Here is a 144,179-nt window from a genome sequence, read left to right as displayed (position 1 = left end):
CACGGGACCACGACATCAGATATCTTCACAGCCTTGGGTGAATAAATTTGGGTGGAAATAAGACACTCGGTGCACGGGGATGACCCCGAGATAGCGCGAAATCGCTGCAAATGACCTGGTATGCACGTCGCTTGCCGCGCATGTCAAATTGTTGCACATTTCTATTCGCCGCGCGAGATCAAACCGTCTTCAAGCACTTCCCTGGCCTTCGCTTCGAAACAGCAAAAGAAAAAAATAAACGGCGCGCTTGCTTTCTTCGTTGGGCTTCTTCGGTTCTCCGATTGTAGGAGACGTCGACAGCGCATCTGAAATTTCGCAGCCACAGCAATGCTGACTATTCTTACGACTAGGCATTCTCAAACCCATGAATAACGCAGAAAAAACACCGTTCACACGAACGTTCTTGCCAGCACCACGCCGCAAACCACGTTTTGCGTCGGGAAACGCGCTCCTGCACGGCGAAGTGTAAACACAAATATGGCGTCGCCGCCGCCCCGTTGGTAGCGATGCCGCCCACTCCATCATCATCATCATCACCAGCTTATCAATGCCCACTGCAGGGCAAAGACCTCTGCCAATATTCTCCAATTTCGCCGGTCTTGTAAAAACTGCGGCCAATTTATCCCCGCAAACGTCTTCATCTCATCTGCCTTTTAAACTCTCTGCCACCCCCTGCAGCGCTTGCCTTCTCTATAGATCCACTCTGTTACCCTAAATGACCAACGGTTATCTTGCCTTCGCATTACGTGCCTTCTGCACGTTCATTTCTTCTTAGTTTCTGCTAATTTTTCCTTAACAACCGTTTCTTCCCTGACGCACTCCGCTCTGTTCTTGTCCTTTATGTTACACCTATCGTCTTCCGCTCCATTGCCCGCTGAGTCGTCCTCAATTTGAGTTAAGCACTCTTAGTGAGCCTCCAATTTTCACCCCCGTAGATAAGTACCGATAAGATGCAGCTGTCATATGCTTTCTTTTCAGGAACAGTGATAGGCGGTCATTAATAATCCGAGAATGTCTGCCGTATGCACTCCACCACATTCTTATCGTTCTAATTATCTCTGGTTCATGTTTGGGTTCCGGGGTCACAAATTGGCCAAAGTAGATTTTTTCGCTTACAACTTCCACTGCGTTGCCGCCTATCTCAAACCGCTGTGCTGTCCAGGGTTTCGAATATTACTTTGGTTTCCTGCATATTGATTTTCAGGCTCACGTTTCTACTTCGTTTGTTTAGTGCGGAAAGCATGGTTTGCAATTCGTCCCCGTGTTACTTAGCAAGGCAACGTACTCAGCAAATCTGAGGTTACTGAGGTATTCTCCACTGACCCTTACTCCCACCTGTTACCCAAAACAATGTTCTGAATACTTCTTGTAAACATGCGGTGAATAACATTGGAGAGAGTGTGTCCCCTTGTCTGACGCTCTTCCCTATATGTATTTTACTGCTCTCATTTTGGAGAATGATGGCAGCTGTGGACCCTTCGTAGATATCCTCTGATATTTTTACAAAATGTTCATGTACTTCTTCGTTCCGTAATGCCTGACTAACTGCTGAGGTTTCGACCGAGTCAAATTATTTCTCATGTTCTGTGAAGGCTATATATAGAGGTTCAGTGTACTCAGCGCACTTTCTATCACCTGATTGATCGTGTGAATGTGGTCCATTTTTTAAGAGTTTTTACGGAACCATGCTTCTTCTTTAGGTTGACTGAAATCTAAGCTGGCACAAATTCTGTTAGCGATTACATTGGTAAGTGCCTTGTAGATGACTGACAGTAAGCCGATTGGCCTGTAATTTTTCAAGTCGTTCGTGTCTGCTTTCTTATGAATTAGGATGATGTTCACGTTCTTCCAAGGTTCCGGAACACTTGCGGACCTTAGGCATTGCATATACAGGTTTGCCAGTTTTTCAAGTAACGTTTCTCCGCAATCTTTCAAGGGGTCTACTGTTATCTGATCCTCACCAGGAGCTTTGCCCCCTTTCATTTCTTTCAAAGCATTGCTTGCTTTTCGATGTTGATGGTTGGCTTTCGCGGCGCAAGGCCGATTAAGAGCAAAGAGTGCCAAAGAAGAAGTTATTTAATGGCTGATGAGACTAAGTACTAAAACCTGTGAGTAGAAGTAAAAGTCACGCCATACAAAACAATATGGAGAGGGCTGGTATATATGGGGCCAGGATGATTACACGTGATATGGCAAGAGCTGCAGAAATTTTACTTTTGCTAAATACTTAAGAACACGTTGAGTGGAAAACATTGGTTCATCGGCTAAAAGGTATGATGGGTGCAAAGAAATGTGTCATCTGTATAATTCAGGAAAATGTTTGTGTCGGTTTGGGTCAACTACCTTGCATGTGATTAGTATGTCGACTACTGAGAGGCTCCTTACACACCTGCTACACATGGGTCCCGAAGTTGCAGTGAGCAGGTGGTAGTGCGTTACAACTGTGTGGCCTATCCGCAGCCTAGCCAGGGCGACTGCAGTGTAACTGTTGTGTGAATTAGTTGTGTGGTGTCCAAATTGTGGTTTTATTACATGTAGTTTGTTGTCTGTTTGTTACTCCAGTGTTATTGACATGTGTTACGAAGCTGTAGTCTGATGAGTGCCTATAGGTTGGCGTAAGATACTGTGTAATGTCAACTGTGGTCATGAGAGCAGCATCACCAACAATTTGATCGGCGGCCTCATTGCCAGGGATTCCCAGTGCCATGGTACCCAGCAAATAGTTATTTGAAGATTTCAGGCATATGCAGTAGTTAATACCTAGAAAAGAGCAATGATAACATAGTTTTTAGATGACCATTTTCATGACAGTGCCTGCAAAACGCTTAGAGAATCTGTGTACACGATGGACTTGGAAAGTTTATGTTTGATGACGTGGTTTGAAACGAATAAAATGCCACAGGCTTCTGCTGTGTAAATACTGTTATGAAAACAGTTGTTTTGCCAACTCTAATATTTGGTCCGTGCGCTGCACAAGAGACAGTAGAACCAGTTTTCGACACGTGGCTATGGAATTCTGAGCACCTGTACTTGTCCAGCAGGAACAGCAAGTGCTGCAGAATAGCACTCTTGGGTACACTTTTTTTTACTAGTCTGAATGATAGTTCGCGTGATATAGGATGTAGATACCATGGTGGAAATAATTTATTCTTGGGTGTCTTCTGCGTGTATGACAGAGGGACCGTGAGTGCCGAAGCTTCCTCCCTTACTCTGAGAGAGAAAGGGAAGTAGTTAGATAGCCTGTTTAAAAAGCGTTGTATATTTGATGTAGCGTTCTTGATGTGATTAAAAGGATAGTTGGTGAGAGACATGATCTCAGATGCATACAGCAGGTCAACATACACCCGCTGATGACCTAGGCACCATTTGTCGCACTCGACATAGAGACTCTCGACAGGGCTGGTGCGGATAAGTGCCGCATGAGAGGCGAAGGGCAAGATGCAACAGTCGGTCGAGCATTTTAAAGGCGGTTTTTGTCGCTGACCCATATACGTCACTGCCGTAGTCAAGCCGAGACCCTACGAAGGCCGTGTAGAGGCGCAGCAGGAGTTGTTTTTCGGCCCCTTAGGGTTGGTGTGAGAGGACCTTAAGAATGTTCATTGTTTTTAAGCATTTGCATTTGAGCTGTTTGATATCAGGAATGAATGTAAGCTTTCATCGAATAAAATACCTAAAAATTTGTGCTCCTTGCTCACAGGAATCGGCACGTTCTAAAAAGGGATGTTTGGGTCTCGGTGTACCTCAGGCTTTCTTGACAACACAACACAAGAGATCTTTTCAGGATTAATTTTAAAATCCTTTTTGTCTGTCCAGCGAGCAAGTTTTTTGATGCCCAGCTGGACTTGACGCAGATGGACATATTTGATTTTTAAATATCTGGACGTCGTCTACATACATAGAACAAGAGATTGTAGGTGGCAATGCCTTTCCAAGAGAATTCATCTTAACTATGAAGGTCGTGCAGCTCAACACTCCCCTCCTTGCAGCACGGCATTTTCTTGCACATGAACCTTTGAGAGTGCGAAAGGATTTTTCCGACAAATAACTAGCACGGGCGCTAAACATATTACCAGAAACACCGAACGACTTGATGGCACTAAAGATCGCATAACGCCAAGGAGTGTCATAGGCCTTTTCGAGGTCGAAATACACAGTAAACAGAACTGTTTGTGAATGAATGCATTCTTGATGTACGACTCTAGTGCCACAAGTTGATCGTTTGTGGATCTCCCCGCCCTGAAGCCTGACTGGCAGCTCTCGAGAAGGCCGTTGTACTCCAAAAAGTACACGAGCCTCCGGTTTATTATCTTCTCTAGACGCTTGCACAGGCAGCTGGTCAGGACCATGGTGCGATAGCTAGTAGGAGAAGAGGGGTCCTTTTCTTCTTTCCAGCATGCTACAACTATGGCATCCATCTAAGACTTTGGAATGTGCCCCGAAATCTATATCTTGTTGAAAAGGTGAAGGAGTGTTACAAGAGTGTCTGTGTGACGCTCTGAATCATTGTATATGTAATGTTGTCTGGGCCTGGAGCTGAGGGTTTACACGTGGTCAGAGCACCCCTAAGCTCATGAAGTGTGAAGTCAGAGTTATAAGAAGTGGCTCATCTGTCATTGTCATGTAAAGGCTTCTTTTTGGCCACGAGTTTGTGTCTTATGAAAGCGTTTGTGTAGTGTGCTGAGCTAGACACATGTTGGAAGTGTTGTGCAAGGGTGTCAGCCTGGTCTTCAAGTGTGTCCCCCGTTTTCCTGACCAGAGGCAGGCTGTGTGTTTGCTGTCCTTTGAGTTTGCGTATTCGTGCACATACTTTTCGTGTGTCTGTGTAAGAGTTATTTGATGTTATGAATGACGGCCAACTATCGTGTTTTGCCTCGCGGTGCACACGTTTTCCAAACGCCTAGGCCGATTTGAACAAAAGGAGGTTAGTCGACGTGGGGTACCAACGAAGGATACCCCACGCCTTGTTCTGGGACTCTCGAGCCCGCCTGCAGCCTCATTCCACCAAGGCCTCTTGTTGTTGCGCGGGGCACCAGAGGCGTAGAGAATGGAATTTTTGGCGGCGTCGAGGATGTGCGCCGCGAGTAGTTGGGTTGCCTGCTCAACGTGTAGGTTTGTTGTGGACGTGTAGTGTAGTTTAGATGAATCTGTATATGTATTCGAGTTTGATCTTTGTTCATTATACCTGTTCTGGGAAGATGGACTGCTCCGGCCCTTACCTATATATGTTAGTGAGATGGCGAAGTGGTCACTACCATAAGGGTCAAAGCCCACACCCCACTCAAGACATGGAAAGGGAACTGCAGATCCAATAGCCATGTCCTAGTATGAATACGTGTTGTGTACTATATTATAGTTTGTTGGCGGTTTCATGTTGAAAAGACATGCTCTCGACGATGTTAGTTTCTTAATTAGGGGACAGTAAAGAGTTATGGGCATTCAGGTCGCCTATGAGAATGAAAGGCACAGGTAGCTGATATTTGAGCGCGAGAGGTGGATGTCAGGACGGATGTGCAGAGACCATAGTGTTATAAGCCTATTGAAAACTATGGTTGGAACAGCCTCTAGGATGGTCTGTAGTTGGACAGTGTGACACGCCAAGAATTTCCGGGCAATGAAGGCCACACCGCAAGAGGATGTGCCACCGCCATCTCTGTCACTCCTAAATATCGTGTAACTGTTCAAGAAAATTGTGTGCTTTGAGAATAAATGGCCTTTTTTGGAGGCACAACACACATGGCTGATTTGGATGCAGTAACTCATACACATCAAGATTTTTAAGAAGGCCTCTGCAGTTCTATTGCATAATATTTTCTCGTCCAATTATTGGAGATCATAGCTACTGGAGTATGTGCGTGTTTATGTGTCGGCTTTGCGGGCTTGAACTCTTGGAGGGGTTTTTTGATTTTATCTACTGACGTGGACGCCGGAGCCCGTTCTTTCCACTCTGGTGCATGCCGGAACGGCCCGACGTCCATGTCTTTACCTGAAGGCAAGGGGGTGCTCAGCGCACTGGGCCCCCTTGACTTGAACTTGGCACCCTTCCCGGTGCCCTTCATTGAAGCCGTGACCGCCGAGGGCGTCAGGAGCGCCCCAGGTGGCCGAGGCGGTGCGGCGGATACGGGAACTGCCGCGGGTGCCTCCGCCTCCGTCTCCTCCGTGCACTCGCGTGTGGTTTGGGCCAGTGGAGAGGAAGCGGTGGATGCCGCCGCATCCCCAACTAACGTGTTTTGCACCACAGACGCTGCTGGCTCAGCAAGCGGTGTGGGTGCGGGAGCGGTCGCCAGAGGGAACCCGACGGGGGGCGGGCGCGGGACCATGTCCGACTCACCGGAGTGGGTTCCCGCCGAAAAAAAGACGCCATTCCGGGCCCCGGTGAGCAGTGTCGGCCTACCTCCCCAGGGGGAAAGAGGCGAACCTCTTTCGCGCCTCTGGGAAAGTGATGTTCTCGTTAACTTTCAAGGCAATAATCTGTTTCTTTTGTTTAAAGTATTCACAGCTCCTGAAATAGGCAGCGTGTGGTCTCTGGCAGTTCGAACAGGTGAAGTGCTCGGACTCACAATTATTGTTCGGATGATCTTGGCTGCACATTTTGCGCACGTCAATTTTCCACGACAAGAGGTTGTGCCGTGGCCAAACCGGTTACACTTGTAGCAGCGGCGTGGGTTCGGCACGTAGGCTCGGACCGGACATCTCACGAAGCCTGCGGTGACCGACTCAGGAAGTGTTCAGCGGTCAAACATCAAGATGGGGTGTTTGGTAGGTATGATTTAGTCATTTCGGCGTATGGTTATTAAACGTCAAGATGATGTGTTTGGTAGGTATGATTTAGTCATTTCGACGTATGGTTATTCGCCTCACTGCCGGCACTCTCTGATCACGAAGGCCCTCGAGCAGATCGGCTTCGGGTTCACTTATAGGATCCGGATCAGAGATCACGACTTGGCAGCTATTAAAGCTGCAATGAGGCGTGATCTTGATGTCAACAACGACCGTGCTCGTTTGTGTAAGGAGGTTTGCGGACTGCTGTTTGTTGTCTACCTTCATCAGTACTTCTCTCGTTTTCAGTTTCTTACCTTGTACGACTTTCTGACAAGGCATTCAAGATACTTGGAGAGTAGAAACACTGACTGGGAAGTGATTGGTTTTGTCTTGTCACGAAAGTCTATGATCAGAAAGCCCGAGAAATTATCAGGCTTTGGAAGCGAGATTGATTGCAACGAAGGAAAAGATACTTCGCCCCTTTTATGGACCGATCATGTTATAGAGGGGGGGTTGAAAATACCATACAGCATTTATAGAGGCAGGGGACGGGGGTACTTTCTTCGGCAGCCTTACCCTGGTAAGGAGGTCCCGGAGCTCCCTGCTTGGTAAACAGACGGGGAGCCCATCCGCCGGAGCTTCACCTAGGTTCCGACGGCCACCTTTTGAGGTTTGTACCCTTCACCTTTAAACACATCACCACGGTAGGTAACAGCTTATGTCGGGGGCTTGGGGTCCGCGGTGTCGCCAATACCGCCCCCAAAATTGCTCAAGGTGCCCTGTGCAGGGTCCTTACTTCTGCGGTCGTTACTGGTGGGATGTCTGTCTCCTCCGAACTACTTTGTTGTTCGGCATCATCCTGGATGTCCCTACAGATCCCCATTGAATTCCTCGGCTACTGTGACAATATTTTCCCCTATTTGTGATTCCATTGCCTTGCTTGTCTTTTAGTAAATACATGTGATTTTACCCCTCACCAAGACGCCTCTTCATTTCTTCGCTGCGGAATCGCTGCGGATCTTCGCTGCGGAACGTAGCCCCTGTTTGTACACATCGGGCGCCTGTTGGCATGGTAAAAAAGATTTAGGGAGAGGCCGCTTTCCACAGTTCATTTCCCTTTAAAGGATGGCTGTTCCGCCAAGGTCAACATTGTGGTATTCCATACCGTATTGTTAGGCGACAGCGCTGCTTTCTAAATTCTGTCTGCCGACTTCGTTCCTGCGTTCGGGGCGCTCTCCACTTTGACGCGTGGTCTTTAAAGGGGGTAGGGAGGGTCGGGTGTCCCGTTGTCATTGATGGCCTACGGACAATTTGCACCCACTGCTTCTGAATAAGCCGTCAGGCGCCTCGCTTTGTCATGCAACGCCGGGCACTGGCTTCGGCGTTTCGGGGCTCCGACGGTCGATGCCCTATGGTTGCTCGCCCTCCTTTGTTCTCTCCAGCGGAGAACGGAAGAGATAAATCTTTAAAATGGTATTCATTTTTTCAGGTCCACAAAGACGTTACTGTTCTCTCGTTCGTGTGCAAATTCGGTAGAAACAAATGGCAGCCGCTCTGTGAAAAAAGAGAACCTCCATGAGGTCTTTCGGTGTCCGCGCTGAGCCAAGTAAACTGAGCGTCGCGACCGGTATGCGATGTCTTCCTGTCAGCGGAGAGCTCCATGCTCCTGCTTTTACTCCTCAATTGAACATCAAAAGAGAAATAAAGGAGATGGAGCCGTCGCGGTCGCACTCAAGCGTCAATTGGATGTCGCAGTGGAAGAAATTTGGATGCTTTGCGAAGGTAAACTGCTTTGGTCTACAGTACACATGGACTTTGCATGTATGTATGTTTGTCTATATTGTTGTCTTGTGGCTTGTTGTCTTGTATTCTTGGGTCTGTACCATTGCTCAGCCCTTCCCTTTATGTAATACACGCACGGGTTCCATGAGAGAAACCACAACGATATCGATGAATAATACCTCAACAGATCTGTATGTGTAGTGCAAGCGTGTCGCGCCTTTATACTGTACAGTTTTGGTTTTTGTTCTTGTTTGTTGACCAGGTATAGGCCCATTGCTGTCGTTGCAGCTCGAATTGTATGAATACGCACCAGCTAAGATCTCGCCCGAGGCTGGCAGTATTGGCAATAAATATTATAGTATATTGTTGCGTCATGTCAAACAGGGGCGCAGAAAAGTTGTCTTGGCGAAGACGCAGATGCAAAGTATTTATTAGGCGCGGTGCCTAACTTGCCAGAGGAAACACACAGAGAGCACCGGTTGGTGGCTAGCAATATGGCGACCAAGAAGCGGGCACACGAGCCGCTAGCTAACGCGCTCCTTCGTCGTGCTCTGCTGTGCCCATCACACGGCACGTACCCAGGCGGGGGATTAGCATGTCTGCCCTATTTAATAATCTTCTCATCCCCCAGACTGGCACGTGACAATATATAGGGATGGGGGTGGCGCTGTTCGTGGGGAGAAGGTTAAGATGTCGTAGGAGATAGGACTGTTAGCAAGGCTGTTCTGTTGTGTTTAAACGTTGCCCTATTGAAAGATTACATGTGCCATTGGTATTTTGAGAAGTGGTATATCCACGACACTTCAATGGGTTCCTGGGATCATGTATGGTGTTGATGTGAGGGTGCTTGTAATGAGATTCAAAAACATATCCTAAGAATACATTCTTGCTTCCGAAGCCATGAAACTCTCAATGTCAAACCCAACGCCTTTTACGGTGAGTTACCATCGCTTGTGTCATACATAGAAGCAATGCAGTCATGGGCCGGCGCAGCTTTTGCTTTCAAGTGCGAGAACACATCTTGTGTGATGAGTCTGTACGAGTTTATATTGTAGTTTGGCTCTGCAAGAGTTTTTAGACAAATTGACCTTCCTCTATGCAAATCTGCTCAATGTGTGTGAGCCTGTCTTCCCTGAGTCTCGCATTTGTAGTGTGTTCACGGGGTGCTAGGCTTTTAGCCCTCGAGGAGGATCTGCAATGATCTAAGGATTGCGGTGATGCGCCAGGGATTGCCGTATGGAGGCATTTTCCACTCCTATAGCACTTCGCTTGGAACGCAAGGGCTAATTTTTTGAAGTAGAGAAGGGAGAGTTCGGAGGTGGGTGGTGTTGTGATGACGGATTTTAATTATCACGGGATAGGAGGCTTTTTAGTCGGTCACATGTAAGAGGTTTGTTGACTCATGGGATGCTCTTGGCAGGTGCATCGTAGTGTTGTTCAAGGTAGAGAGGTGGGTGTTTCTGACTTTTAATTATTGTTGTTTTAAATGTCGTGTTGAGAAGTGGAGAGCACTTTTTACGTGTACACTGGGATCCTATTGTATCGAGGGTGTTCGAGGAGGATTGAACTTTCTTGTGTTGTATCTTTCTTGTTTACGATTGAAACAGCCTCGCATAGGGGTTGGCCGAAAAGGTTGAGCGGAGATCCGAGTACCAGTGAGGTGTGCTCTTTATTAGGGCAAGGTATTTTGTATCAAATATGCGTAATTTGGGGTCTGCACAAGTAGCGTACGTTGTACACTGGCTGGTGTGTTTGCTCCGGGCAGACAACGTTCATGTGCCTAGCGGCGGAGCACGCGGTACAATGGTCCACTTTCAGAGCAATGGCCATTATCTGTGGGCCAGCCCTCTGTATATGACCCAGTACTTCACTTTGGTCCCTTAGTGCAATATTTGAACCATAAAGACAGTGCCTATGCGGCATGCATCACATCTACGACGTGGAGATGTAGGTTGAATTCAAAGAGTTCTTGGGTAATCTCAGCGGCGGTCTGGATGGTAAATACAATGCCTGAAGAGGTGTTTCAGGGGATGGAACATGTGTACCGAAGGCGTAGGTGCATATAGCCAGCTGGATGCTACGGAGGCGGCCTAACGGGCTGTTGGCTTATCAAACGTGGTTCTGACAAAGAGGAAATGCGCTTTTGTGCGGTCCCAATAACAGCCCATTCGTGCTATTCATATCCAGGTTTCATGTTGTTGAATGGCAGTAGCGATGGTTAGGGTGGAGGCCTCAGCGATATTCAGACATCATGAGCTCGGTGAACAACACAGGTGAACTGGGTGTTTGATATCCGTGGCCTGGAGTGGAGCTCGGGCGCAGGAGGGGGGATAGTTGGAGGGCGTGTTGTTGCTTTTTCATGGCTGCTGAGCTGTACCTGGCAGGGAGAAGAAAAGACGAGGTGCACGTCGCCGGTGTTGGTTAAAGGGATTGATTTAGTTACCTTATAAGGGTCTATTTGCGAGAAATATAGAAATTGTGGACGCATATTTGTGCTGTTCCCTTCAACTGTCTTCGCCATGAATGTCGTGCTCAGGAGACCAAATTGCAAGAGAGGGTAGAGAAGCGAACGCCGCTACTTATCAGCTGCACTGGTCGCATGGTGGTGTCGGTTTGGGCAAGCTCACATAAGGTTACGAGCTTGCCGAAGAAGTCAGCACGTCAAAGCATAAAACCTTTCATTTGAAAACGTAGCTGCGCCGAATTTTTTTTTTCAAATTCGTAAAATGAGAAATAATCGTTTGCTTGGTGGACATTTGGGGTCACGTTATTCGCGCGTATAAAGTTTATCGACTGGGGTATGATTTGTAGCTTGTGACGCTGCTAGTGGGAATTTAGAGTGGTTCATAACGGAGCTGATGCGCAGAATTTTCACATCGATGGGCCGGCTGGTGGCGATTCCCGCAATCAGAGAAACGTTCCTCAGCGATATCTGGGTGTGTGAGCTGACCGGTTTGCCACGTCGTAACTCTCTTCAAACCGCCTGCCCTTGTGGCACGCAGCGACAAAGCGGCGAACGAATTACTGGCGGCCGCCAGAGATGAAGCTGGGGTACAGGCAGTCACACTGCGAACTGCACAATGATCAGCAATTTCTATGTGATAAAGATATGCATTAAAAACCAAGCTGTATGTTGAGAGACCAGTGTCAAATTATCGAATGTTGGCATGGTACAGATTTGTATAACCTAGGGCAAAGAGGCATGTCCGGGGTCTATCGAACAGGAGTTCATGTGGTCAGTAATAAAATATTTAACGCGTAGCCGCATTCTATTTTTTAATTGTAAAGAGGGCTGATAGAGAACATGTGTAGGCTGCATCACTGTCAATATACATCTCACGGAGGTAGAATAAGGTAACGCAGGTGGTAGTTGAAATTTTGATTCGAACGACCAGACGTGTTTTTTATCAAATGTATACTCCGTTATGCGCCTTCCCCTTTGCTATGGCCATCCCACAAGTTTTGTCAGAGGAAAAGCCTGTAAATCCCCGGGACGTTTTCACTACTATGAATGATCGGGCATCCAGGTAAGGGCTCGACTAGCAATCCGCCACAGGAGGGGAGCACTCCGCCTATATAATGAAGTTTTTGGCTCTGGACAGGAGAAATTTCAGCTGGCCTTCGAAATTGCAAACTCCCTCACCTTGCCGTTGCCTCAATACTCTCTACATACTGTGCCGATAGGTTCTGTGCGGACGTTCGGGGCTGCAGTTTATTCAGACGGTGAGAAAACATGGAAGTTGTAAGAAGGATATCAGAGATGCAAAGGGAGGTGTTTTAATAAGGCCAAAAAAATTATCACAATTTTAGAGGCTGTGTTAAAGGCTGACAGAGTCCTCGAAGTGTAACATGGGGTTGCGGAAAATTAGATTTGTCATCTTTAAACTGTAAGTCGGCCAGTAAATTGAGTATGGACTGTTTAAGGCGGAAAAATAGGTTGTTTTTACAAATAAAAACCTAAAGCGTGGCAAACTGTTCGCATGGCGACGCAGTGAAACATTCCCCTCGCGAGAGCACGATCAAATGCAGAGCATTTCCGGCGGCACACGAAGTTAAGTAGTTTGCGTTACGTTACGTTTTTGCACTTGTGGAAACTCCTCACGAGAGAGCGGGGCGATGAGTGCGTTCCAGCCTCGCCGACACCCGCCTTGATCACGTCACGATCGCGCCACGCGCGCGCGATGCTGACGTCACGATCACGCCACAGATGTTGTTGATCCCGCGACGCGCGCGCCCCCACCTGTTGGGCGCGAACCGACCGCGGAGAGACCGCGCGATGCGAGCGGAGAGTAGTCGAGGAGGAGCGGGGGAGAGGGCGCACCTGCGAGTGATGCGGACTACTACAGTCGCCTAGAACGGGTGACATCGTGAGTTAAAGAAATGCTCTGCATTTAATAGTAATTTTATGGTCGTGCCTGCTTCTAGTACTCACTTTTAGTATGAGCGGACCTGGAATTGCGGCTATAAATGAACCAAAATTTGAATCTCTTCACTTTTCTTACTTTCGCGCTGTAAGCAATTTCTATGATCATTGTAGGTCATAGCAGCACCGGGCACTGCAATTTCGCCTAATCAACAATTAGAGGCTTCCTAATGAGCAACTAAGACCGTTTTGTGTCATGGTAACAACTTTTTGCTTAGTGCACTAAGTTTACTGACTTGAAGCTTGTGAAGAAAAAGGTGTGTGTATATTTAATTGTAATTCGGGACAACGGGGCGCTCTAGTTCACTCATGTGAAATTTCCATTCCTAAAGCCTATTTGAAAGCTATTGATGAAGCTGAACGGTAATGATTCTCTGCTTTGGAGCAGCTGTGATGAAAATAACAATTTACAAAGGTGTCTGTATTTCTTGTGATAGAGCTTGAATATTTTACTCTTTTTATTTCTCACACGCAACCCAGGTGCTATTGCATATCCCGTAATCATACAAGGAAGAAGAGGTTCCGGAGAGGAGAAAATGTTAGCTATCACTCCAAAGCACTATCTACAAATGGAGCCAGTTTCAATATTTTCGGAATCATTCTTAAGCAGAATTAAAGTCAATGAAGAGTTCAAGAACCTGACAGTGAGTGCTGTGTGTTTTTTATTAGCACTGTACAAGGGTTGTAACTCACATTCGGAAAGCTTACTTTACACACTTTTGTCGAGGCCAATCATGCAGTGATAAATTCGGCGGTATATTTTTACACTTGCTCGAGCGGTTTGTATATGTCCCCCATGTTTACTATAGGCTACACCCAAAAGGCACCTAAACGGCAAGCTTGAAAGCTGCTGAAATATTTATTGGCACCTTGAACAGAACAAGTTTTGTGGCCCGAATAGGCACGGTATTCCTCTCCTAAACTCTAGCTACAAACCGAAATTTCTTACAACGGGTGAAATCACAGTTTTTAGAATTTGATGGACATTGTGTCATTGTGGGAGTTTTTTGCGTAATATAAAAATCTTGCTTCACATTTTCTTCCAAGGATTAGCCCTTCAGATGTAGAAGACGGGAAAACAGGGTGCCCCACTTTGTACTGAAAAAAAAACGTTGTTACTGAATTACTTGGGAAAAATAGGGGTTTGTTAATATTATTGTGCACGTCGGTACGAGGTCAAAGTAATTTTTGTTGGTATTCGTACCATGTGGTTAAGCTTTGAGTGACATATTAAATTGTGTTTTGGGAAAGATGTTCGTCGTGTGTTATTCTGTTAGTTCTTGCGAAGGAAAGTTTTTAGTTTTTTTGAGCTTCACGTTGGCCACGACCTGTTCGGCCATATCACTCTGTATTTTCCTGTTCATGCCGCAAAAAAATTGGTTAATTCGGTAATTACGACCTCGCGCTCAATTTAGCTCTTGTCTTTCTTATCTATTTGGCAACCATTTTTTCCCTAATTTTTCGCGATGAATTTTTTGCTTAATATTAGAAAAAAATGAAGGTTTCTCTTATGTTCATTGCAAAATCTCTTCCGTGTTAACGCTAAAATACGCAGAAACTGACACGATGAAACTCAAAATCCAATATCTTTTATTTTTGTAGCACCGTCGTTTTGCATACATCAAGAAAATCCCGGGCCAACACCACAAACTTGAAACCTGGAGGGAGGCGTAAAATGCAGTTCATAAGTGTAGTGAAATTTGTACGTCTCTCTCTCTCGCCACTCCGGGCGCACTGATTGGACGCAGGAGAAGCGCCGGTAGGAAGAGCAATCGCGCTCTTGCTGAGGTGGTGACGCCCTCTTTTGCTTTGAACCAAATTTAGGCAATTAAATGAGACACAGGCTGGCCGTAACTTGTCTTTGTGTCACATGCCGCCGCATGCGAAGAAATAGGCTTTACAGGAGAGAACCGGGCATTTCGAAGACATTTTCCAACAAAATTTAACAAATTCTGGTAAATATTGCAGACAAATTCTGCTTATGGCTGCATTACAAATTAGTGTAAATTATGTTACTTTAGTTGAAACTAGGATATCTGTTACACACTTGCTTTTTTGCCATAATTTGTCAGCGTGGTCTACCGAAACGACATGAAACGCGGCGAAAAGATGACGTCAGTTTGCGTTCTATTGGTTTAGTAAGGCGCAAGTTTGAGCTGCATGTGTCATCACCAGCACTATGCACTGTTTGTAGATTTTTTTGTTTGACAGACGTGGCTTCTTTTTAACTATTTGGGAGTACTTTCGGAGTGCTCCTTAACCTATACCTATTTTGTGCCGGATTTCCCTCTTTTGTGGTTGGAGTAAGCACAACCATCGGCCCGAGGTAGACGTATTGTTTTACTTCTTTTACGGTTTTGTTTTAGAAGCTGAAAAGGACGTTTTGGCGGGCTTATTCGTCATTTCTTTCGATTTGTTTATATTTATTTTCAGCCCACGACCGTGACTTCTGATTGTTGTTCCTGAAGCATTGTTTCAGATGTTCTGCTGGCTGACTAAGTAATACCATGTCGTCCGCAAAGATGAAATGGCCCAAGTTTTCTAGGTTTATTACGCTCTATGGTTTCCCAATCCAGCTTTCCAAATCCCACTCCATACAAGCTGTGAATTTTTTTGGAGAGATGGAATATCTGTGTTACTGCTTTTCGGATGACAAATTTATTGCTTTTCTTGTGAAAGGTCATACTGCCCGTGGATATTTTATATATATCTTCTGGGAGTCTCATGTTGGCTTCGTTCATTCTCTCATATTTTAGTGCTTCTAGAACGGCTGTTTTGAGTACGGAATCACGCACTTTCTCATAATGTATAAATGCCATGAAAAAGAGTTTAGTGTGTTCTGTGCGTTTTTTATCACTTTGTTTACGACATGGATATGATCCACGGTTGGGTACACTTTCCTAAAGCCAAACCGCTCTCTATTTTGTTGGAAATCTACACTGTCACCTTTGCGGTTACCTATAACTTTGTTAAACAGCTTGTGAACAACTTAGAGTGGGCTGATATGTCTGTAATTCTTGAAGTTCTTCTGATTTCCCTTCTGATAAATCAGAATATTATTGGTGTTTTTGCAGGCTATGGGCACATTTTGAGTCTTGAAGTACTCCGAAAGTAGTACAGCAATCTTTTCCGGTAGCATAATAACCGCCTCCTTCAAAATATCTACGGTTAGGCCATCGTCACCTGCAGGTTTTCCGATTTTCATGTATTTGCGATCATTTTTAACTTCAGTGTTAGCTAATAGTGAAATACCGCAGATTGAGCTTGCAGTCTTAGTAGTTTTCTCAGTTTTAACGTCACTGGTGTACTGCTGGTGTACAATAGTTATACTATCTTCGTTTTCTAGCCGAAGGTGTGCATGATGTTTCCCTCCTCATCTCGGAGTTCTCATATCTTTGTTTTGCTGATAACTAGCTCGCTTCCTGTTACCCTCTTTCAAGCTTCCCCGTATTTTCCACCGTTTCTTCGGTCCCTGCCATGTTATACAAACTAATGTAGTTTGTTTTGCTTATTTTAACCAGTTTACACAGCTCCGCTAACGCTATTTCAGCCGCCGTACTTAGCACTTTTATGTTCCCAATTTAGGCATTTTTTTTTCCTTTACTTTGTTTTAGTTTGTCTTCTCTATGTTGCTTCTTACACAGCTGCTGCTGATTATCTAACTGATGTGGTGAAGTTTCATTGAGCCTGTGTACACTGACCTTTTCTTGTCGTTTAGAAGAGAGAATTTGTTTTGAAGGGGTATTGTTAACTCCTGCGATCAGACTCTGACTCATTCCTTGCGGGTTCCATAGTTTTTACGAGTTTCTTTTTTGACTTTCGAGATTCAGCGTTGGCTTGCATCTAACCAGCTTATCATCGCTGCTCCGCATCTTAGTTAGCACCTCTACGTCTTCCAGGATAACCGAGCGGTACCTAAACGAAAACAATTAGATTGTTGTGTACCATCGAGACTTTTCACTATCCGTTTGCTATTCTTTCGTTTCTAGGAGAATGTGTTCCTCAACCTCGGATAATTTCCTTCTGCGAATCTCAGCCGAGTATCTTTTCGACTGTTAGGATTGTGTATTCTGAAGTTTCACACTGACCGTTCGTTTATTTCTGTTTTACCCATCCTTGCGTTAGTTAGTCGACCATTGCCGTTGCCATTTTGTGCGCCAGGGACACTGAATTTGGATGTTGTGACTTTGCGCGGTATTGGGATATACACCAGCCGAGTTGTATGCCGTTTTCGTTTAAGGAGCTTCCGCTGTGCTAGGTATTGTTTAAGAAAGTTGATTTTAGGCGCCTCAAAAATATCTTCCTAGAAAAAGTATTTCAACGGTTTCCACGTTACCTTCGTGACGGTCCTGTGCATAAATTGATCCCATCAAAAAAGTGTAGGTTCAACTTGAGGCATCATGAGTGTAGAAAATTTTCACATCTCACCCACAAAGCATTACGTAAAAAGGCACCTTCTGCGTCTAATGTATCCACGATTGCAACATAATATATGTGTCAAGTGTAATCAGAAGCAACATCCTAACGCTCTTGGTGTTCTTAGGCTCATGCTTGAACATGAAGCAGAAACTGACAAAAATATTACTAAAACAAAGAAAAAGAAACAGTTGTAGCCTGATTGCATATGTGATATGTCGGGGAGTTTTTGTACGTCGGGGAATACGTGTTTTGTGTAGAATGTACTCGGAGCGCGACGGAGTTCCACTTTTTAACCAAAGACAAATCAAATGAATATTGCCTATTTCTAGTAGCCCAAACTCTTGCACAAGCACCGGAATTTTATAGGATTCTTATATGTAAAATATGTGCAAACAGAAGCGAACACGTGGTTTATTGCAGTGTTCAAAGGTATTAATTGCAGTGGGTGAAAGCAGAAAGGGCGCACTCAGGCCATTACAATTTTCAAGTATCAGAGCAAGCTATTAGAATAATAACCTTTCGGTTCCGAAGTTTCACACTACTATAAAGTAAGAGCTTATAAACAATGACCTAAAAGATACTTTACGACTACGAATACAATATTTGCTCTGTTTCTTTTTCTGTTTATGCCATGTAGCTGAAAACAAAAAAAAAGATTGTGAAAAAATAGCATAATTTATTTAGAATGAACCTACTGACGTAACTATATCGGGTTTCTTTGATGCTCTACTGGACTCAGGGAATAGTATATCACATAATAAGTCCCACCAGTTGGGACGGTGAAAAAAAATGGCGATTTCTCTTGCGTTATCAGTTGTTTTGTTGTTTGCATATGAGGACTGAAATAATTTTTTAAATGCTTACAAAAGTGGTAACATCTTCCGACACAAACTTTTTCTTGGCTATTTCGGGATAAATAAAATCCGTAATGCAAGGTGTTTTTACTTCCATTTTTATTTTATAAAAGCTGGACATTTCGTCACTCCAGCAGCGTATGTATCAGTGCAGAAGAAACAAGGCGACCTACACAGCCTCACCATCTTCTGGCGGACTGCTGGTGGTAAGTACTTCGATTTTATTTCTTTTTGAAAACAATAATTGTTTCACAAAATGCGTTTTAAGAGTTTTTTCTCCTTGTCAGACAATGTAACCCAGTGTGTAAACTACAAAATTAACTTTCCAAGTGAACTGTCACTCGAATCTGTGAGCACTTATTGCGGGTAACTCGCAATTGTATCTTCCTGTTGATGAATTTCTAGGGAAATTTTCCGCCGTGTTCACTTGAGTATGCACATTACCGTGTTTGATATGATTTCTCATTTTTAGTAGCGCATTCGCCATACACCCCTGTTATAGCAAAAAAGCACATAATTTGTGCCACTCTTTTCTAGTGGATCGCTTATAGCAAGTCGGCTACAAAGGTCCGCGGAAGAGCGCGAGCTGTGTACCAAGCGGTAAACGAATATAAACTTCTTTATTGCTTTGAGCAGCTAACTTTCAAAAGCCCAATTTTACTAACCTACTTCATCCAAGTTTCTCCGTCACCAGCCGTTTGACCGTACCTCTAACGCATCTAAGCGTCCCTTGGCAACGTATCCCCTGACGCACCGTGCCTAACTCTCCCGTCGCCGCGGGCGTCAGTCGCCGACGCCGCCGTCGGCTCGGAGCACACTTTCAACGCGGCTTGGCCGTGAACGAGAGCAAGACCAGGCTGACATTTCTTATCGTCGCGCTGAGTGGGAGGCTTTGAGCTGTGGTCAGCCAGCGGTGTTTGACCCCACCGAAGCTGCGAAGGGCGCCTAATGTCCGGCCATGATACCCGTCACGCCAGGTGAAGGTGGCGATTGGCACACTAGGCATAGGCGCTCTACACCAGTGGGGCGACAGAAGGCGCCAACCACTCCACTGGCGTCAGGCAAAGATACCACGCAGGGCGCAGCGAAGGCACTACTACCTCGGCACCGTCCATGCGTGATCTCGGCACTCAGTGGAGGTCCATCTCCTATATATCGCGGCGAACCATTCACTGGGTTTCTTTATGTTTTGATTTTGCCGACCGGCTGCGCCGAGCTGCATTATCTGTGTTATCTGTGTGCCAAGTGAATCCCGTGTACCATTTTTTATTTTTATGCCGCACACGTTATCTTTTTATAGGGAGAATGTTTTGAACTAACGTCCATAACCTAGAATATTCTTCTTTGATCCACAGTGTTCTTAATGAAATCGACGGTTCGAGAAACACTCGTGCCCAAATATAAATTCCCGCAAAGCAGGCGCTGCGGCATCCCATCCGCCTACACTCGGCCGGGCATGTCACTGTTGACTGCCGCTTCGCCACCTCTGCATTCTTCGCCCCCTCTGAATTTCTAACGGGAGTACAAGTTCGCTCCAATAAACTCGTTTTTCCTCGAAGAAAACTGCGTCACCTTTGGCTTTCTGGCATCTGGTAAGGTGCTGAGTAAGCATCCTTTATGCTGCCGTCGCCTTCTGGAAGCCGACAAGCCAGCCCAAGCCGAGCCAGCCGCCGACTGCAAGGTTCACCGGCCGACTTTGGTCATCTAGCAGAACGAACCAAGAGAAAGACTGTTGCAACCGACAACATCGTGCAACGTGCCACTTCTGCAATCATCGGGCAACAGCCCCGGGAACCACCATCGTTCCGCAGATTCCCCGAGAAGATCTTTAACAGTTCTTTAACAGTTTAGCATCTTTAGCATCTTCCACAGTTGGCATGACGAAGAAACATTCCGCCATGTTTTCTTCTAATCAGAAGATACAGCCACAACGTGGTTCGAGAACCTTGAAAGCTCCTTAGCCGACTGGACTCTCTTTAAAAGCGGGTCCCTAAAACATTCGCAACCGTCATGCGGAAGAACGAACCGCCCTTTTGTTGGAAATGCACACGCAACACCCCAACGAAAGGGTCTTGATCTTCGTTTAGGATATGAAGCAACTATTTCGCCGGGTGTACCCCAAAATGACGGAAGAAAAGAAGTTACAGCTTTTAATACGCGGTGTGAAGGATAAACTCTTTGCTGGATTTCTCCGGAATTCGCCCAAAACCATCGCTGAATTCCTGACCGAAGCCAGCACAATTGACAAGGCCCTCGAAATGCGTGCTAAGCAGTTTGACAGCAGCTTCGTTGGCACGGCTAATGCGAACTACGTCGACAACATGCGGATCCCGGCAGATACGCGAGACTATCCTACCAGTAGGAAGAGAGGAGCTGCGGAAACTTCTCCCCACACCGCCTCAGCCCCAAGTCGCTTCCCTTACCGATGTAGTTAGAGAAGTGCAGGAAGCGCTTGGAACTTCAACGACGCCAAAAGCACCATGCAAGCCTCAAGCCATGTCCTACGCGGCTGCTGTTTGTCAGCCTCGCTCACCTGCACCCTATCGTAACGAGACTCCGTATCGTCGTCCCCTGTAGCCGGCCCGACCACCTGCGGTGATACCCCCTGCCCCATGGAAGACGGAGGGGCGCTGAACACCCTATAATCGTACGCTGTGCTACCCCTGTGGAGAGGCCGGCCACATCTACCGTCAATGCCTTACAGAAGACTCGGTTTTTGAGGGTTCTCCGTCGACACACACACAGCCGCTTGACCCAGCTACCGCTCTAATCAGATCGAAAAATAATTGTCCAACACCCACAGAGCTCCAGTGGGCTTCGACTGCTCGCCATTACCCTACCATACCAGTCGCCAAGCCGTCGAACTAACACCGACTTCACGGGTGGGAGCTCCCTGAGTCCACGTAGGGGAAACTAAAAGCAGCAACTTATGGAGGTTAAGTTGCACGACGGCGAAAAAATGAAAACCCTCCAACTACGCAACGACACGCCGAACATCATGATTCACGACATGTCCTCAGCCCGACAACCCGACCAAACCCGGATGTGACTCGCGAACACGACGACAACGACCTGGCCCGGCGCGTACCCGACATCACCAAGCCTGCCGCTGAGAAGTGGACGATAAGACGACACATAGTGCCCAACTTTCAGGACGTACAAGTAGAGATACGCCGGCGCGACACACCCGAAACTCGAGGAAGGCGGAGGCCGATGTCCAGTTGTCCATCGATGGTTCGATGTAGTTGGCCTCATAGACACGGGAGCCGACCAGTCTGTAATAAGCGGATCATTCGCGTCTAAACTGAAGAAAAATTTAAACTCCGAAGCGAAAACAAATCATGGGCTTATAATCCCTGCAGACCTTCGCGACGAAATTTGGAAGCGTGCCACGACGACAGTCCTCCGGACACCTCGGCACAGCACCCACTATGGGAAAAACTAAGGCGAAGTACTATTGGGCAAGCCTTTCAACCGATGTGTCCTACTACGTCCGGAGCTGCCTAGACTGCCAGCAACAAAAAAAGTTGCCGACATTGACATGACCCGCCGGATTTCTGCGGCCGATCACCGGCCCATCGAAGCCCTTTCAGCAGATTGGAATGTTGGAATGGACCTTCTGGGCCTGTTGCCTATGTCACGATCCGAGTGGATCGTGATTGTCATAGCGACAGATTGTCGCTATGCGACAGATTGTCATAGCGACAGATTTTCATAGCCATAATCTACATGGCGCGCTAAGCAAACACCACCGCTCTTCCGAGGGGGACTGATCAAGAAGTCGCGAAGTTCGTCATAAACCAAGTTGTGCTGTGACATGGAGCCGCTTAAGTCCTAATCATGGACCGCGGAATGGCCTTTACTGCGGAGGTGATGCAAGGAATATTATGCTACAGCAACACAGATCACCGAAGAACGACTGCCACACCCAAAAGAACGGACTAACAGAACGTCTGATCAAGACAACCATTTATATGCTTACAATGTACGTCGACGTTGAACATAAGACTTTGGACGAATTGTTCCCGTATGTCACGTCTGCGGACAATATGGCTGTCCAGAAAACTACACGGATGACGGTGTTCGAACTTGTCCACGGAAGACGGCTAACTAGGATGCTTCATGTCATGCTTCCGCATGTAGAAGACGACGACCTTAATTTCGACGTCGAACGATTCCCTCAGCGTGCGGAGGAGGCCCGTCAGCTCGCTCGAGTTCGCACAAGAGACCAGCAGCTGCTGTAGGTCAGACGCTACAACCTCCCACGCCGTGACGCCTATAACCACCAGGGAATCGTGTGTAGGTTTGGACCCCCATCTGACGACGTGGACTCATCTTGAAGATTTTGCGACGGTATTTTGGAACCTACCAGATTTTTTTGTTGTTTGATCGGACTGTTTTTTTTTATTTTAGCATCGGGTCGATGGAATCCTAGAGGGGGCGTAATGCCGCGAACCATGCATGGGGTTTGTTTATGTTTTGTTTTTGCCCACCGGCTGCGCTGGGTTGTGGTATCTGTGTAATCCGTGTGGAAAGTGATGGCCGTGTTCCATTCTTTATTTGTAGGCCACACCAGCTATCTCTTTTGATAGGAAGAGTATTTCAAGCTAACGTCAACAGCCCAGAATAATCTTGTTTGATCTACAGTGTTCTGCATGCAGTTCGACCATTGCAGAAACACTCGCAACGAGAGAGAATTTTTGGCAGAAGAAACGCCGCGGCATTCGAATCGCCGATACTCGATTGCGCGCGTCACTTTGTTGACTGCTGCTTGTGCGTCTGTGTATTTTTTTAGTTATTAAGTGAGCACAAGTTCACTCCAATAAACTTGCTTTTCCTTCAAGACAAGTTGTTCATGTTTGGCTTCGTGACAATATGCGCCGATAAGCTTCCAGTCCTCTTTGGGTCAGCTTCAAGTTCGTAGATTGTGTGGCAAGGAGCGTTTGTAGCGACCACCGCCTCGGTAAAAGGTTGCCGGAGCATGCTTGAGTCCGCCGCTTTTTTAGGCAGATTTCACTGACCTGCAACTGGCATCATTACTTTCCGGTTTAGGGTGGCTATCACGTCGCCACATCTCTATCGTGTGGGCGCACACGAACAATAAAACAATGATATTCATAATCACACCAATAAAATCCCGTGGAAAGCGTGGCCAGAATAATGGAAACCGTTTTGGTGAAGCATTCATCACAACCAGGCAGCAGAGGCGCGGAAACCTATTTGGCTAGATTTGTTAACATATACACATGCTTGCACTTTCAGCATACGAGCGTCAGATGCTCCGATGTTTGCCCTTCAAACACACAGATTTTCCCTAAAATATGGGGAAATAGCGCAATTACGCCGTCAGAAAATGCGTTCGAATCTTGTGTAATACCGAGTTGGTCGGTCACAGCTTCGAACATATGGCCACTTCTTAAACTGCCTCTATGCAAACCCTATCTATAAGCACCCAAACAACCAAGGATGCTGGACCAAATGTTTTTCTCGTTACTGTGTTCTTTGCTGCACATATATACTTCGCATACCTTAAACAAAATATTCAAACAAACAAATTTAGAACAAAACAAACAAATTTAGAACACTGTGTAGAAATGGGTAAAATACGTGGGAATCAGATACTTCCGCTCATGCAACACAGTCCCCGCAACAAAAATCTTGGGGGCCAATTTCACAAGTTATAAAACCCATCGGACAGTGCCAGTGCAATGAAGTAAAGTGAATGTAAAGTGCTCGCGGCCTAAATGGTCTAAGTACACAAAAGCAATGTCCTGATCTACCTGGGTACAAGGAGTAGGTTGTCATGATGATGATCAGCATCGTTGTTTTTGTCGTCCCCATCATCATCATCATCAGCTTACTACGATTCACTGACGTACGAAATCCTCTCTCATTCACCTTCAACCGCACAGGTAATACGCCGGCGTTCAATGTTTACCGGGGAATTTCTTTATTTCATCCCTCCATTGCGTCAATGGCCTTCGCCTTCTTCTAGACCCCTCTCGGTGTATCTACTCTGTCATCTTAACTGTCCACCTCTTGTCGGTTCTTCGCATAAAGCCAGGCCTATTCCCTCTCTTTTTTTATTTGAAATATGATATTTTTTTTTACTCTCAGACCCTGGCAGCTCGTTTCCTGTCCTTGAGTGTATCCCAACATTATATCTTCCAAGGCCCGTTTAAGTTATCTAAGTTGGCCTTCTAACAGTTCAGTAAGAATCCGAGATTCAGGTCCGTATTCTGCGGCGGTATTCTCTCTCATGTTAACGGTGAGCACTAACCGTCCGAAGTAGTTATATATTTTACTTCTACCGCTTCGTTTCCTGAGCGAACGAGGACGCTTTTGGAATATTTATTCCTGATTCCTTTACAGTTATTTATTTATTTTTATCCTGACGGCCATGGTTTCTGACTGTAGTTTATCAAGCATTCTTTGCTGGTGTTCTGCAGGCTCACTCTGCAGGCTCACTCTGGTGTAGACTTTGTCCGCAAACCTAAGATTTTTCAAGTATTCTTTTTGATCGTTTATCTTGTGCTTTTCCAGGTAAGGCTTCTAAATACCCCCTCAACACATGCTGTGAATAGGTTTCGCAAAATGGCATCTCCCTGTACTGCTCTTTTTTGGATCTGGAATTTATCGCTTTGCTTCAGGGGGTAGGGTATCCCGTCTGTACATTCCTTATATATGTCTTCTTGAAGTCTTATGTACGACTTCCCTATAACCTGGTTTTGTAATGCCTATAGCACGGGTGCGGTGAACATTGAATCAAACGCTTCTTTATAATATGCAGGGTGTCGTAGCTATTATGCACCAAGATTTAAAAAAAGAGAAATTGCGTAACTTGAAGAAAACCTAGTCCATAATGTTGGCAGTACTGTGAAGAAGCGGAGAGTAATTTTTTCGTTAATTAGACTTAATTATTTATTGTAATTAATTATCTAACTCGAGAAATGCTGTCCTAATCACTAAATGTCAATGAGGCACTTGTAGGTAACCACGAGCAGCATCTAACTGTGCTATTTTCAGCGACGAATTAATTGCGTACTCATTTATTTTGACTGATAAAGGAAACCCGCGAAATATGAAAAATACCACGTGACGACGCTTACGCGCGCATTGTAAAGCAGCGTCCCCAAACAACGCTTATTGAAATTAACTGCTCCGCGTGTTACCCGCCCGAAGAGACAGCGCATCACCTTGATAATAGCATGCATGGAAGGAGCAGCAGCAGCAAGATTCGTGGGGCGAGTGTGCAGATAAGGCACAAACTCGGTCACAATTTCTTCTTTCTTTCTTTTGTCTATTTTATTCTGGCTAACTCAGAGGCAGCCTGTTTGAGGGCGTTGCTTTACGGTGCACGCGGAGGCGCCGTCACGTGGTATTTTTCATATTTCGCGGGTTTTCTTTATCAGTAAGAATAAATGTCTACGCAATTAGTTCATCACTGAAAATACCGCAGTTAGATGCCCCTCGTGGTTACCTTCAAGTGCCTCATTGACACTTTAGTGATTAGGGGAGTATTTCTCGAGTTAGATAATTAATAACAATTATTTAATTAAGTCTCATTACAGAAAAAAATACTGTCCGCTTCTTCACAGTACTGCAAACATTATGCACCTGGTTTCTTTCGAGTTACGCCTTTACTCTTTTTTAAAATCTTGGTGCATGATAGCTGGGACACCCTGTATAAATGCCATGTAAAGGGGTTTTGTGTACTCTGCTTGTTTTATACCACTTGATTGACGACATCGATGGTAGATTACCGTTTCCTAAGTCCAGTCTCCTCTCTGGGTTGTTAGGAATCCCGGCTGTCACTGGTGTGGCAAAACAACTTGGGAAGCAATAAAACTTGGAAAAACTAGAAAAACGATAGCTTCTAAACCAATGAGTGTAGGCTTATGGGTCAGTAATTCTTGATGTGCTGGGTATGTAACTCCTTATAAGTCAGAATAATGTTGGCGATTTTCAACGCTAAAGGCACTTTTTGAGCATTCAAGAATTTTTAATGTATTCTAGCAAGCTTTTACAGAACAATATCGCGTCCCTCCTTCAAAATATTTATGGTTTTACCATCGTTATCTGCAGATTTATTATGTTCACACCTTGCAAAGCATCTTCTGCTCCTTCAATAGTTACAAGTGGGACCTCACAAGATGATCTTTCTCACTTAATACATTCTCCTGATCTGATGCCGCTAGCATACAGCCTGGTGTAGAGTCATTAGGCTACCTCTATTATTTCATGAAAGCTGTGCCAAATGTTACCTTGCTCGTCTCTAAGTGTGTATAATTTATTTTTGCCAATGACTAGCTCTCTTTTTTTACATTTTTTCAAGCTTCCCCGTATTTGCAGTGTTCCTTCGGTCACTGCCATGCTAGATGCACGAATGTGGTTTGTTGTATATCTGTAATTAGTTTCCACAGCTCTGCTAACACAATCTGATCTGCCGTAGTTGACACTTTTATGTTCGTATGCTTGGCAATTTTTTGTTCGTTTTCTGTGTTTCTCAGTGTATCCCGTAAATGCTGCGTCATCCGCAGCTGCTGCTGAGTCTCTACCTGCTGCTCTAAGGTGTCGTTGAACCTGTCTACAATGACTTTTTTTCTTCTCGTTTATAAAGCGAATATTATTTGGAGGGTTACTGCAAACTCCTACCTTCTGGCTCTGAAAGAATTCTTACAGGGTTCTTAGTTTTTGCAAGATTCCTTCTTTCACTTCTGAAATTAGGCCTTAGCTTGCATCTAACCATCCTATTATTGCTGCTCCGAATCTCACTTAGCGCATCCACGTTTTGCTCGATATCTGTATTTTCACTTTAAATGAAGTCCATTTTGTTTTTCCTTACACCATTGGGTCTTTTCTATGCCCCTTTTCTATTCTTCCCTTTAAAGAAGAATGTGTTCATTACCCTCAGGCGTTTACTGGCTGCAAATACCAGAAGTGTATCTCCACGGGTGTTTCTATTGTCAATTTAATCTTTCGCACCCAGATGAAATTAATTTGCTTCTCACCGAACTTTGCGTTAGTTTGTCATTACAATCGTGAACTCTGTTGTTGCTTTCTTCAGTTAGTTGGATGTCGTTGTAGAACCTGTATGCGGCTTCATCATCGTGGCTGCTTGTTGACGCATTGGCTTGTACTATCTTTATATTGTATCTTTTGTTAAACGTGAAAGAAACACCCGAAACTCTATCGCAAAGGCTCAAAAACTGTTACACGTTTCCTCATATGTTTCTGTAGAATAAAAATTCTACACTGTGTTCTCTTCTGTGTCGCTGTAGCACTAAATATGCATTTTTTTAAGCTCCATGAAGCCTTCTCCTGTCTTAATAACTTCGTTTAGACCTATAATATCCTACCTAATTTCCGAGAGCTACCCTAGTAGTACAGCTAAGCTTCCTTCGCTCCTCAGGGTGCCTGGGTTTAACATTACCACGGTTCAGTTCCAAAGGCGGACTGTCTGGACCACGAGATTTTTAGCACCCTCTTCTGTACCGGTGTTCTAACCACTACCGTGGACAGGTGCTCAGCAGCATCTGGCGACTGAGGGCCGCAAATTAAGTTGGTCATGTCATGAGAGTGGCGTCCAACAATTACACGTGTGGCCAGATTATTCTTTGGTGGAGGACATGTATTTTGTCCCCATAAGTCGTCATAGCATGGTTGAAAAATTCCAGTTTAGCCTCTCAGGTATCCTTGAGGATGGGTATCCGGGAGGATGGCAAGACGGGAGGATGGTATCCGGGAGGCCGTACCAGGCTGCCCTCTATACCAGCATTGGTTGGGCTCGAAGAACATTAGGTTTGCTAATAACGCATAAATTAAACAAAAAAAATCCCAGAAACCCCAAATCTTCTAGCACTAGGAGTAGAAAGGGTGTCTACCTTGTAGCAGGCTCCCTTCCTATGACTTCTTATCGACACGTTATTTGCATACTGCTTTTTGGAGGTTGCTGCGATACAACCGCAACGTCCAGGTGGTGGGCTGTAGACAATACTTTGGTACCAAGATTGTGCTTCTTGTACTGAAGTAGTATATGCAGTTGTCTTACATACGGCACTTTCCGAGGATGAGGGCCATTGTCCCATTTGACCTAAGGGGGGCTTTCGAAACGCGGCACACAAGGAAAAATTCTAGAATCTTAACAACACAGGGCGCAAGGAAAGAACACACAATTGTATCGTAGAGTTTCTATCTGGCCTCAACACCATATTTAAGGTGGGAGTTGTCCCCTCTGAGCCCATTACAATAGGACGTCGAGGCAATGCGAATGCTCGGTACTCTCCGGACTCCTGTTTGATTTGGCACTCCTGGTAATTACGCGATGCGGGCAAGTGTACGTCATCCACACCATGCACGTAATGACAACGACATGACTTTTTGGATGGGAAGGAATTCGCTCTGTTGCCTGCAGGACACCGTACAACTGGCAGCGGATAAAGTCAACTAGCACGCAAAGAAATGCTAGTGTCTGTGCACACCCTGAAAATTACAGCTTCTTATGTCCCGTCGCCGCCACACAGAGAATGAATACCACACTATACAAGTCACCCCAGAGGGACAGGTCATCAAACCATGGGGATTTCAAATGATATTTATACTTTTGATTGAATCTAATGCAAAAAACTACCTTATGCAAAGCCTCACAAAGAGATCTGCGCAGATGCTGCAGAACAACCGAATATTAACTAACAGACATCAAGAAATAAAAATGAGCGAGGCCATTCGGTCTGCTCAATCACTGCTTATCTCCAGGCTGACGTACGCTGTGCTCTAAATGGTACTACTACAAACACACCGATAAGCAAACATCATCACAAAAATCACAAAAAGGCTACGAAGCAAGCCCTTGGTTTATCGATAAACACAGCAGCCAACAGACTCTTCTGCATTAGGCTCCATAATACGGCCGAGGAGCATACAAAAGGTAATCTGCCTAACTATATGCTGCCAGCCAGCAACATCCGCAGGTAAAAAAGTCCTCAAACAAATCGGGTCGACTTCACCAGGCGCTTTACCTCTCCCAAGGAAATGCAGTACAAATGGAGACAACGCATAAAGATTGAACCGCTACCATGATACGTGCATCTCGCCTATCCTCATGCAGCAATCGAGGCAAGGCTCAATGCCCTAAGTAAATAATATGTTGCCCTCCTCATGGTTGGCTGCATGGATCCAGTGCTATACCCTGAAGGCTAACAAGAATAGCGCTGGTGTAGGCTGCTCATGGTCAGCGCTACCCTGCAACTAGACACGACACAGGAAGCATAAGAGGTAGCATTGACCCAAACCAAAGAATCCCTTTAACAAGTTTATCCAAGTATGCAAGAATTTCACCTCGGGCAGGGTGAACAGATGACACATCGCATACTAAGACCTAAGCAAGCGGACATCAACGTAGAAATTGTGTGAGAACCAGCGCATTCCTCCCTGAAGGCACCGAATTCGTCCATAGTAAGGCCAAATGCTTTTAGACCAGGCCACACCAGAGGCCAACGAGCTCGCACCATTAACCAAGTACCGAGATATCAGCCAGCAGTACAGGCACGCCCACATGACACTCCCCTTACCCATCCAAGGCTCACGAAAGCGGAAGAAACAACACTCAGACAACTACAATCCCACATTCACGAACCGACAGCAAATGCACTCCCTGTCTCTTATCTTTCTGAAGTCATATGCAAATCCTGCCTACTATCAGGACCACTCATATACATTTTCTAGTGAACGAGCAAACTGAAGCCTACCAACCCTAGTCCCCTACACACCCTCCTGTCTCCCTAGGTAGGGAAGAAGCTGCTCTCCAGCTCGCATCTAGCCTAGCAGCTCTTGCTTGTTTAGGGAGCGTTTGTAGAAAACGCATGGCACGGATACGCCTGTAAGGTATCAACACCAGCGGGAACGTCATTTATCGCAATAAAGAAGTTTCTCTCTTTCTTCTTCTAATTGTGCACGTACCACCGAAGGCAACTACATGCGCACCCATAAGAGCAGCCAGTAGAACCAGTTGGGCAGAGTGCGAGTTCTTTTCCGTGTTCCCGAGCAGTGAGAGTCTGCAGTGAATGGCTGCTGGTACACTACCTAGGGTGCGCCGCCCCTATCGCTTTAATCTGTCTTCCGCACCCTCGTCCGACCACCTCGATCCAAGACCGCTCTCTTGAGCCGTATTTTCGCCTACCTCCGCCATGCGTGGTCCTTTTTCTAGCCTCGCCGAATTTGGCTTCACCTTAAAATTCCTTGGTTTATCTCGTTAGAAAATTGTTCGTGTCCGAAAATTCCCTTGCGGGTTCTGAGGGTAATTTCACTTTATATCAGTTAACGCGTAGCTTAGGTACCCAGGAGGCCGTTTTCGCCCTTGCCTTTTCCATACCCCAAAATATAATCAACTTTAATCTGCGCAAAATACAATATTTTACCCCACTGTCGTTTCTAACGAGATTTTTTTTTTTCAGGAAGGCATAATTAACTCCACTCACGCTATCAAACCAGTGGGACCGGTTTCTAAAAATTCCCTCAAAGTGGCACACAAGATATTTAGCATTATACCAACGCGAAGGAATGCGGAACAAAACACGAAAGAAGGTATAATTTGTTCGTAATGTCTTTTTGCAATAAACGCGGAAAACTACTGTTACAATATACATATAGAAGTGCTAACACAACTATCTCCTATTTTTACTAGACCGTTTTTTACGCAGCTAAACAAGACGACTTCAAGGAAGGGTTTCTGATAGTGATCCTTAGAGCACCAAACCGGTGTCAGGCACGTCCACATGCAGAATTTGGGGGAGGAGTCACCTGGATCCGCGTGTGTTTGTGCTCCTGTGTTTAGCAGCCAAAGCAAATGTCTCCCCTTAACATTCTATCCTAGCAGATAACAAGGCAAACTGGCTTAGCCACCACGACAAAAAAGTTTGACAGTGGGCCATCATATGTCCGCTCCTAATTCGCGCTACTCCATCGTGTAAGTTTCGCAGCGTGAGTAGAAAAATAGTCACATGTCTTCGTCGTCTGCTCACCTATAAAAACTCCAAAAAGCCGTAATCCTTGACTGCCTCGGCGAGAAACCACGCTCTTCTGCCTTCCCTCTACGACACTCTGAATTTTACACATTCCTCTCTCTGCTTATTTTAGATACAATGCCTATTTTCTCAAATCGATTAAACTTCCTTGCGCTCGCACGCCTCTCTTGCTCCCTGGTTTCAGCCCAGAAGACGTTAGACTTGCTTGTTCTTTCCAACAAGTCGTGTTTTTATGTCTTAAAAACCAATCTAACACGCATTTATATAAATATTATTGCGTCTAAGACTATATCTGTATTATCCAAAAGCCCTCCAGAGCTTTTTTGGAACTGCATATTGTGAACATATTGAGCCAATGCCTGTGTTTTTGGTGGCTCTGAAAGGTATTGCTTGTATCTACCTCTTTTGAATATACCGCTGCAGCTCCTGACTTGTCTGGTGGATGTACCTCTACACAGGCAGACAAAGAGACAGCTCAAAATGATTCTTTCTGGTACACCAACTGGAAGTATTGTCTATAACGGAACACTTTGTCTACGCTTCCTTGAGGCTTCTTCTGACGCTAACGCAGAAAAAAGCTTCCCAGTAGCCGTCGGCCCTCGTTCTTCGCTCGAGCCTAGTTTGGGCCTCCTTCCGTAAAGAAAACAAAAATCTGAGTGGGGGCTAAAACTCCGCATTTATTATTAAAATATTACGTGGTTTGCAACATGATACGATCCCTGAAGCAGTGTGCTGCAACGAAGAACCGAGATAGCGGGGCCATCTTACACAAATATTATATATAATGTGTAGTTACGATTGGCAGAAAATATGAATAACCTAAGCGCTCCACAGCTTCGCTTTAATAGACAAAGTGAGCTCAATCCCTTCAAGGCTTCACAGGATAGTTCCTCTCGTGGCTATGCAGTTCTGTAGGTGAAGCGGTCAGTTAATCTGTTGTTCATTGGAGATGGCCAAGCGACTTGTGCCTTGTGTTACTATATTAGTTTCGCCCTAATGTTGTGCCATGAACTTCTGCGCCTTGTAAGCATGGTCCGCCAACACCAAAACGCCGAAGCACATGAGGAGTGCGATGCAAGCTGAAAAAATCACGCATCTACAATAAAACAACTTAAACATACATAGGACTCCGGCGGTTTTTTACTCTTCTTCTGCCGTTTCCATCAGATGAACAAAATGCTTGGGACATTAACATATTCCCCTTGTAAACAACCCCAGTGGCAGTGATGCTGTCAGTCAGCAGTACGGTAGGTCTATATACGCCGTAAAAATTGTGCTGAAGTGCGACCAGCAGGAAATTGAACTGTAGAAGTGTGGCCAAACCCAGTTTGTTCCTACTTCCTGTAGGAGGTCTTTAAAATATATACAACTTGGTCCTCACAGATTACTTGTCTATTAAACATTTTGCCATACAAACAATTGTTAGTACTTTTTCCTTCCATAGAGCATTTAGGCATCGATAATGTTACAGGGAACCGTGACACGTTTACTCAACCACCAGATATTTCTTTGTTTTGCGCTATTTTGTATTAAACTTTTGAAGCTGACGTAGTTGCAGTGGGCGAAACTCTCTCCACGGTGTTAAGAATAGGAGTGGTAATTTTGGGCAACAATGCTGCCTGCCACCCCGGCCTTGTGGGAAAACGCCATTCCTGCAGCAGGCCTGCTGTACAAAGTTTAGATTTTACCGTCCCCAATCGCTCACAAACCGCATTGCAAGCGAGCTCAGGGCTCCAAATAACTTGTTTCACCTCAGAACCATAAAAGTTTCGCTGGAGATAGCACGCCAGTATACCCGTCATGGCAAACATTTTTTTATTGGGGTTGAACTATTGCCCTTCAGGTAAAACCACCAGTAAAAATATCTTGCAGGAGACACAGTTTAAAACCTCACGGTTAATTTAGGCATCATCAGGTTAATGTAAAAGCCATAAATTGAAGCTTTCATTACAGGTGTCGTGTTGGTCTTAGTTTTGTGAATCCTGCGTATACCACAGCAAATCTGTTGCCCCACCATAAAGCGTACGCCACATAAAGGCATTCATTTATATACCTTGTTTATATACGTACGGCTTCCGCTTTCAGAAAGAATATAATGACTAGATTTTGTATTTTGGTCAATCGTGCACTACGGTCCCTAGAAATATGTCTGGGGAAGATACATATACTGAGACTGACGAGCTAACTTTGTATCTAAAACGAGTGGTTAACTTGAAATTGTTTTTTAGCGCTATTACGAATAACATTACATGCCATCACCAGCCTATCTATGCCCACTACAGGGAAAACACCTCTCCCATTCTCCAATTATCCCGGTCCTGTGCTAACAGCGGCCAATTTATACCCGCAAACTTCTTTATAGTACCTGCCAAGCTAACTTTCTGTCCCCCCCCCCTTGCCACACTTGCCTTCCTGAGGGATAAACTCTAATGCCCTTAATGACGAATGGCTATTTTGCCATCGCATTACATGTCCTGCCCACGCCAATTTCTTCTTCATTTCTAATATGTCCTTAACACGTGTTTGTTCTATGAGCCACTCCACTCTCATCTTGTTCCTTAATGTATAACAGATGTATATTGGCTGATATGAGCGTTTTTTTTTTCAAGGGAAGCAATTCAGCATTGTATTGCTTCAAGAAGCAGTCAAAGGCTAACGAATGCAAAACTAGGAAGCCGTTTATACTTCGCATGAAGCATGGGCAGAGCATTATTGTTCTGCAGACACTTAACGCATCTTCATTCTCCGATGTTTCACATGTGAAGGCTCCTGTGTGACGCTACACCGGAAAATGCACGATTCTTTATAATCCAACATCATTGTCCTCGAATGCGTTCTGCAGCACTCATCTAAAGTTTTACGGTACAAGTGCGAGATAGGACACGCTTCTTTGCGGAAAAACACCCTTCTAAACAGCTCAAGCCAGCATCCCAGGCGCTGCGTCAAGCCCGCTCACACTTTAAGGATCTGCATGTGATTGATCGCCTCTTTGGCTTTTATAAATTTCACGCTAGTCGGCGCCGCCGTCGCGCACCTTTCTGTGTATGATTCCCCTAAAGAGTCAACGGTTCAGTGGCGTCAGGCTTACGAAGTGCAAAAAGAAGAAGTTTTTGTAGGGGAAGTCCAGCCGTCTTTTTATACCCGACCATGATTCTTCTCGCCGGTGGGCCGAAAACTTCCGGATTTTCACCGCTCTTTTCAAGTTGTATATAAGGTATCCATCGTGAGAGTTTTGGCTGCAACTTGCTGCGAACAGGTGCGAAGTTACCAGTGCGGGGAGAATAGGGGCCGGTATTGCAAGAGCCGAGTCCAGGGTATCACGTCGATTAATTTGTAGCTGCTTTAAGGTCGTTATTACTTAGGTGATAGTTTTACTTGTACAGTTAACGATAGAGCAGGTGTGAAGGGAATTCACATAGAAATATTACCGTTCCACGCAACTGTCTTTTCTACACGCGATAATTTATAGTTAACGAACACAGCTTGCGACTGAAAATTTTATACGTCCATTTGTCTATTCTAAGCAGCATTCCTTTTTTAAACATAGTTCCGTGCGACGTTGGTGCTGTGACAGAAGCATTGTCACTATCCAGGCGCAGTATAGAAATTGTACGTAACAATGAAGACTTACTAGGTTGAGAAGATCATGGCGAATAGCTAACTTAATATAGACACCTGCCGCAAATTCTGTCGAGGGTACAAAGTAGTAATGTGATATTGTGGCTAACTGTCGCCGGCAGTTTTATAGAATTGATACAAGAATAGGAGCAACCTCTTTGTCTTCAGGTTGTGAATATATCCAAATCTCAAATTATTGGTTTTCATGTAAGGTTGCTTGATTTTTTTATTTTATGAAGGAATCTCTGACAAACAGCTTTAAATAGAGCCATTTTGAACTACAAAAATTTACAGAAATATGTTTTTCTTTCAGGTTCGCTAAAAGTGCGAAAAACAAACGCGACCAAAAGCTGGCAAGGTAGACTGCATGTTGCACCAAGAGAGATATCGAAAAATCTAGGTAATGTACCATAACCTTTTTTATAGTCTTCAAACAGAAGTTGGAAATTCAGAGAAACCGTTAGTGGGGCTGTTCAGGCAATTATTTGTTCAGCCACCACCAATACTTCTCCATGTGTCCGCTTGGATCGGATGGTGTACCTCCAAAAAAGAAGGAAATGGTTTTTTCCCGAACCAATTTTGTTATTTGAGGATGACCCTCGAGAAGTGGAATTATGAATACGTGTATTCTTGGTGTGCTACTACGAGGGGTTGTTATGCATAATTTTTTTGTATAATTTTAGGCAACGTAATACCAGAAGGCATCCCCACGCAGGGTATGCTACGGCATATTTTGTGCTATAGACAGTACAAAGAAAGGACCCAGATAGGTATTTTGTGTTTTACAAAAAATCTAATATAAATCTGGATCAATGGCTTAGCAACGGTGAAACAGTCGCAGCCATTGTTATCACTAAAATATTGCAAAGGTAAAATATAACCAGCCTGTCTTGAAACGCACACCGAAGAGGAGCCTATATTGTTTGTGTAGGGTTTAGCCACTGCCATAAATAAGCAAATGGCAAAGTGCAAGCATAGAAATCTACGACTTGAACGCAATGGTTATTAGGTAGGCAAATGGTCGGTTTCTAATGATAGAATTGAGAATCAAAGGCGATAACAGTTGATTTTGAAGAGAGAAATTGCGCGAGAATAAACAATGTGGTCATCGGCACACAACTGGACGCAAAATGGGTATCAGAGTTATAAAAAAGGCAAAGAGAAATTGACATTCTTCTTAGTATCAGAATACAGAAAAGCTACGATGCACAGGGAACAGTGTTTCGATGTTAGCGAGGAATATATTAAATCTGAATATTCCAAAAAAAATTGGTTAGGGAATAAAATTTAGGAACAAATTTTGCGCTCACAAAGACAGGAAGACGACGCCGCTTAGATATACAGAATGACAATCTACTTAGGATAAGGACAGAGCTTGAAGTATTTAATTATAGGAATGAGAAAACCTACCCAACAAACTGGATAGCTCTGCATCGCCGCGAAAAGATGGCCGAAACATGATGAACAACTGCAATGAGAAAACAATAGTAGCGAAACCGTTCTTTGTTCACTCTCATCCTACTATCTTCAGGCCATAAAGCATTGTTAGAATGTTGTTGCTTCGACAGGCAGTAACGCTGACTGCATACTGGTGGGAAAACAAACTTAAAAAAGAGGTGAAAACATTCAAGCAAGCTGGAAAGAAAAAAAATGTGTTTGGTTATTGAAACCATGTTCAGGTCTTTATACAGAAAAGTTTACACAACTATTTTCAGAATTACGTAGTGTTTTTAGAGCGGAGCGGTTGTAGCTGACCGTTAGGTGTGGTTTTTCTCGTGTAACGCGTTAAAAATACCAAGAAAATGCCGAGCGCTGTTGAGAGTGCGCCAAGTGGCGGCTGCACAACGTTCGCAGCAAGCGCAGTGGCTTTAGCGAAAAAGAAAAAGAAAGTGGCGCGTTTTTTTAGGAGCGATAAAATCCCGTGCGCTGAGGAGCGAGCGCCTCGCGGCGGACGCCGAACCGTTATAGAGAACTGGAAACAGGTCTAGGAGTATGCAACACCTTGCCAAGCATGTTTCACTAAATAACGTGCTTCTCCCCCTACAACACGTTGCAGGTTCCCCTGTCCAGATTTGACGATCAGGGACCGGTGGAAGTCCACAAGGGCGAGGATGAGCTTGCAGAACACTTGCTCACTCCGTGCAATGATTGCCATAAAGAACAACACGATATTGATGAATATGACAGTGACTACTACTAGCAAAGTGTAAAGCGACGACGAAAATGCAAATATAAGTTGTCAAGCCTATACAAATTCCGGGTGATGTGTCCACTGCTAAGGTCGGAAGAAATCCCGCAGCTGCTTTACGGTTCACGCTTTCGCAACTTAGCGCAAGCTTTACAGTGTTTTGGTTAGCCTCAAATAACGACAACACATTTCTACTTCACAAGGAATTCATTTCGGATACATCCCCCTGAGATTAGGAACATAAAAATGATCGCATAGTTACCACCCATATTTTTAGCCGCAGGAAAAACAAGATTGAAAAATGATAATGAAAATATTTTCTTGTTTCTAATAACCAATTTTGGGATACGCAAAGCGCAGCAATCCTAAATGCGATCAATTACAGGATAAAAACAATCTTATCAGTGCACAATCTTAGTAACCGTAGGAGATACGGACTGCGAAAATGGTGGCACACCGAGTAGTCTTACACAGCATATGCAACGAGCATACGGAAAACAATTTTCTATAACGCAAAGTTCTATAGAACGAATGATTTCAAGAACGGCCAGAGGGGTCGTTCAAGTAGGCGAGCCAACACAGCGCGAGTGGGCTGTCACAACCATGAACGGTCTTCCATACACGTTTGGGTGAAATTTCCAAATGGTCCATATAATCGAAAAGCGCTCTTTCTCAGGGGGTGAGTATTTTTTTTTTCTTGGACAGACCACGGCTGGCATATGCGATTATGTTTTCGCTCCCGCTTTGCATTTGGCCGAGGACGGCACCCAAGCCTATTACTCTGGCGTTCGTGTGCACATCCGTTTCGCCGTATTCGTTGAAATGCACGAGCACAGATGGGCTTTTTGTAGTCATTGTTGCAGCACGGAGAATGCATTTTCTTGAGCTTTTTCCCAGCTGGAAGGGGTACTCTCGTTTGTCAAGCGCGTGAGTGGCTATGCAATTCATGTGAAGTTTGCGACGAAGCGCCGGTAGTGTGCTCACAGTCCGAGAAATATGCGCAGGCCTTTCTTACCCTTCGGTCTTGGAGAGTTCGCTATGGCTGAAGTTTTCGCCGGGTTAGGCAGGACTCCCACGGCGTTGAAGAGATGGCCCAAAAACTTCAGTTCTTCGTGCGCGAAGCGGCACTTTTCGAGCTTCAGCATTAACCCCGATGTACGGATGGCTCGAGTACACACTGAAAACTTGCAAGGTGTTCGTCGAAAGTACGGGAGAATACCACAACATCGTCGAGGTATACGAGGCAGGTGTGCCACTTCAGAACAGCAAGCACCGTGTCCATGACCCTCTTAAACGTTGCTGGCGCCGTGCATAGGCCAACGACATCACCTTGAACTCGTGTAGGCCGTCCGCGGTTATAAATGCAGTCTTCCCTCGATCTCTCTCGTCCACTTCTATTTCCCACTAGCCTGTCTTCAGATCCATCGATGAGAATTACTTCGCATGGCAGAGGGGGTCAAGGGCGTCGTCGATTCGTGGCAGAGGGTACCCGTATTTTTGGTGATCTTGTTGAATCGCCGGTATTAAACGCAAAATCTCAGGCTGGTGTCTTTGTTTTCACGAGTACGACCGGCGCCGCCCACGGACTTTTCGATGGCTGTATAATGTCGTCGTTGAGCATGTCGTCGACTTGAGTCCGGATGGCTTCGCGCTCGTGTGAAGAGACGCCGTACGGTGACTGCAGGGTAGGTCGGGCTCCATCCTCGGGTATTACCCGGTGCTTCGCCAGAAGTGTCTGACGTAACTTGAGTTCGATGAAAAACACTCGCTCTAGCGACGTAGCAAGCCCAAACACTGGTTCCTTTCTTCTTGCGGTAGCGTCGGATTTATGTCGAAGGAATGCGGAAGCTTGAAGCTATGTTCGGGTGCGCGTTCAAAGTGGGCGACTGCGATCACATCACTTCCTTGTTGCGTTTCTTCGAGGAACGCAATTGCAGCGCCCTTTTTTACATGATGGTACGCCTCGGAGAACTTGGTGACCAAAACGAGGTATTTGCGCTGCCTAAACCACGCAATGCCTCTTGCGACAGGCACACCGCGGTCAAGAAGCAACCTTTGGTCACTCTCCACGATAGCATCGACACAAGGAGCAGCACCTTCACAGTAGACGATGATAATCAGGCTGGCGCGCGGTGGCAGGATGACATGATTATAGGCGATCCTTACACTTGCACGGTGTTCGGGGTTTGGTTCCGGCGTCATGAGAGAGAGAGAGAGAGAGAGAGAGAGAGAGAGAGATAAAAACTTTTATTGACGCCACTGTCCTAAGGGCAGCCCGAAGGCTGCCCGAAGGGCCGCCACCGCAGCTTGTGCTCGGGTGACCAGTGGGCGCTGGGAGTGTTTGTCCGAGTGTCCCATGGCCTCCGTCCAGTGGTCAGAGGAAGTTATGGTGGGGTGGGGGTCAGAGGAGCAGGCCCACATGTGATGTTGCACTGTGGATTTAGCGCCACAATGCGGGCAGAGCGGAGAGGGGTAAGCGGATGGGTATATGTGATGAAGGAGGGCTCGGTTGGGGAGTGATTCTGTTTGTAGGAGGCGCCAAAGCCGTTCCTCCAACGGGGTTAGGGATGGGTGAGCCGGGGGCAGCGTGTTGCGGGAGAGGCGGTAGTAATCTGTAACCTCCGTGTAAGTGGTGCGGGAGTCCCTGGCGGAGTAAACTCCTTGGCGGGAAGTGGTCTCGTCAGGCACACGGGTGACGAGTGCTAGTGCCGCCTTATGAGCCCACTCCGCGCCGTCTAGTCCCGTGTGTGCCGGTAATCAGAGGAGCTGCGTAGGATGCTGAGGATCTGAATTTTGGAGCAGAATTTTGTAGGCTAGCGTGGAGATACAAATGCAAGCAAAATTTTTGATGGCCGTTTTTGAATCAGATAATATTAGATCAGGGGGAGGCCGGTGTGCGAGAGCCAGGGCTATGGCAACCTCTTCCGCAACGTGTGGGGTTGTGGTGGGAATAGTGAGAGACGTCAGAGGAGTAGTAGTCAGCGATGAGACGACAGCCAGATTGAAGTCCGGCTCGTGCCTGTGTGCTGCAGCATCTACGTAGAAGGTGTTTGACGAGGGGGGGGGGGAGTGGAAACGAGGGCACGCGCTCGAGCAGCTCGTCAGGCAGTATGATGAATAGGGTTCATATTACGGGGGAGTGCCCGGATTTTGATGTTATCTCTATAATGGGGTGGAATGCGAGCCGTGGGGGTTGATTTAAGAGGAGTATGTATTTGTACCTTCTTAAGTAAGAGTTGGCCAGGTGTGTGTTTAGCCAGGCGATGTATCTGACCCGCACGAGGCGCTTCAATTATTTCGCCCAGGGAGATGTAGGTGCCGGTGGCCCATAGTTTGGCAGTGGATGCGTGAGGAGGCAAGCCGAGAGCAGCCCTGTACGCCTTACGGATGGGTCCATCTACTTTGGTGACCTCCGTGGTAGAAAGGGACAGATATGGGAGGGAGTAGGTAATGCGGATAAGTAAAAATGCCTGGATAAATCGGCATCGGTCCTTCTCCGTCGGGCCGTGGCCCCTAGCAGTTACGCGCCTCAGGAGGCCTATGATTTGGGTTACGTGTGAGGAAAGGGTGTGTAGGACCGATGTGTTTCGGCGATTGGATTGGATGACTAGGCCGAGTATTTTTATGCGATTCACGGGTGGTATGGAAGCATTATCCAGATAAACATGCACGCTGGGTGCTGTTTTAGGGGTGGTGGCGTGTGGTGATAGCATGAGGAGTTCGGATTTTGATGGCGAGCACGTTAAACCTGCTTCCTTGGCTGCCTGTTGTACTGCTGAGACTCCTGCTTGAAGGGTTGCTTCTATATCCGCGTCGCTGCCCCCAGTTACCCAAAGGGTGATGCCATCAGCGTACATACTGTGACATAGCCGAGGGATATTGTCCAGGATGGGGGGAAGAAGAGAGAGAGCGAGATTAAAGAGGAGGGCAGCCCAATCGGTTCTATGAGTTGGAGTTTACGCGGGGGGTTAGGGGCTGGTTTGAAGATTGCAGCTGTATAATGCGGTGATCGCTGCCTAGTGTATGGTCTAGACGCTGCCAGGTGGTTGGCCCTGTGTAATAGGTGATCGTGAGGTACGGTGTAGTGTCTCTTTGGACACTATTTGGCTACTCTTGAGGGTTGGTTTGTATGCGGTGTTGATTCGGCGGAGAGCGCTGTCGATGGGTGTTCCCGGGGATCCTGGCATGTTGAGGGTGACTAGAGGAGGGTTGATCTTTCTGATGTTGGTTCTTCAGGGTTTGCCGTTGCAACATCTGTGCATACGTTGGTTTAGCTCTTGGATGAAAACGTTGAGGGCAGTCCGGAGAGCCCGTGACGTGTCCTTCATCGCAGACAATGCAGTTGGGAGCACATGCGTGTGTCTCAATGGCGTCAGGAGTACGGCACGTTGGGCATCGGTTGGGGGGATTTCGCTGCGGGCAGACATCCTGCCTGTGTCCCGTGCTCCAGCACAGGTCACAAGTTTCCACTTTCCGGCGCAGTGGCTTGCATCGGTGGGTCGTCATTCTGTACCTGACCCAGTACGGCACCCTGGGCCCATCGAACAAGATCGGAACAAGAGAGGTGGTTCCCATGCGGCGTGCATCCAGCACCTTGAGGTGGGGGTTGTAATGGATCAGTTGTTCGGTGATGTCTTCGGTTGTCTCTTGGGTGTGAAGGTCAAACACGATACCTGAAGATGTGTTTGATAGAGCCGGAATGTGTGTGGCCAAGGGGTAGGTGCATTCACCCAGCTGAAGACTTTGGAGGGCTGCGTACCGTGTTGCTCTCTCCTTAGACGGGGTGCTGACGACCATGAAGTTGGCTTTTTTGTGAAGTCGCAGCTGGTCCGTGTTCTTCATGTCCAAGCCATCTTGTTGTTGAATGGCTGTGGCGATGGTTAGGGCGGAGGTCTCAGAGATATTAAGACCTCCACGAGGCCGGAGAACCACTTTAATATCCGTTGCCGGAAGTGGCGTGAGGGGCGGTAGTTTGCGGGCGTGTCTTGTTTTCCCACGGGTGTTGCTTTGCTGTACCGGGCTAGAAGAAGGCGAGGTGCCGGTCGCCGGCGTCACTTGGTGGGCTTGATGTCGTCTTCGTATAAGGGTCCATTTGCAAGGGTTGTACGATTCCGGGGGTATTTCGGTGCCTTCAACATCAACGGTCATCGCTGTGGATGCCATAGTCGGGAGGGCGAGGCTGCTGTGAACGCGCGGCAACAGGCTTGCGAACGCAGCACCGGTCGCTGCGGCGGCGTCGGTGTGGGCGAGCTGGAGCGAAGTAGCGAGCTTGCCGAGGAAGCCACCCGGTCACCACGGCTAACCCTACAATTAAGGCTAGCGTGGCGGTCGCCGCTTCGAATTTTCTCAGAGTCGTAGAATAAAATGTAGGGACTTGCCTGATGAAAATTTGGTGTCCCGGTAATCACGTTGACGAGGTCTGTCGTCTGGTGTACGTTTTGTAGCTCTGGAGGCCGTTGGCGAGTCTTTCGAGCGGTGCTTAGCAGAGCTGATGCGAAGCACGCCCACATCGGTCGGTCACCTGGTGGCGATGACTCCGGCGTCATGAAATGATCGGAGGAAAAAGATAGGGACTTCGTCTGCAGATCGCTTCTTGCGTCGTTGTCCGTCAAAAAGTTCATTCCGAGAATTACGTCGCGGGAGCAGTGACGCAAGATAACTAACGCGGCAGGGTACGTCGTGCCGTCTATGGTGATTCGGGATGTGCGCGTTCCACTTGCCGTCATGAGGTGGCCTCCTGCTGTGCGTATGTGCGGACCATCCCATCTGGTCATAACTTTCTTAAGCATAGCCGCAAATGGTCCGCCCATTACGGAGAAGTCAGCTCCCATGTCTATGAGGGCTACTACATAAAATTCGTCAATGGACATCTGGACGTCAGACGCCGCTTTCCTCGAATTTCAGGTGCATCGGGGCGTCGTATCTCGGCTTCTGTGTGTTTCCGGTGGGGCATTATACGTCGTCATTATCGTCCTCGTCTTAGTTTCAGGCCTGGTCATGTCGGGTACGCGTCGCACCGTGTAGTTGTTGTCCTGTTCGAGAGTCACGTCCGGGTTAGATCGGGTCGCCGGGCTGAGGGCATGTCGTGAATCATAGTCTTCAGCGAGTCGCAGCGTGGTTGGAGGCTTTTCAATTTTCCGCCGTCGTGCAACTTTACCTCCCGAAGTTGCGGCTTTTAGTTTCCCCTGCGTGGCTGGGGGACATTCCACGTGAGAATTCAGCATTGCTACGGTGGTTGGGCGACTGGTGTAGGTAAGGCGATGGCGAACAGTTGAAACCGGCTGGGCCCCGGCTGGTTTCATTTAGATACTCGTCGATCTCACGTGGTCGTTGGCCCGAGAGAGGGCGAGGTGCGTCGACGAAGAAGCCATGTAGTCCGAGTCTCTTGCATAGAGAGCGGCGGTAGATGTGGTCAGCCTCTTCGCAGTGGTAGCACAGAAGGCCATTATCGGGAGTTCGCCACACGTCCGTTTTCCTTGGCGTCTGGTTTTGGGCAACAGGGGGTCGGGCGAGCGACAGTGGGTGGCGGTACGGAAGGGCCTCTTGACGACGAGTTGGAGCAGGGTGGCGTGGGCGAACAGCTTCGGCGTAGGCAATACCCTGTGGCTCACGGGGTGCTTTCTATGGCGTAGAAGTCCCCAGAGCGTGTTGAACTTCTTGTCGGATAGCGCGGGCCTGGGAGGCGACTTGGGGTTGCGGGGTTGTTGGGAAAAGTTTCCTCAGTTCTTCGCCAACGACGGCGCAGATTGTTTCCCGTACGTCTTCTGCGGCGAATTTGAGGGCGTTGACGGGTTTCACCAAAAACGAGTTGTATGGTCGATCGTACTGCCTCCAACGCATGTCCAGGGTGCTCTCGATCATGGACGCCTCGGTCACAAACTCAGCGATGTTTCTTGGGGGGATGCGAATAAGTCTAGAGAAGAGCTCTTGCTTTACGCCCGGCATTAGAATGCGCAGCTTTTTCTCTTCCGCCATTTCCGGGTCAGCTCATGAGAACAGCATCTTATTCTCTTCAACGAACACTACAACACCTTCGTTGGGGTGTTGGATTTGCTTCTGCAACCATGCGCGCCGCGGTGGCTCAGTGGCTGAGACGTTGCACTACTGAGCACGAAGTCGCCGGTTCGATTCCGGTCTTCGGCGGCAGCTTTTCTGATGGAGGCGAAAAGCAAAAACGCCCGTGTGTACTAGATTTCGGCGCACGTTAACGATCCCCAGTGGGTCAAAACTAACCCGGAGAACTCCACTACGTGTACCTCATCGCCTGCGGTTTGTCGGCGCGTTAAGCCCTACAATCAATGAATCGTCTGCAGCAATATCTCAGCTCGTTCTTTACGCACCAAACTTGTGAGCCTTGTGATTCTCTTTTGAAGATGCCTTATGATACTAGTGAGCTCTCGTGTTTTTAAAACCAGACTCCAGCCAAGTCGCCGAGGTAGAAAAACCCTTGCCTCAAGGTTTCATCGTCATCCCTTTGGTTGAACTTTCGGGCGCGCGCCAGCTTCTCCAGCCACTCTTGGGGGTCTTCCCCTGCAGATCCTCGTAATGATGGGGGCTCCCGAGGTCTGCAGAACGACGGAAGGATTGGCTTGGTTGACGATGGTTTTGGTAGCGTTGTCTTCTTTCTTCACTTTCTCCGGTTGTAGAGCTACGTCGGGTGGGAGGCGTTTCGGTTGGTGGCTGGTACGAGTAGGGCTTTCTTTGCAACTTGCAGATGGTTTAGGGTGCATGTACTCCGCACCTCTACCAGATGTAACGAAGCCAAAGACGACAGAGCTGTCTTCCAAGAAAACAAGTTTATTTGAGCGAACTTGTGCTCCCCTAAATACTCAAAGAATACACATGCGGCGAAACAGCAGTCAAGAAAGTGGCGTGCGTAGGCAAGCGTCGATAGTCAAATGCAGCGGCATCTGCTCTGCGGGAATTTATCACTCGGCGAAATGGTGTCTCTAATAGTCGAAGTGTATCCAGAACACCGTAGATCAATGAAGATTATTCTAGTCTGTTCACGTTAGTTCGGAACGCTCTCCCTATCAGAAGAGATAACACATGCAGCACAGAAAGGAAGAACGGAACACGCGCCTCCGTTGGCACACAGGCAACACCGATAACTTAGACTGGCGCAACCGGGCAGCAAAAACAAAGCACAAATAAACAAACCCAAATCGTGGTTCGCGAAAATATGCATCCGCCATTTTGGATCCACTTCAAGCATACACCATACCGATATTGAACGGCCCGAAAACCACACAGAGGTTGAATATTTTAGGTGCATACGTCATTAAAACGTAACTGTGGTGAGGTGCCAAAAATCAAAACGAAATAAAAAAGGAATGAACCAGAACAAGCTGTAACCTCATGCTGATCACAGAAATCATCGTCATTGTGGATAGCGCTGAAGGGACTTGGAAAAAGGTAAGAGGAAGACGAGGAGGAAAAAGTAGTGTTTTCGGAGGAAAGTTTGCCTGGCGGACTCGATGCTTGAGTGGAGTCCGAGGGTTCCGGAAGCCTGTCTTTAGGACGGCGGCGACCAAGGTGTTCTGCGACCGTTGGTAAAGAACGTCCAGACACCACGTCGCCATTGGCAACGCCGTGCCGTGGCGCTGCCTCCAATGCGCCTGTTCTTCTTCTGACGATGCCACAGCCTCTTCGCTGCCTTGCCCTCCCATCTTCGGCAGCTGCGCCTTCAACCGGCTGTAACTTCTGAAGACGTCTGCGTCGCTCGCGCCTTCAAGCTCCAAAACATCTACGTGCAAAGACCACGTGAGACTCTCTCTAGTCACGAGAACCTTGCATCATACTTTTGTGTGGGGACTATGCCCCTCTTTACGCTAGTTTAATGACGTCGAACTGTAGGTTGTAGCTTTTGTTAAGTGTACCACCCCTGGTCAGTGTCCGCCCTTTCTCTAACTTGCCGTTCCGCATAAACGTTCGTTCTCCTCGTTCATCGAACCAGGTACGGATTTTCTTGCTCCTTGACTCTAGATCCACGTGATGTGTTCTCCCTAACGTCAACATCATTACAGTAACAGCACTAACACGTCGTGCCAAACTATCACATAAATCACATTGCCGTCAACATTCCCGCGTATTACTGTTGCATATGCTTTATCACCATGTACAACTTCACGATTGTTTCTTTGAAGCACCTACATTTATTTCTTCTATATCGCTTCTACTCCTACAATCTTAACGCAGAGAATGCCGCTGATCTGCTTTTGCGCGGTCTTCCATTCAATGCACCATAGTCGAATGGAATATTCTACCACCACATATTGGCACCTAAAACAAAAAAATGAAATTTCAGCAACTAAATCAAAAGCTAATATAGCGCTGTGCTCTCCCTCCGTGATTTTGGTTTCCTTCTCTAAAACGTAAACTTCTTTTTATTGCTTTGTGTTGCTTCGTCCAAGGATTGCGGTTCTATTTCAGGCCGCGGCGGCCGCTTTCCTGATGCAGGCGAAAAACGAAAACGCTCGTGTGGTCGAGGTTTCAGTGCGTGTTAAAAGATACCCAGGTTGTCAAAATTAACCGGGACCCCTCCACTACGGCGCCGGTCATCGCCTGTCAAGCGTTCGCGCCCTAAATCCGCCATTTTTCAATTTCAATTGCTCGGTGTTTTGCTTTTTTGTTGTGTTATTGGGTCGCACATAGTATTGTTCTCTAATTGCGAGGGTTTGGTGTAGTATTCGTGTGTTTTTTTTTATTATGTATTCAATATTGCATTATGGTTCTTGTCAACTACAGTGTGTGCCTAATTTCGTTTTCAGTTCAATTATACCTGTCTTGTTTTGTTTTATTTCTTTGCTCTTCTTTGATGCAGTGATGCAGTTTCCGCGCCAGTTTATTTCTCTACGTAGTGCCCCTGACGGGGACCTTTAGAGGTATTGTGAAGGAATAATCAAAAGATGATGAACTGGCTACAAAAAAGAACACCTCCAGATTCTTATACGTTCTCTACTGTGGCATCAATTTTCTCGTACGCTAGAAATAAGACGTGGCTATAAAAAGATATATACCAAGAATTCTGGTAAATAGCCTCATCTCGCCCAGTTAGTACGGCAACACCCATTTGTGATTTCTTTTCGCACTTACGCGAAGTTGGCTGGGGTATTAAAAATATGTTTATTCGTTACGACTAAACGTACATATCAAAGTGCAGTAAATTTCTTTTTGCATTATCATCTTGGTTAGCATCATGCTACGGTTGGGCACGGAATAAGCACCGCATGTTGAAGTAAACTACGACCTCAACATAACAGGTTTGAAGACCCACAAATGTTTTTCCGTCAGAAAATCACAATACACCAACAGTATACATCTCTTTTGGCGTGCATTATTATTGGGAGCCTTTTTTATAGGTGTAGACAGGGCTGTTCTTGAAAACAATGGTGATTTGCAATGTATGTTTCCATTTTCCGAACCACAGCTTATAGAGCTGCTAACCCATTTTGTTCTATTTGGATTACGGTGCAGCAGTGTCATCAAGCACAAATCGCAAACTTAGGACCTAATCATTTATCACAGACATTACTACTGTTTTCGTAGGGTTGTAGACAAGAAGATTTGGGCTTCTTTGATTATTAAAAAAATTTCGTGGAGCTACCGATGCATTATCTGCCTTAACCAGAGAGAGGCAATATTTGTCTGTAGATTTCGCGCCCCGCAATCGCTGTGAAATGTTTCACCCAGTGTTTTTCGCCATTTAAAATTTTTGAAGGAATATGTTTCCAATTTACCGCGTTGCCAGTTGTTTCAATTGTGTTTTCAATGTGTATACTTTTCAGACTTTAAATGATAGTCTGAATGCGGTAATACAGAACAATAATTCTTGTATTCATAATGAGCAGATCAGATGGAATATTAAGGACAAGTAACATGTACCTTCAAGGGTTTCAATTTAAATTGAGGAAATCTAAGTTTTCTGTCTCTACCTCAAAAATTACCTCTTGTATGCTGGAAGATATAAGGACAGCGGATTGATAGCAAAACATAAAAACTGCTAGAATCTATATCAATTTGTTTTCAAGGCTACACTGCAGTTCTATTCAAAATATTGCCCGGCGGCGGGACGTCTCAAACTCTTTTGTTCAATATTATCGATTTAACCATCATCACGCATATTCACAAATACGCTGAAATATTTTAATAATAGCAATTACTGGCTGATTAGTAGTACGCAATTCTTAACACAAAAATTTATGTTCGCTAATTTTTTTTTTTTCAGATGAAGGCACTCCTACAAAACCATTTCGTAACAAGCAGTTCGATATGGAAATCGATGTCATTGTAGATTACCCAATGGTGAAGCATTTTAAACGCGAATACGAAGCAGTTGTCTATGTAGCAATAACAATGAATGTGGTAAGATTTGGTGTACGCTTTATAAGTGAACGAATTAGGTTCGTTATAGCAGAAATAGCTGCCGCGCTGTAAATGCTGCTAGTGAAATCATACTGGCTCGCGAACAAATTCGCGTCGATTCGTTTAGGCGCCAGCGCAACCAACAATAATGAAAACACCAGTGCTTACGCAGCCGAAACTCATTACGGTGCGAGAGTAGAACTGTCTATTAATAATCCTGATGTCACAATTTGAAGAATACGAGGATCATTTTTTTGTCGCAAGTCACCGTATATATTTATGTGATGTGTATGGTGGTGTAGTTGCAATTAATGTCATTGTTATCTAACATTAAGCCCAAACTTTATGCTTGGGCAAAATGGCAAGCATTGAAGTATAAACTCGTAAACTTTCAAAAATCCTTGTCACGCTTTTTCGAACCTTTTAAAAGGTCTATGATCAAATTGCTGACATGCGTTCCCGTTTCCATACAAATATTTATTACGGGCGTATATCCTGCAGCGGCTTCGATTACCCTACCAATGTTTTTATAACCACAAAGTAGCACCGACCCTCACTTGTTAAGGTTGAATGGTAATCATAAATCTGTGCTCGCCTCTCATAAAATGCTGAGCACACGCAGGAGAAAAATGAGTAAGGTAGTGGAAACCACGATGACGGGAATGTCAGTACGATTTTGTCGATACCACACTGAAGCTGTTGGCTTCAAAACGCCAGAACGAGCACCAGAGGTCCCTGGTATTTTTGCCTACATTGTAAGCTCAAACTTTTCCGATATAGTGTACCCAGCCAATAATACAGCAGAAACTAAAAACTATTCGAAGAAATTGTTTTACCCGTACTTCAATGAGCAGACATGCAATGTCTAGTACCCTAGCGATTTAAACGAACCAGGGCAAAATAACGCCTCCACAAAAATGTATTTTGTTGATCATATAAAAATATGGCGAATATAGCCCTTGTTTCTGATTGTTCCTTGGCTTGCAGACTTTTTTGCTTCGGACCAAGTACCGAGTCAAAGTGGCGGTGGTTAGTCGGGCGAAATGTGGGCTGACACCTGTCGCTGCTGGGGCGGTGGTTTTAAGAACTTTGCGATACTTTCTCTACATGACGTTTCGGTAACAGCATAGCAAACAGTTTGTTTAGTAATTGTTTGAGACCAGTGCAAGGAACAGTTTGTAGGTCGACCTACTCTTTTGTCAACTTCTCTAATAAAAACGGGTTAGAAAATGAGTTCCTTGGGTAATAGGCAATACCAGTGCCGGTAATTTGTGACTCAGAGTGATTGCCCACCATTTTAACGCGGCATTTCGTGCCCGATAATAAAAACGTGCTTTTTCAAAGCAGAATGCCAACAAATAGTAACAAAATACGTAAAAAACAAATCTTACTTTGCTAGGAATAAGTGCTACAGTTGAAAGTATCACCGTATCATAAACTGTTTTCGAAAACTGCAGTGAGATAAAAAAAATATGTATCGTGTGGGGCGCAGAACAATACCAAACAGTGATTTATTGTCAACAGCTGTTTGTGCTTCAACTGCCTCTTCAAATGCCATACCACGGCATCTAGTCTTCAAAAGAGACGTAGGATAAGTATTTATTATCGGAAAACAGGCTTGTGGTATTGCCGTCGATATGCTTAAGCACTTTAGCACAGAAATGATACACATATAATGGTACTCCATATATGGGTCTGGATGTTGGGTTGGCACTCACATCTGTCTAAGGGGTAATTCTCAAATCGCCTAGGGTCATCTGGCCAACTCTGAACTGCTCTTGCTACATTTGGGGGACCTTGCTGCACAAAGTTTCCTTTTTTATGCCTAGACATGAGTATTAATGTGCAGTAGTTACAGTGTTAGGGAATGATTTTTTATAAGAGAGCAAATGTTTTTAATGTGGCCGCGGTATGGTACTTTCAGTCGTTTCGCACTCACGTGTTGGACAGAGGCTTGGTTTAAATTGCTTGCGTATTTGTGCACCTCCCAGCCTTCCGTTTGCAATAAATGATACTAGCAGTGCTTCAAAATTAGCGTTTTTAGATGGTAATGCTTACGGTAATACAATGATAACGTAATTCGTTGTATACACGTGCGCATTCTAGGAATCTGCTATAAGTAGGAGTCAGGTATATTCTCAAAAATGAATAGAGTTTCTAAAGTTACACAGGTGAGACCGTTCAAAAACAAGAAAAACGGGAGTAATGTTTCAAAGTAGCAATATCTCCCAATGAGCAGCTGAAGCCTAGAAAGTGCCCTTTAGGAATAGTGAGCGCCTCCCGGCTACCTAGTGCTGACCGGCCCAAACCAGGCAATCTTTATCTGCTCCCGCACTCCCGCTCTCCAAAGCTTCACCCACGAAATTTATACACATTCATTGTTCACAGCCTGTGGAAATATGTGCATTGCTCTGGAAGCGACAGTTGCTGGGACAGGCAACACCCTGTTGCAAGCAGAGCACTGTTTGTTTCATTTTTACAAGCTTGTCATTGCTGTATTTCAGAATGAAACTTTTAACAGCACAGCAATTGGATTATGAAAATTTTATAGAACTCTAAAGAGGACACACAACGCGAAAATGTCTTCAACACGTAATGTGAAGGCGTACTGGTGTGTTTATCCAAGAGTTCGGAGCCAGAAAATGATTCAGACAAGGTTTTGCAAGACCAGTAACGCGGAATAATTCTGTCTCTTACATGACGGGTAAAAAAAAGAACAGCGATATACATTTCAAGCAATTTCTTTTCAGCCCCTTGTCAACAGTGTTCCCGTTGCATAGAAAAAAAATATGAGTGTATTCCCACAATACACAAAATATTTTGCAACTACAATAGCAGCAAATATCACAAAGGATATATTGCCAAAATCTGGTTGCTGCAATCGCTCGATATTACACATAAAGAAAATTGTGCTCGCTATGGTGTCTCTGTTTTGATCTATCAGCTTCATCTAAATATAACCGAAATGCTCACTAAGCTGTGTTGCACAAACCTTTGAACCTTTTGTTTTGCAGGCAAAATTGAAATTGGAAACGTTTCGAACACACAACATAAGCCTACGGGTAGTAGGCGTCACACTGTTGCGGGTACGTATACTGGGATTAGGGGACTATATCTGCGCGTTGCTAGCGATGTTCTCAAGTTATGTCTACTGAACATTTTACCAAATTTAGGTTTCAGTGATAAGCACTATCATAACACGAAAATATTCCCTTGAAAAAATGTATTGAAGGCTGAACCAGAGTTTTTCATAATTGGTACGAGCTACGTATGTAAAATGTAAAAGAGCAAGGTTTTTGTGGTTATACCTGCGGTTACCACCATGATAAAAAAACATATAGATGGGCTGCGCTGCCACCTCCCACCTTATTATCAAAAGGTGTTTCCTACGTGAAGGAACACATCAAACAAAATGAACACAAGGGTAGGTGCTGCAAACAACGACTGCGAGGACTGCGCATGTACTTCTTGGTGTCTTCCATCGTGTAATCTACTTCTTTTGATAATACACACCATCTCACTCGACGACAAGTACTTCTAAAGTTTGTTATGCATTTGGGAATCATATTTGACTGAAACAAATGCGTTATTGTGACGTTTTTTAACACAGAAAAATCCCGCGTCTCTAATATTTAATTTTGAAATCCTTCTTCCACGGCAGAGTGATTGGCAGGATTTAACACGTACCACTATATAAGCAGATAAGATTAGCTGTTAGAAAAGGCAGCAGAGATAAGTTTGTACTCACTGATGTGTAGGCACTATGTGCAGCATTGGTGACTGACAACACTATAAATTTTTAATATTTAATTTAGATCCATTTTCTTGTGATTTTCTCAGATTTAATATTAGTGTATATAAACCTGCAAAAAAAATCATGCATTTGATAGCAAGATCTTTGTTGTCGCTGGGAAGATGGCCTGATGCGAGAAATCTGCGCCGATCGGTGTTCTTGGTCAAACTGAGTTTTAAATTTTCGTGAGCTACACCAAGGCCACAACGATATGGCTACGGATTTGTTCCCAGAATCTTCTCTGAGTAATACGTAGTGTTCAATTCACCATAAAAATTGTACCTTAGTTTTCAGTGCAGTCACATCTATTTCATTTTATTGCGGTCGTGCTGAGCCACTTACTGGTGTTCTTTTCATCTCTTGCATTATATATTAAAGTCGACGCCAGTTTCACACCACAATTTAAAACTTCAATGACGATAGACATCTTGCTTTGCTTCAGTACAGAAAAGGACTCAATGTTTTCTAGCGTATATATTGTGTGAACCATACAAACTAGCCACCAGAAATAATTTCAGACAAAAGACAAGCCAAAGCAGTTTTATACGTGTTTCTGCTCCTTGTTATGTTTCACACAACTATACAAGGGCACTAAGGATAAACATGGTTCGTGGTCAGCCAGAAGTGAATATATTGACTCAGTTCAATGGGTATGACGCCTACATGAAGCATTTGATAAGAAGAAAAACACAATGTGAGGGATCAAACAAACTTTATTTTTCAAACGCTGTCAGGACAAGCTGCGTGCCATTTTGGCCATCCCCAAAGCTTCCTTTGTCCAGTGCGGCAGCCGGAGCTGCGTGGCTTGCCTGGAGCCAGTAGCCTTGAATCTTAGTATGACAAATACCTTAAGGATGCCGAACGACAATGGAATCAAAGACGGGGTCACACCTTCTGTATAAATTCACAGCGTGCATTAGCAAGCCATGCATTCCCATTCTGACTCAAGATAAAGTGCCATGTTGCAGAGGTGCAGCGAGCAATTAGGCTGATTCAGGCACTCCCTATTCATAGGAATGACCTTATGTGCATGTCAGAGAGTCAGTAAGTCACCTTTATTTCTGCATCGAAACTGTTATAACATTTTAAAGCGGTCTGTGCTTATATATGGGGGCTAAGTCTGCGTTTATGTGCTAGTAAAACATATATTGACGTGCGTGTTTTCAATAAACTAGTCGTGAGTCTTTACTCGTCCGGCCGGTTCTTGTTTCATCGCCCTTGCTAGCAGGTTTACGTTAAAAAACGAATAACCAACGTGCGCTGCAACATGCGTGACTGGGTTCTATTGTAAATCAGACCCTAACACGACGATCCAAACACTATAGGCAGTAGTTGGGCAAAATAAGAACACCAACACCAGGTGCAACTCTCTCACGTTGTTGTTATACAGCCGTAAAATGCAAAACTGCGCCTAAAATTTTTGTTAAAGCAGACCGTATTAACAGACGCCATCAATCTCTCGTGTAGACTTTACGTAGGGTGTTTCTTTGATTTCTTCGTGTTTCATGTTTCCCCACGGTTCACCTTTTGGCGCTTACAATTTGGCCAGAAATCAGAAACCCGTCAGCCACGCAACTAATATTTATAAGCCTGTTTTGAATACAAAATTCTATATTGCAGCACATCACCTTATTACTTCATCAAAAATGCCTGAGCATTGACCTAATTGACATGCACCCGGATATTTTGCATAGGTCTGTACAGTCACGCTGACATGATCGCTTTAGTCACCCGCGCCGGTGCAACAACTGATGCCAATTTGTACCTGAAGTGAGGCCGACGTACACACCGAGTGACGACTTAACTGCTGCTGTCTGCTCGATTAAACTTTAGATCAGGCTTTTTTTATAGTTCAGACGCGTGCTATGTACCGAGGTCTCACTTTTCACTATTGTTTCTTAGCTGCTTTGGAGGCTGTGTTTGGCTTTCTACAGAAATTAACAGGAATGAATACAATCGCTGTTTTTAACAGAAATACAAAAAAGGAGTTTTTCTTCTTTTGCTCTGATCTCACCAGATCATCGCCAAACCGTTTTATTCTTCCGCGAACAAAATATAACTTAACGATCACAATCATCCGAACTTGCGCAAAGCAATCTTTAATTACTTCTTCCGAGGTACAGACCAAAGAAGAGGAAAAAAAGGTAGTAGTTACCAGAGGAGACCTCCTGGATGCCGAGGAAACGCTCGAAGCCTTTGGAAATTATGTTTTAGACAGCCCTACATTACGGATGTCTGACATTGCGGTTCTTTTATCTGGGTTAGTTGTTATAAATATTTTGTATTTTTCATAGTCATGAATAAGTGCCATTGTATAGGCTGATAAAAAATGCGGTTTTAAATTAAGCTGAAAAAAAACTGTAGGGTAAAGAAGACTCATGTACACATACCACTGAAAATACGTGGAATCACTCAACATTGCTTACGTTAGCAATTGCGTTTGGGGGCTATCTGTTTCAACGCATGCCATCTTCCATATTTCGATTGAAATTCGTTCAGAAGTATGTCGCGACCTGTTGCGAGGACCTCTATGTCACCAGGGGGATTTATACCTGGCTTGGAAGCCTATATTTCTAACGCTCGCTGAATTGACAGTTCGGCTGTAGTTTTCTTGGAGAAAGATAGAGGCCAGGCACCGCAGGCAGAGACACGACGCAATTAACGCGCAAATACGTTAATATACCCTGGTCCGTGCGTAAATAAGATTGGAAGATACAAAACACGGCAATTTATCAAAAGAATGCGTATAATTGACTGCCGACAATGCTACGAAATATAAGCAGCGAAAGCTTGAAAAAAAAATTCTGCTACTGCAAGTACTCGAAAGCAGGCTGCTTGCACCGGAACCCGCGATTCTACCAGGCAAGCAGTTGCTTCAAGCTAAAGCAAGGGTGTCTGAAGTCTGAAGCGAAACAGCAGGTTCGGGTGATGCATGCAGGATGTGAACCAAATCTCCGGTCCTACAGGGGTGATCAGAGCTACAGCAATTGCGTACCTATCTGATAACATTTGCCCGTGTTTTGTGGCCTTTCATTTTTTGCCGAGGACTTGTTAGATGTGCGACCACCTTTCAACGCTGACGGCTGTGAAGTTACCGCGAGCAGCCATGGTTGACCGTTGCCACCGAGGTATGCGCCTCAAAGTGCATTTCTGTAGAGACACCACTAACGAAATAACGCGTCGAGTGATGCCACAGCAACATCTCTTAAATTGGTCGTATTTTTCCCCCGTTTTTCGCGTCTTTCTTGCTAATACTAAGAATGAATGGCTTGACCCAGCACCCTAGTTCACCGTACACGCAATATATGAGCATAAACATGCCTTGATACCTTGTGCATGACATACTCCAAATACTCCAGTAGGCCACAAGGGGCACCATTTTCCCCCCTCATTATCGTGTTGGATGATCCCATTTTGTCGTTGTTGTTCTATTCTTCTTTTGGTTCTCTTTTCTTCTGAAGCTTCTGGAACACTCTTTTCTTTCGTAATCCCTACACATTTTGAATTGGCAATGAAGCACTTTTTCACTTCTCCAAAAAGCATGCTTAAATTACTTTTTAGGCGTCAATATATGTCTCGAACAGAAGTTTGTTAGTTCAAGCTAAATACGCATTCAGAAGGCTCAGCTTCGTAGAGATTTAGGTAAGGCTTAGCGATGGTGCGGACGATAGTCTCGCACTCGCATCTTGTATGACCTTGAGGGACCAGACTAGCAAAGTTCACTTTTGTCTGTTTTCATTTTTGTGCGCCTGAGAATAGTTTTTCTCAACGTCTTTCGTTCCCGCCTATGGCTGACACCTGTTTTCCGCTTTATAAGGCATTCAGTGCAGCCACTTTGAAACGATAGATTACACTGCATGCTAGCGTCGCACTTCTTATGCACATGCTTCACTTTTTCATTTTCGTTCAGGCACTACATCGTTATCGTAGTTTTCGTCGTTAGCAACAAACATTATATTTTATATGGTGGCAAAAAACAGACAAGACAAAGCATCATACCCCGCAATTAGTTGTATATCAATACTATTCGGATGGCGGCCATGAAAGAGTCCGTGCCGGCTATGGCAACTTCCGTATTTTCAATTCTCAATGGTTGAGAACACTGCGGTACGTCGTACTCTCCTCTTCTTTGTCTTCTCGTGAGAAATAGCCCCTGCTGAAAAAGACCATCCCGTTCGATGCTCCCACGCAGTGCCGACCGCGATGAGGTTGGGCGATGTGGTGACTGTAAGCCGTGAATGAGTCCCTGCCGCGACCAGTGATTATGACGACGTTGGTAACACCTGGCCCCACTACAGCGACGTCGAGGAAGCGACGATGCGTCGAAGGAACTTGTAACCCCGTCGGACGATAGGGCTGGAGGAACAGCCCTCTCTGTTGGTCTCGCCTAGTGTCACCTGCTGTTGGCTGGTCTTCATGCACAAGTCACATGCTGGGGATTAGTGCCCGCGGATGTGGTCGGGCAGCGGTAGCGGCGCTGCTGGAGCTGTTCGATAGAGCTCGCGTACCCTCGACGACTGCGCCTTGGCTAAGACATTGAGAAGGTGGAACTCGGATGGGGATCACTCCACACCCACCAATCGGCCGCAGGAAACGTAAGGCGAACCATGGATGAGGAGGGGATGATTTGAAATGTATGGCTATTAGATTGACAGCACGTGCCGGGGTTCACGTCACCCTTCACTTTTTCTTCTACGTAGCGTTCAACCTGAAGCTGTGCGCCGCTATCTGGTTTTGCCTCTTCGTCCTATAGCCTCCAGGTCGAATGCGACGGTCATGAATGAGGCGCTCCAAACGGGCGGCTTTGGTGACTACGTGTGATGGATGCCATGAACAGTGAAAAAGTTCTGACCGGAGCATATGCGGAGCCAGAGCAAGGTGAAACTAGCCGCTAGCAGACTTGTCCTCAAGGCAATAAAGAAAAGTCGATGGACCCTGAGGGCAGAACGGTGTACGGGCCGGGGCAACGGAATCGGCTGTTGAGGTCGCAGGAGGCTTTCTTCAATGCAACCTAAGTCAAACTAAATGTACAAAATCGCAGCTGCTTCGAACGTACCGGTATGACGTGATCAACTTCACAAGGCGTGGAACCCAGGTTCAATTCCGAAGACGGGAAGCGTTTTCTTCTTGAAACGCTTGATTTGCGTGTGCTTGTCGGCGTCAGAGTTTTCTGAAATTCATTGTGTAGAGTTTCTTTTCAGTGTTTCTAGTGCTAGGACATCGATGAGGTTTGTGAAGCATAGAAATGTTCCTCTTAATATTATTAAGATAGCTTCCGCGGGGCACCTCCTGGCTTCTTTTTAAAGCGTACAAATGGAATCATCGATATCTTGACGCATGGCGATTGTTTTTTTTTTTTTGAAGGAACAAAAAGTGAAAGCACCCATATCTCAAATATTTTGTGCTTGCTAAAGTTTTCGAATTCTCCCATGATGAAAAAAGGTATACCAAATCTCTTTAAAGGCCCAACAATACCTTTTGTAAGAATAAACAGGAAATATAGGATGCTCAAAATCTCAGTCTAATTTTCAGTACTGAAATGTTCTTTTAATAACAGGCAGTGTATTCGTCAGTAGTTTTTTCCGCAATTAGCCCCGAAGGTTATCCATCTGTACTCTGCCCATCTAAACAAAATCCAGAAACGGCACCCTTCTGGGTGCGACTGCACTGCTGTGATGACGTGTGGCGTTTGTTGCCTGTGTGACCTTCTTACATTGTACTGAATGCAAAGCTTTTTGTTGCCTTCTAAGCACTGCAGAGTAAATAAGCCTGAATCAACGCTATGGCGCATTGCAACGAGTCTTAAGCGCATGCAGGTTGTTGCTGTTACATTTTTAATGACAGCCGAAAATAACCCGCCTGGCCGCAGAAGCTGTACCTGCGGTACCGAACACGGTATTTTAGCGCTGTGTCACATAAACCACAATGCATTAATTCCTTGCGACCTACCAAAACAAAGCGCTCTAAAGTTACTGCTCGCACCAAACAGAGTAATTTATGCAGCGAAATGGCTTATCCGTAGAAACATCAGCTAGACAACGTGCCGTCACGGCAATTATAGTATGTTTTTCAGGGCTGCGTCAGCCTTGGAATTTTGTAGCCAAGAAGATAATTCGACATGGTGTAATATGGAAACCATAACTTTTAATGCTCTATTACATCTCTCGCGGGCAACTTTTCAGTTCATAAACGAAGTTTCTCAACAATATGCTGCATTGGAATATCTTTATACCGTGCTAACAAGCAACTATTGCCTTCAAGTGTTCCTAACTATATATATATATATATATATATATATATATATGTATAAGCTCTATCTCTCCATATATGTATATATATATATATATATATATGTATATATATATATATACATATATGGAGAGAGAGCTTATATAGTGTATTTATAGAGCTTATAGTTAAAATGTAAACTAAAAAAATTGTACTCGGGATGAACAAAATGTAAGTATCTTAGCAAAGCCATTCATAATAAACATATCATAAAACTGTTTAGGTATCACTCAGTAGTGGTTTGTCTAGTTTGCATGGTTACTCTGGTAATAGCTCGTTGTTTATGAGGCTGGAAGGGCTACATTGAAGTCCTTCTGTGGAACGCTACACTTTTCAGAACTCTCCGCATCGTTATTCTGACAGTTAGCGTGAGCACTATTTACAAAAATTCCGCATTTAAGAATGTTACCGATAATTGAACTAAAACAAATGGATGTGTAAAAACTTGCTAGGCCGTGCAATCAGGCAAAGCAATGATTTTTAAGGCCCACTATAACGAGCAACATTTTTTTTCTGATCAGGAGGGACTTGGTGAAGTTTGTAGGAAGTTCAAGGGATGACATCGCAGGTAGGTGTACTTGTACCCTTCGCTAAAATGGTTTGTACTTCTTCAAATACCACCATCCAGCTCTTAGAAAGCTGGGTGAAAAGTAAAATAAAAATATTATATTGGTATAAATGGTGAAGAAGGCAACTAGGACAAGGTTAAGTTTCGAGCTTGTAGTCGTTAAATTTTTCCACGAGCGTGTAGGGCAGGTAGTTCAGGAAGTTTCGCCATAGGCCTTCGTGGTTGCGGCGAGAAGCCTAGAGTAAAACACAGAGCTATCTTGTAGAATCGTATCATCATTTTTATAAGAAAGGCGGAAACGTAAGGTGTTTGTGCTAGAAATAAAAAAAAATTCAAAAAGAGCTCCAGTCCCTCTTATCCAATCGTCTGATGTGTGAGTGCTGCAGAAAAGTAGTGTAGAAAAATTACTTGTCAGGAGTATTGATCATTGTTTCCCCGAAAAAAAGCTCGGTGATGTAACTCGGTGATTGATTTTGGGCAAAACCACCTTGATTGAACACAACTCCATGTTCGCAGAGTTGCTTACGATACTACAACATTCTTATATTTGCCATAAATATCTGAAACACTTGGCGATGCTCGGAGGTTCGAGAACTTATTTGTGCTTACTTTGAGTTTTCCTGCTTGCTTCTGTTTTATGTTTTTATTCACCAGGCATTGCTTTTATTGGCTTCGTGTGCAAGAATCCGTACAACGTCGCCGTTGTAGAAGATATTGGATTTGTGTACAAAAGCAGCAACGTCATTCCTCACGAAATCGGGCACATGTGAGTGAACTACCTAACGTAAGAGGTACCCGGTTCAATGCTCCCGTATTGGGCTGCATAAGGTTTTACATTACTAAAAACAAATGAATATTTTTCAATTCAAATTTTTTTGTTCTTTGTGTTTTACGCGGGTGGGCGGAATAAGCACAAAAAATGCCGTTTATATATACAACAACACGTCAAATTGTCCCTTTTGGATGTTTATTGCATTAGATTTAGCACTAGCTATAAATGAAGGAGTACTTACCAATTTTTCAAAGGTGGAACCTGGTGCTAAGCAACGTATTTTGCGGTGACAAAAATACACTGCATGCGTAATGGCTACGGATTAAGAATGTGTTCGATTCATTGCGGTAAGCGCTGTAACGACCAGATAATGTAACATTTTAAAAGAAAAGCTGGCAACTCTTCGTAGCTTCGATGGCGAAAAAGAAGCTAGCGGTACCTCATCGGTTAAATGATAGTTGCTACGATTTATTCCGGTGCTGCGCACTGGAATAGCGATTGCGGCGTCTGCGCAGTTCCTTTCAAGTCATAGATGCGCATTCTTAATCCAGACGAAGCACTTACATTATGTGGCTGCGCTAGGAAGCAGCGTTTCACGCCCAGTCTTCCTTTAGCTCCATGGTAATGGCGCCTGCAAGTTCGTCAGAACTTCGGCAAAATTACCTGGTGGAGACATTTAGGTTTCAACACTGTGTACCAGCGAAACATCCTGCTTGGGGCAGAGCTTTAAATAAACACATTGACTGGCTCTCCACTGCAGGTAACGTCACACAAGATACACCAAACGACTGTTGTTTACAAATTAGGTCCTCAAAACACCTGTGTAAGCTTACGTGCATTCAACGCGACTCCCATGCGATTCTTGTCAAATTTTGTATCTTTACAACTTGACCCTGATTGTATTTCTGCATGTGTTTGCTCTTTTCGTTTTGCAGTCATAACTCTAAAAAAACTAGACGCACACACGCCATAGCATCCGTAACACCAGTTCTGCAACGCTGGTGTGCAGCTGCTCCGATTACGTACCATCCCGTTTCATTGTTACAGAGAACGCACTACCCACCATCCTAAAACCTTTCCGTTTCTGGTTAACAGCCTTGTTAACTTTGTGAACCGGACTTACCAACCCATCAAAGACCCCAATTTGTGGCCAGTGCTCAAAGTAGGCTTGCGGCTTTGAGAGATCAGCAACGCGACTTTTTATTTTCAGCTGGGTAAATGCTAGGATGAAACACTGGTAGCTGATATGGCTGCTACTGTGGATGGCCAGGTAAACATTCTTCCACATCACACGTAGGGTTTTCATTTATATGCTCTTTACAGTGGGGGTCAATTTTTTCGCCTGAAACAACTACAACTACGCTTCTTAAAAGCTGAGCGGATTAGCGTTTTAGTTCCCGTACAGCGCTAAAAACACAAAAATTTAGCAGTGGCTTAGCTCGGATATGCTAGGATATACATAGCCTGAGCGAAGGTTCAGCTGGTTATTCTTAGCTTTCCTGGATGTCTAGGATAAGCTTCATATAATGCTTACCGCTGCTTCTATGACACACATAGAGTATACACATTATGTGATACGTGTATATTTATCAAGTGGCAACGGCGCAGCGCCACCAATCGCCCCAGAGCTGGTTCCACAGGCACACGCAGGTGTTGCTGCGACGCACGACCCATCGGTTCCACAATCGGCCACCCCTCGCATGATCATCAAGTGGAACGGGCCGCCATGTGCGGAACGGAGGTCGGCGAAGAGACTGGGCGCATGGGGTGTGTGAGAGACACCTGGCAGCGAGTAATCTTCTGTGCGCCTTGTGACGTCAGTGCTCCTCGCGCATGCGCAGCACGGCTCTCCAGAAGCCACGCTAAACTGCTCAGCCTCGGTACAAAATGTAGCACACGGTACAAAATGCCGAGCACGCGTGAGTATGCACCTCATCAGTAGTGTACGGTGTCATAGAAGCTATTGCGCGAGCTTGCGGAGGTCTCAAGACCACGCGGAGGTCAGGAGATCACAAAAATATAGGTAAAAAATACTGGGCGCACGTGAGCATGTACCTCATGAGGAGCACCCAGTGCTAGCCAGCTCGACCTTCGAGAACAGCAGCCCAGCGTTCGTGGCGTGATCTTTCGTGTGCTCTTCTGTTCCCCAGTTCACGGACGCTTGCACCTGAAGTGGAGATAAAAACAATGAGTTAGTGCTGAACACGCCGAGTTCCTGACGCCGGTTGCCGCCGGTTGTAGCCCGAGCTCACACGGTCCACTTCCGGAAGCATGTGAAATGAACGGCTAGGGACAAACGTTACGGCATTACCATTTATGAAGAACTTTCACCAGCAATTTCGGGAATCTTTGTGAGGTGCAACAGCCGGGTCTCCGACAAGAGAGAGAGGTCAGCAGCTGTACGGTTTATTTATTTATTTAACAATACCTTGCGGGCTCTATTACGGAGCATGGAGTAAGGGGGGTACATAGGAAAGAATGCTAGTAGGTGACACGTATGCCACAATACAAATCAATACATTGGGAATAATAACAGTGGTTACACAAATGACAAGGAGGGGTTTCAAGCAACAACAAGAATTTCACAGTCGCAAAAAAAGCACAAAGAACAAAAACAGACTTGAAGGAAGTTATACAATGCAATTGAGGTAGATGTATCATAATTGTTCGCGGAAATTTTCATGATTACTTAAATTGACAATTAGGTCGGGTAGGTCATTCCAGAGTGCTATGGCACGAGACAAAGCCGGTGAATTCAATGAATTTGTTTTTCCAAAAATGCGTGTGATGCATCGCTGATTGTGTAGTAGTTTAGACATGCGCAGTGGTGCCGTTATAGGAAGGGTGGTGGCCTGGACGCGTGAATATATTTATGAAGCAAAGACAGGAGGGCAACTGTGTGCCGTATATCTAGATGCTGTAATGAAAGGTCATGTTCTATTTGTGTGACGCTCGAGGGGCGACTGTAAATGCGTGAAATGAACCGTGACGCTCTGGTTTGCACAGCTTCTAGCTGGTTAATGAGATAGGCTTGGAAGGGGGACCATATGGGTGATGCGAATTCCACCTGTGGACGAACAAAGGGTAAGTAAGCTTGTTTGCGGACGTTATTTGGCGCGTTTCGTAGGTTTCGACGTAAGTATCCTAGTGTTCTAATGCCTTTGCAGATATGTAGCTTACAAGTGCCGCCCAAATAAGATTAGAAGTGAGATGGACGCCAAGGTTTTTATACGAAGATGGCCGTGATACGTTGAAATTATTTGTGTAGTAATGAAATGCAACAGTTGGTGTTTTTCTAATAAACGTTATTACTTTAGATTTAGATAAAATTAAAGTCATTTGCCATGCACCACACCAGTTGTTAATGACATTAAGGTCTTTCTGGAGAGCAAGGTGGTCATCGGTACTAGTCATAGAATGGTATAGAATGCAATCATCAGCAAAAAGCCGTATTGACGAAGAAATATTATTTGGATGATCATTAATGCAGATTAGAAAACGTAATGGCCACAAGGCTCTACCCTGAGACACTCCGGAGGTGACATCGAAAATTGGAGAGGAAGAGTTATTAACAAGAGTGAACTGATGTCGAAAAGACAAAAAGTTACGGATCGACAATAAGGTTACCGAATCTAAACGAAGTTCTGTTATTTTGAAATCAGACGGGAATGAGGTACGCGGTCGAATGCTTTAACAAGTCCAGGAAAATGCAGTCAGTTTGTAAATTATTATCCATATTGAAGTGAAGATCAGGGGTAAATTCGAGTAACTGGGTGTCGCAGGAAAAACCTCACCTAAATCAGTGCTGATTCTCAAAAAAAAATGTTATTGGTTTCTAAATGACAATAAATGTGCAAAGATATTATATGCTCAAGCATCTTGCAGCAAATGCATGTTAGTGATATGGGCAATAATTTTCTGGTGAATATCTATTGCCACTTTTAAATAAGAAAACTAATTTACCTATTTTCCAATCAGCCGGCAGTTCTCCTGTTGATAAAAATTGCGTGAAGATAAGGTACAGGATTTTACTTGAGCATAGTGACGTGTTTTTGATCACCTTAGAATTATTGTTAACACTGCCTGAAGAAGTTGATAATTTACGTTTTCCAATAGGATTCGCAATCTCTTCAGCGCTGAGAGCAATAGGTTTCATGAATGTATGTTCAAACTCGGGAGCTTCACTAAGCCAGACTCAGGAAACCAAAGCGAGTTTCACTAGCTTTGCACCAATAGTGCAAGCTCCGCAATTGACCCTTTCAAATAAGTCAAGAATAATGCGTAAGCTTTAGTGTGGAAACAAATAATTGGGGAAGTCCGCGTTCAAACGTTTTTATTTTTGCCCTCATTTTCGAGAATCCCAGAATTGTGGAGTCCATAAAAGGTACAGGTGAATATAATCAGGACATAAACGAACGGCGCCTTGCTGATTAAATTTTAAAACTTGAAGATGCCTGAACCTCGTCCCTAGAAAAAACTGCAAAAGGGGTCCGTATGGACGACAGGGCTAGAAAAACCCAAGGTGGCGATTTGTCATGAGGTTTATTCAAGATGACCCCAGCAGAGCTAGCGAATCTGAATAACTGAATCCAGCCTAGTTGCAGAGCAACACATTAACAGAAAAATGGGATAATGGAAGAATCTTTTTTTACTTGTTCCGATGCTACGCATGCAGAGATATTCTGATGCGATAACAAGGGCCGCAAATTATTGCTGTAGTTTCTGAGTGGTCGAAATTATCGCCAAGCCTTCCACCTGAAAAATAGGAGACTAACAAGCTTTCCTTATTGAGAAGGATTAAATGACGTACAGAGAGTATAGTGGAACCCCCGCCTCTTCATCACTTCTCAATGCATTGGTTGCAATAATAAAATACGTGCGTAGAGGAGAGAACTGATCTTCAAGTAATTTACCATTCGTTTACAATATATGGCTTACACCTATTTCGGCAGTGTACAAGTTATTTAATTCCAGGACAAGGCCTCAATGAAGTGGCTGAAGCAACGTCTGTGCGTTGGTTCAGCCAACCCACAGACGTTGAACCAACATCTGTGCGTTGAACCAACGTCTGTTTAGGGTGATGAAACGGGGATCATGGAATTGTTTCGAAAAGCACAGGCCCCAGGGGTAAATCAGGTTAAGCATCGTGCAATAGAAATTCAAAGTTATACGAATCTTAAAGTAGCCAGTGTTTTAAATCACCTTAAACGTGGATTAACTCACTGCTTAAAATTTACATAGAGCTCGCTAAATAATTTTGTAATCCTGAATGACAACGCAAGTTTTATCTCGTGACAAAAAATAGGCCATGCATATTGGGCGTGGTGCAGTGAAATTATACTCTGCAGCAAAATAAATCATGAGCCGAGCGTATCTACACCTGCCGAATTTATGGTTGCGAAGCCTACGCGACACCTCCGCAGCATTACGTGTTTTATAATAACAACATGTGACTTGGTCATGATAAATTGCACAGAGTTGTTAGTATATGTGTCCTGAGAAATGGATTGTGGATGGTATGTTAGACATGTACACATATTGTAACACTGTGGAAAAAATACCCCTACATTTCCCGACATTTAGCGAGAGATGTAACTTGATGAGCCAATTATCCAGGAGAACCGAAAGAGTTTGCAGTTTTTCGAGCTAACGATTCCGTTGAGTTGAGCAGAGGGTCGACGTTTGGTGTATATTCGCAAATGATAAACAAATGCTAAAATGGTGAAAAACGTACTCAATTCTACATGATACAGAAGCTCAACAAAAAGCTCGAAAGTGTAACTTCGCTACGCCCGATACAAAGGGCAACATGCATGTCTGAATCCTTACTCCAAGAACACCTCAGTCACATGAATAACAACCGATAAAGAAAGAGATTGCAAGTTTTTGGTATAATATATAAAGGCCAGTCTGCTGTAAAGAAGAGGTGAATGTTCGCGTATTGGTTGTTTCTCCATGATTCAGCGATCAAACCGAGCGTGTAAATTCTGGCTTTTTCTTCTCATTTCCAGACCACAGGTATTTTATACGTACGAAAATAATTGCAGCCATCACTCACAATACTGCTATGGCTATGGCCAAAAAAACGTATAACACAATTCTATAAATAGCCAGTTTGCGTTAAATATTTAAGTAACGAGAAAAAAGTTTCTTTGCTGCGAAATTCGTTGGCTGTAAAACCGCCGCAATAGCGAAATCAGCCATTTGTATAACTGTACGGCAATACAGTACACTCTCAATACCCAGAACTTCAAGTCGCCAAAAAGTTGTTACGTTTATAACGAGATCTTTTTACTACGATAGACGTGTGAACGTAAAAATTTATGTGCGTACACAGTCCTAATACCATTTCATGAAAGTCTGGCCACTATAAGGTGAATGTAGCTAATAATGTTTCTGAAAGCAACAAAGCTACAGGAAAGTCTAGACACAGCATTCAAAAGGTGATTACGCAACAATGAGATGCTGTGCACTACAAACTGTATCAATTATTTTTGTTTGCGTCTTTACAACTGCATCTTCACGGAGGCTAGCGGCCTCAACTTCGCGAGTGCTAAAGAGCCACCGAATTGAGAAGATGGTACCATGGTGAAGTGCGAATAGATGGCGCGGACGAGGCGGCAGGTGCTCAGACCTATATCGTCGGCTGTCTAGAATTGAGGTCGCACGATTGGAACAGGAACGGCGATGTTGCGTTTGTTGCGCTAACATGGCTGAACACTGACGAGACGAGCCTTACGGGGCCTACGAGGCTCAAGAAAACATGGACGAAGAATAAAAAAGAAAGCGAAACGGCCGGAACAGTGAAAATCTGAATGTCATGCCAATGGGTTTCACAAGAATTTGCATTTCTGGTTCCGTTTACACTGTGATGCGGATATTTTAGTTCTGATTACGGGGAGTTTTTTTGGGTTGTCTGAATATAGACGCAACCTACTTAAGGCTTCTGTTCCATTTAGGCGGCAATTCCGTTTCAGCGATTTCTGCTTGTCGAGATTCTACTATAATTGCAACATTCATGAGCCTTGCAGCAACGTTTAAGAAAGTGCAATTTTGGATCACAAAAAACTTTTGATCACATGATAACTCAGCATGTCGGCTTTTGAAATATCGGCATTTCGGCTTATCTCCATTTCGGGTTTTCGAAACTTATTGCTGCGAATACACTTTTGAAGAGATAACATAAACCATCCGTAATCATAATAGCCTATTGACAGTGTAAGTTAGGAATTTCACTAACACCACGCCTTCACACTGAACATTAAATTTTGTTTCACCCATAAATATAGTTGTGAGGCAATAAACAATTTTATGGGCAGTATAAGTCATCGTTTATGAAAACAGGGCATTACTGCACTTATGGAAATGTACTGTGCATTTATTATTTTTGCATTACACGTCGCAAAGCCAGGCTTTTCGATCCCATTGACGCAGCAGTGCCGAAGTGGTATAACAAGATGTAAGGTACAGTTTTGCACTGCATGGATAGTGAAGTACATAATAAAGGAGACGCCGGCCACAAGAGGAAAAGAAACAATGACGTTTCGGCACGCAGTACGCGAGCGTTGTTCACACTAAAAGCAGAGACAAAAAGCCAGAAGTTTAAGTAGGATGAAGCCCGTGACCTAAAAACCTTACGTAGACGGGGGGGAAGATTGCCGTCAGTGCAGTTCAAGGTATTTGCGTTCGTCTATATCAATACAGATTCAAGATACAGCCTAGAGGCGAAGTCCTTCTCGGTGGCGACAACAGGTGCCTTGCCGCAGTCTATCTCATGGTTAGACGATTGTACATGTTCCACGAGGGCAATAGTGGACACTTTTCCTTTCTTTACGTCATTACAATGCTATCTTAACCGTATCTAGAAACTTCCAGATTCCCTCTGCATAATCTATCACAGTTCTCGCATGCCAATTCGTATACAACACCGAGAAATCGTTCTTTTGGCAATCTATCTTTCACTTTCACAAGAGCGTTCTTTAGCTTCTGGGTAGGAATTTCGGCAACGTGCACGTCATGCGTGCGCAGGACTGGGGCCAAAGCCTCACTCACTCCCGGCACGTATGAAAGGCTGCATCTTTTTGAGCCTCTGTGTGGGGCTGCAGAGACGCGATCCAAATTTTTAACCACCGAAGTCACAAAGGAATCCAGGTAGCCGCTAGAAGACAGGTCGCGACGTACACGTTGGACATCAGCCGAGTGGTCGGCAGCCGTGGAGCAGATAGTGCGGGGAAGTCGCATCAACGAAGACACTACGGACTTATTGAGCGTTGCAGGGTGCACCGACTTGAAGTTCAAATATTGTCCCGTGTGCGTGCTTTTCGAAAAACAGCGAAATGTAGTTTAGTACCATCGCATTTGATTAGAACGTCCAGGAATGAAATTTCCCGTTGTTTCCTTTTTCTACTGTGAACTCAATCAAATGTTCAGTGCAGTTTAAGTGATGCGCAAATGGGTCCAAGTCTTCTTTCTCAATTATGCAAAAGCAGTTGTCAACGTAGCGAAGGAAAATCTTCGGAGATGGAGAGAAGAACGAAAGCGCACGTTGTTCTACAGACTCTATTGCCAATTGGCGGCTATTAGCGAAATTTAAGCCCCAATGGCAGTACCATTAACTTCTTTGTAGAATACACCCTTAAGGACGAAGTATGTGTTCGATAAACGGAAGAACAAAAGCCTTACAAGGTCCGGCACGTCGATTCTCGTTCTTTCCGGGAGGGTGGGGTCAGAATACAGTGCGTCTTGGCATATTTGTACTGCCAAGTCAATTCACACACTGGGACACCACATCGAACGACACCACAATTTCACCATCGTTCATTGAGACGTCATTGGCTTTTTCTATGAAATGGCTTGAATTATGGACGTGAGTGGGACTCTCACCGACCAGAGGGGACACCAAACGATGTAAGTAGCCAGAAAGCCTGTAGAGGGGAAACCGGGTGAAATCTAGGATGGGTCGTTACAGAGTACCGGGTTTGTGAATTTCGGGAACGCCGTAAAGAGCGAGGGCTGATCAGCTCTGGCGCAAGACCTTGTAGTAAAGTGGCATATGGTGCGCTGGGATGACCCGGAAAACGTCAGCAAGTAGCTTCTGCAGATCCCTCTGTAGTTTGGACGTAGGGTGTTTGTCAAGCCAAGTATACGTGTCTCCGTAAAAAAGCAACGCGTGCACTTTATCTTCTTAGTCGCTCCTGTTCATTATCACAGTCGTGTTGCCTTTATCTGTAGGTAGTACAGCGATGGCCCATTATCAACGGAGGGTATTGATGGCTCTGCGTTGGTCAGACGTAAGGGGAGATTCCCGAGTTCGGGTACGCAGTTTGGAAAGAACACCTATTGCCTGGGTGCGGGCTTCATCACGGCGGGATGGTTCCACGCGAGTGACAGCCCTTTCCACAGCACAGACCACTTTCTTAACATCTGATGAGGGGCCAACATTAAAGTTGAAGCCCAAATGCAAGACGTCCAGTTCCGGACGACTCGGGCTGTAGATGGAAAGATTATGAACCATGGCATTTGCACTTTCAGGGCGGGTGCTAATTTTCTGACGAGCCATCATTGACTCCAACTTGTTTGTTTGTGAGAACTCGCTTTGACGTGACTGCAAACTTGCCTTGTAGTTAGCGTGCAGCTGCAGGCTTGGGAACTCTACTCCACTATAATGCTCCAGACAGCGACGTGCAAAAAATGCTTCATTCTTCAACGACCTCATTTTTTCTCGGCAGTCAATGATGCTTGCTTGTACAAGGCAACGTTCCGCTTTTTCGACCGCACGAAATCCAGCCTTTGTGGCAACCATCCTAGGCAGGCGTAGAGAACGGGGGATGAGGCCACGGGCTTTGCAGATCAAGTTGAAATCGAGGTGTTCCTGGAACGACGACAGGCGGCAGGTCAAGGAAACGTACCGGTGGACTTCTGTAACGAAAGACTCTCCGTACGCCCGGCGGATGTTGATGAAGCCTCGGTGAACCACACCCATTTCGGGTCAGACATCTATGCCGGATCGATGTCTCGAATGCTCTCTATTTCTCAATGGGGCCAATAGGCTTGAGCTGATAAGTCGACGAGGCCGGCGGGTGAGGCGTGGTAGCGCTTTACTGCCGAGGCTTAGCTCAGCCGTCTTTTAGGCAGACTCTTCTTCTAGCAATAAATGGCATTCCGATGGTCTAACAGCTAAGCTGGTAAGGTCCAGTGGTTCACTGAACCTTGCGAGTTCACCTAGTACCACTCATTAGTCCTTGACAAACAAAGTTGTTCATTTGAAACGTATAAACACCAGGCGGATAAAAAACGCGTCTGCACCGCTCGGCTCTCTAACGGCTTTTTTTCTCACCGAAGGAAAAACCCGCCGCACACCAGCGGGCCTTCGTCAAAACACCAGTTGTGCATGCATGCATGACAGACCAGTTGACATTACTTTGGCTGGTCTCCTCCTGAACAGCGGTAGCCAAATATTCAGCGGCCATTTGCTAGCCCTAATTCGGCTGAAGGCCGCTAGCGGATTGAAGAACGTACATTCAGGGGCCGTAAGTCAGCCGGTCTCCTTTATAACACCGGTTGGCCATGGAAAATGAATATTCTGCCACCGGACACCCGGTTCAACGCAGAAAGAGGAAATGCACGTTAGCCGCACTCGGACAGGACTCTTTCCGAACAACAACCGCCACAAGAATATGAATATTCTTTTGCATGTCGTTTGCTGTACTTTGGTTGAACACCGCTTCGGCCAAAAAATGGATGCCCTAAGGCCCTACGTCGGCCGTTCTTTTTCGGAACACCGGCAACCGAAAGTAAACTGCGTATCTGGCAGCCGGGTACCTGCCATTGTTTGGCTGAGCACGGGGAGCCGGAGAAATACCGAAGTGCTGGTGGTCGAATGTCGGCCGTTCAACATATGATCAGTGGCTGCCAGAATCTGGATGCTGGCCGGACATACCAGAAATCGGCCACAGATGGACTCGTCTTAGGAGTTGTTCGCGTACTGGAGTGAAGGATTCAATAGTGCCACGCAGTTACGGCACGTGCTGATTTAAACACGTGATGTCATTCTAGTCCGGAATTCATGAGAGAAATGAAGCTGTAGGAAATATTCACACGTTTTGTTTAAATTTTTGTTATAGCGGAACACTCGAGAAAGCGGCAGTGAAGTAGGTTAGTTTGACATGCCTGGGACGTGCAATGCTTCTGAAGAAGAAGCTGGGTGTTTTGTGCACGGGGTGCGAGCGAAAATACCCGCTAGAGAAGACGACATTAAATCAGTCGAGGACGCAGAACGGCAGGAATTTATGGTAGAGTTTCTTTGCCAGCATTGCGCCTCGACCAGCTTGAAGAATAAAAGCGGCCGCTCAGGGTTCAAGTAGAAGAGGAACACTAGGAGCTGAAAGGTGTAAAAGAACAGAAGAAGCCACTCGAAGAGATGTTTGCACTAATCGAGGTCAAACTGGGGACGAAGGGTGACATTCCAGAAAAGAATAATGTGGTTCACGAGGCAGGTGTATCGAGAATGCTTGGCCGTGAGAAGGAAAAGCGGGAAGACAGAACGCCATGCCGGAAAATGATCGCGGATTGGAGGTGACTCCGACGTAGCAGAAGCAGGTGGCCGCGCCGGGAGGCAGGCAGGAAGAGGAAGACACGCGCATGCTTATCTCCTCAGAGGACTCGAACATGCTCTACTCTTAAGGGAGGTTAGGGAACTGGTGAGAGAGGACGAGAGAGTACAGGTTGGCGTGTTTCCTGGGCAGACGGTAAGGGTTGTGTTGGGAAAGAAGGACAAGATGTGGGAGAGCATGCAGAGGCATATCCTCGTCGTTATAGCCGGATGAACTAATGACCTTCTGCAGGGAAGGGGCGCTGGCTCGGGGAAGCAACTAGAAAATAGCCTGAAGGAGCTTCGGACGCTTTGCGCGAATGTGCAGGTCGTCGTGAGCACAGTACTCGAGGTTATTGGTAATGGTTTGCCAGTGGAAAGGAAAGTTTTGGCCTTAAACCCGACATACGGGAGTGGAGCAAGGCGCTGAGTTTCTCTACCGTGTATATCAATTGAAATGTCCGACAGGAGGGCCGTAAAAGGGCGTTCCAGCATGACAGGGTTCACTTCTGCGAGCAGGTGGAAGCGGTCACCTAGAGGCGACAGGCGTCCCGAGTGGTGGCTATTTTTGGGGGGCCACATGTCTTTGGGAATTTTACATAGATAGGGTGCAAAAGGAGATAGCTAGATCGGTGCCGATGAATACAGGCAGACGAAAGGGGTGACGACAGCATCTAAATAGAAGAGTGGCTAACTGAACATCGCATACAAAAACATGCAGGTCGGCTGAAAAAAAGACAAGCGGATGGAGATTAGTAAGCAGCAACAAGAGGAAGATATCTGGATACGCGCCGTGATGGAACGCACCTACGGGACCTGGAAGAACCAGAGCTGCAGAACAAAGTTTGATCTCTCTCTCTCTCCCTGGTAACATGAGAGTATGTATGAGAAGGTTGTAACTGGTCGGCTGGATAGAGAAAAGGCGGAGAAGTGGGTATGCTTATAGGCCAGGCAGCTAATTAGAGAAGAGTGCAAGAAGGGTAAATAACATGTGTGGGGGAAAGGGATAGTTGAGGGTTGGGAAATCGCTTTAGGTGTGTTGTACCTGTGGAGGCGTGGCATGTCTAAAAAAGGACATCAAGAATTTAAAACGATCCATGCAGGTACTAATATTATGGAATATGAACGCCCACATTGAAGATCTAGATGAGTACAGAGAGTTCAACAGAAATCTACTGCTAGATATGTGTGAGTAGCAAAACCTGATCATAATAAATAGAGAACATGCGACGGTCAAATCACGGGAATGTTTCGTAGGAGGCAGTCGCGTACTGAATACTGCCTCATTTCCGAGGGACTTTATGAGTGGTTGGGCAAAGTGAGCAAACATGAGGAAAGGCGCCACAGTCTCTTGCAGTCACCACAAGCGTATCAGGCTGAGTTTTGGGAAAGTGGTGGTGCAAAACCCGACTGACCGGTGCAGTACACAAACTTAAGCTGTAATCAAACTGCGCCCATAGCCAAAAGCAGAGGCTGATGGGAATATGGGCCAATTTCACAGGCTCATAAAACAATGTAGGAAACAATAGTACAGGCAAAGAGGGCAAATCGATGGTGGGGAATGAAAACACCAGGAAGCTAGTGGAACAAAGAAATTAAGGAGGCTATACAGAGGCGTGAACATGCGTCAAAAGTGCACCGGCAGTCGTAAAGGGCAGGAATACATCCGAAGGATGTGGACCTAAAATGGGAACACTATAAAAAAAGGAAACAGCAAGTGCAGCAATTAGTGCAGGTTGCGAAAATAAAAAGGGACAGTGAAGGATGGGTAGCCCAAATACAAAGGAGGGGTAGAGACACGCTAAAATAGTTTTGAAATCGTGTGGGCATAAGGGAAACGCACGAGTCCCAAAGAAGGTGGAACTATAGAAAACTAAAAGGGGCAGATGCTCAAGGGAGAAGTAGCATTGAAATACCTTCACGAAGTCATCGCGGAGAAGTTCTTTAATGTGAACGCAGAGGCCCCACAGCGACAGAGATGTCACGTAGGGTAGGCAGGAATGTCTCGGGAGAGATGGGCACAAGCTCGGATAGAAAAAGCAGAGACAAAAATGCCCAAAATTACTGCGGTAGGCACAGATGGTATACCGACGGGTTTACATAAACTATAACGGCAATAAGCAAGAGAAAGCTAGTACAAGCCATCAGAACAGGGCTACAAAACAAGGCAATACCAGACACGCGGCAAACGAACAGGATGGACTAAAGTACAAGGGCAAAGGAGGCCGGACTGAACCGAGCTCTTACGGGCCGGTAACTGTCACGTCAGTGCTGCAGAGGTTGATAATGCAGGCAGTCAAGTTCGAACTAAAGAAGGGGGTAGAAGAAAATAGGATAATCGAGGATCTTCAAAAGGGGTTTCGAAAGAACACAAGACAAATGCTATTTGAAGCAAGCGAATGAATAGGTTGGCCAAGTTGCAAACCCTACCTTTGTGGTTAGCCTTGATGTACAATGAAAAAGCGTATTATAATATAAAGGAGGAGAGGCTGTGAATATTGTGGAGGGCGACAGAGTGGGGGCTGAATTTATTACCTTACCCTGGAAGCTATGCCGAGAAAAAAGTGCAAATGGGGTGGGAGGGGGTAACACACAATAGGCCTGTGTACACCTACAACGGTTGGTAAGAAAAATGGAAACTCTCCCGAGTGCATTCTATCATCAACATGGTGCTGTAAGAAAGCAAGATAGTGGGCAGTACGCTGGGGTTCGACTTATCACACATACAAAACGAGCGAGTGGTGGACCAACAAGCCCCAGGACTAATATATGCAAGCGACGTATGTAGGCACACAACCGGATATATGCCGATGACAATGTAGGCCTTGGTGGATATTTGCGGTGAAGAAGCGACGCACCTAATTCTATTTTTAGCATAGAAAAATTGGGAACCATGTTCTTGGTGGCGCGGAGAAATGAACAGTGTCAGAGCATCAATTACACAATCCCACAGGTGAAAGAGTATGAATACTTAGGAGTATGGCGTAACCACAGCGACAATTACACGCATGCGGATGAAGGTCATCTTAAAACGAAAGGAAGACGGAACGCGTTTGTTATGAACCATACAGTTTTCTGAGGCTAGACCAAATACGAAGTGGCAAGAGGAGTCTAGATAGGAGTCAAAGAAGCAGAATTACCTTTCGAAAATTTTGTGCTGTGAGTGAAACAAGAGACCCACGCGTGCCTTGAGAAAAATCAGAGGGCGGTAGGCAGACTGCCCCTCGGGGCCTACATCGGTATTACCAACTAAGTGGTACGGGGGGATACGGGCTTGTTGTCCTTTGAGTCAAGACAGGCGCAGAGCAAGATAAAGTTTGAGAAGCAACCTTGTGACATAGAGAGCAAAAAGTGGCTGCGAGAGAAGTTAAGAACCTGTTCATGAGGAGCAGGGACACGCCGTTAAGGCGGAGGACCAGATGGCCGACCAGGTGGTACAGAAAATCAGTAGGGAAAAGTGGGGATTACACAACAGTCAAAATGCAGGTCAAGGCAGCAGAGATGGAGAAGTTAGTACAGAGAATGGAAGCGAAGCACGCCCTGGAGACTTATAGGAGAGAGAAACTAGAAATCACGAAGGAAGGTTTGTGGGGCAACTCGAAACGCAGTGCGTTGCTGTTTGAAGCACGGGCGGGGTGCCTTAGAACCCATGCATGCACGGTTATCTACAGATAGCAAAATGAAACGTGCCTATGCTGCAGCAGGGATCGGGAAACTACACACAATATTGTGGGGGACGGCACAGAGATACGACCGACGCTGGGCGAGTGGGAACGACGTTGGTGAGGGCTTCATTATTTGGGATGACGGGGAGCCTCAGCTTCAGAGTCATTGAGGGGACGAAGAGGCGACTGGAGTGGTGGTGGAGAAAAAGTAGGGAAGTGTGGGTACGCAGGCGGAGTAATTACCCGGATGACAATTTAGAACAGTGGTTGGAGGCAAGAAAAATTGAGGGGGTGATGGGAGTTAAAAACTAAGCTGAGGGGAAATAAAGAGGGAAATCTATAAGGGTAGTTAGGAGTAGGGCACGTAAGAAAACCAAAACAAGAAAATCAGTTGCTTAAAACTGACTCCCCGATTCAAAGGGATAGCCACTAATCACCATCGTTGTCATCATTATCATGTCAACAGGCCACTTTTAGAACTCTGACATGGACGTGCAACGCAAGATCTCTGTCTAGCGAAGAAAGCTTTGCTCTCAGAGAAGCTCTCGGATATTGGGTGTGATATCATAGGCATATTGTAGTACAGGGAAAGACATCATGGAACGGGCTACCGGGGATATTCTGTGCTATAGAGGACATCAATTAAAGATAGAAAACGGGGTTGGATTCTCACTCAATAGGAAAATAGCAGAAACATAGAGGGATTCTTAAGCATCAACGGAAGAGTCGCAGTTGTAGTAATCAAGCTAAACAGCCCATACAAGCAGCGATTATACGCGCCTATGTGCCAACACCAAGGTCCGATGATGAGGGCGTCAGCAGTTTCTATGACCTCGTCGAATAAGGAAGCGCGGGAACAACATAGTTTACGATTTTGATGGGAGATTTTAACGCAAAATTACGTCAAATGCAAACGGGAGAAAGGTGAGTGAGCAACTTTTGTAATGTGTAGTCGCCACAGTTTAAGAGACACTTTGTTAAGATATGTGGAGAGTATTACCCTGAAAATAATGAAAACACTTATTACCAAATTAAAGAACAGGAAATGGCATAAAAAGGTCGGAACGAATCGAAATATATTTATATTTAGTTACAACCAGGGTATTGTGCAGAACTTGCAGGTACTAAGCAATGTTGGAAACAGAGAAAAGCACATGGTTAGTTGCACAGTGAGTCTGAACATCAAAAGAGGAATAAAAAGGTCGGTAAAAAAGAAAAACCAGACGTGGAGTCAGTCAGAGCGTGCACGCACAACTTTAAAATGTCGTTTCACAACAAATTCGCGCTCTACATAAAAATGCCTTCACAACAAATTCGGGGACGGTGCAGATATGTTAATGACAACTTAACGGCAATCAAGTAATCAGAAGCAGCTCTGGGATAAATAGCGTGTATAAAACAAACTTCAGAAATAACTCACAAAAGAACATGAAACTGTCGAGTGCCGCGGGGGGAATTTAGGAGTCCCAGCTGTCGAAATCAATTAGCAGAAACAAAACAAACATCATTCGTGCGTACAACTTGGCAGGGATCGAAGAAATCCTAACAATCGGATGAAGCTTAACGGACAATAAGATATCTATAGGCAAGGGCCGATTGGGTGCTATTAAAAACAAGCAGACTAACATTACACACAACACGGACGAGATAATCAGTGTAGCAGAACGATTTTACACCAGTCAATATTCCACACGAGGGGAAATAACAAAAAAAGAGGCTTAGCACGCAAAGCCCACTAATAACGAAAGACGAGTTTGAAAACCCACTCAAGCATAAACTAAATGTAAGCTGCAGGTGACGATGGCATAACTGTGTATCCTTTAGAGCAGAGATAAGATAGCGTACTGGAAAAGCTCGATTCCCTATTTTCAGAATGCTTAAGGGCTCTAACAATGGTCATAAGCTGAAAGACAGCAAAAATATTTCTCATTCCCAAAAAAAGGCGGCTCCGGGAATGTTGAGAACTACAGACCTACCTTAGTAATTAGAAGAACTACATTTATACAAAATGACAGCCGGTGGAATACCAGGGTGACAGAGTTGACACCAAGAGGCACGTCCAGAAAAAGGGAAAGGCCAGTACTCGATGGAGGGGAAAAATAGGAAAGTTTGGAGACAAAAAATGACCTCAAGCGGCACGGAACAGGAGTGGTGGGAGGTTAATGGGACTCACCTTCATCTTGCAGTGCACCTAGTAGGCTGTTGAAGATGATGATGGTATGTCAACGTATAACCGCATCAGGTTGAGACCGTATCAGGTTGAGCTTGCTCTTTGTAAGCTGGCAACCTTCCACTACTTTTTTTCTCGCCGACGTCATTAAAATCTGCCTGTTTAGATAGACAAATTAAGCAATAGAAAATTAAAAACAAAAGCACGCTGGCCTCAAATTATCAGATACTTGTTTTGACGGAGACAGCCAAAACGGTGAGTTGTGAGAAGATGAATTTGTTAATCGTATGTGAGTTGTCATGGGCTGCCATTATATTCACTCCCCTTGACTTCACTTCTTATGGCCCGCATTAGTGCACGTGAGAGGACATGCTAGTGGTGGCCGTTTGTTGCAGGCTGAGGACTTCCGCAAGAAGAAATCGTCAGGTACAATGCGGCCTGCTGTGAAACAGAACGAGAATTGATTTGTTTGTAACAAAGTTTGTGTCATCAAAAAACTATGAAACCCCAATTTCTTAACGTGTGTAGATAGAAGAAAAAAAAATTATACTTTATTCAAGCAGAATACTTTTTAAATTAGCAGAAGAGAAAACCACTCAAAAGTAACATGTTCTTTTTTGTAGACTTGGTGCCGACCACGACGGACCAGATAACAAAAAGTACAACTACTGCCCACTTCACCAGCATATAATGACGCCAAATGTGGACCCGGGAAGTTCCGACAGCTTTTCAGCATGCACCGAGGCTTCAGTTGAAGATACATTTCTGTAAGATTTTTTAGCACTCTCCTCATTCGCTTAAACCAGTTTGAACCATGTGGAATTGTTGAACGGCCGGCCACAATGAATTCTTCTGAGTGGCAAAAAAGCGATTGCAAACAGTCTTTAAGTGGTGCAGATTGTATCAGTGGCCATGTGGTGCCTGTATTGAAACTTTTTATTGCCATTTGAATAAGGTAAATAGAAGAGACAGCGGATAAATAGCACGCGACTGTCAAAGCGTACGGTAAACATTTTGGCATCATGATGTTCGAAGTTCCTGGAAAGTGGGCTCGTTGGTTCACATCGCAGTACCCGAAAGTGTTGTTATTGTCTCAGGCACCGCAACGTGTACTGTTTTTCTGGGCCGCTCGTCTAGCTATGGTGTCGTCAGGGGCTCGCTCTAAATTTATCAGTGCTATACAGGCCATTACCGCATGGTCCCCAAAGTCATTGATGAGACGTAAGAGATTTGCCTGGCCATTTCCACCCCTTCGTTTCGTCGTCCTGCAACTGAAATAGTGTACGTCTATTGTATCCAGCCCCAGTACTCCTCCCGCGAATGGCGTCTTTTGCGTACAGCACCGGGTTGATGTTGCAGCATGAAGATTAAACGAGGCAACATGGCCGTGGTGTCACTTACGTGGCTTATGCATCAAGACACTGGTGAATAACGATGGCGAATGAAAACAAAAACCAAGTTCTGATGAGCTTGGCACACAATAGCGAGTACCCTTTATCCAGGCAGCGTATATTTGCACAAAATATACACCAGTGTTCAGCCTTTCCCTAAAAAAAAAATAGGTCGAACCCGCACCGACAATTTGTGTTCCGTCCTCTTCCCAGAACGATCTGTGTCACGTTAGCGGCGTATGTTTATTTCCGAAGATGAAGTTTCATTTGTAAACTACTAATTTGCTAATTTGTAAACCACCCTTACTTACCGAAAAAAACTTTTCGTTTTACTTCGCGAAGTAAATCTTCTTAGGTAACCGCTCAATTTTAAGTACAGCGCTCTGCCTTCGTCTTTAGTGTTAGCATTCATACGTTAAGATAGATTGTTGCGTGAAATATAATAAACGTCAGCCTACAAGAACGAATTTATATTGAATCCAGGTAACAATACCTGGCATGTCAAAATGTGGCAGTAAAGTTAGACGCTAAATTACCAAATTAATGTGGTTGGCTGGCAACAGATCCTAATAATTTATACTGAAAACGAAAACATTTTGGAGATTACGCACCAGTTATGATATTACCCCAAGCTAAAATATCATACACCGTAATCAGGTAGTTGCCGATCTGCAGAGAAAAAAACAGTATTAAAAACTGTAGAGATACTCACGTACGTATGCTCCAGAAAATATAATTCTTAAAACATTGATTTATTATTTCGTAAAGCCCTCAATAACAGGAATTTGCGGAATCAGTATGAAGGCATCAGCTGGATAATCACTCAAATAAGCTAATAGTTGTTCATCATTGCTTTGTGGCATTTGCAGTATGAAATAAGAAAGGGGCGTTGTCTATTTTAAAAGAATACGCCTTAACTTTTTGCGCCCGATATTCTCTGTCAGAGCTACTGCGACGTCTCTTATAGCAAATTATTCTAGCATACCTCAAGCCACTTGAGAGTGGAAAAAAACCCTTGTTTTCTGTGGAAGTGTTTATGCTCTAAAACCTAACAAATAAAGTACTTTCCTTATCTCAGGTTCCGCACTTGACTGCTGAATTCCCGACACTTGGATGTGTCTTTGGTTGATCCCGGTAATTAGCACTGACCTCTTTCCAAAGTCACTCAGGTACAAACTTTTGCAAAAAAAAATGCAAATACTTTCATTTCACGGCAGTGTTATAATTGGAGTGTAGGGACTATCCCCGCAAACACTATAGGAATAAGGTAAAAGAGAGAATAGAATAAAGCAGATACAAAACGCCAATGAGCTAACACGTTGTATTACACAGAAACTCCCTTATTGTAAAATATATTTTGCAGCCGTTCATTACGGCGTCATTCAGAACCAAAGTGTAGCTCCGACACGTCGACTCTAAAATTTAATATATTTTTTATTGAGCTGTATTTTTCTGAACACGTTGCACAAGAGGAAATTGTAAAGAATGGTACGCGCACAGACTAGTGTGTCAAAGACATTCGGCAGGTCCGTTTTTAATAGATTACTCATTCTTATCACTCACGTTTGCAGTGGCATGAAAGACAACGAGTACTCGGAATGTGTGGAAATGAAGAACGGAAAAAATTTGCTTTCGCTTGAAAAACACCTGATTCCAATGGACCTGACTGCAGAGGAGTTCTGCAAGCGATTGAAAGGACCCCAACACGCTTGGGGAGTAAGTTATCATGTTTAAAAACTAATAGGGGTAAGGTTTAAGAAGTACTTGTGAACATTGTAAATGCTTGTCTCTTCTGTAGACCTGCTCGTCTATCCAAGATTGTTTTGTCGTTTATGGGTATGTTTTTTGTAGTTTTTATGATGTGTGCATAACTGTGTGTTTTTCACAGTGAAGAACCCCCTCAATATTTATCGCTATCTCCAATGTAGCCACAGAAATCACTTCAACTTTTCTTTTAAAAGCTGTATAAATAGACCAGTTATTCTTAAGAAAAAACATCATTTTACTTATGCTCGTAACCTATATGTAAAATGAAAGTCAACGATATTCACAGTTTATACGCAAATTTTAATAAAGCTGGTACAATTACAGGAGGCCAGACTGTGCACAATTTACTGCTACAAAGGCGGGTTTTGGAAAATGTATCCGATGGACAGTTATCCGGCCCCTTACGGCTTCAAGTGTGGGAAAGGAAAAGTGAGTGCACTTCTTTCAGCTTGTTAAGCATGTTGTTTTAGTCAAACAATACCACCCTATATCTGCAATTATTTCAGCAGAAGTTCCTTATCTGAGGACCCCCAACCCCGTAAATCATGAGGATACCGACAACTTTTGAACATTTGCAGCTTGTTCGCGCATTTTAATTGATGTATTTTCTTAACCTAACAACGATGGCCATTAAATACCAAGTAGTCATAGAAAGGCGCCACCAGTGGCCAACTCGAACGCCTTCCTTGAAAAAAAATCTTCCAAAAACAAACGTTTGCCAAAAAATTGTTATATATAATCGAGAAATATATGCATGAAATACCTGGCCGTGGTTGCATCCAAAACATGTCTAAAAAATTCCGGGCCATCTCTAATAACGTGAGACTTGGGAAGGGGCGAAGATTGATGTGTTTAGGTGTATTGTTGGCGCCTTGGCGTTTTTGCCCACGAAGATGAAACCTTTGGGGAGTAGAGGTATGCAGCTTTGTGTAAAAGTCCGTTGTCTTCGAAACACGAAGCTCTCTAGCGCGAGGCGTAAACAGGTGTCGCGGAGTGTTTCTAGTACGCGCTCCGCAGCGCTCCAGCACGAGCCGTATACGTGTGTGCCGATGTTCTTTTAGCATGCTTTCTAGCGCGGGGCATGTTTCCCGTTGTATTAGTACCGCAACTACATGATGCGAACGACTATCAGGACGGTGGCGACGACGACGACGACGACGACAGCAGATGCCAACAGCACCTGCTCCTCAGCGGCTTCGCCCCTAAAACTTATAAAATGTGCCGTTGCTAATATGGTACATAACTATTCGAGTAGCAAGTAGGTTTGTCTGCAATAATGTTCGCTTTTCTACGCGATACTTCGTTTAATATGTGACTTTAGTGCACCAGGGACCACTTCTGTATAGAGACCATGCTGGGCCGAACACCGTGCAATTGTATGCTGATGACGTCCTTGTTGCTGACTTGGACTAACTGGACATACCAACCGTTCATAAATAAGAACCGGAACTGTCATTCTGCACTTTAAGTTAGGACATCTCGCGACCCCTGCAAGATCAGCGAAGACATATACTGCGAGTTCGGCTTTCCTGCGAGCCTAATGAACTTTGCTGCGTGCCAGTAGGACAACAGTTCCACTCTGGAAGGTTCATGCTGCCTGAACGCCGAATCTTTTTGCGAGTAGGACTAATATTATGCGGAAAGGTTGTTATAGGTTCGCTTTTTGGATACACACAACGGCTCGATGGATAATCTCATACTCATGAACGCCTAATAAGCGTTTGAGTAAGTGCCCTGGGCGGGAATTCAAACCGGATATTATGCGACTATTTCGGCCGAATGTCGGGTGCTACTGGAAGCAAGTAGGAAACTTTAGAGGGGTAACTTGCTTTCAACTGTCAACGAAATCACATCTAAGCTGTGACGACGTGCATAGTTATTTATAACGTTTACTTTTACATTATTCGTATATTCAGTCTTTTATTTTTTTACTTAGAAGGGTGCAGCCGAGTCATGTTATACGAAAGCGCAGGCAATTCGCTGCCAGAAGACTTGTTGGATAGATTTTATAAAGAAAGTGCATGCCTTCTCCCCAAAGATCGTGCCTATCAGTTTATTTTGCTAGAAAAATTGTTATTCCCATTACTATTCGCACGGGTAGCTGAACAGTTATCGAGTTTTGTATTCGGCATGGGGACTTGATATAGAACGGTAACATAATCAGGTGCAATGAACGACGAAATGGATCGAACTGATTGCTGCCCAATTTCGCAGTGGTTCTAGGTCAACAATCTTTCTTTGTGGCCGAGTTTGACGACGCTAACATGGTAAGAGTTACACAAATGACCAATATGGCTGACAGATTTTGAATGATTTCGAATGTTTAAAAGAAATGAGCTGAATATATTACCAGGAAGAACATGGGCATTCTGTATCGCGCAGTCGTTTGCACTTTCGTTTTACAAGTTTAGGAGTGGGGCAGAGCGAGAAATTTTTTCTGAAATTGTTTTCGAAGATGGCACCCGACAACCGTAATGCTTATACCTCACATGGCCAGGTCAGTACGAGTTTATTTAATGATTAGATACGAACATAAATGAAGTGTTAAAAATTAAAACGAAACCTACATTTTACTGGTTCATAAAGATTTCGGTGTTGAAAAAAGATTTCACCAGTTTTTTCATGTGGAAATAAATTAATTTTTGCTCAAGGTTTTTTATGTAAACATACGTTCGTTATTTTTTGCGAATATACGGTGCGTCATTGGGACATCTCTATAGTGTTTTTAGGAATTTGTTCTTCGTTCCACATCGCCTGCTACCCCAGAAACACCAGAACAATGAAACACTTACCCACATATGGTTTTTTGTGTAGCGTCTTCTGGCGGGCTTTAAGCGTTCACTGCACTGCAGTCTCAACTGGTTCTGGTGCTGAACGGAACTTGCTGGCGATAGTTAGAAGCATCGTGAGAAAGCCAGGGCTCGAGACATATTACACCACCAGTTGTACTGAAAGTGTCGCCACTACTTAGAGGTTGTTCGCGAGACGATTTGGCGGCTGCTGCAACCTGAGCTCTATTACAGAGCAAAAGCATTGACTGTTGAGTAGCAGAGCCGCCCAACGTCTTAGCATTCACTTCTGTCCCAACACACCTGTTTTTGTTGCGGAGCACATTTAAGGAAATTCTGCGGGACGACTTTATTGCTGTTGAGAAGGGGCACCTAACAGAAAAGAGGCAATTTCTCAAAAAACCGGCCACCTGGCTAGAATAAGCGGGAATCATTATTAGCAAAGTTATATTTAAAAAAAAAATTAGTTTCAGCAATTCCCAGTGAAAAAACGTCACATTTCTCCGATATTTCAATTCCAAAATGCTTACCGTGTGCAGCCAAACCACTATCACATCTATGATGTTTACAAGCAACTTAGGAAGTTTTCCACTGAATGTTTCATTCAATTATTGTTGTCGTGGCGAAGCATTTTTGTCTTGTTTTGTGTTACTTGTGCACTGTTGTGCATTGTCGTTTTTGGAAAATGGTTGTTCTTAGTACCGCAGTGTAACTGGTGGGATATTTTTAAAATTATTTTTCACATCTCTTGATGCTTTTTTTCTTTTAGTTTTGTTCTACTGAGTAGCTGTGTGTACATTTGATTTTGTGATTGCGGATTGGCATAGATGCGGCGTGGTTTAGGCAGGTCAGTTTTACGAATATTTTATTGCGTTTTTGTGTGTAAAATTGTGTTTTAATAAACTCGACGAATTTTTGTGCTATTTGATTCATGACATGAATATGATGCAATGTTGAGTATCTTCTCCTAAACTCAGACTTCTCTAAGCTGTGCCTTATGCGGGTAAATAGCACATTGGTAAATGGCTAGTACACAACGAAGTGTACGCTGATTGATCTGTACTTCTTCAGCCTCTTCGTACCTCTCTTCTCCAGAATCAGAACGTACTATATGTAGCGTTTTCACAGATTCTTCGATTTTTTGCACCAGGACAACTTCGCACCAGAAACAGGCCGATAAGCTGCGCGGTAGGCTTAGAAACCGCACCGTCGTTACGATTCACCTTTTAGTTGAGGCCAGGCTCATGAACGTTCATGCAAACTGTGCGTATTATTAACAAGGAGTACATACAGAAGCAAAAAATGGGGCCGCGAAAGCCTACAGGTGCGCTTCTGTGGCGTCGCCCGGCAGCAATGGCCTTCATTCATTGACAGTGGTAACTTAAGAGGAAGGTAAAAAAAAGACAAGAAAACAAAAAAGAGAAGAAGAAAAAAGAGAAACAGAGAGAAGCCGAAAAATAAAATGGAGGAAAGAAAAAAGGAAAGCAAACAACTACCAACCAACAGAAGAGACGAAGACAAATAGCCAAACAAGGATACAATAAATCAACATAGGTTTCAGCTACATGGTTGGCACTTTCCTCATCACCAGAAAACAATTAAAGAACAAAGAAATAGCTACAAATCGCGCATACACATACATACTTCAGCATGTTCCTAATGCCAGCATAGCAGAACGCAAGTGTTTCCGCGTTGTTGAACACAACAATTCGGCAGGAAATTCGTTGAAGATAGCAGGAACATAATATGGGGGCGCAGTGATTCCGTAATGAATACAGACCCTTGGCGTCATGTATCGAGGTATGTGTCGCAAAGGTATAGGTTTAAAATTGGAAGTTTGGTAATCTGTATACCAGAAAAATTTAGCACAACGGTTTGCGTAAACAATGTATCGAATGATTGTAAACCACTTGCCTTAAATACACTGTCCGAATCCGGCACGTGTGATTTATAAAGAACACTCTTGTGTATGTTTCTTAAGATGTTGTTAGCTCTCTTTTTTTAGGTAGCGGAGCTGTTGAAAAAAGAGCACATGCCAAAACGAGGAACACTATAACCAAATGTTTGAGCAGTATTTTTCGAACAGAGAAAGGCAGAACCACTTTTAAGTTGTACAGCATACAGGCAGTAGTTCTAAGCTTTTTAAATATGTGAGCCATGTGTGTGTTCCACGAAAGATCCCCACCAAAATGTACACCTATGTATTTCACAGACTCGACACAGAAAATACGGGAACAAAAGGAAGTTGCACAATTTTATGAGTGTATCGTAATAAAGCAGTCGTTCGGCATTGTTTTCTGTCGAATTCAGAAATACACTAGCCGACTTTTTACAAGGTTTATTGTTATGAAATTTGTTCGAACCAATCCGCTACCCTTCCCGCATCGTCTAGAAGATTTGAGAGAGCGAGAGAATTACCAGAGCTTCCTATACCTGCAGGGTGTCATCAGCGTATAGATAAATGTTTGAAGTTTTAACAACAGTAGCTAAGTCATTACCATACAAATGATAGGAAGAGGTAACGAGATAGAGCCTTGCGTGACACCTCTTTTATATCTGATAGTGAAGTACGCAAGCCATTTGTACATTGCAGTGGTCGCAAAATAACACTAAAGTTCTTCTGCAGGCTGACAGCCGCGAAGCAACCGCAATGTTATAGTCGAAATTGCTACGTGAATTTTTCGCGTTTAGTTAGTGAACCGCAAGTCACACTCCCAGCAGGATAAAGGCCCCAACCTCCGCGAGCCAAGGAGATGCACGCAATGAAGGATGCATGTCCGCCGATGCATCAACGCTACCGGTGAGGTAGAAACCAACCTGCAAACCATTATACAATTTGCAACCCTTTGTTTTTTAGCTGAGGCTCCGAAATTTTGTTCTTTGTTGCCTTAAAGGGTATCGGGCTGAGTGAGCTCACTACAAAATTGCTGAGAACACCTCGCACATTTCGAAAAACATACACTCCACGTTATTCTTCAAAGTACTGAAAAAAACCCAAAAATCTCGCCTTGACCTTGTTCCAGGAACAATTTATTGGCAACCGATACGTGCAACATCGTCTTATTATTCGTTTTGCATTTTAGTTTTACGTTCCCTGTGGTGTCTCTTTATGATTATTTTTGGATGTCCAGGTTGCTCCATAACACAATGTAATATCGCAGTAATACAACGTGTTGCATAATAAAAGGGATCTGCTCAAGCTTTAGGATGTCTTCTCTTGTATGTTATTTTATTTCTTGTAGGGAGAGTACTATGGCATCGTTTTGATGGGTTCTCTGATATTCTGCCACCCCGACATAATCCAACAGACGCAATGCCTATTAGGAATCCTCCTTTATTGAGTCGATTTGAAACCGGATCTGTATCTTAAAGTGAAAGCTAAGTTTGAAAACATAATTTGCCTTTCTGTACCGGCTCTACGTGAAAGGTGTAAAACCTTGTCCAAATGTCTGTTTTTAAGTTCAGTTTTGTGAAGCCTTTTATGTGATGCCGGTTCAGCATCGTATCTAAAAGGCTGGTTAGTACTTTGTATGGCAATAAGGCCACGTGCGGGCTAGTCTTCTGGCAAAATGACGTGCTGGGCGATAGAATGCATCGAACTGGTACTCTAAAAACTACGTGCAAAAGTTTGCCGGCGGTTGTGATGTCACTAGGCTATCCATGAATATTATATAACGTTATCCCTCGACACAGAAACCAGGCAAGTCTCTTGAAAGTCAATCTTCATCACAAAGTACCTATTAGAAGGCGCTTGTATTATTTGCAAGTCCAGGAGCTTATTCCGTCTAACATACTTACATCGATAAGCAAAGTGCAACACTGAGCTTCCGCTGATTCGACTGCTGTCGCTCTCAGCCCAGCAGAATAATACGTATCCACAAAATGAGAAATGCCAGAACCGCCTTGATCGAACTGTGTGAGATCAGAGCACTAAGTGGGTGCCCCAAAAATATTAGTGAGTAATAAGCAATACATCATTCATCCGTCTTTTTTTGTCCCCATGTGTGTACGCTTTGTTTCAAACTCAAATATATCAATAATTCATTTTGCGGAAATATACAAGGACTAACCACGAGAAATCTGTGTCGTACGTTGAATACTAAGTGAGTATTCTCAGTCGTTCTAATGTAATAAAATCAACATATTTTGGCGTGCGGAGACGGGTGATAGCACGACATTTTATAGGCAAGATCTTCCGCTCTAGCATCCCTGATTGGATAAAAAACTACCTACTAAACTTTATCAAAAGTTTTATTTGACCCAATAGAAAAGATACGGTGTTAACCGAATAAAGGTAACGCTAAAATGAGGTTAGGTAGATTTGAGTATTTGAATTAGGTTCGTACACATCCGCATGGAACAAAACCTTGGCCATATTTGTCTTTGTTAATCAAAAACGTTTTGCTCATATGTACTGTGTGCTTTCCAACCTAAAAAAACGTCGGCTAGAGGCAAGAAGTGAGGAATGCAGAAGATTGTTGGGCTGACCAATTTCACAAGCATCAAAGCACGTAGCAATAAACAGCAAATACGTAGGGATTGCGAAGCAGACAAACAAAATCCGGTAGAATAGGAAAAAAGCCACAAAAGCAAAAAAACCATCAGAAGGTAATTGAAGGCCCCAACGGAACCTAAAGGAAGACTATAGAAATAATATCAGCATGCCAATTGCATGCTAATTAGTGTGTCAATTTTATTTACCTGCCTGTGTGTCGAGAAAATAGGGCAGTTAGGTCAAACGTCTTTGTACCAGGAAAAATTATACAACACAAGGAACTTTAAAAGGTATGATAAAACAACGGCGCACAATGCCAACTTTTTATCGCCGGCCAATAATGCCTGGTTGCTATGCGACAAGCACATTAGGTGCATCAGAATTCCCGTCATCACCACCATCACTGAGAGTAAAAATGAGGAGAAAAAATTGCACTGCTTGACCCTTCTGTGTATATGTGTGCTGCGTATAGTGGGCCGAATTCTGAAGTATGTACCTCAGTCGCAGCAATCAGACGGGTTAGCCACGGACACGCACCTCCGGGAAAGATGCAAGGGAATATAATGCCAGTCGAAAATTACGCTCCTAAAACCGTACGCCAGTAATAAATTTTTCGCTCCTACTACCACGTCATATGTTAGGACAGTGTCTTAAAATTCTGGGGATATGGGTGGGAGGTGCAGGATGGCGCTGCGGGATATTATTTTGCCTCGCTCCAATTTTTCTTATTCGTTTAACCCTGCTGAGGACACCGGCAATTCTGCAGAACGGGGCTTTCGCTGCTCTTCAGAACCATCGCATGCTGCATGAACAAGCAGGTGCTCCCTGAATTTTATACTCTCTACCAAATATACCGTACCCGTTACGATACGCAGATTGAATAAAATCATTGCTGTACAAGTTGGTGCGGGCTGTCCTGTTAGGCAACACACCCAATAACGTCAATGCCTGAGCCGAAGACGACGATTTTATATCCGAAACTACTGTAGAAGGAAAGCACTTGAGTAAAACTTCTTAAAAAGATTCTGGTGCTCACGCCTTTTAAAATTGGTGCTTCACGTCCCCTAATGGCAGGAAAGAACTGGGTGAAATCTTGCTATTTCGTTTCCAAAAGGCTTTATCATTCTGTAAACGCGTAATACTGTGTGGTTTTTATTTTTACGTGAGGGCGCATGCGCCATCTAAATAACCGCAAATATTTTTTTTTCTTTTCTTTCGTAAAACGCTTTAGGTCCAGAATCTGCTCATGTGTACCCGTTCTTATCTTTTTAAAGCAAAGCTTTTTACCTCTACCCCCCAAGGGTTCCTTCGCGACCGTTGGTGTCACCAGAAAACTCCAACGAGCAAATAAAAGAATTTACGGGCACCGCCGGGAATCGAACCTGGAACCTGGAACTAACAAAGCGAGAGCCCGTTGTCTTACCGATTTAGCTACGAGCCCACGGGAAGACTGGGAAGACAGGTGGTGTACTCACCAAGCACATCGACTGGTTTACCCCCTGCGTTCTCGCTGAATGCTACGTGAAAGCTTCACGCGACCTTTCACGCCCGTCTAGCGGCCCTGTGCGCACCTTGGTCATGTGCTAAGAGTTGCAGAAATTAAAGGAAGCTCACACCAATGCATGGCATCTCACTTCTAGTACGCCAATGTGCTAAAACCTGTGGCCTCCGGTGTTCACGTAAACAATCACAGCTCCTTGTCGTCCGCCCTCACGCCAAACCAAGGAATACATTCAAATACTTTTTGATGGCCAAGCAATCACTCCAAACCCCAGCATCAAGATCGTGGGCCTACATCTCAAGGCTAACACCGAGAGTGACGTTTCCTTGCAGCGCCTCAAAAACAGCATTACTCAAATCATGCACATGATCAGGCGAGGTGCCACCAAGAAGCGAGGCCTAAAGGAATCCGGTACCTTTCAATTATTTGAAGCTTTTGTCCTCTCGAGAGTTACTTACGTCAGCCCCCTGTCTTCTTCTCGAGAAGGAAGACATAGAGATGCTTTATATAATGATTAGAAAGGCTGTCGAGCAGGCCATTGGTCTTCTCACGAGTGCGTCCACACCGACGCTGCTTAGCAGGGCGCTCCACAACACGGTGGAAGAGCTGATAGAAGGATATCTTTCTAACCAGAAGGTCCGACTCGGAACTGCGGTGGGTAACCGCATGCTTCACCAAAATGGCTGGACAGCCCAGAATGTGATTCCGCTTGACGTACACCCAGACTCTAGGCGACTAAAACTAAAGATGCTCCCTTTGCTTAGAAATATGAACCCCTCACATGACGAGGGTCACTGAAAACCATGGGCTCAAGCGCGAAACACCACCGTCGGTGGGGATCATGCAGTTATCTACACAGACGCCTCCAAACATCGAGGGCAGCAATACGCCATCATCGTGGCTGCCTCAAGAACCAACCTCTTTGCGTATACCTCGGTTAGGACCCAAGAAATGACAGCAGCAGAAGAGGCAGCCATCACCTTGGCTCTCGCTCAACCAGGGGTTCGGAGGGTAGTAATCGATTTACAGCAAGCCTACTGGAATTACCAGTAGGTTTGGGTGTCTTGATCCGCACTGCGCGTGCTAAAACCCGGTCCCCAAACGGTTCATTGTACTCATCTGGACACCCCCTCACGCTTCAATTTCAGGCAACAAATACGCCCACCCAACCAGCCTGCGCTTTTACTTCCCGTGCTACGGAGCTGCACGAGGACAGTCACCCGCTTGTCACGTTCAGGGAGATAACCCATCATTACCGCCTTCTGAGACAGACTGTACCTTCGCCTTACCTTGACCTTTCCAGAAAACAACAAACTACCCTACGGCTCATACAATCCGGGCTCCTTCGTACAGCCTACGCGTCTTCACCTAATGTATCCGAATCGCTACGACGCTGAATTTAAATTTAGCTCAGAAGTGGGAACACTCCGCCCCGTAATCGGGGTGTGCGAATTTAGCCCTGAGCACCCTCCTTTCTTTCCGTCAACTACCCAACAAGAGCAATGGGAGATGCTGGTGTCCAGGCCCTCTCTACCTACCCAGCTTAAGCGGGTGGACAGAACACAGGCCGCGCGGACTGCATATGGGCCCCACAGAAGAAGGAATCACTCCCCAGGTCTGCACTCGGGGCCGTTCAGAAATCTGAGCAGAAGTATTTCTTCCTCCTCCTCCTTCTCTGCCGCAAATCTCGCTGGATCCGTCCGCGGTGCAGGGGCGGAGAAGACAGATCGTCTAACACCGGGTTGGAGCTTACTTAATTTTATAAAAAAAAGTTTCCACTCTTGTGCTACACCAATACAACTCAACCAAACAGCGTTCATGCTTCATGCATTGATTTACCCTAACAAGAATATCCCTTAAAAGTAATAAATGGTGTGGTCAAGTGCATTTCACTTCTCTCTGGTTTTGCTATTTTTAAAGCGATGTGAGTGAATTTAAGTGACGTCGCATGGGTAATCGCTATGGGTGCCGTTTACAGCTTTGCTTTCCAACCACATTCACGGGGTGGATTGGCGCGATTTTTTTTGTGTCCTGCGCAGCTATATACGGGAAATTCTTTTTATGCACTCGTCATTTGCAATGAAGTGCAATTAGCAACAACCCAGTGTCACAGGGTGTTCACGTTCGAGAAATTTGCTGATAGGTTGAATCAAAATTGTCCACTGACCAACGTGACTAAATATTTTCTCAGTACCCGCAGAGTCTAGTTCTACTGGGTAGCTCCTTCGAGGATTATGCCGCACATGTAAATAAGTTCACTAAAAGCAAAAAGCTAGAATATTATTGTGAACAGAACACGGCGATGAGTTATACGTCCTGTAAACGTACTAACCAAATTAGGCTAACAAGAGAGAGTGAGAGTGACCTTATTATTACCGCAAATGCTACTCAATTCATAGCGCCTTGCTGGCTTTTCCACATCAGCCAAAAAAAATTACCATCTTCCTTTAGGGAAACCCTGAGTAGTATGCGAAGCAGCCTTGGGGTCGACTCAAGTTCCCATTAGTTTTCAGTCAATAGCGGTGTTGTGGTAGGAGAATGTGGTAGGAGAACCGCGGGCCCCGGGGCTACAGTGGCGCCTCCAGCGGGGCATGGAGCGGCTACCGTTGCGTCTCTAACCCTATGCTGCTTCGTATTATCAGTTGCCCAATCCCTAGCGGCATCCTGTCACAATCCCCATCAGCGGGGCCTGGCCAGGCATGCGCAGTGGGGGTGCGGGACTCAGAGTTCCCCTACGGGAAGATGACGATGGTCGTTTAACGCGAAGCTATCTCGTGATGGATTCTTTGGCTGGCCAGTCCCTAGGGGCATCCTGCCACAATCATCATCAGCGGTGCCTGGCCAGGCATGCGCAAAGGGTGTGCGGACGGCGGACAACAACGACAATGGAGGGAGGGACACAGCCCCCAGCATTAGATGCTTCGCCTCTAAAAAATAGCGCCCTTCCATTCTGCGAAGATAGAGCGCTGCGTGTGTCTAGTCTCTTTTTTGTCCTGCCTTGAGTGATGTTTATCTCTTTAAGCATTATGTACCATCTTGCTTCCGTTACCTCTATTTTACAGACGTGAGAAGGTAGTCGCAGTCGACGGAGTGTACTAAACAAAGCACGTTGGTTTGTAAATGCTGATTGGGCATACGTGGACAGGAGCCTTATTCTAGCGAACTAGCATGCGGCTGTCTGATTCCCTCCCGCGTTCTAGGCATCTTAATGCTTGTGTAACCCACAACTGCTCGACCAGCGAAGATACAAGTTCACTCCTATTCGGCTGTTTGACGTTTATATGTAAGCCTTGCCCCAGCACAACGGAGATGCCATCATTGAGGGCGTGAAACATATGGCTTCGCATGCACGCCACCCACCTTTCTCCTCCACTCCCCGCACGCACACGCATAAACAGGCAGCCGCTTACGTGCATGGGCTTTAACGTGAATAAGAGTCGGCGGTGGCGAAAAGGAACGCCGGAGGGGCACCGAGAAAATGCGACGTTACCTGATTGAAAACAAAGAGGTTAGACATGTACTGGGCCAAAGTGTAAAAGGGTTTAAATCTTCTATACAAGCTATTAAAGCTGCTGACCGGAAGAGTATTTCCGGCTACTTTTGTTATCTATTTATATTATTGATATTGGAAATTGCACTAATAATGCAACTTTTGTGTCATACGCCGATGGCACCACAGTTTTTGCTAAAGGCACGCTGGGAAAAAAATTAGAGGTACAAAGGAATAAAATACTGCTTGATTTAGAGACTTGGGCCGGAGCGAGCAACCTCCGCATAAATACAAAAAAATAAGGTTGTCGTGTATTCTCGTGTGAAACCTCTGGGAAACTCTGAAGGAAAACAAGTAGCTACAATAAGTACAAACTTAGGCGGTACGCTAAAAGAAATGGTCGATTGTGTAAAAATGCTCCGAGTGATTTTTTTCAAAAATTTAAGGTGGAACGACCACATTAAGTATGTGCAATCAAAAGTGTCATCTGCTGTTGGTATTATTGCTCGAATGAGGCATATTTGTCCTCTAAAAGTGAAGATTACATTGTACAACTCCTTTGTATTCTCGTTGTTTTCTTTCGGTAGCCTTGTGTAGTGCAAGACGGTAGTGTCTAATTTGTCCATGCTACATCTATTACAAAAAAGAGCGTTCATTACATAGCTAACGTTCACTTCCTTCATACCACGAAAAACCTTTTGTGGAGTATGATATTCTTTCAGTGTACGCTTTGTATAATACTAGGCTGTTGGTGACCTGCAAACGATTTCTGCCGTGTAATGAAAACGTCCTAACCTGGCTGGCTAAGCTGCGACAAAACATACATGTTGGTCAAACACGTCACATGAAGAGACGGATAATTCGGACGCCACAAGCTTAGTATGTTTAACAGTCTTCACTCTACACATTGCCGGTTCCGTTAAATAGGCTAGTTAAAGAAAACTTTGAACCCATATGTAATGCAAACCTTAACATTGCATGGTTTTAGGACCAAGCGTTGCGAATTTTGCACTTTTTCTGTGATGTTGGTGTTGATGATGCGGTTGCTGTAGTTTTTTGTTGTTCTTGTGGTTTTTAAGTGAAATAACCTCACTTTCTGTGGTACTGCATGGAACAAGAGTATCTAATATGTTTTTGCAATTGTACGTGTCAACCTAAGCTGTCTCCGCTAAACTGTCAACGAACATGGGGCCGGGGACCCGTCAAGCTGTTCAAACAGTTTTTTGTCGCGCCTTGTCCTGTGAAAAAAGAAATAAAGATGGATGGAAAGTAAAAAAATTATGTTCCAGAAAAAAATCCTTTCAGGACACTTCGGTCGTCGGTGACGTGGAGGCATAAACATTGAGGCTTCGGCTTGCACTGCGCGCCTCCTGCGGGTCGGCGTGGTTGGCGTATTTCTGGGGTTTGCCACGCTTACCCAACAAGAAACTGGCATTACCATAGAATTAGTCCACGAGTCAATCAACCATCAATAATGACACTTGCGACCCTTGGTTGAACACTGATGGGCTAAAAATGCGTTATTTTTCTCAATGTCAGCACCAAAACCGACGGAGGCTGATGCTCCCTTGGCCGGCTATTGAGCTGCGACTCAGGCCTCGTCAATCCGCGATGTGTTCTAGCTGATTTTGCATTTTTGATGGAGTTGATTACCTCCTGGCACCGTTTCTTACCATGCACAGTTCAACGTGTGCAAATGCAGTGTTGGGCCATTACTCGTATTTGGAGGTTGCTTGAGCCTTCATAAAAATATTTAAAAGTTCTGATATGATGTTCAAAAATTTAAAGTGCAACAAAATAGCCTGGCATGACCAAAACGTTTTTTAAACGCGGTTCTGTGGGACTGCGAAAGGCATAAATAAAAAGAGGTGAATGGAGAAAATGGAGCGAATAGCGAAGAACCCCTGAAGAAAGGTGACGGAAAACTAGCAATATACTGTATGCGGAGAGAATGTTGTATCGAAGAGAAAAAAAATATACCAGCATAGGGCGAACTGGGGCAGTGAAAGCATCACCGGATTGGCGGAAGGAAGACCGCGAGGAGACGAAAAACATTGCTAGGTGTAGCGTGAGCTGCGAAGGAGAGCGTAGGAGGCTGAATGAATGCTTGGACAGAGAATTTGAAGAGAAAGGATGAATGCATTAGGAGAGGCTGGAGAGTACCGGGCGTGACCTGTATGGAAGAAAAGATATAGGAGCACTGGAGTAGCGAAGTATTTGTTAATGCGAAAGCACGATGACAGATGGTAGGAGGAAGAAAAGTTCTCGTTAGGAGTACAGGACAAAATAGGAATAGGGGGCATTCACAGCCGAAGCACTAACCTCATTTATCTTTCTTTACAAATACCAATCCACATGTTATTTTCTTACGTTTGTGTGCATTCGGTCTAATGTACATTCTAGTCCAGCTCAACTTTTATAGTAGAAGAAGCGTAGAACGCACATTGTGATCAGAACGATTTACACTGCTACAGCGAGATATAAACTTACTCAATAATATGTCACGTGAGTGACATACGATCACATCTACCGATGAGAAACGGGCAAATTAGAAAATCAGAAGAGGTAATATTGGTGTATCTCCGAAGTCGTGCGTACGGCAGGTTTCAGCTTTTAGTTAAATGTGGTGCAAAGCAAACTATCAGTTTTTTTAAAGGGATCTTGATGGTCAGAGAAACGACTCAAACAAAACGTTTGGCACCGGCATTTCTCAAATTGAATGCTCAGAACGTCTTTCTAACATTTGCTTTAGGTGCTCTTCGGTATCACCTACCTAAAATATAGGTATATGCAGGCAGCACTCTGAACAAGTTTCCAAAATTGTTTCGCAGAACTTTGTGTGCTTAATTGCGGGGTGTCGGGTTCAGCTCCATCGTAAAGTTTTCACAAACGACGAATATTAGGCGTTGTACGAGAGGTTAAGTATGCAAGAACCTTACCACAAATCAGTACGCTTTTTTCGGTGCTATTTGAAGGCATTCGTGTCTGTGTTTAGAACGTGATGCCACAATTAAGATATATATAGGATTTTAATAAAACAGTTTTCTGCGATTTCAGGTCTGCTACTACGGAAAGTGCGTACCATGTACCGAAATCGGAAGCATGAAACCATGGGACGATTGTAAAGACCAGTGATACATTCGAGCATGTCTTATGTTGTGAACGCCAACATTTCGATGACAGTTTGAAAAATAACACCGCCAAGATCTTTTGGGTGTTTATGCCATCGCTCATTCTGATTATGATAGTTGTCTGCAAAGTCAATTTTCCATGTACATGAATGTACGAGTTAAGCCCAGAGGCATGGGCTCTCATCTCAGCATTAGAAACGCTATGATTGTATGGCAGGGTAAAGACAAGTTCTGATCGCCTACTTAGAAAACATAAATGTCGTTCTTTGCTCTTGTAAAATAAAGGCCATTGCTTTACCGATATTTAAACCTTTTTAAATGTGCACACTAGCTGCATCGAGACATTATTAGTGACACGCTCATTCGCAATTACACTTCCCTAAAGATTCTGTAATTTGCACTGAAGTGTGATTCTGAAGATAAATCTTTTGCGTAGGGATATTTCGCCCGGTTTCAAGTCGCCCGGTTTCAAGTATAAATATTCTGAGAAAGCCGCTGGTATTCCTCCAGCGGCGCGTTGAGCTTACCACGGAGTCTGGTATGAAAGCACGGTGTCAAGTGTACAAACCTAACCAGGAGCATAAAAGTAGACACTCGTTCAAAACTTTCCTTAGATGAACATGTCCTTACTTCTCGATGCAAGAAAACCTGTTTCGCTAATGTAATTAATTAGTTTGGTACTCACGCCTGTAGAGATCAGCGATACTTTTTAGGAATGATGCGCGTTCAGCGGATTACAAACTCGCTGTTGATAACTATACTGCGGCGCCAAGATCTGCCACAGAAAACTTTTTCCGTACCCTATTACGCACTATCCTAGTTATTGACACTAGAAAGTTTTGGCGCACCATCAATACGCGTGATAACGATATCTTTCAACGAACCGACACCGATGAACTGGAATCCATACGGATCAGTTTGCTAACACGTTATGAAACCTTCATGCGCAATTTTTCATTGTCGGAATACGCTGCTTGCCACCTATCAAAACTTTTAACTACCTCTTTCCAATACTTATTGAACCATGTAGACTTAGTAGAGCTCTGGCGAAGAGCTTTATGAATCTGCAACACGGGAACTTTCATTTGATGATTGACTACTTTTTACCAGTGCGCTAGGAATAAAGGCAATGCGCCACAGGATAAACAACCCGTCTGAATGCTTCCGGAAGTGGTTAAGAGATAATAATGTATTGTAGAATATAGCAAGCATGGAAGTCCTTTTAAAGGTAGCCTAATTTTTTACTAGTTAATAATTTGCAATAATATAATGCTAATAAATAGTCTTGCTTCCTAATGTTTGGTAATCAACCAGATAAATCACAAAAAAAGAATTCCAGGGGCTATTAACGAAAATTTTAAAACGGGAATAAAGGAAGGAGGGGAAAATGTATCACACTGGTAAAACGTGCTGTAAAAAAGTTGCGGTACGTCACACAACACAACATTTTTCTGATTTTTACATCTCGCAAGTGACAAAGAGGCTGTTGCCCCTCCTAGTTTTAGATGCGACGATGAGAGCATCTCTTGTTGGCGGCCCTGTCCTTCCTGCGTGCGTCCGTTGTCGTCGTCGGCATCCGCACTCTCCTCCTCCCCCCGCTCACCTCTCCGATAGCGAACGCTCTCGGATTCGAGTGGATTGGCCTGGCTTGGCATGGCTTGGCTTGGATTGGACTTGGATCAGATTCGATTAAAGTGGATTCGGTTGGATTGTGTTGCGTCATAACCGCGGCAGACGCACTGGCGCCGGGGCGTGCCCAGGTGAGAGCGAACACTCTCTCTCAACATCGGCGGGTGTGCGGCCCAGCGCGCTCTCACTCCGCCGGTGGGCGGCGCTGCGCGCGGGACTGCGCATATGCAGTACTCTCTCTCTCTCCGCGGTCTCCTCTCCTTGTTATATGTTATATGTGCGCGCTGCACATATAACTGGTGTGCCGCTCTCTTGCGGCCTTTCGGTCGACGGTTGCTCTCCGCTTCCGCTTGAACCCCCCTCAGCGTCGCATCACACCAGGGTTCCCGCAAAGGGAGGTGGGCGTAATTTTTTTGATGACCACGCATTGTGTGAAATATCAACAGAAGAATGGTCCAACCTATCTTTAATCAAAACAACACCATGACGCGCCAAACATTACATGCACAATCCTCGAAAAATGCTGCAGATGTGAGCCCCCTTGAGTGGGACGTTTGTAATGAGCCGCATGCTACTAAGTCGCGCTGCGAGGAAAAGAAATGAAGCGCTCTGACCTATAGAACTTACAAAGTGGCTCTCTGAATAGCTTGGAAATGTCGATCACTTCGCAAATGCTCGCGAGTCACCAAATAATTTTAAAAATATGATGTAATCAATTATGGCCGTTCGTCTACGTGGGTAGCACCGCATCCAAGAAGCTTCTGCGGCGGCTCGACCTTGTTTCCTTCGAGCGGCTGTGGCTAGGGCCTACGCTGAGGCGAAAACGAAACTAGTGCCGTCACCGACAGAGATGCGCGTCCGGCTGGCCGGACCTTGTCTCCATCGAGAGGGCGTAATTTGGTGACGAAACAGTCTAAACTGTGTTTGGGCGACTAATTTGATTACTTAGACCAGTGCGTTTCCAGGAAATTGTCCGTGGAAATTGATTTAAATGATCTTAGGCACATGGAATGCAGATGGACATGTGGGATATCGGCAGACGTTTTGTGCGACTGCTCATAGACAAGCTAGTTGCTTCCTAACGCAAGAGGAGTTCTCCGAACCCTGGATTATTTTCGTCACAAACACATTTCACGAAGCATCCGTGAGAAAGGAATGCTCTTGCGTGATCCACATAAATGCCTCTATTGTCGCCGACGGTGTGCAAGCATGTGCACGACTTTGTTGACCTTTATAACTAGAACAGCTGGGTTATTTTTCTCAATTATTTAATAACTTCTCTAAGTTGTGGGAATTGTTTCGAACACATTAAGAGAGTTGCGAAAACTAATTAAAGTGCGCCCTTTCGTTCTTTCATATTCACTGAAATAACTTGATTGAAGTTGTTGCACTAGTCTTTAAATTCGAGATATAACGACACAATACTAACCATAAGTCAGGATGCTAGTAGTAGGGTGACAGTTAAAATGTTAGATTATCTGAAAACCGTTGCGTAATGAAATACACGCCTTTTGTGTTAACACATTCTGAAAGTGATTTTTTAAGCTTCATGAGCAATATAGTGATCATCAGTACTGCCTGGGAAATACGAGGGCTTGAATGGTCTCTACCCAAAACAGGAGCTTTTAAAAACTATCAGACTATGCTTACGTAAAGTGGAGCTCATCAATTTCTCTCTGCCCACCATGGTCTCCGTCAGTTATTACGTGGGTGTTAGTTCGTGTACTTTTGCAACACCGCCTTTGAGAGCAGTGTTGTGGAGTCCTGGAGGTGTATCAGTCAGCAGGATAACTATTTATTGAAACCATCGTTGGAAAAAAGCTTTGTCTGAAATCTTCGTTTGAAGTGTTTCTTCGTTCTTACTGCACTATGCACATAACACCTACTTTTAAACGGTGTTTCTTGTATTTTTAGGCAAGTTTCCTCTTTGTAGGTTTTTGTTATAACGGCGGTTTAGTATAAATTATATAGGTTCATTTGTCTTATAGCCTGCAAGAACTGCTTTCAACAAAGATGCACCTAGCAATGCCGACCTCGAAGATCTGTTTCCATTCAAACATGGACAAAGGGAGGTCCCACTTGCACCTATTTTGTTTAACAAATGAGCTTTAGGTATTTCATATTAAAGTAGTATTTGTATGGGGAAAGTTAGGCTCACTTTTGTTTGAGGCTCGGCAGCTACTGTCAACAGTAATGGCAGACTGTACCCACTTACATGGTCCACCTAAATTACCCTGTGGTACGTAAGTTTTATTCTTATTTTACCCGTTGTACTTTCTTAGATAGAGTGTATATGTGACAAAATATTGTGCTTTTCACCGACTATCCCTCTTACCAGGGTAACGACAGTCAGTCATTCCGTAATGTAGACAGAATATTACATGAGGAGGCAATGGAAGACGTGAAAAGCGGGTTTAATTATTGGTTAGCAGGCCTGTCGGGTTAACATGGGTGTAATATAATAAAGCATTTGCGTACATTGTAAGGTCCCCCAAGTGATGGCTTTATTCTTTTGTGTGGTGATGTTTTTCGCCATTATTATTTTTTAGCTAGAGTTTACATTTAGAAGCTCTATGCACTTGTTAGCTCGACAAATAAAAATTGTGCTTGAAAAGAAGTGCTTATGAAAAAAATAGTTCATTGAGATTGGCAAGTTTTGGTAATGCTCGATTGATTAAAGCAACTGCAAGTGAAACCGAAACACCTTTAGGAGAGACGCACTGCAGGCGCAGTTACGTTGAATTTCAATATTCTCGATCATTAGCAAGTAAACGCCGGGAAGGCAATCAAACGGCTGACTCGTTTTGGTGCAAAATACGAGCAGTACACTCACTTTTTTCAGAAAAGTGAAGTCCCATTCGAAACAGTTAAGGTGTATCCAAACAACCGGTAATTGGCGATGTAACTCGTCCAAACAAAGAAACAATTTATGCTTTATCTGAAATACCAATATGTGTCGGCCTAAAACATTTTTGCCGTGAAAGATGAGTTTCAGGCAGGACCTCATTCATTTTCAAGTGGTCGAAAATGCTAGAACATAACTGGTAATACACAACCAGTTGATGCAGCAGTCATTTAAGCAGTTTTGTAGATGTTACCAGCCGTGTTGGGGGGGAGGCCGCTAAAATCTTTTGGTGGTAATCACGGTGGCCTCTGGCAAAGTATAGACTTGACAGCACGTAGGACATCAAGTACCCCCCATCTAGTTTACGTTTTTTTGATTATACACTTTCAGCAGTGTGCATTGCGCACAACATTTTTGCCAGCCATTACTGTGAGAGTTTTATGTAGGGTCTGATGGTAGCGTTGCTACCATGGCTTCCAGATATTATGCCTCTAGTGAGGGCAACAACACATAGGCCAACTGCCCGACATTGTTCCAATATATCGAAGAAACATGTTCTCACACCGTCTCCATTGATGCAGTCACCAGAAAAGATAAACAAAAAACTCGTGTTATTGTTCTGCTTATTGCTTATTGTCTCTGGTTAACAATATTTTAAGGTTAATCCGACCACCTTTCAGAGGTGCTACAGGAGTGGCATTGATGGGAGTCTAGCGTACCTGTTGCAGAAAGAAAAGGAGCATTGGAAGTTCATCTGAAAAGAGACCTCCAGGCCTACATCACCTATGTAATAGTACCGAGCCACCTCTATGCACAACTAGCAGGTAGAATTCGGCTGTTTTTAAATGCCGTTTCGAATTTGTAAATTGCCTTTCACCTTAAGGGTTCGGCATTGTTGTAGCGTTGAGCATAAGTCTCCTAAGTGACAACCGATTGCATTGATTTTACGCCTTGTTTTCTTCACAAAACTGACAATTTTCCTCCTGACAGAGATGAAATTGCAAAATTATGTACATATAAACATAAAAAAAAATGAACGACGTAGAGAGAGAGAGAGAGGGGGGGGAACTTAAATGGAGACCAGCGAGGATAGCCAATCAGTCCTACCGGCTTGCTACGCTAAATGATAGATGAAAAAAAGAAAAAAAGCAAAAACAAAAGAATAAAAAAAAGCAATAACGAAAAACTATAAATCTGAAAAGATGCCTGTTGATCCGCTCGAAATTATCAATCACAAATTTTCGTCCAGTTCTGGGCTCCAAAAAAACTCAAACAGAACTTTGATTGCGCGTGCAGCCTGCCTGAGACACGACCACGTTCAAGACAGAGCCATCAGTTCTAGTCCGGCACCAAGGTGCTTGCACAAAGAAAATATTAGTTTCGGTATGTGCACGGTGTACTTTAATATAAGTTTCAATCTGCGCACGATGTACTTTGGGCACACGCATATAACATGCCGAATGTCTTCTCGTGAGCCACATGTGAAAAAAACGAGAAGATGCCTGCTAGATTTTCTAGAGATAATGTCCCGTGTAGGCCACATTCAAGCACAGCCTATGCAGAATAGCTTCCTTGCGTTCGCTGAGCCAAGAGGGCATTCTGAAGGTGCACTTAGGATCAATCGCGTGAAGAGCTACGTATTGCTGCCTTGCGGCAGTCCAGATAGACATGTCCGCTTTCCATGCGGTGTTTGAGGCAAGTATCGCGGCCTGCTTTCGTGTTAATGGGATCGGCTGAGCTTGAGGTCAGAGACTGTGTGCAGATGAGATTGCTTTGTAAGCTGCGTCGTTGCCGGCAACTCGGCAGTGATCAGGAAACCACTGCATATCAACGCTGTGTCCAATCTGTATAGCTTGTAAGTGCAAAAGATTGATTTTCCAAGCCAGCTGTTCTTTTGGGAGCTATTTTAAGCTGTCCAGTGCAGATATGGAGTCTCTAAATCAGGCCATTGATTGGCCGCCTGGTTCATAATATACTGAAAAGCAGCATGCAATGCAGCCAGCTCAGTAGCTGTCGTAGGGGACTTGTGGCTACGTAGGGCACAGGTGCTTGTCAGCCACGAAAGAATCGAGATCCCTATCACCGACGACCTAGCCATCACTGAGCCATCAGCGTACACGTGAGTGTCGCGTCTGTACCACCGACAACGCAGCCGTCTCTGAGCAATTCAGTGCACACGTAAGTGTGGCCTCTGTATTCTTTGGTAATGTGCTCCATGGCAAAGAACTGTAAAGCTGGGGCTAGTATATCCGCCTTCCGCTTAAATCGAGGTATCGTGGTAACAATTTTCATTTGAGGGAAGAGCCACGGAGGCTGAGGAGAAGAAGCTGATGGCTGATACTGGGAAGGCATTTAGTGCTGCACTTCAGAGACTCAGGCGGCAGCAAGAGGATGCCTATGTTTCCATGCACAACGCGAAGGGGCGTCCGAAGTTCTTTCATGGACTGCAAATCAGTAGGCGGTAGCCGCCTGCTCTCTTTCATAATTCCCAGTGTGGAGGTAGCCTTGGGACACCAAGTCATATCCCCAGTATTCGGGCAGGTAACCCATCCAGTATTTTTAATTTTTATTTGGAGAGAGAAGTCAGGGCTGGGAGTCTGTAACGAAGTAAGCCTTCGCAGAGGGCGTCTTATAGACGTAAAAGAGAGATGACGCTACATGCATCAGTGGTATTGGAAAGCATGCCGAAAATGTGCGCGAGTGACGTTAACTTCTCTTTTGGGTATTGGATTGGAGGCGCCCATGTCAAATGGCGGGCGAAGGTAACGTCCTAAAACCTGTAATAGGTGACATAAGGGATCGGTATGCCTTTGGGGGTTAACTGGTAGTTTGAGACGTCCCGCTTTGTGAAGGGGATTGCGGAGCAATCCCCTTCACAATCACAATCAATGATAAATCAAAGCCACGTGTCGCGAGAAATTTTTCAATCACACAGACTGCACTCCGGAGCCTTGACTGGAGCGCCCGACTGCTGCGGCCCGATTACCACATACAAATATCATCAGCGTATATGGAGATTTCGAGTGATTTCGACTGACCGCATTCAAGGGCAATCATGGAAACATTAAACCGAGTGGGGCTCAACACCCCTCCCTGAGGGACACTTCGGGACCCGTTATCAAGGGATGTCTCACCATCCGCTGTAGCCATGTAGATGCTCCTATCAGAGAGGTAATCAGACAACGAGTCGTACATTCGTCCCATAATGCTAAGAGACCTCAGTTCTTTCCCAACATATTTATGGAGATCACAGTCATATCCCGATTCTATGTTGATAAAGACTTCAATGGTATTGTGCCGTCGTACCTTTGCGTTTCAAATGAGTTGCAAGGGCAATGACGTTGTAATGCGGCTCGTCTGTTGCGGAAGCCCAACATCTGCGATGGGTAATGATTCTTTCCCTCAGATCACAGTCTAAGCTAAGCAGTACCATCTTCTTCATGAGCTAACCGATGCAGCTTAGAAGCGCGGTAGGCCGATACGAATCAATATTCGAGAGATCTTTGGCACGTTTCAGAACTGGCACAAAGCGGGTGCGCTTCCACCAAGGCTGAAGACTGCGGGACTGGCCGGAGCGGTTGAATATTGACACCAGCCACCACTTCCTTTGTTTCCGAGATGATATAAAACCGTATAACGTATCCCCTGAGGGACCAGAGATGCCTTCTTAAACGAGCACAAAGCAGCTTCAACTTCAGCCATTGAGAATGGTTCGTCCAGGTAGGGTGTGGTCGGTGATGGATTCGCTGCTCTGGAAATATTAGTTTGTAGAGACTCCGATGCGGCAGTAATTTTGCCGCAAAAGGCTTCAGTGACATGTAAGTCGGTTACCTTCATTCTCAGAGAAATGGAGTGTAAAAGGTACGGCTCAGCTGGTGGTGCATGGAAACCACGTACTAATCTCCATATCCTTGTGATTGGCTTCCTAGGGGCTAGATTCAAATAAAAGGACACCCATTCACATTTAGGAAGCTTCTTCAGATGTCTCAATGAGCTTTTCGTGCGTATAGCCGCTCGGATGTCTTCTACTGCGGAATTCATCCGCTCGTGCCTTTCTGCCCTTCTTCGGATGGCCATGAAATTTTCATACTCAACGTCAGCCACTGTATACTCCTTGGGCAGGGTCGTGGTTTTGCTGCACAACCTCTGGGTTTTTGTGATGCTGTTGATAGTGTCGTCGTATGACAAGTAATCCCAAGCGCTCGTTTCCACTGCTGTAGAGTAGTTTCCCCAGTTGACAAATTGAATGGGAGATTTACGGAGACCAACAGGCAGAGCGTCAAGAATAATATAAGTTCGTACATGGTCGTTTCCATAACACTCGATGTCTGCAGACTACCTTGTGATCGTTGATAATGCTGAGTAAACCAACGTGGCGGCACTAGCACTTGACATACGTCCACGATAAAACGTGGGTGGAGAGAGAGAGAGAGAGAGAGAGAGAGAGAGAGAGAGAGAGAGAGACAGAGAGAGAGAGACGTTTATTTCAGCTTTCTGAAATGGGAGTAGTTTTCTAGTCTGGGAATCCATAAGTGAGCAGAGAGCCTTCACTCTGGATGCCAGGACTTGCTGTACATCCAGATGGCCGCCGGTCAAAAGGTATTCACACGAAGGAGAAATGCGCCGTTTGGCTCGAACGAGTGCGCATCACGTGACCTCTACGACACGGTTTCTTTCCGACGCACCGCTCCCATCGGAAGTCTGCTCGCGAGCTACAAACAATCCGATGTTTGGCGGCGGAGGTGGCGGGATTTCGTCTGCTCGTCGCGCAGATGGCGCGACTGAAGTTCTAGAGGGGTTCCAGGCACTCTATTTTTATTGCTTCTTATAACAATGAACGCGAAAATACGCATCGCCCACGACAGGCGCACTGAGCGAGCCGCATATAGCACCAGCACGGTCGCTGGGCGAGCGGCAGCCGCGGACCCGAAGTGGCGCAGACCGGGGCAGGTAGCTCGAGCGATAGCTTTTTATCGCTTCCCGCGAAGCAAACAGAGCTGCACATGCAAGAAAGGGGATAATCATATGATGGAAAGTTGCATTAAAAATTGACATCTGCGCCACTTGCGAGAGCAGCATTCGAATATTCGCCGCAGTGTTAAGCCTAACATCTGTATGCGGGCCTGCAGGCGGACCTGCCGGCTACTCCCAGCGCGCGCATCCCCAGTCATTGCCTCGCATGTAGCGCGCCGTTATCTACCCGCGGCAGCGCCTACATCGCGTCCACGGCCAATTTTTCGTCGGCTGACAGGATCAGTTCGTAGGGGCTTCAGCACATATTGCCGCCGTAGCGGGATCGGTGGTGCTACGGCAGCTCTACTTTAGAGATATGCGACTGCAAACACTGATGTCCGTCCGGCAGACGCATCCTCCGTGTCAGCGAAGGAGTGTGCTGAGCGGAAGTCCGCCTGCGGGGACGTCACGACCTCCCTCAGATTTCTCCGCTGAAATGCTCCGTAGTGTGAATACCCCTTCAGCAAGTTCTCCCACAGCTCAGGGGTGGGAAGAGGTGATCGGAGAGGAGGAACTTTGGGATAACACGTTGAAGGACCAGTGTTAATGACAGACTGAAGCGGGGGGCAATGTCCAACAGGCGACGCTCTTTGGTCGTTGTTTTTTTTTTGCTTCCCCATGAGGGATCATGAGCATTACAGTCCCCCATAAGGATGTGCGGAGTTGGTGAACGACGAAATATGTCCTGCAGGCGCTGGGTGTTCAGTGATTCGTGGGGCGGAATATAGGCAGCGATGAAAGTAAAGGAAATGCCTGCGTGTCGCACGGTAATAGCTGCGAATTTCTTCAACACGTTAGGCGGTGGGCTGCGTTGCACAAAGTTGAGATTTTTTCTCACACTTAGCAAGATTCTCGTCTCTGCCACACCAGTTGGTAAACGCAGGACTGCGTACCCGGATAGCCGTAAATTTATTTATTTTATTTATTTATTCAGAGTGCCACTGAAGGCCTAGGTGAGGGCATTGCACGGGGGGGGGGGTGCAAGACAACATGTTACAGAAATACTGACAAACATACAAATCAAATCAAATCAAATGAATCAAATCAAATGAAGTTTATTATTTCAACAAAAGAATACAGGGGGTTATGTTTTGCCGACAAGGGTCCCAAAGTCCAGGGACTGCGACGGGACCCTCGTTAAGTAAATTCAACGAATTCAGTCAATATGCAGGGTAGCAGCGGAGGTAAATGCAAAAAATAAAACACTCTTTAAATGTGATTTATACAAAAACGACTAAAATTAACAAAGAAAACGCCAATAACATATACAAAAAAAAATGTTGCAAGGGTACACACGTTCAGTGAATGTCAGCTAAACAAACTAATAAACAAAGTTCATCGGCCGGGATGAACGATAAAAAATGATACAACAGAAGAACACCGAAAAAAGCACAGCCAACAGTCGGGTAATTGACCGCAAAAAAAAAACAGCAAGACAACAAAAACGAAAGGAAAGGAACCAAGAAAAGAGGGGGGCGGTAACCATACAGTTAACACGGTTTGGGCAAGCGCGAGGAAAGAATTGCAACAGTGCAAATCATAGTACCACTTACGATAACAACAGGACGCAAAATACAGGCCAACACGCTTGTGTGCTCAAGATTGCTACATTAAAAGGAACGTTTTAACAAATCTTTTAAAAGAAGACAAGTGCGTAGCGGATTTGACAGTTGGTGGTAAAGAATTACAGAATGAAACAGCTGCGAAGTGTGACGTTTGCTTTCCGTAATTAGAATAACAAGGGCAATAGGAGATTTCGATTAAAGGAAAACCTGGTGAAGTTGGGGTTAAGCAGGAAGCTTGAATCAATAAAACGAATTGGCAAATGAGTATTAAGCAAGTTGAAAAACAGAAGCGATAAATTTTAATGCAATATTTTCTGTACGCATAAGATGTTATGTTCGTGTAACAGAACCGACGCATTTGAGTTAAAAGGGCTAGAGGTGATAATACGTAAATCTCGATTTTGAAGATTGTGAATGGATGACAGGTGACATTGGTAGGTGTTGCCCCATGCGGTGATTCCATAATTAATGTGACTGCGAATAAAAGCAAAGTATAGTGACATCAGTGCTATAAATGAAAAAATGGTCGTGCTTTTATCAAAGCGCGAATACCGAATGCACATTTTTTCTTTAAGTGGTTGATGTGGGAAGCGAATTTAAGGTTACTATCGAGTATTACACCGAAAAATATAACGCCTTCGCACGCAGTTATTTGATGAGGACCATTTGTCAGACTCGGAGGATTAGGCAGATGTTTATGGCTAGAATGAAAAAGCATATAATAAGTTTTAGCAGGATTAATTATAAGGCAGTTATCCTTGCACCAGTTCAATACACTAGCCAGCGAGTCGTTTAATTTTGATGTGACGGAGACTAGGTATTCGACCGAACATGATATGGTAGTGTCGTCGGCATATAAGACACTGTGATTGGAAGACAGAATGTTGGGAAGATCGTTAACGTATAGTATAAAAAGTAGTGGTCCGAAAATTGAGCCCTGAGGCACACCTTGGTTGACTGTTTTAGTGTCTGAAAGAAAGCTGTTAGTACAAACTGTATAAGTTATATTTAGCAAATATTTCTTGAGGCAACTTAAGGCTGGGCCAGTTACACCGTAAGATTCAAGCTTGTTAAATAAAATGCGGTGGTTAATCAAACGGTTTAGTAAAGTCCAAAAACACGGAACCAGCAATAAGACCACGATCAATTGAATGCTTAACAAAATCAGTTAATGAAATTAGGGCCAAAGTTGTTGAACTGCCAGGACGGAAACCAAACTGACAAGGCTTAAGAATGTTAAATTTTGTTATGTAGCGAGATAACAGGTTTACAAAAAGCCTCTCAATAATCTTGCTTATAGTAGAAAGAATTGATATCGGACGATAATTAGTAATTAAAAGTTTGTCTCCTTTTTTAAAAACTGGAACAATTTTTCCTCGTTTAAGAACGTGGTGAAAACAGCCAGTTCTAAAGATAAGGTTAGTTATATTGCTGATACTTTCAGATATGCAATTAGCAACCAGTATTAGATGACGGCACTTATTCTATCTAAACCAGAGCGGAAGTTTTTGAGGTTGCCGATTGTCAAATAAGCGTCATGTTGAGTGACAGGACCGCGAGAGAGAGAGAGAGGGAGAGAAAGAACTTTATTCTGGAGCTGTTGGGTCAACGGCGAGTGGTGACCAGCGCTTGGAGGGCGCCGGTGACCTGGGCTGCTCGTTCAGCGAGTCCTTGTTGGACCCGCGGATCCGAGCTGCCTAACGCCGCCTCCCAGTGCTCCACACAAGAGATGAGAGGGAATGAGTTTTCAGGTCATTGCCAAATTATATGAGCAACTGTTTCGTGGGCTCCACAGTCGGGACATTGGGGAGAGGGAAATACAGATGGATAAATTGCATGTAGTCTGGTGCGACAGGGGAGGGTATTGGTTTGGAGAAGGCGCCAGTACCGTTCCTCGGTAATAGAGAGTGACCAATGGGGTGGAGGGTAGCGCCGGCGAGAGAGGCGGTAGTGGCAGGTAATTTCCTGGAAAGTCAGAAGGCTGTCGCGGGTTCATTGGGCTCCGTGGGAAGGGGTGCGACCTGGCGCAGCTCGGTGGGTTAGCTCTCGAGCTGCAAGGTTAGCCGCTTCATTTCCTTCCAGCCCCGCATGGGCAGGAGTCCAAACCAACTCCGCATGCAAAGTGGGAGGATTTTGAAGGAGAATTTTGAGAGCCTGCGGGGAAATAATCCCCCGGGCGAAATTTCGAATGGCCGTTTTCGAATCGGAGATAACAATTGTTGGGGTAGGCCGATGAGTCAGCGCTAGTGCAATAGCCGCCTCTTCCGCCGTGGCAGGGGAGCACGTTCGGATAGTGAGTGAATGGTAAGAGGTTGCGTTTGGATCAAAGATGGCGGTGACTGAGTAGGCGTTGTGATGGGTATAACTCGCGGCGTCCACATATCCGGTGGACTGGCCCATGGGGTATTTGCGGGCTAGAACGCGTGCGCGATGTTCACGGCGTTTAATATTGTGCTCCGGGTGCATATTGCGGGGAAGCGGCCGCACGAGCAGGAGATTGTGCAAGTCGGGTGGGATGTAGACTCTGGAGTCAGTAACAATCGGTGCATGAAGCCCGAGCTACTCTAGGATGTATCTGCCAGTAGAAGTGGTACAAAGGCGGGAAAGTTGACTGACATAATGAGCTTCTATGAGCTCTTCAGCTGTGTTGTAAATGCCGAGGCGTTCCAGTTTGGCAGTGGAAGTACTTTGAGGGAGTAAAAGCGCCGCTTTGTATATTTTTCGTATTAGGGAGTTGATTTTAGACAGCTCCGTTTTACTCGAGTTAAGGTACTGGTGGGCGTATGTCAGGCGACTGAGCACGAATGCTTGAACCAGCCGGAGGCGCTCAAATTCCGTCATTCCTTTGTGTCGAGCTGTTATGCGACGGATGAGGCCAATAGTTTGGTTGACTTGTGAGGTGAGTTGAGAGATATATAGCGTATTGGCTCTGTTGCGCTGTATGGTCAAACCGAGGACTTTAAGAATAGGGACACATGGTATGGGATTATTTTGTATGCGTATAGTTATATGCGTATAACTATAGTATGCGTATAACTAATAATAAAACTTCAACGCATTGGCCTTCCAGCCGTTTTGGTAAATTGGATCGCGGACTACTTGAGTAACCGGGAACAATATGTTTCTATAAATAATCACCAATCAGCATCTCTTCATGTTACATCTGGTGTACCCCAAGGAAGTGTCTTGGGTCCAATACTGTTCCTTGTCTACATCAATGACATCGTCAATATTATTGATTCTAGTGTGCAGATTAGACTGTTTGCTGACGACTGTGTTCTATTCAGGGAAATTAACTGTCCTGGTGATCAAACCGAACTTGATAACAACCTTGCAAATATTTCAAAATGGTGTAGTATGTGGGGAATGATGCTAAATACTGATAAATGTGTCTATATGCAGCTTACCCGTAAGGAACGTCCATTAAAGCATGCATACAAATTAGAACGTGATTTTTTAAAAGAGGTAACAAGCTACAAATACTTAGGACTAACGATTACTAACACCCTCTCTTGGAACTTGCACATTGAAAACGTATGTGCAGCCGCTCTTCGTAAACTTGGTTTCTTAAGGAATAAACTGCGTAATTCTCCCTCAAAAGTAAAACTGATGTGCTATTTATCATATATAAGGCCTAAACTAGAATATGCCAGTGTCGTATGGGACCCGCACACGAAGGTTAATATTAATAAACTTGAACGTATACAAAGGAAGGCAATTCGATTTATCTACTCCAAATACTCACGAACTGATTCCCCAACCCAGCTAATGTTTGATAACGGCATCCACACGCTTGAATCACGCAGGCGTGATTTGCGACTTGATTTTCTTTTTTTGTTGCTGAACCGAAAACTGTCGGTAGACTCATCCCCGTACTTATCTTTTCTTCCAACCAGGCCAACTCGGCACTTCCATTCTAACTTACTAACCCCGTTTTTTGCCAGAACTGATACGTTTATGTATTCCTTTTTCCCACGGACCGTGTCTGACTGGAACACGTTAAGAGAACCGTATTCTGCGCACATTCCTTAGAGTAATCGCATGTCTTGTTGCCCTTGAGTTGTTATTTTTCTTGTACTTGTATATCTACCAAATGCCCGTCCTGCTTGGACCTACTGTGGTCTGCAGTATGTATGAAATAAATAAATAAATAAATAAATAAAATAAATGTCTGGAGTGGAGCGTGACCGGCGGGGGGCAGGGAGGGTCAAGAGCTCCGACTTACTTGGGGGGCATTCAAGACCGGCCAGTGCCACTTCTGCTACGACGATGTCTGTGCCTGACTGAAGCGCCTCCTCAATTTGTGCATCACTACCCCCGGCGCACCACAGAGTAATATCATCAGCATATAGACTATGTCTAAGATGTGGAATTTGAGCTAAACGCTTAGGGAGATTAAGGAGAGCCAGATTAAAGAGGATAGGAGAAAGGACTGCACCTTGAGGGGTACCAAAGGAGGGCATGTGAATGGTGTCCGATACTAAATCACCGATGTGAATCACGGCAGTACGATTAGTAAGGAATTCTTTAATATAAGTATAAACCCGTTGCCCTGGGTTACACGTTGCCAGATTTTGGAGTATAGCTCGGTGTGAAACTCTGTCGAAGGCTTTGGTGAGATCTAGTGCTAGAATAGCAGCTGTATCTACTTTGGAGGCCGGGACAATGATCTCATGTTGAAGTTGCAAAAGGAGATCCTGTGTCGAAAGACCCTGCCTGAAGCCTAGCATGGTGTGGGGAAGTGCATCGGTTTTGGTAAGATGTTGAACTAAGCGGGCATGGATGATGTGCTCAAGAACTTTCCCTACGCATGAAGTGAGGGATATTGGGCGGAGATACTTTGAATGGCAAAGAATACCCGCTGTCCACGCACGTACCCGCCCCATCTAATACAGCGACGGGCGTCATTTTCAATATCCCAGCCGAAGAAACCCCAGAACAAATACTCTATAGCATCTGCCACTTCAACCCTGGACTCGCAGTCCACGACGCCAGGAGGCTGAGTGACTCTAACCTAGTCCAAATTCTCTTCGATGGAACTACCGTCCCTTACTGGGTTCGGTATCGCGCTGCAACATACCGCTGCAAGCCATTTCGCAAAAAATCAGAAGCCTGCACTTTATGCTGGCAGCCAGGACATCGCCCCGACGTCTGCCCCACTGGACAAGTCCTCTCTCGGTGCTCAACCTGCGGAATCGTCAATGCCCCCGAAAATCACCCATGTGTTCCGAAATACATCGTTTGTGAGGGCCCTCATGCTACTGGAACGGCGGCGTGTCCCAAGCGCTACCAACCGCGCCGACCTGCCGTGTCATACGCTAAGGCTGCAACTTCTTCAGGGACTCTTTGTGCCACGGACTTTCCACCGCTGCAACCTGCCAAGGCCTCAGGGACTCTTTCCTGTGGACGACCAGACCTTCCGTGTCGCGCCGGCGCTGCACAGCTCCCTCCATCGGGCATCGACAAGACAAAGGTGAGCTTCCAGCGCTCGCCTCTCAGTGCTCCATCGCCATCATCATTACCCTCGTACGTTACCTCCTCTCATACGCAAGCTGAAATTCTTAAAGAATTATAAGCTGTCAGGGCAGAAATATTAACCTTGAAGCAAGAAAATGCAGCATTGAGACGCGAAAACAGCCTCCCAAAACAACAACTGCACACTAGTCCCGCTATCCCCTCCGTGCAATCAGAGCAGCAATCAACTCCGGCCTCCCAGGAGGTTTCCACTCCCTAACCAATTAAGCGGAAAGCCACGGCTAACCCTACTACCTCCGACACTACACCCACCCCAACAGACGATCGTTTCGGAGGGATCGAGGCGGCATGCAAGACGGCTCTCGCGCAGCAGAAAGAAGAATACTTACAGCTCCACCAAATTCTCGTAGCCAACCAGGCAGCCATGCAGGCCACCATTGAATCTCTTCGTGCCGATATACACAACTGCATGCGGGGAATCACCGCCACTACCAGCGACCACACTTTGCCGCAAAATACCCCCTTCCGCCTAGTGAGTTTTACAATGAATAAGCGGGACGCCGAGTGTTCTGTTTGGCAGTGGAATTGCAGAGGCTTTACCCGCAAACGCCCCAACCTGCAGTTAATTCTCTCCACTGAACAAAAAGCCCCTGTTGCAATAGCACTACAAGAACCTGGATCTAACGTCAAATTGATGGGCTATCAGGCCTTCCGATCTCCGGATAACCCATACACTGCAGTATTGGTTCAACGTAATATTCCCGGTGAACGCTCACAATTTGACAGCATTGATATTCCACATGATTTGGTTGTCCCCTACACCCTCAAGCGCAAAGCCTCCCGATTGTATATTCTCAACGTGTACAGTAGCCCCCGTGCGCACACACACAAATTCAAGCAACTTTTTCACCTTGCTATTCAAGCTTCGCAACCTCACCCTTTGCTCGTATTAGGTGATTTCAATGCCCCACACACAGCCTGGGGTTACACACACGCTACCCGCAAGGGCCGTCTCTTATGGGAGCTCACCCAGGGTCAGCGCTTTACAATCGAGTCCGACCCCTCCACCCCCACAAGAATTGGCAATAGCGTGCAAAAAGATACTTCCCCGGACCTTACTTTCTCACGCGGGATTCCAGAGGTTAAATGGCTCTGCACACTACATACGCTCGGCAGCGACCACTTCATTATACGACTCGATCTACGCCTCCAATCTGAAATCTTGCGCCGACCCCGACAGAAATACCTGACAGATTGGGATGCCTTTAGGAAAACCTGTGCAGTGTCAGAGTCCCCTGAAATATCCTCTGAATCGTATCATACCTGGGTCAGCCAAATTCTCGATAACAAACGCACTCACGACAATCCCGTAGACCCCGAAATACCTGCTGAATTAGTAGATGCCCGCCTGTATCATCTGTGGGACGCTTATCGCAGCATACAGCGTAGATGGCGTAAGCAGAAACATAATAAGCGCCTTAAAGTTAGGTTAGCCTCTCTCGCTGCAACGATAGAGACTTATACCTCTGAACTTGCTCGTGCCCAATGGGGCCAGGTATGTGAACAGATGAAAGGTAATCTCAGCATGAGGCCTACTTGGTCCCTCCTTAAACACATGTTGGATCCCAGTCACTCACGAATAGCTACCAATAATCGGCTCATGAAAATTATTCAACAATTTCCCGGTGAAGATGCACAACTCCTAGACCGTCTTCGTACTCTCTACATAGCTGAAGGGGATACCATGGAGCTGTCGTCATACACGGGCGATAATAATCCGGACTTAGACAGAGAAATCTCCGAAACGGAATTCAGAGCGGCACTCATGAAGATTAGGCCTGGATCAGCACCTGGGCAAGATGGTGTAACCAATAAACGTCTTCGACATTTAGACGACAACTCCATCTACATCCTCACACAGTACTATAATCTCTATTGGACCACAGGCACTTTGCCTCCTTCATGGAAGCACGCTAAAATAACACTAATACCTAAACAGGACCGAGAAAAAAAGAGGGGGGACAAAGGTGGCATGTTAGGTTGCGAAGTGCCAGTTGTATCGTTTGAGGAAAAGGAGAAGTAATTGCTGAATGCCGTGGCAATTTGGGAAGGCTCTTCAGAGATGGTGCCATTAAAATTAATTCTTGAAACTGGAGTAGACGATGCTGGTTTTTATAGGAAAATATTTATTATATGCCATTGCTTCTTAGGGTTATTCTTAATAATGGTAAATTCTTTATCGTAAACACACCTTTTCGCTTTCTTCAGTAGACTCGTCAAAACATTGCAGTAAGTTTTATATCGAAGTTTTAAGGTGGCATTGAATGGTTGTTTTTTGTCTTTTTGTATAGATTATCCTCTTTCCTTAGGCTCGTAGTAATGCACTAGATATCCATGGGTTACACGGATGTTTGTATTTCTTTTTACAATGAACGGTTTCAGTACTATCCGACACCGCCTTTAAAAACAGTGTGGTGAATGTATCCAACGCTGCCTCAGCATCAGTTATCGAATTGATCGTGGATCAATAAGTAAAAGAAGTGGCTATAATAAATTCATCTTGCTGAAAGCGTGTGGTCACATTAGTGTCATGACGTGTAATAGCATTGAAAGTGACAAAGATCGGGTAGTGATCCGTAATATCTACACTGATAACACCAGAGGCAGGATATGAATACACGTTAGTTAGAGCATGATATAATAATCAATTTCTGAAATTGCTACATCTTGTATGATCATTTATGAGTGGTTCTAGGCCGTAACCTGAAAAACAGTCCGTTTAAGCAAAATTTGAACAGGAGTTCATATCGAGCAAATTGATATTAAGATCACCTACAAGCAACGCATTCCTGTTTGCAGGTGATATGGTATCTAGAATGTTACTAAGGGCGGTTGTAAATTCTGCAACAGACGATGACGGGGAGCGATAAATAAAGCAAACACTAAGGTTCGTGTTGTTCTGCGCAAAGAAAGACCGTCGAGCCTCAATCCATACCTACTCACAGTTAGCAGTCGTTATCGCTAAGTCGTGCCTACGCGTGTACGTGATGTCAGGTGAAATAAAAATTGCCGCACCGCCATGGCAACTGGATGAACGGTGACAAGACACATTATAACCAGTAATTAGCTGTAACGAAGGAAGGAAAAATAAACACAACGTACAGCCATACCGCGTTGTACAATCCTTAAACAATCAGATAAATTGGGAACAACGCTCGCGAGACCTCAAGAATTTGCTTGACATTTTTTCGACCAAAATATTGGCTGAAAAAGATACAATATAACGTAAAAACAAAGAAAAAGGAACATAACAAGTGGCAGTGTATCCAGAAATAGCCTGCAGCAAGAGCAAGAACAACGTATGACACTTACTACTACGATTTATGCAATAGGTAAAAACTACAGATATAAACATTCTAGTTATTCACCGTATCTGCAAGAGCTGCAAGAATTTATTGGAATCTTTATCGCTGGCAACGTGTGCTGGCAAGTCATTCCACTCAACAACGGTGCGCGGTATGAATGATTGTGCGAAACGAAGTGAATGACATTGTGTGCGTTTAACTTTGTTGAGGTGATCCCGTCATGGAAAGAGAGCAGAGGGGCTTTCAAAAAACCTTTCACGCAGTGATTGGTGGTTAAAAAGCTTGTGAAAAAGCGGTAAACCCGCATGTTTTCGGTGAAGGGCAAATGTACTAGTTCCGCACTGTTTATCAAGTTAGTGACGCTGGAAAAGGACGACAAATCAGAGTAAATAAACCGAGCAACACGGTTTTGCACGGATTCAGTAATTGATATGATGTAGGCTTAGTGAGGGTCCTAAATGGCGCTAGCATACTCTAAGTTAGGGCGAATTAAGTGGTGAAAGCAATCTTTTTAATTGTGATGGAGCCTGGATAAATTACATTTTAGCAACCCAAGCGAACGGTTAGTGCTAGGAAGACTAAGTTCGACGTGATGCTCCCATGGAAGATCCTGCTGAACGTCAACGCCAAGGTACTTGTCAGAAGATGTGAACTAAAGTGGCGCAATATAAAGGAATAATCAGTGGAAATACGGTTATTAGCGTTAGTAAAGGACACAAACTTAGTTTTACAAACGTTTAGTGACATAGCCACGTTGAAAACCAGAGGTTAACTTTGTCCAGATCAGATTACAAGGTTGAAAAGTCGGAATCAGAGGAAATGGTACGTTATAATACGCGGGCATCTGCAAACAGTCCAGCTTGCGAAGATACAAAGTTGGGAAGATCGTTAACATAGACAAGCTAAAGTCGAGGACCAAGAACGATTCCCTGGGGGACGCCAGAAGTTACCGCAACAGAGGAAGAATTTACATTCATAGCGAAGGTGAATTGGGACCATCAGGGATGGAAAGCTTTAATCCATCTATGAACGTCCGGGTGAAGGTTAAGTTGTGCTGGTTTAGTAATAATCTGTGGTGAGGAACGCAAGAAAACCGAAGGAACATATCTCTGGAAAGTCGGGACTCCAACATGACAACAAGAGGAACTAGTGCCTTTGCACAAATCTGCTGAAGTCTGGAAGTCACTGACCAAGTTTACAAGCGTTTCATTGGAAAATTGTTGCATTTTCCCGAATTTGCTGGACAGTGGGTGAACGTGTGGTCATGGTTGCCGCTACCGCCTAAGTAAATGGCGAGGCTAAGTAAATGAGTGTCCCGAAGGCTTTGGTCAGTGCAGAGTAAAGGTAGCCGAGGAAGAGGCGAACCGCTTCTACCATGAAGTTATTGCAGAACCAAGGCCTGCCGAGTTACGTTCTCCATTCGACTCGCGTTGTCCTCTAAGGGAGGAAGAAATGGGAGCTCTAGGGGACCACGCTGCAGGTGTGGGCATGACAACTCGGGTAGACCTCAGCGCCTCAGTACTCGTGGAAGTTGCTGTTGCTCTTGGAACTGGTGAACAGACCTGCACTGTTGCCAGAGGTCGTGCAGCCGCAGCTGCAGGTGCCGCCGTGGTAGCTGTAGTTTCCGCGTTTGACGGTGCTGTACGTTGTAGGTATCGTAACACAGGAAAGTCTTTTTCCAGGTCCACAGAGATTGACTTGTCTGCTTGCTGCGCTTGCCTTCTTGAAGATTTCTTGTGTGCAGTAGCCCACTACTCTTCTACATCTGCTTCCGGAGACTTATATTCAGTCTTGCGGTCTAGCTTGTTTTTGTAGATCGCCAGCTCATCACGACGAGCAGAGAAGCTTCCAGAAGTCGTTTCACGGTTCCTCCCGCTGTTAGCACAACGGATGTTCTTGGAGGTGCACGTGGTACGATCGTGGTTGTCACCACACCAAGTGCATCGCGTTGGAAGCTGGGAATCGTCGGACGCATGACCGAACCGCAGACATTTAGTACACTGCCTGGGTGTTTTAACATATGCGTAGATCCGGTAGCGCGTGTAGCCTATGATGACGAGATCGGGGGTTGACTCTGTGGAAAATACGGTTTGCACAGTTTGGGATGTTTTGCCAAGTCTGCGGACTGATTTAACTCGGGTACTCTGAGTAGTGCCTGAAGACTCTCAGGTGGTGTTATACTTGAGCTACATCTCGCGTGCTTGATAAGCTCTCAACAGGATTCCCGCAATGCTTGATATTGTCAACAGACGCTCGGTAGCATCACAATTGCGTGTGTCCACGGCGGAAAGGTTGAGCCGGTGGTTCGGTCGCGCTTGCAGCACTCCGTCGGGAGCTATAGACTCTAACCGTTGCCAACGGCTAGTGAGTTGAACCTAGTTATGATTTTTGAGGAAACCGTGGGCTTTACCATCTCCACAACCCCGTGTCTCAGAGGGTTCTTTGTGGCTCCGTGTACGCCTAGGGCTTTCCATACGCTCTTAAACTTTCGATGGCACTTTCGAGCTTGAAGTTTCTGAACTGATTCAGAATCGTCTGCGACGGTGTTAGCCTCCTCCGCATGTATTGTGGTGCCAGAAAGACAGTCCTCCGTTATGTCGGAGATATCGTCCTCCTCTGGTAAAGCTTGTTCTAATGGAGAGAGATCGTGGCTTACTTCCCGCGGGGTTAGAGATCCTGAGGGAGCGCTAAGAGAAGCCGATGATCCAGAAGCAGCCGCCAGCAGCAACGAAGCAGGCGCTGCCGGCTGAATGGCCATGCTCGATCAATCCCCAGGCGGTAGCACAGTAGGTGCGGCACCTGCTGAAGGTTCCATTTCTGGTGTTGAGTGCGACAGAGTAACCTGAATCTACCTCTGAAGCGGCGAGAAACTGCAAAAAATTACGCAAAGCCACTTTAGGCAGACCGAACGGTGTGATCTTCTTCGTCGCCTAGACAAAATAAAGTACAGTAGAGTACAGTAAAAAAAGACAGATTGCTGTAAACAAAATGTTAAAAAAGGGCAGAAAGAACTGGGCCACCTACACTGACGTAAAACCTGGACAAGGGTGAAGCAGGTAGTGTTTATGTGTATTCAAAGATTTCAACTCTCTCTCGTCACACGGCGCGCGCTGATTGGACTCCAGAGAAGCGCCGGTGGGAGGAGAAATCGAGCGCTCGCTGAGGTGGTGCCAACGTCTGTTGTGTTGAACCGGAATAAGGCAATTGAATCAGATATAGACTGGAATTCCGTCCTGTTCTTGTAACACGCCGCAGCATGCCAGAAGTATCCTAAGAAGTAGCGCAAGGCTGTGGAACGTGAGTATCCCGGTGTCTTAGTTTAGCTTGCGTTACGTTCTAGCGCGAGCCGTTGCAAAACGGGTGTACCCGTGTGTTCTTTTAGTACGCGTTACGTTCTAGCGCGAGGCGTTCGAAAACGAGTGCCCCGGCGTTGTTGTACAGCGACTGCATAAGACGACAAGAGACGCCAATCCCTTAAAAAGTACTGGATAAGATTTCCTTTTTTAGGGTAATCATACCACTACCTTTTGAAACTGACCGAAACCGAATAGAGTAAAGTAAAAATAAAAATAAAAACAAGAAAACAAGCCGGAGGTTATTACTCAGTAAGAAAGGCCAGAAATAGGCCAAGGGAAGAAAACCTAAAATAAAAAAACCGCATTTTGCATAGCTTTCGGAGACCTTCTGACGGTCAGGCCACCCGCGTCATTCAGCCCCTCGATCTCCTTGTCGTACCGGCAGTTGAAACGGCGAGGCATGTACCAGTTGGCAGAAATAGGATTTAGCGCCACCAAAGACACGGACTCTGGCAGTTGGCAGCCCTACCATCTTGTACCAAGACGGTAACAACCTCGGCACAAGGCGTCTGCATTCGGGAGCTTGACGTTTGTGTAAATATCATGAGTAGGCAGTGTGGGTGATCAAGGCTTTGCAGTCTCCACGTTCAGCGCATTGGAGACGAAGCCTTGGAAGAAGATTGTTGAGACATGGAGGGAAACGAACGTAGTCCGAAGAAAAGTGCAGTCCGCCAAATCCGCGAGTCATAATTCTGTTGGACAATTGGGGTTCCTTGAGAGAGTCCTGAATATCCAGTCCGAAAACCGATCGGCTATTATACCTATACAAAATACCTGAATTCCCGTAGACAAGAAAGTTCCTTGGCTTTATTCAGTAAACTTTGGAAGTAAAAGTGAAAGTTAAATTTTATTTCATAAAAACGAATACAGACGTATTATAAAGACTAGGGTCCCATAGTCAACTGACTGTAAGGGAACCACCGATTATGGAAGCGCAAACAAATTTTAGATGCGAGGCAACTCATGGTCGAGGCTATGTCCCACGTGCGCCGTCCGTACTCCACTGCGCATGCGCGTCTCTCCTCCATTCTCTTCTCCTCCAGCTCTATAACACTGCGTATGCGCGCCTCTCCTCTATTGTCCTCTCCCCAGCTGTATAAAAGCAGGTGCCCGCGCTGCGTTGTGTTCAGTCTGCTCGGAGGCACAGCCTGCACCGGTTCTGCCCCGGTGTTGTAAGATGAGTTCGGATGGAATCAACAGCCATGAGCCAACGGAACCCAGAAATGGGGAATTGAGTGAGCGCCCATGCTGCTCACATCCTTGTCATGGTTCCCCTATGGGACGATGATGTAATTTTTGTTAGAAAGTGACATCTCATCATAATAGTAGAAGGACAAGTGAAGTTCATGCATCTGTAAAGTACATGCACTCAAACGTACACCTAATATATATACAAGAAGGTATACAATGTGAAGTAACACAAAGGAAATAACGACGCAAGCAAAGAACAATAGCAATCATAAATACGAACAAAAGCAAAGTCGTAATGAAACTAGAAGAAACTCTCTAACGAACTTTGAAGTATGTAATAGATAACGATGATTTGACCGTCAGAGTGAACTTATTCCACAATGTGAAAGCTGCGAAACAAGATGTTTTTACTGTAATTAGTGCACACACTTGGTAATAAGAAATTATTATTACTTGAAAATCTGGTCAAGGTTTTGCTTTGTAAACTAAGAAGATCAGTGAAGTCATGGGTGTGGTAACAGTAAAATAATTTGTAAAAGCTATCCCCAAGTTGTAGAGAAATACTGTAATAATTGATAATCCATTTATCTGACGTAGTAGGCCTGAGGCAGAGGAACGATATGGAATAAACGTTGTAATCCGATTACATTGATTTTGAATGTGTTGAACCGATGAACCGTGAGAACCGTATGCGTTGCCTCATGACAGCTTGCCATAATGGAAATGACTGTTTCCAAAGCAAAATAAAAAGACAACAAAGCATGATGAGCGAAAAAGCGCCGAGCCATGATCAGAGCTCGCATGCAAAAAGCGGTTTTTGGTTAAGATTGGAAAAGTGCGATTTATATGTAAGTTTATGGTCTAGACGAATGCCAACGAACGTAACGCGGTCACATGGTGCAAATAAATTAGGCCCTACTTTTATTTCGGGAAAAATAGTGATACTTTCCTGATATGACCTGAATTCGATAAATTAGTTTTTTCGGGTTAATAATTAAGTAATTGTCATGGTACCAGTTTAGAACGTTGTTAAGAACTGCAATCAAGTTCGATGAAAGGCAAATAATTTATTTATAAGATAATGATACTGTGGTATCGTCCGCATATAAGACGTAGTGTGCGGGATGAACACAATCGGGAAGGTCATTAATCTATATAAAAAAAATTTCACCTTCTTCCCGTAGGGCAACCCTGAGTAGTATGCGAAGCAGCCATGGCGTCGACTGAAGTTCCCATTAGTCTGCAGTTCGATCGCGGCTTAGCGAGTGAGGAATGAGGGGAGCTGAGCGCATACACGCGTCATTTATGCCACGGAGCTACAGCGGCGCCCCCAAGCGAAGTATGCAGCGGCTACCGTCGCGTCTATAACCCTAAGCTGCTTCGCCTTATCGCGCGAGGAGCCGCAAATGTTACCATTCGTTGTGCAATCCCGGACAGGAGAGGCGCCTCGGAGAGGAGAGGAGGAACGCCAGAGAGGAGAGGAGCGTCAGAGAGGAGAGGAGGAATACCTTGCATACTACTCAGGGTTTCCGTACGGGAATATGACGACGGTGGTTGAACGCGAAGCTATCGCGTGATGGATTCTTTCGGTGGCCAATCCCTAGAGGCATCCTGCCACAATCATCATCAGCGGTGCCTGGCCAGCCATGCGCAGTTGGGGTGTGGACGCCGCACAACGGCGCCCACACAACGGCGGATGGAACAGGCTTGACCATAAGCTGCTTCGCATCTAATAGTAAAGGAGCTAGGATTAATCCCTGGGAACGCCTTGAATAAATGTTTTTGTTTTAGAGAAAGTATCAGCAGCATATGCGGTGTATTGTCTGTTTAGTAAGTAACTTGTACCTTGCCAAGTAACCTTGTGCTTCGCTCCGCGTACCAGGCTTCGACGGGAGGTGCCGCTAAGACCCAGGTAGTTGACTCAAGGATTCAAATATCAAAATTGATCAAAGCGGAGCACTGGAATATTTCTATACGCTTTGAATTTATGACCCTTATGGAGACGTTTACTGAGAGTCCAACGGCATTTCTCTTCGGCATCGGACCCGAGGAAATAGTATTATTTTAGGGAATTGCCATTTTCAATGTTTTCTATTTTCCCAAAGTGCAAACTTGAAAAGCCATAGAAGTGTAGGCTGAGTACATTGGCCGTAGGCCGACTCTGCTACTGCTTGCAAAAGAATATTTCAGCTGGTCATTCGAAATAATAAATAGGGCATACTTGCTGTATGGCTTTCTTCATTTTTTATAAACTGCCGCTGGACATTTAAGTGTGATGTAATGTACGGCTGCGTATTACTCGTGATAAAGCTGTTCTGAGAATTATCCCTTTTGTGCCAGAAACAAAACCTGAATCTTCCGTCTCCCATTGACACATTTCTCGTCTACAGTGTAATTCTTTCTGCGCAGCACCTACATAGATTAGATTTACCGTTCCGCGTGGAAAAGTTGTACATTGAGACTTTTTGTTTGAAATTCACAAGAACTTGGTTGTTAAGACTTCTTTGTTAAAGACAATATTTGTTGCAGTCATATGATTTGGAAGAGGTTTTTACAGTAGTCGGCCTAACGTGAACGTTCATACTGCATCCGTTGTACGGAAAGTTCTTTTGTGCTCCTTGAAGGACATTCACCCGAGTAAAATGCTCCGACTGGTAAAAAGGCTCCACCCCAGCCATATTTATTTTCATTTCTGCATTTCGTTAGGTGGTTGCTGTTATCGCCTTTGCCTTATCTTTCTCTTGCATCTAGGTCTGATAAACGCACTGCCATAATGAGCCTCGGGGTTAATACGGACATTCATAATCACGCTTACTTCCAATAAAAGCAATCCGGCACGCATACTGAACGGGCATGTTTGCGACGAAACGACGCACGTACTACTTTCTCCAAAAACATCAATACTCAACTTTACAAAAACCAAACGTCCAAAATGCAACGCGAATTTCAGAGCCAGTTGCAGACTCCGTGTGCAACTAGTTCTGAAACCAAACCACGGTTGCCGGGTCCTCAGAAGGAAAAGTCGCCGCGAAATTGCCGAAAGTTGCTGAAAAGGTCGCTACCGTAAAGTGGGTGATTGAAAAGGACCCACAAAAATCGTAATTTTCAGCAACGCGCTGCTACTAAGAACTTTTTGATTACTTTGGCTAATAAAAATTATGAGAAGCAAACAACGGCATCACAAATTTTATGTTTGCTGTCGCGCGGGAAGGTGACATGGTGGACACCTGTCTACTAATAAATTTAAATATATAGGGCTTGTTAAAACCTTCAATATGACTGACATGAAATGGGCGTTGGCCACGCACCATGTTGTTTTATTTTACTTACGTCTTTACATTCCCGTTTTAGCTTACGAAATATTATACGAAGTCCTACGTAGTCACTTCCAACAACTGTGCATAAAATGTCAAGCTACCGTCAACTACTGAAGGGTTGCACTTTAAACCGATGGTGTTGCATGGAGGCTTTGGCGCTATTCATACGACTTGAGCTGGCGGATATTGACAATGAGCAAGGTGAATTTTTATTCGTTGCGACGGTTTTACTGGGAATTATTCTAGACTTTGCGAGGTCACAGTCATCTCCCTGAACGTTTTGTTCTCTTCTGTATGTTCAGTTTGTCCAGACACGAAACGTTAAGTGAAAGGTCTGCAAACACCTTTTAGCGCTTTTTGTGTTATGTCGGGCATCGGAAGATCCCTGAAATATTCACAATCATCAAGCCTCAGAGGAAGCAGAATGTAGCCATGTCACCACGTTGAAGTTTTCGGCGCCACGAGTCTCACAAAGTCACCAGTACGGCTTAAATCACCCGACCTGGCAAGCATGGCTACAACACGATAAAACTGGCTCAAGAACCAGCTCTTATGTCACAATGGTTCTGCCCCTGCACTTTACGCGGTTCTCAAATTTCACTCTGCCAGTATTCCTTAACGACCCTTTGTGTATCTCTCCAGGTCTCCTAGGTAGACTGTCTAGATACTTGGATTGCCTGAATGTTTCTCTTCTTGGTCATAGTCACCCTCGAGTCGAGAATTAAGGACAGTTAACTGAAAAGCAAAGTACCTCTAGTAGATGACGGCCGAACTATGGTGTCGTTCCCCGTTGTTCCCTCTTTCTAATAGGTGCCCATTGATCTGACAGTCGAAATACGCGAAGACTTTATTGATCCTCAACTGGCTAGCAAAGATCGCCCATCGGCATGACAGACGTACTAGGACTCTGCTATTCTGACTTCCGAATGCGAGCTTTGTACATAAAGGGTTTTTCTACAAGCAACTTCCAAGCACAGCCACGCGGGGGTAAAATTTTCGGCGTTCCGCGAATTAAACTAAGCTCGTGTAACGGATGGCCATGATCTACATTCGTCCGTGCCCCCGCTGCAGAACGAATACGCCGTTCCGCCGGTGCATACGCGGTGCCGCCAGTGCAGCAGCGCCACGTGCAACCGCGTTTTCCCCCAGAGGCGCGAACGCGATTAGCTACAGCATTTAACAGGGCTCACCAATAGCGCAGCCATGCAGTTGAGAGCTTCGTGCGGCACAGGGTGCGTCAAGCAGTCTGTCGCACGACAGAGCGCAGCAGTGTCACGGCAAGGAAGCGTTAGGTGAGCAAGGAAGAAAGAAAGCATCTTTGTTGCGTGTTTGTGCGGCCCCTGCTTTACAGAGAGGTGTAATATTTGGTATGCATTGTCGTTAAGGGGTACTCTAGCGATGGCGCGATTGAAATGGCAACCTCCAGAAGCCTGTTTAGGGCCCCTTTAAGGATTAAGTATACTTTTGTGTCCGGCGTTCTTTTGAATAAATGTACTAGGCTGAGGAATTTTTGTTAAATTTCCAGTTAGCAACCTGGACCATTTTGCCCTCCCCCACATACGACCTGAGTCTTCTCAATCGTGCTAATGCGGATGACGCGTAAGGCTGAAAAAACGAGAATGAGAAGTTCTTAAGTATACCGCCGCTGAGAGGCTTCCCACCCTTGCTGGCGATTTGATATGCGTACTTGCGAGAAGCACTTGCAACAGTCTTTGTTCTGTAAAGGCATCCACCAGTGCCAGAGCCACACAGTAAAGTTCATTATTTTTACAGCGAAGCTGTATATTGCTACACTCCCAGAGTCTCGCGGCAACAGCAATTTATTCCGCGGCGAGTGTTCAGACTACAACAGTTCACTAATAATAACAAAGTCTTTGGTCGCCCATATTTCGACATAAGGCAGCCTGTACTTTCTCTGATAAACGTCTTTTAAGCGATGCATTTCTGCTCGAAGGAGGAGCGCATTTCATGGGGATTGGTTTAAGCCTAGCATTGTAAGCTGAATTTCCCACATTGTACGTTGGACAATGAAGCACAGCCTTCTACGGTGAAAGTGTGGTTACAGCCCCAATTTATCGCCCTCTCTACCGCCGCCGACTCTTTCTCGCGTCTTGTTAGGGTGCTTTCACGAGAGATGGCAGAAGCGTGTCTGTTCGACGTCGTTAATTTTGAAGAAAATTGTTTTTTATTTAGCTCCTTGTTGACATCAGAAAACATATCGAAAGAGTTTTTGCCGAACAAAAGTGTTCGCGTCCTCAAAAAAACTCCGTCGGCTCCCGTCACCAGCGGCTTGAGTGCCTCGAGGAAAATTTCAACGTTTTACCATTGTAAAGCCAAAACTACTCCAGCTATCGCCCTAGTAATGTTTACGTGAACCCTTTGCATACTCTATATTGTTTTAACATAGAAGTGTTTAGCGTGCAGAGTGAATGTTTTTAAATAAAAATTCCCGAATAGGAAACTTTTTTGAGAAATTGGCCAAATATGGGGCCGTTTTCCTCTGCATTTAAACAAGCTTAGTGTTCACATTTCTTACTGAAGCACTTCCACCCACCATTTTTTTAACGCAAAAGGTTGGGCTGAACGGCTTGTTGGCACAATCACTACAAAAAAACAGCTCAGAGTTTGGGAATAAAGGAGGAACTCACAACACTGGCGATAGGATGTGCGTTCTTTGCTTGGCCCCATGATCTGCGCCGTTTTCTTGAAATTTCTCAAACGGTTTTTTTTGCTCATCCATTCCTCCAGCTTTTGATTCATGACACAGTGCTTGATACCCGTCTTCTCACTTCCGGCCAAAGGTTGTAAAAAGTCCGATAAGCAGGCTGCCGTCACAGTGGGACCACAGCCCCAAAACCGGGTTATTTCCCACCTAAATCGGGACGTCCGGTCACTTTAGATCTAAACTCTGAGCAGTACTACTACGCGACGTAAACCGACCGCAAAAACAGGGAAAGTCCACGGACCGCACTGGCGGGCCGAATGGCGGCCGCGCATTTCGCACTGTCGCGCCAAATTCTTCATGTCTCGGCAAGGCCTTTGCAAGCCCCAATACTATTTTGGGCACCACTTGTACCTCAAATGATTAGTTATCACCTTGTGTTTAGTGATTGAAGCTGTGATTTGCGCACTAAAACAAGCCTTCATTAGAAACACTTCGTGATCGTATAATTTCATGGTTTTCCTGTCAATCCCGGTGTTTATGTAAGGCAATTAACCTAATCAACGCAATAGTGTTGACAAAGTATTTCTTTTTTTATTATTTTAATTTCACTCACTCATCACGCTTTAGACAATTTATAAATGGGTAATGAAATCTTTATTGTTCAGTACAGATACAATTGGTAAAATAATTACATATCCTCGCAGTTGTCCCAGGGCTGCATTTTTCCTATTTTCCTACATGGTACGCAATCACCATAATAGCACACCTGCAATATTAAACAAAGCATTAGTTTGTATAAATAAAATGAAGGCTTTGTTCGAGCTCTAGCTCTTCTGCAACAAGGTTGACAAGGTGAGATGGAAGTTCAGAAATGTTATAAATTTTATTTAGAAAAAGGTTTAAAAAAGGTTGATTTATAGGTGATGAGTCACATTAATAACAATTACGCCTCAGTTCGGGCATTTTGATTGCAACATCACCTTGACGAATGCCAGAAAAACATGAAGGACTCGCGCGAGAACAGAAAGAGGCCCTTATCGGTTCCTTGGAATAGACCATGACGAAAACTTGCCACAATAACGTACACGAACAGATTTTACATCCTCACATGCCCCAAACGATTGCTGAGTCGAAATGAAGAGCATGAATTGTTTTCACACGACGTTTTCACAAAGGGGCACACTTTGAGTAAAACAACGGTCAAGCTGGAACATAAACAGCTTTTTTAATTATATAACATTTTTGAATGACCGATAACCATAAATGCTGCCGAAAAGAAAGTTTGCTGTCGGGATTACATTTTAGGAAAGTGTAGTTCGAACAATTCTGAGGTAGCCCAATTACTCATGTTGCAGCACAGCACCTTCGCTCGTTTTTGACTGATCCTCTATGGTGGCTCAGTGGCTATGTCGTGCTGCGAGTACAAAGACGGGGGTACTATTCCCGGCAGTGGTGGCGGCTTTTCTGATGGAGGCGAAAACGCCCATGTGTTCGAGATTTTGGCGCAACTAACAGATCCCAAAATGGTCCAAATTTTTCCTGAGCCATCCCCTACGGCGGGTCTCAACGCGTGTGTAGCGTCGGTGCTTTAAACCTCATAATCAATCAATCGCTTGTGACTGCTGCGCAGCCGGGCGTCAGATGAAGAGGACGCGGAGGTGTGAAAACTCGACGTGGCCTCTGCTGACAAGCAAACAAACAGCCAGAGCTGTCCCCGTTTAAAGTCCAGCTTTCCCACATGGCTTTGTGCATTGAGAGGCGTTGGTCCAACAAATATTTCTCCCGCTAATTTTTTTTGTGCTGTTCAGGCTCTAACAAATGCGCCTGAAGCGGGGTCCCTGCCAATGTCAATTGAACAGTTGTTTTGCTGCTACCGGCAATGTTTTGAAGAACAGCCGCGCTTTATCAGGTCCCACTAGCTTTAACAATAAATGCGGCGTTTTCTGAGACGTCTGTAGCAAGAAAAGGAAGGCCACCTCTGCTCCGAGTGACTGAGAAAAAGTTTGTTGCTAAAAAGCATTCCCACCAATAATGAAAAGCAAAGCAAAAGAAACCGCGTTTTTTCAGTGTTTTAGCCGGAACAGTGGTGTTGCGGTGGGGCAGCTGCGGCTGTTCGGCCGCTAATCCTCTGGATTACGCATCTGATTGAACAAGTCAGATATAGAGCTGCGCGCTGCGCACCCAGCTCCGAAATACAGCTTCGAGTGCTCATGTTTCTAAGCGTCGCGACATTCAGCAGAATTTAAGGTATATTTATTTATTTAGTTAGTTGGTTTAATAATTTATTTATTTATTTATTTATTTATTTATTTATTTATTTATTTATTTATTTATTTATTTATTTATTTGTTTATTTATTTATTTACAAATACTGCTGTCTCAACGAGAGACATGTCTCAAGAGACAGGAAGAGTTAGATGAAATACATATACACGACAGATACAAGTAATAAACTGTAAAATGTACCCATCTAACAAAAATGTTACATCACACATATACACATGAAAAACCACCTAAATTTCATATTATCAGGAAACATGTTCAGGCAAGTCTTTCAGAAACAGTTCAGCGGGCAGACGTCGGAGGGCTGGCTGGAGATCGTTGCAACGTTCAATTGTTTGCGGAAAAAAAGAATACTTAGAAGAATCCAAGTGCGCTCTAAAAACAACAATATTTAAGGGATGAGTGTGTCTTGTTGCGCGCCGCGAACAATCTACGAAAGAAGTTGGTGTGGCTACACAAGTGGAACCATGTACAATCTTGTTCATCAAAGCAATCCTGTCACATTCACGCAAGTGAACTAACGGCCGAAGTGATAGTTGCTCGGTGAAAAATGTAGGGGAAAAGTTGCGATCCTAGCGAAGGAATATAATCCTAATTGCCTTCTTTTGAACAGATTGAGTCAATGCAATATAACGTTTTAGGTAAGGCGACCATACAACTGAAGCCTTCTCAAGTACAGGACGCATAAGGGCTTCTAATCAGTTATTTTACAAGCTGTAGTAGAATTTTTGCGAGTACGTTTTAAGTAGGCTATCTTTCAGAGCGCCTTCACGCAGATGCGGTCGATGTGTTTGCTCCATTTAAGGGTTGGTGTGAAAGTGGACCGAGATATTTAAACTCATCGACATTAGTTAACTGCTGTCTTGCGTAACCCTAAGTGAAATTGCAAGGCTGTTTTTTGTTAGTGAATGTCATCGCAACTGTTTTGTTATAATTAATCTCCGATTGCCAGCCCCTTTTCCATGCGCAAAACATGGAAAACACATCATTCAGACACCGCTGATTTTGAACGTTTGTGACATTGCAATACAAAACACAGTCGTCCGTACACAACCTCAATTCCGCCATTCGCTTACAACAGGCGTGCCACAAGCAATTTTAACGACGTCAATAATGTAAATAACAAATATTAACGGCCCAAGAACCGAGACTTGTAGCACGCCTGATGAAACTTGCACTCGTGATAACCGCCTGTTGTTAAACGTAAAACGTAACGAACTGCGATCTTGAGTGCAAATAATCTTCTAACAACGAGAGCAATAGGCTGTTTCCAAAAAAAATTCGTATTTTGTGCAGACGTTTTCGATGACAGACCTTATCGCACTCATTAGAGTAGTCAATGAATATAGCATCAATTTGACCTCTGTTGTTTTCACTGAGGTGCTGGACAATGTGCTTGCGCATAATATGCTCTAATAGCTTACAGCATGTACAGGTCCACGCAGACGTAAACGGAGCACGGGAGCGGTGGCCGAACTGCATCGCGGCGCCGCGTATGGGCGCCGACGGGAACCAAGGAGCGCCGGCCTGAGAGTGTGTTCGCCCTGCTCCCGGCGCCCTATCTGATATGTTTAATCGCCGCTCTGCTGGCGTGTCATGCTGGGCGTGACGGTCTTCCAGAGGCAGCGCTGGGCTATATAGGGGCGCTGGTTGCATTGCGCTCGCAGGCATCAGCGGCGACCGAATCCTTCGCTGTTGAGCTGGACAAAGCTACGCGCGCTCGGAAACTTGCGTTGTTGCGCGCTGTAAAGGGGTCCATAAAATTTTAAACTGCTCCGGTTTCGCAGAGCACATATTTGCGATATAATTCATTTTAAGCCGGCAACAAAACTGCCCTGGACAATAGAAAGCCCATATACAGAAACTCTCGTTGTCAGGAAAAATAATCTCGCTTCCAACATTTTTTTTTTTTTAATTTTGGATTTCTCCCAAGTAATTCCTGCCACTCAGTCCAGGTCTGTTCTGAAGAAAGGGAAATAAAAAATGTCTATCCGGTGGATATTTTGTATTAGTGAACGCCGCAAAGAGCAGATACGATGGTTGTTTTCTATTACAGCGGGCCTCATAGGGTCCATAATTTGTTGTCGCATTAACCCTTTCGCTTCCGTTGACCTGTGTAGCCGTCATAAGATGTTGTACCGAAATGACTGAGGACGGGTATGGGCGTCACGGTCATTTTGGAGCCCTGGCGGCGCTTTTTTGCAAGCATTGAGGTCATGCGGTGAAGCCATCTTTTAATTCAATGCGGTGTTTTATTTAGAGCTCCAACATTTTCTTAACTAATTGAACGTGCTCGTTAAAAATAACAATGTCAGTTATAATGCGACAACGAAATGTTCGCCCTATGAGGGCCGCTGTAATAGAAGACAACGATTGTATCTCTTCTTTAAGGCGTTCATCAACACACACAATTTCCACCGTATTTTCTGTTCTTCAGAGCAGACCTGAACTAAGTGGCAGCAGTAACTAGGAAGAAACTCAAAATTAAAAAGGAACAATGTTGGAAGCGAAATTTTTTTCAGAATAACAAGAATTTCTCTGATTATGCTTTCCGTATTATCCAAGGTAATTTTGTTGTCGGCTTACAATAAATTACACCGCAACGACATGCTGTGGGAAACCACAGCGGCCTACTGCGGGTTTCAAGCCTCCGACCTACTAAACTGATGGACTCGGGTGGTCGCTCTTGCGGTGTGTGAACTCTGCTCAAATTGAAAGCGAACATTTCTCCAGTTCTTTCGAACATTTCTCCAGTGCGTTTTACTACTGCTTTTATTTGTTTCACGAACTACTGAACTCTGTCCCCACACCTCATGTCGGTGTCCTTTTCTGCCTCTTTCGTGTTTCATTTTTTAAAATTATTTACGTGACGTAGAATGTTAGACTGTCTGCTGGACAGACATCGTCAGCATCATTAAACTGCTGCTGTCGCTCTTTCTCTCAACTGCTATCTCTTTCTCTCTCTCATCAGTTTACAGTTTTATGGCACCCTTACAGCGCGCAACAACGCGCAAGTTTCCGAGTGCGCGTAGCTTCGTCCAGCTCAACAGCGACGGATTCGGTCACCGCTGATGCCTGCGAGCGCAATGCAACCAGCGCCCCTAAATAGCCCAGCGCTGCCTCTGGAAGACCGTCACGCCCAGCATGACACGCTAGTAGAGAGGCGATTAGACATATCAGATAGGGCGCCGGGGCAGGGCGAACACACTCTCAGGCCGGCGCTCCTTGGTTCCCGTCGGCGCCCATACACGGCGCCGCGATGCAGTTCGGCCACCACTCCCGTGCTCCGTTTACTTCTGCGCGTACCTGTACGCATTATTGAAATGGGCCCGTAATTTGGAATTGATTGCTTGTTGCCAGCTTTAAACACCGGTACCCCATTGGCTGTTTTATACATCCTCGGGACAGATGCTGTCTCAGCGATCTTATAAAAATAACGTTTAAATATTGGTAGGACCATTCAGAGTACCTTTAAAAAAAGTTTGCGAATTCTGTCAGGGCCGGCACTCTTGGCTGTGTCTATGCTTACTAAGACGTTATGAATTCAAGCGAAAGTAATCTTTAGCTCAGGAAACGCCGTTAAATCACTGGGAGCACGAAAGTTAGTGGTTGCGCCATTTTCAGAGACAAACACAGATTTGAAAAAAATTATTAAAGGTCTCGGAGATAACACTGGCATCAGAGCACGGTTGCTCGTCGATTAAGAAAGTCTGCGAATCGCCACGGATGGGGCAAATCGTCTTCCAAAACTTTGACGGTTTATTTTATATGAATGTCGATAGAGAGTGGCTGTAATAAAATTATTTTGCCTCCATCCTAGCCTTTAACGAAGAATTCATAAAAGATAACTGGCATATTTTATTTTGATCGTACTGTGGACCGCCCCTGCGTGACCTATTGATACGACGTATAAGCTGTATAATTTCCCGGGCGTACCAGGGCTGTTTGGGTTGGAGCATGACACATGTGTTTGGAACAAATGTCGGATAGATTTAGTGACGATATTGCGAAATTTATTGTACAAAGCATGAATCGACATACTCGAGCCAGAAAATAAAAACGTCTCAAAATAAGAACCCAGGCTAGAAACAATCCAGGCATCGTCAGCGCGTCTGAAATTAGCCACAGTTCTCTAAGGCGGCCTGCTCTGCTATCACGTTACATTACAGACTACTAGGAAAAGCCGGTGGTCTGACAAACCTTCAACTATTTGTTGTTTGACACCGCGCTGCAGGTGGTCTTCACTGACGAAGACCACATTTAGGAGGGACTTCTCTCATGTTGGGGCCTCTATCACTTCGGTTAGGCCATGGGATACTGCTATGTTAATGAAGGAATCAGAGATCAATTTTTCGCAGGCAGTTGAGGTAAGATTCATTCAATCAATGAAGGGGATGTTGAAATCAGAAGTGATCACAAGCCTAGATTAGCAGAACCCGTGTTCTGCTATGTAATCAATAACAAGGCCAAACATATCACTAGAATTCGGAGGACGGTGTATTTCTCTGATCACTATAGCCAAGTCTAAATTTAACATCGCACCAAATTGATTCTGTTTAGGGTAGATCAGGAAGCAAGCGAAATTCGATGTTGTTCTGAATGAATAGCGCCACACCGACGCCACGCCCAGCACTTCTGTCGTTTCGCAGTACTACGCATCTAGGCGGAGTAAATCCCCCGTCAGCGATTGAGTCAATAAGCCAAGATTCCGTCACGCACATGACTGAAGGCGGCTAATATTCTACGAGCCAGTGAAAGTCAGTAATTTTATTAACTAATCAACACGCGTTTACATTCAAAAGTGTCAAAGGTTTTTATGAGCTCATGGATTGCTAGTGCTTTTTTTGAGCGCCTTTCCCGACGCTCCAGCAGTAGTGAAGCCGGTACTATTTGAGAGCACATTTTGTGGTTCCTTATTAACGATAGCGGGCTTTGCGTCGTCCCATGTGTATCGAACGCTATCTACCACAAGGCAGTCGCGGTGAAGTGGTATTTTACGTCCATTTTTTCTTAGATCAGCGCAGTGCTGCCAGAATAACTTATGCAGCTTTCGTACCGTTGCCGAGAAATCTTCATTTATGTGGGTGTAGGACCCCTTTAGTTTATACGCATTCTTTAAACTATCAGTATTTGTTCTGAAATCTAGAATTTTCAAGAATATTGGTCTTATCTTGCCCCCGTTGTGCGACCCGACTTTGTGGTCGTGTTCAATGTTGTCTCTAGATCATCTGTTATCATTTTGGTCATAAAAACAGAGAGATCTTGTACATTTTCGTCAGAAGATTCAGAGCAGCCATGTATTACCAGCTTGTTTTTGCGGGACCGGTTTTCTAAATAATAATTTTTCCTGTCCAGTTCCTTGATGATGCTATGAAGTTTTGCAACCGTACTCTCTAACTCCTGCACTTTAGAAGCGACAACGCCAGTCGATGCGGTCCGTGACTCTACTTTGACTAGGCGTTCATCAAATGCAGCAACTTTTTGAGTGAGAGCACTTATTTCTTGACTAATGCGTGCATGAACTGGCAATATGTTTGCCAACAATCGTTTGGCCTTACTTTCATCATCGGGGCCACGACTGACTTCAAAGTCTCCAGACAGCAGCAGCAATAGTTTCAAGTAATGCACATTGCCACAAAGACCATCACAAAACCACTCTGGGTCCGATAATCGCACTAGAAAACTATTATAATTTCTATGGCACTCGTTATCATATTTTTGGCCTACCGGCAAGATACACACTAAGATGTAGCAGCTGCGCTCTATGCCGCAAGCGGACCCACTCAAGAGCCGATTCCTGTGCGCCGGCTTTGTGGGCCACGATGCCCATGTAGAGGTCGCTCCCGTAGGTTTCCTAGTGCAGACCACCCTTTGAGCTATAAAATAGCCACTGAGAAGCGTTCATTTTGGTGACGTTTTCGAATTCCCGCTTCTGAAAAAGTTCATTGATTGATTGTGGGGTTTAACGCGCCGACGCAACGTAGGCGAAGAGGCGCGCCGTAGTGGAGGGCTCCTGAATAATTTGGACCACATGAGGATCTTTAACGTGCGCCTAAATCTCATACACACGGGCGTTTTTGCTTTTCGCATCCATCAGAAAAGCGGCCGCCGCAGCTGGGAATCGAACCCGCGACCTCGTTCTCAGCAGCGCAACGCCTACCACTGAGCCACCGTGGTGGGTGATTTAGCAAAGGTGCTCGGTTGTGCGAGAAGTTTCGTTTTGGTTGACAATACAGTGCCTTTGCTATTTATAAAAAGGTGATTTGCGCCAGAAGATAATTGCGTTTGCCAAACAGCTTTGCTTACCAGTAGTGGCCTATTTGTAAGCGGTTGCAAACATAAACGCTCGAATTGTGAATGAGAAGCGGCACCTCCAACACTATGACTCGGATGAATAAGTCGATATATTGTACATATGTTATTCTTCTGTACATTGTACATGTACATGTTATAGGATTGTACTTGTTACAGGGCAAATGTTTAAACAATAAAAACATCTAAACCATATATAAAACGAGAGTGTGTCTGTTGGTTGGGTGTGTGCATAAGAAAGGGCTTATATTAGTTGGTGTATTCAAACATACCAGTACGAAGAAAAAATTAGCACTTTGTCAGCTTCAGTTTTCGCCATGCCTATTAAAACTGTGTTCTATGTTTTGCATATTTTCTAACGTTTGAGGACATTCGTGCAATCTGTTTCGGTGGTATAAAATAAAGGTGATCTCGAAATATTGTTGGTGAAATGCAATACCAGACAGGGAAACCTTAACTGTTGCATCAATGTCATTCTTACTGTCAAAGCTAGTCCTATTACTTTCAAAAGCAAGAATAAGACGTGTGTACTTGCAAACACTTCTCGCGAAAGTTTTTGTTGCTCGCCGGATAGTTTTCCCTGCCTTGACGATCATACATTCCCACGAACCTATAGAAATTTCTGGCCATTATTACTGTAAGGTAAAGGATGCCAAAAATATCAGGGGAAGCAATCGTGAATTTTACACCACCATCGACGGGGAAAGTGGGTCATTTTGTACGCAACTACAGCGAAACTTCAAATGAAGAAATTAACACGCGGAGAATGTTCTCTCGGAAATGCACGCGCTTTCTTCTACTGAGCGTAAAATTAAAGTTCTATTTTGTACACTTTAATTGGGTGTTGCGTAAGGCATCATTACACTGCTTTAAAATGCTTATGGGAGGCATGCTGTGAAAGCAATTTATAATATCCCCTCGTTTAACCGCACTGCTTATGACGACGCGATGAAAGCAGATAATTGCGATTATTGTTACGATGTTTCGAATATACGTCATCTGCGCCAATACGTCATTTGCGCCAAGGCTTCCAGGTCATTAGGTTCCTTGCGTCGAAATTTGCGTCATGCTCCTTCTGACATTCGCAAACTAGCTTACACAACATACGTTCGATCACAGCTCGAGTTTGTGTCAGCCATCTGGTCCCCATACCATCAATATCTGATTAACAAGATTGAAGCAATACAGAATAGAGCTGCAAGGTATATTTCACGCAATTACAAATACCCCTCAAGTGTATCAGAGATTAAACTGAATCTTTCACTTCACCCGCTTGATCTTCAACGCAACATTTCTCTTTTATGCTTTTTTCACAAATATTGTTTACAATTCAGCTCACTCAAAGATACATCTTAAATTTCCGACTAACATTTCACGTAGAGTAAATAACCAACATAGTTTTTCCCGCCAGTACGGTAAAACAGATGCATTTAACTCTTCCGCACTTCCCATGGCCATCAGGCTTTGGAACGGTCTTCCTGATCACATTGCGGCCGAATCTAAGGGCGACGCAATCCGTAACCTTCTTCATGCTCACTTTTTTTCGTAATAAAGTACCAATCTGTTCTCACTGTTTTATGTGAACTTTGTGTTTCATTTTTTTTTGCATCAGGTATCTGTTTACCCATGCTTGCTTTTAATCTTGAATGTGCGGAATTTTATTTCTTAGTTCGTGCAAGATATAGCCCACATTATCTTTGTAGTTTTCGTTTCTCTAGATATGTATTTACGGCTGATTTTTTGTATAATGTTTTCTTGGACTGTGGTTCTTTGTAGTGCCTTTTCGAAAATCCTGTTAATGTCGCCCATTTCATATGTACCCCTCTTACTCAATGCCCTGTCAGGGGCCTGTAAGGTACTTTAAATAAATAAATAAAATATTTCAAGTATTTCTTCGTCATACCTTTGTAAGTTCATTACTGCCCCTGAGCTTGGCGCAATTCTTACTAAAATTGTCAAAATAGGAGTACCACAACTGATTCATTTTAAGCGCAACGGAAAAGTAAACGCAGTTCTTACTGAACATGAAATCTGCCATGTGCACAGGAAACATTCTCCATAGGGGCTGTGGCACCGTTATGCGCTCTTTGCGGCCATCCTGCCACTGTACCCTTCCCTGTCTCACTCCTCGCTTGGTAAATCGAACGAAGGTTTGGTCAATGTATTTTAGTTTTCATCCTTCGCAATGCCGTCGAGCCTTTTCCTGGGGCAGCTCGAGTCCTTTTCTTTATTTCTGTTTCTACTTCTGGCCGGAACACCACGAGGGGGAGTTTTATTTTTGTATTTACGTTCATCTTGCATATGATGGAGCCTTTTTGTGCAATTTTAAGTGCGTCACGGAGATATCAGCGGCCACTTGTTTTTGCTCACAATAGTGGACACCAAACCAAATAGCATTACTGACTAAATGAAAGCCCGGACTAACGGCTACCCGCGCATAGTATTTTGCCATCTTATACCTGCAGTTCCTTTTGGCTAAAATTGGGATATGTATGACGAGTCCAAGTGGTTTGAGGAGTTTCGAATGATTCTGCCAATATAAACACCTCTCACACGAGTGCATAGGCGTGCGCAGAGTTATCGATTAGGGGGGGCAAAGTCGTGCCGCTGCGCCCCCCCCCTTTCACTGCAATTCCCGACCTCTTTCTACTGAAGGCCTAGCGGTCCGAATGCAGTGCAAAGAGGGATGGTTATAAAATTTTTATTACAATGCGATGGAATTGCAACACATACAAATATTTCTGAGCAGAAATTTTTACTTTCATGTGATACGTCGGCAAGGCATGGGGAAGATGTGGCGCCCCCCTTCAGATGATTAGTGGGGGGGGCGGCCGCCCCCCTTGCCCCCCCTGTGCGCACGCCTATGCACGAGGGCCCTGTTAACATTTGCGGGAAGGCTCAATCGAGGGACAAGAGGGTATCTTTTCGAAGCCTCTGCTTCGGTGTGTGTGCAGCATGACTCTGTTTGGGTGTGTGAGGTCGCGTGACTGTGGTGGCTAGATACTGTGACCACGTACGAGCTTCGGTGGCATCCGGGCCATTAAAGTGCTACGCACTTACGATAATAAAAAGCGCACTCACCATTCCTTGACCACAACTGAAACCGTAAGGGGCAGGATATTTGCTGCTCTTAGGGTCACTTGCATAGTCTCCTTTGTAGCAGTATATAGTGCAGTGTTTTAATTCCTGTGAAAATATTGTACAATTTCAGCACCCTCCGAAGGGGTGAGAACAAGGCTACAGTGCTGGAAGTTAGGATTGTAGTGGGAGATGTCTTCGTACACGACGCAGGAATACTGATCAAAGACCACTGTTCGCACACAGAATCTGACCCGGCTTGTTTAGCTGCCATATCTGTCTTTCGGCTGATTGTGATTCTTGTGGAAAAGATCAGGTGTACCTGGGAAGCAGGGTCAAGTAACTAGCCGTGCCTTTCATGTCAGTTTGCCAGCGTATTATCAGAAAGCCCAACACTCCGCACGGCTGCGATGGCTGGGCTGGTCGCCAAAGTCCCTCAATCACTCCTTCAATAGTTACCTGTTTGTTCGTATTTGTTTTTATTTTCCCCACTCCTGTTACTGATATAGATATAATCCACCCTACATTTCGGCGTACCTAGATTGTTTAGCTTACTTATATTCATTGTGTATTTTCGTTGGATTTTGCGGCCTTGCCCCACCTCAAGATGCTGGACATAACAAATCATAAATCCAGTGCGACAAAGTAGCAGGTATGTCGCCAGCCAATTCTCCGTTTTCCTCATTGTATAGCTTATCAGCTTATTTGATGGATGTGTACATTAGGAGTGGGTCAGCGTGATTCTAACGAGGCAATTTTTCGAAGGAAGCAATCTAGCTTTTTGTCTTCATGGTCTCTTTAAAAACGATCCTCGTGACAAACAAGCAGACCTTTTTGTATCTGTAGAGCTTGTTGTAGTTATTAATGATAACTGACCCGTCGTAAGCGTATAGAAACCCCCAGGGTCAACATAAAATGTCTATGATTAATAATTGTACTTGCCAATCTGAGACAATGTTCCCAACATCGAATGCATTTCCTTGTAACTGAACTTGAGTGATGTGTAAGGGATAATGAACAGGACTATGCAAGCGCGCAATAGTTTAAGCTGTAAGTACCTATGGTGTTACATTTAGGGTGATACCGTCGCACCATGAAAGAAAAAAGCTTAGCGAGGGCGCGATTGCTACCATCGAATTGGCAGAAGTGTGAATGAAGTCGCGTTGTTTTTTGCGCTTATTAGAGCTCACCGGCAACAGCGTCCTGAAAAGGGCAGCGAAGACCTGCCAACCAAGGCCGTATGTGCTTCGCGGCTCAAACAACACCTAATGGGCGGCAGGCGGGGGAAAAGGAGATGATAGTGCCGTGTTTAAAAGAGATGGAGGGATTCGTACCAAGAAAATGCTAGAGAAAAGGGCGAACTCCGAAATACCGCAGCAATATCCCAAAACGTGCCGTCAGAGCGCCTCCTAGGGTTTTCTTTCTTAAGCTTTCGGCAAAGCTTTTCGGCCGTGGCGCCATTCCCGGATGACGTCATTCATAGGGTCCCAGGTTATTTATGCGTCTGCTAGAACACCTTTTTTCCGCCCTTATGCGAACGCGCATTTTTAATGGCGCAGATGTTCAGAGGTTTGCTAGGCCTGTTTGGTTATTTCCGTCATCACAGGGCGAGCGTGCCCGACTGGGCCGACAGATGGCGCCACAGCTTCAACGGTCATCCATTCCGATCTCGGCTAGTCCGCATGCCCGCCGATCCACCCACTATATATGTACTTAATAACTACGAGAGCTCCGTTGGTGATCTCCGAGTGCACATGCACCGCGCCGAGTGACGTCACGAGGTACGCCAGTGCCAGCGGCAGGTTTCCACCAGCGCACCGAAGTCGTCAATTACGACTGTCGTAGTCAAACAAAAGTTTCCGTACAAAATCGTTAGGGGCTGTAATTCTACAAGCATATGGTTGCAGTGCTTCGAAACTGCATTGGGGTAACTTGTCCGTATTGATTAAGTGCAAAGGCATACATATGACCGCGCTTAATCTTGAGTTCCAACCTTACTTATATGGCCGCACATTCTACGTTGTCACCGACCACCACACCCTATGTTAATTGTCGTCTCTCAAAGACCCCAAGGGACGGCTTGCCCGTTGGGCCCTACGAATACAGGAATACGACATTGGCGTCCTTTACAGATCAGGGCGCAAACACTCTGACGCCAATGCCCTCTCTCGCTCGCCTCTGCCAGATTCGACGACGTGCCGCAATTCACCGGAGTCCATCGTCTCTGCGCTCACGCTTACTGACTTGACCCTTCAACAGCAACAAGACCCTTGGCTGTCTTCTATTATAACGTTCCTTACTGCCCCGACGGCCAACCTCCCAACCTCGAGCACTACGACGGCAAGCAGCTCATTTCACTGTGGGGAAGGGACTTCTATACAGTCGCATTTGTATGTCCGACGGATGAAAATGGCTGCTCGTAATACCACGCGGTCTATGAGCCGAAATATGTGCAGCTTTCCATGCTGACCCCCAATCCGCCCGCGCTGGCGTCTTGAACACTTACGCTAGGCTTCGCCAGCGGTATTACTGGAAGGGAATGTATAGTTTTGTGCGCAAGTACATCCGTGGCTGTGACGCCTGTCAACGACGCAAGCTACCCCATCCAAAACCTGAAGCCGACTTGCAACCTCTACCGTGCCCTTCGCGCCCTTTGACCGGGTTGGAATTGACCTTTAGGGACCCTTACCATTCACGGCTTCTGGGAACAGGTGGATTATTGTCGCCGTAGACGATCTTACGCGCTACGCGCAAACTTCCGCGCTTGCCAGCGCTACGGCACGCGATGTCGGCCTGTTCCTTCTTCATCACTTCATCCTACGTCATGGTTTCCCCAAGGCGCGTCTCAGCGACAGAGGACGAGTCTTTCGGTCAGAAGTTCTGGACGCTCTCCTCAGTGAATGCAAGATTGTTCACCGGACGTGTCCTGCCTACCACCCGCAAACGAATGGTTTCACGGAACGATTCAATCGCACGCTTGGTGACATGCTTTTCAAGTACATAGCATCGGATCACACTACCTGGGACGTGGTGCTTCCATTCGTTACTTTCGCGTATAATACCACAACGCAAACCACCACCGGGTTTTCTCCCTTTTTCCTTTTTTACGGACGCAAGCCCTCATGCACCATGAACACCATCCTCACATACAGCCCCGATGCCTCGGAAGGCAAGCCCGTCTCCGATATAGCAGGACACGCTGAAGAATGTCGCCAGTTAGCTCGTTCCTTCACGTCCAGTGAACAAAGTCGCCAAAAGTACTAACACAACCTAGGTGGGTCATCTGCGCCATTTTCCCCCCTGGATCTGTTGTTTGGCTATGGATACCGCTTATAACGTCTGACCTGTCTTCTAAGTTCCTCGCCAAATATCATGGCCCATATCGCATCATAGAGCGCGCATCACCAGTAAACTACGTCGTCGAGCCGCTCCCACCATCTGAAGATCTTCTTCGCCGTGGCCGCGAGACTGTCCACGCCAACCGTTTGAAGCCCTACCACGAGCCCATCGTCTCGCCCTCGCCATGAAGTCGCCAGGATGGCTCCTTGTCACCCCGAGGGGGGTTGTAACGAAGAAGAGAGGATCGGGTCAAGGAATTAAAGCTCAGGCCGAAATCCAAGCTGAAGCATGACAATCCCCACGGACAATCCCCAGGCATCAAGCGCGCGGTATTCGCAGCGTTATCGTGTTCAGTGCTGGCTGCTCTGCTTTTTCGGCTGCTCAAGCTTCTTCGGCCTGCGTCGCTTGATACCCCCGGTTTCTTGGCTGTCTAAATAAATCACATGTGATGATGAATGGACGTTCGTCACGTTTTCATGTGCTGTCGGATGAGAAAGGAGGCGACAGAGACATTGTGAACGGGAAAAAAAGAAAATACGTTTATCTGTCCCACTAGTCCTGAGTTACGGGAGGGAGAAAACAAAATGCATCGGCTTTCGCGTCAGTCTCACATGACAATTAACTACAAAATACAGTTCGGCACTGCTCGAGCTACTGTCTATTCTGCCAGACGCCAACGTTCCTCGCGAGTAGGGTTCAGAATATTAAAGGCGTCGTCTCACGGACAGGTGCCGAAGCCTTCTCAGGTTTGCCGTCGTCCGTTTATGTGGCCGTCGAAGTGAGTGAGGGCAGGGGTGGCACGACTGCTCCAACTGGATCGTTGCCGGCACACAGCTGCTCTACCGTGTGCGGCGCTTGCCACGGGACAGCGCACCGATGTCTGATCCCAGCTGAGTTCTCGAGTATCACATCCCACGAACGACCCAGGAGATGAGCGCCTCGGTAGCGTCGGCCAAGGCCCGCACTAGGCAACTGCGCCCTGGCAGGAGCCGCTCGACAGGCCGCCCCTTGGTCCCGGAACAAGCCACCAGGACCGGATGAGGTAGGCACGCCCTGGGTGAAGGCCCGCAGCAGGAACGACGGCAGGAGTTCTTCCTCTGGAACTTCCCCCAGCCCGTGGTTTCGTTCCACGAGCCCCTTCGCACCTTCCTCTCGTAGCTCTCCCGGCTTCGTTCTCTTCCCTCGATTTTCGCCCAGCTGTCGCGCCACCTGCCCACAGCCCATTGTCTTCTCTTCCGTGTTGCACTGGCAGCTTGAGTTCACTCACGGCCCATGTCACGGTGTAATAATTTAAAAAAAACACAACACACAGGGAAAAAAAACGAAACTTGGGTCTTTTACTCACAATATCCTCCTGCTCAAGGAAGTTGTTTGGAAAAAACAATTTGTCCACAAGTGGACGGAGTACGAATGCACACACACGTCCAGAAGTAGATAAAAAACATTGCTCACAGATGTCCGTTCACTTCAGGGAAAATGTGACCCATCCAGGAAACCAAAATTGTGCACACGAGTTCGTTTTGAAACGGTGGAACGAAGCGATGAGAGGGTAGGTGGAAGACAAATGCGGCTGATGTAGTCGGCCCCTACGTTGTCGGAGCCCTTATGTATTCCACCACGACGTCATACTCAGTGAGTAACAGACTCCAGCGGAGCAACCGGCTATTTGTTTCTTTCGCAGAGTTTATGTAAGCGAGAGGCTGATGGTCAGTTTGCAGCACGAATCTCTTTCCAAACAGATAAACATGAAACTTTTGAATGGCCCACACAAGTTCCAGCGCTTCACTTTCGATCGTGGAGTAGCGAGCTTCTCGCTCGAGGAGCTTCCGACTTGCGTAGGCTACTGGATGTAAGACCCCTTCGTGGCGCTGCATTAAAACAGCTCCAACACTAGAGGATAATGCATCCGTGCGTAGGGTGAAAGGCTCCTGCAAGTGCGGTGACCGTAATACCGGGCTCGATGATAGGAGCCGTTGAAGTGTTACAAACGCTTGTTTATTAGATTCTTCCCAGGTGACTTTGTTAGGACCTCATTTTCTGGTTAGTTCCGTCAGAGGCGCTACCACAGTGGAGTAATTGGGTACGAAGTTCCGGTAAAATCCAGTTAAGCCAAGAAAAGAGCGAACTTCTTTCTTCGTCTGTGGTCTTTTTGCCGCCTGGATTTTCTCTAACGTCTCAATCTGGGGCCTCAGAAGATTGTTCCCCATAATTTGGCCCAAAAACTTTACTTCAGCGAACGCCACCTCACTTTTGGAAGGCTTTATCGTCAAATGTGCAGCCCTAACACTTTCCAGAAACAGGGTGAGCGTGGTAATGTGCTCTTGCCATGTTTTGGTAGCTATTAGCACATCGTCAAAATAGTGATAGATGTTTGGTATTCCTTCTACAACTCGTCTCATCTGTCGGGTAAAGACCGCCGGTGCAGTCTTGATGCCGGACGGCATGAATATGAACTGATAGAGACCAGAAGAAGCTTGAAACGCGGTTAAGGGTATCGATGCGTCTTGCATGGGCACCTGCCAGTACCCTTTCGTAAAGTCGAACTTCGAGAAGTAGCGGCTTTGGCCCAGTTTGGCAAACATCATGTCCACTCGAGGTATTAATTCGTTGTCCGTCACTACGACTTTGTTTAACTGCCTGAAGTCAATACAGAGCCGAATGCTCCCGTCTTTTTTCTTCACCACGACTATTGATGCTTGATAAGGTGAATCCGAAGGTTCGTTTATTTTCTGCGCTAACATGTCCTGAACTTCCTGCTCTACAGCTTCTTCTATAGCAAATGGTCTGGGGTATGGCCGTAACTTTACCTGCGTTTCAGTGGTTAGGCGCAACCTGCACTCCACAACGTTTGTTTTTCCAGGTACACCCAAAAACACGTCGGAAAACTCTTCCAGCAGTTGAATTATC

The 144,179-nt window shown here is 45.2% G+C and overlaps 1 protein-coding gene and 1 long non-coding RNA gene across 2 annotated transcripts; both read left to right on the top strand.

Annotated features, from left to right (window-relative positions):
• The first annotated feature begins 13,450 nt into the window (after positions 1–13,450).
• LOC144157734 (uncharacterized) lies at positions 13,451–30,819 on the top strand. The gene is made up of 3 exons (XR_013319841.1): positions 13,451–13,608; positions 18,351–18,443; positions 30,690–30,819. It is a non-coding gene; the product is annotated as an uncharacterized LOC144157734 (long non-coding RNA).
• Positions 30,820–54,355: 23,536 nt separating this feature from the next.
• LOC144157733 (metalloprotease mig-17-like) lies at positions 54,356–96,129 on the top strand. Its single transcript, XM_077688511.1, has 7 exons — positions 54,356–54,482; positions 59,032–59,078; positions 59,733–59,844; positions 77,899–78,042; positions 80,238–80,382; positions 80,758–80,862; positions 95,766–96,129. The coding sequence occupies exons 1-7, from the start codon at positions 54,454–54,456 to the stop codon at positions 95,841–95,843; spliced, it is 660 nt and encodes a 219-aa protein (XP_077544637.1). The 5' UTR covers positions 54,356–54,453; the 3' UTR covers positions 95,844–96,129.
• Positions 96,130–144,179: the final 48,050 nt, after the last annotated feature.

Source organism: Haemaphysalis longicornis, unplaced genomic scaffold, assembly GCF_048455015.1.
Source record: "Haemaphysalis longicornis isolate Haplotype H1 unplaced genomic scaffold, Haemaphysalis longicornis Haplotype H1 scaffold_10, whole genome shotgun sequence".
In the NCBI taxonomy this organism is placed as follows: Eukaryota; Metazoa; Arthropoda; class Arachnida; order Ixodida; family Ixodidae; genus Haemaphysalis; species Haemaphysalis longicornis.
Note: the sequence above shows the minus strand (reverse complement) of the source record. Positions and strands in the feature narration are given on the sequence as shown.

Bases quoted from the DNA above. Each gene is read 5' to 3' on its own strand.
- LOC144157733 (XM_077688511.1), top strand. From the start codon at position 54,454: ATGTCTGACATTGCGGTTCTTTTATCTGG. The intron at 54,483-59,031 runs GTTAGTTGTTAT...TTTTCTGATCAG, and splicing joins ATTGCGGTTCTTTTATCTGG to GAGGGACTTGGTGAAGTTTG. The intron at 59,079-59,732 runs GTAGGTGTACTT...TTTATTCACCAG, and splicing joins TTCAAGGGATGACATCGCAG to GCATTGCTTTTATTGGCTTC.